Source organism: Tachypleus tridentatus, chromosome 6 (assembly GCF_004210375.1).
Source record: "Tachypleus tridentatus isolate NWPU-2018 chromosome 6, ASM421037v1, whole genome shotgun sequence".
Classification (NCBI taxonomy): Eukaryota; Metazoa; Arthropoda; class Merostomata; order Xiphosura; family Limulidae; genus Tachypleus; species Tachypleus tridentatus.
The window spans coordinates 155652350-155761254 of NC_134830.1; the positions used below are offsets into that span (position 1 = coordinate 155652350).

The following is a 108905-nucleotide window of genomic DNA, read 5'->3' on the forward strand; positions in this document are numbered from 1 at the left end:
GTTTGGGAACATGAATATATATTTACCAGGAACTAATCCACAGCCTAGGAATAGTAATCCGTAGGGTGTACCACTCCATAACAAAACAGGATATTGAGCAAGCATTAAATAAACTAAATATACCATACCCCTAAAGTGAAAAGAATTATCTCCAAGGTCACTAAGAAACAAACAAATTTAGAAAGAGTTAACATGGGATAACATTACAACATCTTGGAACTGATAAACAATGGTATCATTTTGTGGTACCAAAAATTCCAAGTTGAACAGCTAAAAACACCAGCAGTAGAAATTACACAGTGTTATAATTTCCATCAATATGAACACATTTCAGCGGCATGTCAGGCAACACCGAGGTGTTGCGGATGTGGCGGTGAACACCACATATCTGCATGTTAAAAAGATCAAGCTGAACTAAACTGTTGTAACTCTGGGGAAACACAAACAGTAAATTACAAAGGATGCGACAAATAAAAAGATAAAATAACGCATTTATGATATAAAAACAATAAAACAAACACAAGATAACACACCTAACACAATAAACACACACAACTACAGGTCCATTTACATATGCACAAATGTTGAAAGAAAATACTACACAAACAAAACCACCAATAAAGAAACAACAAACTTCAACCAAAACAATGAGCAATTTACAAGAACTTAACAAAATCACAGATACAACAAACAACCAAAAAATTACCAATCTTACAGTGAAAGTAAACACAAACGATGAAACAAGTCTAATAGTAAATTTAATTAAAAACATTGTTACATAGTTTACTACAGAATTTACAAAACCAACCCAATTGAAACATAACATAGACCTATTCATAGACAAAGCTAAAAAACACATAACACCACATATACCGCAACTAGTCAGAAAAATCATAGGACACATGCTAAAATTTTAATTACACAGTTCTAATCATCAACATCCAAGGTGCACTTCCAAGAAACATGAGTGGAAGACTTAATACAAGATATTAACCCTGATATTCTTATAATAAGTGTAAAACAAATTTATCCTCAGAATAGATTCAAAATATGTAACTATACGTCAATAAGAAGAGAGAGAAGAAATAATCAAGACACGAACAGAAGAATTATGTTATTATATAAAAAACACCTTAACGATATTACACCTATCCTTACAACCATAAAATTATATATAATTAATTTTTTAACCTGTATTTACAAAACTATGTTGATCTAAATATACGTTACATATGCGAAGTTAATCCAATAAAAGCGCTTAAACTTGACGAAAATGTTTGCACATGCTTACGTAAAACGTAACGTAAAATATCGGTCTTACATTTTTAATATACAGCTTCACCTACGAATAAACGTGGACCGTTATTAGTTTTTCGTTATTAGGATTAATGACAGCTGATTTAGAGCAAGAAACCCATATGATACAAAAATATGTGTCAGGCCAAGCGAACAAGATTAGATGTTTCTAGATCAAGTTTTCAAAATAATCACAGGAGTGGACGGTTGTTAATGATTATTCATTGTAAATTTTTCTGAAAGGTTTTAGTATATTTTAGGAAATTATCCTAATCAAGAAAGTTTAGCATCAGTAATTGCTATATTAAGTATTTAGCATAGATGGAAATGTTTGATAGAGCTATGACAATTTCATAGTATTAATGACAAGAATCTGGCAGTCTACATTCCATGGCGTTGCTATAAATAAGCTATTAACACTGTTTGGAGAAGAAAACATATTCGTAAAGCACTGTTCTGAATAAAATGGTTGTGATCTTATACATTTCTTATTTCGTGGTATTTATTAACGTGTATTAATAAAAAGTCTATTCAAAGCAATATTAATTGTGAAAGTGAGTTTACGGGATATTAAGCTGGCTTGGTGACATTCGAAGCTTTCTTTGATAATACAGTTCTTTTAGAAGATACCATGACATCTGGCCATCTATTTTTATTTTAAGAAATGAAAGAAGTGGCGGTGAGACTAATTATATTCACTCTTGGTGCTTTTCTATCAACTACAGTCATAAATCTTTATTAAAAGGGATTTTATCATAATCTTAAATCAAAATCTCCTCCGCTCACGGGTATATGAACAAAAATAAACATTTTTCTTTCCTTTTATACTGTTTGAGTCACACTATGTTCCAGAAAATCGTTGAAATGAAATATTTACTTATCAAATGAAATCATGGTTTCAGACCATTTGCAAAAGAAACTTAACTTTACAGATTTTTCAATTTTTGTCAATTCCAGTCAAAACATAAAATACATCTATTAACATATTTTCATCGTTTCCTTTACAATAATGAACTGAAACAGTGTTGTATAACAGGGTTTTTGGCTTTAATTTACGGTAACACTTCCATATTTCCCGCATGGTTACAGTTTTAATGCGATTTAGGAAAACAGTGTGACATGTTATTGTTCAATTTAATGGGATTCATCAAAACTGTTAAAAGTCAAACAATATTTTTAAATTTGCTAGCTTTTGATCTCATGAACCAATAAGGATGATAATTTGATAAGAAATCTAGCGATATATTCGAGACAACATAACTTGTAGACATTATAAATTAATTATATTACAGATATTATAATCAATAAAGATAGTGTAACTATCCTTAAAAGAAGAATAGAACATTCCATACGAAGCACGTACCAATTACTCGGAAACATAGTAGTAAGGAAAAGTAAATATTCACATCGATTTCAGATCTGTTTACAGCTTTTGATTGAAACAATAATAAAGATAAGGAAACTTATTTAATGAGAACATGAAATGTTAATCATACATACTACACCAATGAAAAAAAAGTTTATTAAATAAGAACCTGATAATAAAAATTAGCGTCTAGAAAGTTTATTTATATTCAGTTGTGTTTGTGTGTTTTACAATAGCAAAGCCACATCGGTCTTTCTGCTGTGTCTTCCGTATATTCAGTTGTCTGTACTGTAAAATCTAGAACAATAGATCATTAAGAAGTAATTATTGGACGTACCGTGTAACGTATAATTCAAGTAAAAAGTGTAACTTTTCATCTAAATAGCCTTAAGTTAACTCACTTAAAAAGTTTGACATCACTTAACGTAACGATACCAAACCTAAACTCGTTTGGAGTGTGACAAACAAATAAATAACAATAATGTGTAAAATAAAAAACAAACAAATTAAAGTTTTTGCATAAAGTAATTGAAATTATAACATAGGGAAACAATTATGTGTGTATTTTACTTTTGGACCAAATTATATAAACGCTATAAGGCTTATTTAACACGATATCGGATTTTGAAAGTACATCAGTATCAGAAAGAAAACTAAAAACATTTCTATAACGTATTAAGGCAGGTTTGTTGTTTAAATTTGTTTATCAATATATCTGGAAAAGAATCTAATTATAAAAAACGACTTTTGTATGATATAAAATCAGTAAATAGTAATCTGGGTCATAAAAGCTTCGTAACTCACTGGCCTTCAATGTGATGGCGTCATTACAACACATTACATAAATTCGTAAATTTGAAGAATACTATTAACATAACCCAACTAACTTGCATCTGATATTAACGTATTTTAGCTTATTGCAGTATAATGAAGATGAAGTCAGTGGTAAGTGTTTTACAGCTTATGCTGTAAGTTAATTATCGGTTGAACTCTGGCACAGCTCACCGGAAACAAATAGTTTTATTTGTAGCATGGTATCATTCCAGTATGATAAGTGGCAAAATAATATGAGATAAATAGACCAAAATTAATAAATAATCTTTACGTTGACTAGATTCACTAAATTAATGAGTTATTTCTATTGCAGTTATTAATACAAATTAGGATAAACAATTAAGACAAAACATGAATAATGCCATTTATTTTATACTTAATTTGATCTATGTATGAGCATTTCGCAATAAAATATTAAAACTTTATGGGGAAAAAGTTATAGGATAAGCTAATTTACATCGTACTAGTTTGTGTAACTGTATGTTTCTGTGAAATAACTTTGGATCTACATAATTTTCTCACGGAAGAAGCAAATAGCTTGGTTGTTTAATGGTCCTAGTTTCATAAAAAATGAAATTTAATATTTATTTTTTTACAGAATATTATTCTACTTTTAAGGCTTACGGTGTACACTGAAGGAAGTTACGCTGAAAACAGAAGTAACAAAAAAACCCGCAACATCCACAATGTTAATAGCGGTTACAAATATATAGGGGGAAATAGCAGAGCTCTTAACAGACGTAGGAATGAAAGTGGTTTTGAAAAGAAACCAGATTTCGGAATATGTAACGGAAATGGAAGATGCAAGAAGAATATGTTTAAAAGAGACATAGATGTAGGCTTGGTTTTTGACAGTGACCCTAACTTAAGAGATGGATTAACAAAAGGAACACGAACAGCAAGACAAGCAAATTCCGACAGAAGAGGAGAAAGTGATATAATATTGTATAATGAACTAAGAATGAATGACAGTCTACATTTGGACGCATAAAATCGTATTGGTGGAGGGTAATTGGAAACAACTCACTTAATTTCGATGCTCAAGCTAGTATAAATAAGAAAGAATATCAACATTTATAAACGGAAGAGTTTCAAATTTTCACTTTTGAAATAATAAAGTTAATCAATTTAACCACCAGGCCACACCTCTCAACTCGTGTATCTGAGAATCGCTGATTGAAATTATGCTTTCCCTATCATTGGTCAAAGTTTACCCCAACATTTTCAAAATTCGTGACTTATGTAATGTCTTTTTTATTAATATGAACATTGTGTCACAGGATTAAAGAATGCACACTCTGTTTTTTTAATAACTATAATACCATATTGTCATTCGTATGTTAAGGTTTTGGAAGAATCTGGTGTGATAACTTTAATGTTTGTAAAATATTTGAATATTTAAAAAAAATTGCCACCTTCTAATGGTTAATATAAGTCGTTGGTTTTCTAGGTAATGTGTAATGTTTAAGAGTTTAAAATTTATACACATTAAAAAACGTATCAGGTATGAAATGAGAAACATAAGGGCCTTAGGTCACTTTGTTTATTTAATGCAATGTTACACATTGGGCAATGTGATCTTTGTTTGTCGCATAGAACCTATACCAAATATTAGCGATTTATGTTACTAAAGTCATCGATAAGTCGTTGGGGGAAGAAAGAGAACAGTTGTGTTTGTTCAGCGTAAGTAATCTTCGATTTTATTAAAGGGTAAAATGGAACATTTTAACTTTTACTTCACAATTAGCTGAAAGGAAATAACAGGAGATTCATAAATAGCGTCTGTGATATATTATTTGTTGCAAAAAATCCCACTGGTATATATATATTTATATGTCGGTTATAATAACATTTAATGGAAACTGAACTTATATGAACAGAAAAATTATCTATATATATGTATAAATAAAAGTATAGTGCATATTGAAACCAATTACAACAGTAATCAAATAATGTATAGTTGTCTTCAAAGATCAACTTCCTCAGGATAACAAAGAGAAAGTTTGCAGCTCTTTGTTAACCTGAATATGACTTACACAGGTGGAAACGTTGTTCTCTACTTTATTTTAATAAAAGTTTTAATACTCATACCAAACGTCTTGAGATAATTTCCGCTTCAAGTGGTTTTCACGTTATGATGAATAAACTTCCCAAATCCTTTGAAAATTATTAAAGTTAATTAAATAACTTACTTAAAACAACATCGACAATTTTATTCTTTTAATTCAACTTATATTAAACTTTATAGATGTTTTTTTTTTCTTTTTACAGCTTCTTAGAATCTCGATTATCGCCGGTAGAAGTGATGTTTTAAATATTTCCTTTGTTGAATCAACAACCCGTGGGTAATGTAGTGAAAGAAAAATATATTGAAATTAGTGTAAACTGAATTTTGATATAAATAAATTTTGCATTGGAATTTAGTTTAATTTTTGCGTAACAGAAAACAAAGAACATTTTGTTTGTTTGTTTTTGAATCTTGCACAAAGCTACTCGAGGGCTATCTGTGCTAGCAGTCCCTATTGTAGCAGTGTAAGACTAAAGGGAAAGTACATAGTCATCACCACCCACCGCCAAGTTTTGATCTACTCTTTTAACATCGAGTAGAAGAATTAACCATCATATTATAACGCTCCCCCACGGCTGAAAAGGCGAGCATGATTGATGTGAAAGAGATTCGAACCTGTGATTCTTCGATTACGAATCGAATGCCCTAACCACCTGGATATGTAGGACTTGTTCACGATTTAATTTTTTTTAATCGAACAAAAAGGTCCGACAAGGTTAGATGGTTGAGATGGCACTCGACTCACAATTAATCTGACGGTCGCGGGTTCGAATCCCCATCATACTAAACAGCTCGCCCTCTCGGCCGTGGGGCGTTATAATGTTACAGTCAATTCTTCTATTGGTAAAAGAGTAATCCAAGAGTAGTCGGTAGGTAGTGATGACTTGTTGCCTTTCCTCTAGTTTTACACTGCTAAGTTAGGGACGATTAACGCAGATAATCCCTGAGTAGCTTTGCGTGAAATTCAAAATAAATCAAACCAACTGAACATAAAAGTTAACATCTTTAATAATTTTGTTGCTAAAGGTATTTCGCAACAGAGAATAAATGATATACCTAAATTTATTTTTACAATTTGGGAACATACTGATTAATTTCTTGAAGAGATTAATTTAAAGCTCAAAATTAGTGTGTCAAATGTTGATTCTGTTATTGAAAATATATGTCGTTTGTAATGAAGTAACATTTTGACTTGTTGTCATTCAATGAATTTAGGACGACATTATTTGAATTACATATTAATAATCTGAAATATGTTTTACTCAAGATTGAGTAAATGACACGAAAGAATTTTCCTGTGTGTGTTGACCAAAATTTGCCAATTAACGAATCATTGGTAATCTTAGCCAAGTAAATACAATGTTAAGCTCCTGTTTTGGTTTGTTTCGAATTTCGCGGTCAGCTACTCAAGGACAATCTGAGCTAGCCATCCCTAATTTTGCGCTAAGACTAGAGGAAAGACAGTTAGCCATCACCACCCAACGCCTACACTTGGGCTACACTTTTACTTGCAAATAGTGGGATTGGCCGTCACATTGTAACGTTTCCACTGTTGAAAGGGCGAACATGTTTGGTGTGACGGGAATGTTCAGTTACTGACGTATGGCAATGTAAAAAACAAAGTAAAGGAATTACATAATATATATTTTAAAAACATAGTTAAGTTTTGTTTGTGTCGTTTGTTTTTTGATATCAAGAAAACTCAAATTTTATATTTAAAAATTGTTATGCATTTCTATAATAAATATGTTCATTAATTCATTCGTAACCCGAGGGTAACGGGTTCGAATCCCCATGACACTAAACCTGCTCGCCCTTTCAACTGTGGGGATGTTATAATGTTTCGGCTAGTTTCACTATTCGTTGGTAAAAGAGTAGCCTTAGAATTAGCGGTTGGTAGTGATGACTAATTTCATTCCCTTCAGTCTTACACGGCAAAATTAGGACGGCTAGTGCAGATAGCCCTCGTGTAACTTTGGGCGAAATTCAAAACAAACAAACAATCATTAACTCATACTTACTTCCCTCTAACGGACAGTGTTTTCAGAATGTTTCTATCTGACCATCACAATAGTTGATGTTTCTGAAAATCTAAGATATCAGTGAGAGTTTCAGCGAAACGTTTTTTGTTTGTCTTACGAAAGAAAAAAATTATTTTGTTAATCGGTGTCTTAAGATTGAAACAGTCGTGTTTTTAGAATAATATCGTTTTGTGTTACAATTTAGAAAGATAAATTAATTTTATCGTACTAAAGAAGATTCAAAGAGATTGTATCATAGAATACAATCTCTGATACGTTCTATTTATCCCAGTATAGAGAATAAATACAGTCATATTGTATGCCGTTAGAGTACGCCTAGATACCGTGCACCGCAGTATATAAACAGTTGAATTATTTACCAGTAAATAATGTTAATAATTTGATATAAATACAAGCCACATATGCGAAGTTATTTCGCTAAAAGCGCTTTAACTTGACAAAAATATCTGCACATGCCTACGTAAAACGTCGAGTTATCGGTCTTACATTTTTAATATACAGTTTCACCTACGAATAAAAGTGGACCGTTTTTGATTTATCGTCATTAGGATTAATGACGGCTGATTTGAAGCAACAAACCCAAAGATAAAAGGACGTACAGATACAAAAGTATTTGTTACGTCAAGCAAACTAGATTAGCTGTTTCTATGTCAAGCTTTCAAAGGAATCACAGCAGTGGACGGTTGTTAATAATTATTCTCTGCCAAATTTTCTGCACAATTTTACAATATTTTAGAAAATTATGCTAATCAAAAAACGATTAGCATCAGGAGATGTTATATTAAGCATTTAACTAAAATGATAAGGCTTGATAGAGTTATATCGATTTCATAGGATTAATGACAAGAATCTGTTAGTCTACATTCCATGGCGTTACTATAAATAAGCTATTAACACTGTTTAGAGAAGGAAACGTATCTGTAAAGCTCTGTTCTGAATAATATAGTTTATGATGTTTTAACTTCTTTATTTGATGTGATTTGTTAATGTGTATTCATGAAAGGTATAATCAGAGACACGTTAGATGTGTAAGTGACGTGCGGCCAAAGAAGGTCTGAAAGTGTAACTTAAAGGAAATATATCAAAATTGTAGGCCAAACTGGTAGCTATATTTATATGCCCCAAATAGAACAAACAACGCGGCCAGGCTAATTAATGAATAAATATTTTCTTTAGAATTATTATCAATGTTACAAGTGTAGCTAAGAGTTTGACCGCCAATTTTGAGTTCATTCTATTACGGCTAAAAAAAGAGAGATGTTTAAAAAGAAATTTTTCAGTCTTATTTTTGTCACAACCTAATAAGATTTTCGTTCAATACGAGTGCCATATATTGAGCTAAATTTCGTTACGTGTTTACCGAATAACGCTTCATTTCTGTATGGTCTGAAACTTTTGACCATCGAGTATTTTCTTATTTTCATCTTTCGAATTTCTACTCAAATAAGTGGTTTTGTCTAACAACGTAAAATGCTTATTTTTTCTTTATGATTTGAAGATTTTGTCCAGCAGTGTATACACCAAGTATTCATTATAAAGTTGTTCGTAGATATAGTAATGCTTCGTAAACACAATGAATGATACTAAATTATACACATAGTATTCATTACCTATATAACACTTAACTATATAATACTTGAGAGAAAAATAAACTAAAAAAGGTGATAAATACTGGTATACTTTATATTATATTAAGTTTAATAAATACGTCAAACTGGACACAATCTGTGACAATCAAGACATGTCTTCATTCTTCTTACTTCCACTATTAGTTCTTTCCTGGTCTTCTCTTAGAACTCATACTGGACATGTCTTTACCGAAAGGAACGTTGTAATTACTCGCGCACTTCACTGTTTTACACGTATTTTGATATAATACTTAACACTTCTTGTCTCAAGTTGTCTTCTTCTGGAGTAACACTATCGTGATGTCGGTTTTCTTTTACTGTCATTGATTAACTGTTTTGTGTTAATATTTCATAACTTATTTTGTTATCCTCTGTGGGAAATTAATCTTGTCCTTCTACACCGGTTCTCGAAATTTTCATTTTTTATGGTCGAACATGAATATATCTTTTAATTCTATTAATTTTGATCAATATGCCTATTTTATTATCAGCTAACCACGACCGTTAGTTACTAATTTAATATTAAAATGAAGCTATCATAAATTACTCTACATCAGAACCAGATGGGCTATTGTCACATAATTCAACCATTTCAGTGGCCTATGAGTAAGAGAAACTTCTGTTGTTGACTGGCCATGTTTTGGTATTATTTTTGAACTTACACAGCCAATGTAACTTCCAAAATGTGAGTAAAACAAATTTTTCACGTATTGTGTGTAACACACTACTTACTAATATTACAACAAAAAACATAATATTATCATAACTGAATCAGTCAATTTCCACTTATCTAAGCTACTTCCTTCTGTGGGGGTGTTATAATGTTACGGCCAGTTCCACTATTCGTTGGTAAAAGAGTAGTTTAAGAATTAGCGGTAGGTAGTGATGACTAATTTCCTTCCCTTCATTATCTTTTTAATGTTTTAAAATGATAATTGATATAAAGCGGTAAGTAGTGATGACTAATTTCCTTCCCTTCAGTCTTACACGACAAAATTAGGGACGTCTAGTGCAAATAGCCCTCGTGTAGCTTGGCGCGAAATTCAAAACAAACAAACAATCATTAATTCATACTTACTTTTCATATAACGGATAGTGTTATCACTATGTTTCTACCTGACCATAACAATAGTTGATGTTCTTTGCAAACCATATAGTGCACTGAGACGTTCAGGGGAATTTATAACTGCATTCTTATTTCTGAAAATCTAAGGTATCAGTGAGAGTTTCAGCGAAACGTTTTTTGTTTTTTTGTCTTGGGAGAGGTAAAATTTATTTTGTTAATCGGTGTCTTAAGAATGAAACAGTCATGTTTATGGAACTTTTAACTTGTGTTAAAATTTAGAAAGATAAATAATTTTTTTCGTACCAAAGAAAGTTCAGAGAGACTATATTATAGAATACAATCTTTGATATATTCTATCCCAGTATGGAAATTAAAGTCTAGTCATCTCATATGTCGTTATAGCACGCTTAGATATCGTACACTGCAGTACAGAAACAGTTGAATTTTTTACGAGTAAAGAATGTCCAGATACATTTCATCCCTGTACAGAAAATTGAGAGATATTATACTATTATATAAGAAACGTAGATTAGGACACACGTTTGTTAGTCTTACAGCCAAAACAACCTGTTGTAGGACATACTGAGAGCTATTAACAGGAGTCGTGGTAATCCTTCGAGGTGAAGGATGATGGCCCTTTAAGATCATACATGGGTCCGGAGATAGCTAATGAACCCAATCCTTGCTGCACAGGCCTTCTGGCTGTAATGGCAGGTCAGTTTAAGGGGAAGGAGAGGTTTCAGTAGTAGTTGGTGTTGTTTCATATTCTCTAGCTTCTTTTCAAAATGTTGGAAACTTTGTTAAACTTGGAAGATGTAAGTGCGTGAGTTGACTTAACGTGTGAATGACGTTGCACACCAGCAGATACACGGTGTTTAACCGTGTCAACAAGTTGAGTCCAATGGCAAGAAAACCAAGACGATTAGAACTTGAAGAACTGCTGCAGCCCTCGTCCACCCATCCTGCCGTTGAGAAGTCCACGGTGGGTGTTGGGGTTGGGTCGTTTTTTCTCAGGAACCTCACCCTCGATCTTGCCAACATGGATGACACTATCAGGATCGCAAGCCTCCCGACGACATCGCTCTCAGGATCATTGTCACGCGCATACTCTCTCATCACGACAAGGTGACGATCCGACTGGAGAGTTAAGAGAAGTAATAGTTAAATGTTTTTCTATCTTCTGTCTTTCACACTCTGGTAACCCAAACTATCCCGTGTTTATATTTATTGAAATTTTAGTTCCCATACCAAATTCTAAGGCAATCTATTATGAAATTCGTGATATATAAGGTGAAAAACCTTAATTGTATTTTTACCTTTTTCATCTTCATTCGCAACTATAGTGTTGAAACTTTATTTGATAGGAATCAATATTTAACTTTCATAACATTTTTGTTAAAATTTGGTACACAGATGTATCTTTTTAACCCATATTTACAAACCTAATCTGATGTAAATATAAGCGACATTTGCGAAGTTATTCCACTAAAAGCGCTTAAACTTGACGAAAATGTTTGCAGACCCCAACGTAAAACGTCACGTGGGTTACTGGTCTTACATTTTTAAAAAACAGCTTCACCTACGAATAAAAGTGCACCATGTTTAGTTCATCGTTATTAGGATTGATGAATGTTGATTTAGAGCAACAAACCCATGTGATGAAAGAAAGTGCAGACAGAAAAATATTTGTTAGACCAAGCAAACTGGATTAGCTGTTTCTAGCTCAAATTTTCAAAAGAATCACAAGATTCGACGATTGTTATTGATTATTCATTGCCAACTTTTCTGAACAAATTTACTATATTTTATAAAATTATTCTCATCAAAGAATGTTTAGCATCAGGAGATGTTATTTAAAGCATTTGTATAAATGATGATGTTTGATAGAGCTATGTCGATTTCATAGGGTAAATGACAAAAATATGTTAGTCTACATTCCATGTCGTTACTATAAATAAGCTAATAACACTGTTTAGAGAAAAAAACGTATCTTTAAAGTTCTGTTTTGAATAATATTGTTGTGATCTTATACATTTCTTATTTGATGGGATTTGCTAACGTGTATTGATAAAAAGTCTGATCAAATTAAATGTGAAAGTGATGTGCGGCGAAAAAAAAATTAAATGTGTGACTTAAAGGAATGAAATTAAAATTGCAGGCAAATTTGGTTGCTTTACCTTTTTGCCCTAAACGGAACAAACAACGCAGCCAGGTAAATTGATGAATGAATATTTTCTTCAGAATTATTTATTGTCAATGTTACAAGTGTAGCTAGTAGATTGACCGCCAATTTTGATTTCATTCTATTACGGCTTGTAAAGAAAGGTGTTTAAAAATAAACTTTCCACTCTTATCTTTGTTATCACCGAATTGGATTTTCGTTCAATACCAGTAGCGTGAATTGAGGTATGGGACGAAAGACAAAAGATTCTGTAAAACACTGTTTACATTTCAAGTATAATACTTTGAAAGTTACGTGTTAAGTGCTGAAAGGACAAATTAAGTTGAACGTGGAATAAATTGCAGTTACGGCTATGTCTTTTACATGGGTGAGGAAGCAATCACATTATTCTAATATCAATAACAATTTTGGAAAAAAATATTTCTAAGCATAAAGGTGCGATTTATTCTGAGAGAACATATTACATGTTTCGACAAAACATTGGTCTAACTTGTTCAGACACATCAATGTTTAGTCGAAACATGTAGTATGTTACATTAGAACAAATGACTTCATTATGTTTAAAAATCGTTCATTGCTAACGTATTATTAGGGTGGTTTGCTCAAACGGCACACTTTCGTGTTAATAGAAATATTATTGTTTTCGTGCATACAAAGAAAATAAGTAACTTTTACAGATATACTTAAAGTAGATGTCTAAATTTACAAAGTTTTTGAACGTTAAATTACATTTTAAGTTTTGCTTCATTATTATTTATTCTTAAGAAAACTATTGTAGGGCAGGGGAAGTCGATCAGATGTAGAAATCTAAACGAGAAATTTGGCAGAAATGATGAAGCATTTCGCCAGTTGTTGCTCGAAGCAGTCATCTTTCCTGTAGAGATGTGGTCGAGATTTGAACTGTTTGAATTTGGCGCATTTAATACATTAAATTAATAATAATCTTGGTACCTTTTTTTATATTCCACTTCAATATTAAGAAATATCCAAAAAATATTCAGTACTTATTTCAATATTAGTATAAATGGTAGTTAAACGGTATGGATCAGAAAAGGGTGGGAAATTAGAATGATACATTTGTTCTGTACTTTAGCTGCGTATTATACGATTGCATATATTGATTATTATGGAAAACAAGTTAAAATGCTGAAATATTTACTTACATTCTTTAGTTTGTAGAATATTTTTGTGATGGGACCTTTGCTCAAATTTAAATATTTACGAAGGATTCTGCACTAACGACATAAGAATTTATATATAAAAAATAATTTTACGTATTTCCTACGTTTTAGAAAATTTGACATGAAATTCGTTTCGGACTATTAAATTAGCATTCCAGGTTGCGTCTGGATCGGTCAACTCGTCAAGAAAGAAATACGTTTAGAGACAAACCAAAAGTTTTACGCAAGACTGTTATTATATATATTATATACACATAGATATTTATCTATATTTATATAGAAATAAATTTGACTATTAATTAATTTATATACAGAGTTTTCTGAACAAAATGTACATTTGGCAAGCAGTCTTACTGACGTTTTACCGTTTTCGTGAAGTCAGTTTATGATAATTTCTGTCAAAGGTCTCCATGTATTATACAGGATGCAGATAGCATTATTGTGAAATTCTGGTAGAAAACTGTTATTTACATCATCCGTCAATTAATATTTCTGTGCTAGCAGTAATACGTAACAAAGTTTTGTAAATTGAGAACTTAAAATGTGATAAGTAGGAAACTGCGAGAGAGAAATGTAACTTATCTATGGATTTCCAGTCTTTACACACAAAGCAACAATTATTTTGTATGTTCTGTGTTTCTTTTTTGTCCAGTCTTCTTACATAAGTACTGATAAACTCAATATTGAAATTCTCGGTAAATAGTTTAGTCAATTTGAAAATGTTTTACAAAAGGTTTAAGAGAAAAATAAAAGTTTTCAAGACGTTGTTTCAAAGAAAAACACTTATAAACCAGTAATTAACTGATGTTTACTGAACCTTGACAATTTTTGTGAGGTTTGAAAAATACTCTTGAATCATAATTCAATAATAGTAACCAATTGTTTCTCACTTTACAATCAACAATTTTTTCCACATAATATAATCAACGGTTCCTTTTCATAAAATGATAAGATTTCAGTGCTAACTGAAACTTATTCTTTATATAATTATAAATTTATTAAAAGTTAATTTATAGTTTATATTCGTTTGTCAATACATCTGGAAAACAGCCAATTATAAAGTATGACCTTTGTTTAATTAAAAAAAAAATTAATAAACAGAGAGTTACACCACATGAGTATCGTAACTCACAATTATGGCCTTAAGTATGATTGAGCTCATTAATACAATGTTCATGGTTTTAACAACTCCTTTACAAACCTTGATTGCGTCAACTAGTTACAGACTAAACGCTAAAATCATTGTTGTTCTATAATTATTATTGTTTTATATACGTGTGTACTGATACTTCACTGTATCCTGTATCACACTTCTCATTGTTAATCATTATAATACGAGGCTTCTAAAATATTTAGCACGGCCTCACTTCTAGTCGTTTGAAAAAAAAAATTATATCTGACAGATATTTACTCGCGAAACCTCAATTTTTCCAGCCTTACATCTTATATCCATCACTATTTACAATCTTCTATTAATAATGTATTTATTAAAATTTATATATATATATATATATACACCATGTATTTATTATAAACTTGTTCATAGATATAGTAATTGGTAATAATCACATTTAATGATAGTACGTTAACACATAACATTCATTAGCTATATAACACTTCACCATATAATAATTGTAAAAGAAACTCCAAATTAAGTAAACATTGATTAATATAGGTGTACTTTATATTGCTTTTGTTTAATTAATACATCAAATTGCATGCCGTCCGTAGCAATCAAGACGTGTCCTCATTCGTCTTCATTTAAGTATTAGTTTTTCCTGGTCTTCTCTTGGTCTGGAAGTCATACAAGAAATTTCTTCAAGGAGTGGAACGTTGTAATTACTCGCGCACTGCGCTGTTTTACACGCACTTCAATTTCTCAGTTACAACTTCTCCGCTCACGTTTTCTTTTACTTGAATAACATTATCGCGGTGTGGGTTTTCTTTTTTATGCCATTGATTGTTTTTCAAGTAATATTTCAAAACTTCTTTTGTTATCGTCTCTGGGTAATTAATCTTGTCCTTCTATACCTGTTCTCAAACATTTTATTTTTAGATTCTCAAACATATATATATATTAATTGATTCTATTAAAATGTCATCTGTATGTTTAACTTACGATGAGCTAACCTAACCAATTAATTACGAATTTAATAATAACGTGTACCTATTAAAAATCACTCTACATCAAAATCAGATGGGCTTTCGTAACATAATTCAACCACTTCAGTGCCTTGTGAGAAAGACAATCTTTGGTTGTTGCCCGGGCCTGATTTGGTGTTATTCTTGACCTCAAACAGCTCATCTAACTTACAACATATCATTGAAGCCAGTCTTTCACGTTTTGTGTATATCACCTTACTTACTAGTTTAACTATAAAAAACATAATGTTATCATTACTGAATCAGTCAACTTCCAATTATCTCAGTTACTTACTTCTCCTGTAGCACTCTACATGTTGATGAAATTCCTTGATACTTTACCCAGCTCTCCAACAGGTGAAGTTTCAGATTTCATGTTATATGTTTGACGACAGCTCAATAAGGTTTGACTCTACAATTATATTTTGAATTATCTCAAAGTTTTTTTTAAAGACAACAGTTCTTGCCAGTCGGGTACTCTTATATTTATCGGACTTCCTGTATATTGAGTTTTACTCTTAAAACTATCAGATAATGTAATTCATTGGATTTGAGCAGAACAAGTTTTAACCAATCTAGGATATCAACTATTCCTCAATTTAATTGCCTCAGTTCGATAATCAAACCGATTTATATTTAATTTAATATCAATAAGGTAAGTTCATCTTTTACATATAAAATAACGAAGTTCCTGGTGTCTTAATTTTGTGAAAATAAAATTATTATATTTTTACACAGTTCAGGGAATCTAATGGGACCTTCTGTACATTTCACCATATCTTCCTCTATCATTTCCACAGTTAGAACTAACTAACACTTTCAAAACATTAACACCTGTCTCTTAATACACGTTTTTGTGTGTTTCGATAGGAAATCAAAATCCTATTTTTAATATATTTAATTCTAATAAAATATTCTACCTTAACAAGATATCGTCTAAGGCCTCATAGTTTTTAGTTAATCCTTTCTCTAAGATCCTTACTAAGCATTAGATAGCTATTACCTGATTTGTCATATGAAATGACGTCATACTTTCCAAACCACACTCATCGAAATTAGCACGACTACTTACCATAAAAGATTTCCCAATGATATTACTTCCTTTTGTGATCATATTATTAATCGAACATACTGTAAAAATGATATATCTTCGAAAAATATCCACTTATCTCCTTATAATACAAAATTTTCTTCTCCAATAAAAATCATGCCCATCTTAGTTTTTGCCGGTACACTACTCTCGTTCTGTGCCGCCATGTTTCCACTCATTCGTTGGATAATGATCGTAGTAAACTTGCAGATATATTTATTACTAAAACATATAAAGACAAGTGTCTTATAACCACACACATATGCATATATAACATATACAACAATGTATATACACATCTTATATTGTCTACTTAATTCTAATTTCAACTTCCATATGGCTTAACATATTGTTAAAAGGTTTTAGCACACCACGTATTCCTTCAGTCGAGCTAACATTAACTCTATATCATTAGGTTTTGCCTTTTTTTTTGCTTGTTTCTCTCTATGTTCAGAAGGTTGTGTTAAATGTTTGTCAGGTTTGAAAGGCTAACTGCATTCTCCGTAATAGCTCAGTCTTGTAATCGTAACCGACCGCATGATAAAATATTTTTGGGTTTATTATTTCTTGTATAGGGATCAGTGCATCTCTACCATGTAATGTAAAGAACAAACATTTCAGAGTAGACAAGCTCTTCCCCAGTTTTCTGATCTTTCTCACATTATTGAGAAATCATACCTAGCAAAGTTCTGTTGAATCTTTCTACTAATAAGATAGCAACTGGAAGAAAGCAGTTGTTTCAGTTTTCTGGACACCTAACAATTGATAAATGTCTTTTACAAACTTAGAAACGAAGTTACTACCTTTACCCGTCAGTAAATACTGGGTTACACCGTGTCTAGCTATAATGTTATTTAGAAATACTTCAGCATTTATTAACTCATCATTATTTGGTTCACTAATCTCAAATCTAAATCACAAATTATTGAGCCAAAAACTCAAATGACACTAACAAAACAATTTTAATATTTAATTAGCCAGTCCTCAAAGTGAGTTTATGGGATATGAAGTAGGATAGGTGACTGTCGAAGCTTTCTTTGATAATTCAGTTTATTATTAGATACCATAACATCTGCCCATCTATTTTTATTTTGAAAAATGAAAACAGTGGCGGTAAGACTAGTTAAATTCACTGTTGGTGTTTTACTATCATCTACAGTCAGAAATGATTATTATATGTGATTTTATCATAATCTTAAAATAAAATCTCAGACACATACGAAAAAAGTTTTTTTTAAACTCTTTGAGTCACACTAGATGGCACTATATTCAAGACAATGTTTGACAGGAAATATTCATTTATGGAATGAAAGCATAGTTTCAGAACATTTAAAAACAAACAAACTTAAGTTTATATATTTCTCACTTTTAGCAATTTCAGTCCCAACATAAAATATTACTATTGACGTATATTCGTCGTTTCCTTTTCAATAATGAGCTGAAACAGTGTGGTAGAACGAGCTCTTTGGCTTAACTTTTCGGAAACACTTCGATATTTCCTGCATGGTTACAGTTTTGCTGCGACATCGGAAAACAGTGTGACATGTTATTGTCCAGTTCAAAAAGATTGAATAAAACTGTTAACAATCAATCAGTATTATTATATTCACCAGTTTCTTATCTAATGAACCAACAGGGATCAGAATTTTATAACAAATCTAGGGTTTGAAATAGGTAATTGGGAACAAGATTTCTGCTTATTATAAGCCGTAATAAAGACAATGTGTTATAAGATCTATGTTATTTTTAAACAAGATATCAAGCTAATAATGTACAATAACTCTCATTAAAAAAAGTTTATAAAATGAAAAACTAATAAACATTATAAGACACATTTATACTTGACATTAGACAAAGGTGTTAAACCTATTACATTTTAACCTTTTCGTATTTTATATTGTTCCTTAGAGATTTCCAACAAATATAACAGAATGTAATAATAGTGTTACATGCACACTATAATCGTATAATATCTTTTGCTGACTACATTTTCTTTTAAAACCGGATTTTTTACGACAAACATAAATTGCGGAATACCATTTACAAAAGCCTTTCGATAAACCAAAAAGACATTATAAATTAAACATATTACAGACATTATAATCAATAAAAAAGTGTAACTAACCTGATAAGCAAAATATAACATACCATACGAAGCACGTTTCAATGAGTCGGAAACAAGTTAGTAAAGTAAATTAACTATTTGCATTAATTTCAGATCTGTTTACAGATTCGTAAAGAGTTGTTGATGGAAAAAATTATGTGGATAGATAAACGTATTTTATGAGAACATGAGTTGTTAATCATACATACTATACCAACTGTGAAACAATTGTTATTAAATAAGTATTTGACAATAAAAATTAGCGTTCGGAAAGCTTATTTATAAACTGTTGTGTTTGTGTGTTTTTATTATAGTAAAATCACGTCGGTTTCTCTGCTGAGTCTTCCGTATATTCAGTTGTCTATACTGTGAAACATAGAATAATGAGTCAGTAAGAAGTAATTATTGGACGCACCGTAGAACGTATAATCTAAATAAAATATTTAATTTTCACCTAAATAGCTTTAAATGAACTCAGTTATAATGTTTCACACAACATAACGTATCTGTACCTAACCTAAACTCGTTTGGAATGTGACAAAAAATAAATAATAATGTGTTAAATAACAAACAAATTAAAGTTTTCACATACAATAATTCAGATTACAACAAAGCGAAACGAATAACTTTGTATTTTACTTTTGGACAAACAAGCGATATAAATACGAAATGCTTATTCAGCATGATATCGGACTTTGAATGCACATCAGTATCAAAAAGAAAATTAAAAGCATTTCTATAAGGTTTATTCAGTTGATTTGTGATTTAAATTCTTTTATCAATACATCTGAAGAAGATAGCCAATTATAAAGTACGACCTTTGTATAATTTAAAATCAGTAAGTAGTAATCTGGGTGAGAACAGTTTCGTAACTCAGAGCTGTGACCTTCACTATGATTGCGTCATAACAACATATTATATAAATTCGTAAATTTGAAGAGCACTATTAACATAACCAACTAACTTACATCTGATATCAACGTATTTTAGCGTATTGCAGTTAATGAAGATGAAGCCAGTGGTAAGTGTTTTACTGTTTATTTTGTATGTTAATTATCGGTTAAATTCTACCTTAGCTCACCGGAGACAAATAGTTGTATTAGGTGCTTGCTATCATTCCAGTATGAGAAGTGACAGAATAATGTGGGATAAATAGAGAAAATTTAATTACTGAAGAGCGTGGTGGGAAATTGAACATAATTCTTCTTGTTTCTTATTTCATTTGTCAAAGTGCTGGTTTACTGGGATTTCTTATATTCTATATAAGAGTTCCTTACTAACAATTACTTCATCAATTTATGTTTCAGTAATAATGACCCGAAATAAGATCAGGTCTCTTATGAACAGTAATTAATTTTGGTTTAATTATCTCATATTATTCTGCGTAGAGAAGTGCTACTTTTCATACTGAAATGATATCATTCAACAAATACAACTATTTGTTTCTAGTGAGTTGTGTTACAATTTCACCGATAATTAACTTATATAATAAACTGTAGAAAATTTACTACTATCCTCATCTTCATTAAACTGAGATAGGATAAAAGACGCTGATAGCAGCGATAAGTTACAGATACGATAGAAAGTGTTCGTACAACTGCGTCGTGAATAGTTTTTTCCTCATAACTTAAAAAGTGTCACGATTAGGATATTGAAAGTATAGTGTATTATAAATATTATTTCACCACACATATACTTACATTTCAATGTAAATTAAACGACAAATAAACTGTTTATAAACAAATAATCAAATGTAGGAGGAACAGAAAGTGTTCGTACGTCTACTTTAATCGTTAGTTGTGCAGCTCTTCAGGTAAATTACTTGGCGCAATCTCTCCTTATAGCCCTCCATGATTGTTTGACAGTACTCGACTAGTGTTTTCTTCCATTCTTCTTTACAGAAGGCCTCCAATTCTTGCAAGTTTTTCTGATGACGTTGATGAACCCTGGTCTTCAACTCATGCCAAACGTTTTCAATTGGGTTGAGATCGGGTGACTTCGATGGCTACTCCAAAACGCTTATATGGTTCCTCTTCAACCAAGATTGCAGATATTTTGATGTGTGATAAGGGTCATTGTCGTCCTGGAAGATCCAACGATGCTCAAGTTGCAAGTTCCGAGAATAATTATTGATATAAGTGCCAAATATATCAACGAACTCTTCTTTTTTTCATGATTCTTTTGACGCGGTGAAGACTGCCTACACCAGAAAAGCTGAAGAAGCCCCATAGCATGATCGAGCCACCTCCATATTTAACAGTAGGGACGGTGTTCTTTGGAAGATTTCATTCCCCTTCTTACAGAAAATATTGCGAACATCATTGTGGCCGTAAAGCTCGATTTTAGTCTTGTCTGACCAAAGAATGAGTATTCTTGCATACCTTAATCGTGCTTCTAAATGAACTGGCTTTAAATATGGAGATCTACGTGGACGGCATGCTTTGAACCCAGAAGAGAGTAACAAATTTGTAACTGAAGAGGTGATTTCTTCACCCCAGTTTTTTTACCAGTTTCTGTATGTCGCTACGTGTTAAACAAGGGTTCTTACTAACTTGTCTGAGAACCTTCTTCTTGGTTCCTTCTGAAATTTTAGTGGGGCGTCCGGAATGAGGTAGGTTAGCAGTTGATCCTGTAAGCTTTAACTTGACAATTATGCTATGAACAGTAGATTTCGGCACATTATTTTGTGTAAAAATACCGGAAAGAGATACATGGGACTTGTGTTTTACAATAATTCGGCTTTTCAAATCACTGGACAGTCGATACCTGTTCGCAATCAATTAAGTTATAGTTGTGTTAAAATATGAACTTCCTCAAATTAACCAAGAGAAAGTTTTCAACTCTTTGTCAACCTGAAGATGACCTGAGAAGGTGGAAATGTTGTTCTCAACTTAATCTTAGTAAATGTTTTAATACCCATACCAAACATCTTGAGGTAAATTTTTACTTGAAGTTGGTTTCTCGTCATCACGAATAAACTTTCCCAATCTTTTCAAAATAATTAAAGTTAATTAAATAACTTACTTATTACAACATCGACAATTTTGTGCTTTTAATTTAATTTATATGCAACTTTATACATATTTTTCTTTTATAAAGCTTGTAAGGATCCGGATTATCACCAAAAGAAATGATGTTATGAAATCTTGTCTTTATTGAATTAACAGCCTGAAGGTTATAAAAGTGTAAGAAAAATATATTTTTGAAATTACTGTAAACTTAATTTTGAAATAAAAAAAAAACATTCAAAGAAACTTGGTTTGATTATTTTGACAATAGAAAACAGAGAACACTAAATTGAATAAAGTAAGAATTGTTCCAAAAGAAATATTACTACATGGTCAAATGTTTGACCCGGAGATTTATCTTGTATCTGTACTCACATTATTTTTATCGATATTTGATCAATAAGCGAGCTGTTTACGTTTCAGGATATTTTAAGCTTGTTTGTAATCAATTCTTCTTCACTTTATTCCATCATATGGTGGTGTCAACCTGTCACAGGTTTTTACTGGTTCCATTCATTAATACAGTGTCCATAGTTTCCATAACCACTTGAGTGACCTTGATAGCGTCAATTAATAACAGACAAAACGCTAAACGTGCAGCGGAAACTTTCTCAACATATTTTATGGAATCATTGTTGTTCTATATTCATCATTGTTTTATGCACGTGTGTACTGATAGTTCTCTGTATCCTGTGAGCTTTCAGGGGAAATATATTGTCTTTGTAAAAAAAAAAAAAAACTGAATATATACAAGCTTTCCACGACGAGACTGTAGATTATTTAATCGGTTATAATTTCATAAGAAAATTGAAATTTAATATATATTTTTTTATCACAGGTTTTCCTTTTCCTTTTCGTTACTACGGTCTGCATTATAGGATGTAAAGCTCAAAATGGAAATAACAATAGAAACCCCGAACATCTTGGGGTTGCGGTGATCACGGAAAGAAAGGGGGAGACATTGGAGTAACAGTGATCCAGGTTTTTATAAAAGTAATGGAAATAAAGGAGAAAATAAGAAGTGTTAGAAAGGGACACAACCAGAGGATTAGACGCTACCTATGGCTTGAGAGGTGGAGAAAGCTAGAAGAGCAGTTTGGGATACGAAAGTATATTGGATCGTGAGCTAACAAAGAATAACCGTCAAAATTTGGTTGCAGGAAATCGTAATAGCAGAGGATAATTGGTCACAGCTAATTCAGGTTACTTCAAACTATTGAGTATGTTAAACTTTTAATGTATAAATGTTGAGAAATTTCACTTTTCTCGTAAGAATGTTAAAAAAAAATTAACTAACTGGACATGCCGCTTGATTGGTAGCGTGAGGGTCGTGGGTTCAAATATCCGTCTAACTCTTTCACTTGTATAGAAATGACAATGATAACTGTCAATCCTACTATTCATTGGTAATATACTAGTTTAATAGTTGCTTTACACTGGTAAATTAGAGACGGATACGCAGATAGCCCTAATTTAGACCTCCGTGAAATTAAAAAGAAAGAAGCAAACCAATTTAGGAATACAAAATTGAAAGTAGGTAAAATGATTAAACAGTTTATAATTTTTGGATAGAAACGATTGACCAACATTTATCCCCAAGTGTCTCAGCGAGATGTCTGCGGATTCACACCAATGGAAATCGCGAATTGATAATCGTTGTGGGCACGTCCAGGTAGCCCACTCAGTAGCTTTGTAAACTGAATTGTTAAATAAAAAAAACTTGATTGAAATTAAGTTCGACTTTTTTAAAATAGAAAATGAAAAGTAATTTATACTTTAAAACATCTTTAGAGAATTTGTTGGTGTGTGTTTCTCCTTTACCATTAACACGGTTCAATACAGAAGGATATGCTTACTGGTGGGTAGTTTTCTTTAAAATATATTTCCAGTCTGAGTCAGGGAAACTTTGGCGTTAATGTTATACCACAAAGATATTGAGTAAAGGAAACAACATTTAAACGAATCATCAATCCCATGGGCTGTAGAATAGTATAGACAATATGTTTCTTTAAATAATAGAGACTATACGAAGAAGTTTCTGAAAATAGTACAAACTATCAAAAATATGTTTCTGTATATAATATAAACAATCAAGGGTGTTCCTGTAAAGAATTTAAACTGCACAAGTATGTTTCTGTAAGCTTTTGTCACAAGGTACATCAAACAAGTATGGTTTATTATTGTTACATCTCTTGGTGTTGTTAAGTACGTGTATTAATAGCAAGAATATATGAATGGATCTATTTATGATCTGGTTATTTTCAAATTCTCAAAATTTTTCTGACATTTTATTATTTTTATTCATGAAAGTCTTTGTATCTCTATTTAAAAGTTCAGATTTTACAAATTTGCTTCGTATCCTTATACTAATTAAGATATTTGACAAAAATATTTGAATAACAAAATTAATACAATTGATTTATTAAAGAAAAAAACACGTGTAATTTTATGATATTTAGGTTCATTTGGTGAGGCCACGATGTACTAGATTTCAGTTTCTAAACTGAACAAATGTTAGATTCATGTAAACATGACGATTATTTCATGATGAACAGTTTTCACCAACAACGTAATATGTTTAATATCATTTATAAGAACTACCAGAGATGTAAGAAAAATGATATGATAGATTAGATTAAATATAAATCAAATAAAATTATTCATCCTTAGTCTAAATCATTTCGCTTAACTTACATTAATAAATGTAATTGACATTACAGATCATTGATTAATTTAGTGAATGTAGTCAACATAAACATCATTTTACTGTTGTTTTGACAGATTCCACACGAGGAGCTTAGCGGGTAATTCAACATAATTCTTCCTGTTTGTTGTTTCATACGCTGAGAACATTTGTCACAGTGTTGTTTTACTGGTATATCTGTTATACTACACCTGAATATTTTACTAAACATTATGTTATCAATTTATATTTCTCTAAATATGTCCCATAATGATATATGGTATCTTATCATTAGAAATTAATTTTAGTCTAGTTATCTGGCATTACTCAACTCAGGGGAATGCCACTTCTCATACTGAAATGATACCATGCAACAAATACTATTATTTCATATGCAAAAACGGCTCGTTTGGGTTGAGAAAATATTTTACGTAGAAGAGCGAACAACGTTTCGACCTTCTTCGGTCATCGTCAGGTTAAAAAAAAAAAAAGGTAACTGACCGGAAGCTGACCACATGTTTGGAAGGGGTTGTGTATCTGAGAGTCGGAATGTAGAGGGCGGTGTTAGATATTTGAATATATAATAATTTTATTAAATTTAATATAGATATAAAGGCATTCCTTTATATTGGTTTATTTTGGGTTTAAGTTGTTGCATAAGTAAGGCTTCTTTAATTTTGCGTTTGTTTATGTTTGGTTTTTTTATTTAGTATTTGAGTGTTTTCTATAGTTATGTTGTGTTTATTTGACTTGCAGTGTTCGAAAACGTGTGAAGGTGACTTTTTTATGTTCTTTGAATCTGGTTTCCATTTTTCTACTTGTTTCTCTGACATAGAAATCGTAGCAGTTATCACATTGTATTTTATAAATTTTTGTACAGTTTGTGGAGGAAACTTATTGATGTTGATGAAGTATCGTTTAATTTTCTCAAATTCATTGTTGATTTTTTCTGGTGAGCATAGTTTTATGGCTGTGTTTATTTGGTTTCTTAGTATGTTGAGTTTTTGTTTTGTTTCATGTTCTGAGTTTCAAGGAATGTATAGTCCAGTATGGTTGATTTTTCGGTGGATTTCTGTTTTGAATTGTGTGTCGTTTCTTGTAATTTTGAGGTTAAGAAATGATATTTGATTGCTTTCTTCCTGTTTACATGTGAAGTTAATGTTGGGATGTATAGATTTAATGTGATTGACAAACCGTAGAAAACATTATACGCACACACCTAGAGAGAAAGCAAAATAAACCAACAAAAGTAAATATATCTCACGAATCAACAAATCATGAAACCATATACTGCTGCATACCATATATTCCCGACATCAGCAGACAAATCACCAACATTTGGCAAAACTAGTAACAAAATATGACATTCCAGTTAATACCAAATTTATTCAAAAACCAGGCACAAAAAAACTGAGGTCTAAACTATGTAAAAACTACATTGACAAACACCACACCAACATTATTTATAAAATACAATGTGATAACTGCCACGACTTCTATATTGGGAGAAACAAGTTGAAAAATAGAAACCAGATTCAAAGAACATAAAAGTCACCTTCACACGTTTTCGAACACTGCAAGTCAAATAAACACAACATACCCATAGAAAACACTCAAATACTAAATAAAAAACAAATATAAACAAACGCAAAATTAAAGAAGCCTTACATATACAACAACAAAACCCAAAATAAACCAATATAAAGGAACGCCTTTATACCTATATCAAATATAATAAGATTATTATATATTTAAACATCTAACACCGCCCTCTACCTTCCGACACTCAGTTACACAAACCCTTCCAAACATGTGGTCAGCTTCCGGTCAGTTACCTCCTACTTTGTGAACCTGACGATGAAAGAAGGTCGAAACGTTGTTCGCTCTTCTACGTAAAATATTTTCTCAACCAAATCGAGCCGTTTTTGCATATATATTTCTCAACAATTGGGTTTTCTCGACATCACTGAAATACAATTTTGTCTTCGTTGAGTTATATTGTCCCAGTTTAACCGATAATTGACTTATAGAATACTAACCAATGTTCTTATCTTCATTAGATTGCGATAAGGTAAAAGACGTTGATATCAGCTGTAAGTTAGTTGGTTATGTTAAAAGTATTCTTCAACTTTTCATATTTACAATAATGTGGTGATACGACACAATCATACCTAAGGCCATAGCGGTGAGTTACGAAACTGCTATGATGTAACTTTCAACTCAATGGTTTTCGTTCATACAAATTTCGTACTCTAAAATTATCTTTTTCTTCAGATGTATTAGCAAACGAATATAAATTAACGCCGTAAATTTAATAGTAATGTTTTTCATTTTATTTATGATACTGATTACTTTCAAAGTCCGACATCATGACAAAAAATGTTTATGGTGTTTATATCGTCAGTTCGTTCAAAAGTAAATTACAGAGTTATTTGTTTCTCTTCATTACAATCTTAATTATTTAATGTGAAATTTTAATTTGTTTTTTTTAATTTATCAATTTATTATTATTTATTTATCTATCTATCATACGTTCCTTTTATGTTTAGATTAGATACAGTTACGTTATGTTATGTAAAACTTTTCTTCTTAGTTTTGGTTAGGCTGCTTTTCATTGACAGGAACTTATTTTATAACAACTTTTTTCCAGTTGGTATATCATGTGTGATTAACAACTCGAGTTCACATTAAATACGATTTTTATGCACGTTATAGTTTCAATTAACAGCTGTTTTAGGTCATGTAAACATAACTGGAATCATTGCAAATGTTTAATATACCTAATTATCTTTTTTCCAAGTCATTGATACGTACTTCGTAAAGTATGTTATGTTGTTCTTTTAAGGTTAGTTTCACTTACTTTATTGATTATAATGTCTGTAATGTATTTAATGTATGATATCTGTAATGTATGTGGTATCAAATGGCTTAGGTAAATATTATTTCGCAAACTATGTTTATCGTGTATAAACACGTCTCAAAATACGGTTATGAGATATGATGTACGATTGGCGACTGTAGAATCTTTCATTCATAATACAATTTTTTTACTACATATTATTGACATCTTACGACCTATTTTCATTTTCACAAATGAAAGCAGTGGCTGTCAGACTAATAAAGTTCACTGTAGATGCTTTACTATTAGACTAATTAAACTTCGCTATTGATTCTACCATATACAGTCAGAAATCATTATTAGATGTGATTTTACCATAATCTTAAATTAAAATATTTTTTGTCAGCTAACATATACGTGATAAAAATCTTTTTTAAATTTCCTTTTATATTCTCTGAGTCACACTAGATGGCACTATATTCCAGAAATTTTTTTTATTGAAACTTCCATTTATTAAATGAAATCCTGATTTCAAAATATTAAAAAAATTAAACTTGAATTCATTGATTTCTACATATTTTGCAATTCCCAAAATATAATATTTTATTGACCTATTTTTGTTGTTTCCTCTTGAATAAGTTACTGAAACAGCTTTACTTTACTTTAACACTTCCATATTTCTTGCATGGTTACAGTTTTACTGTGATGAAGAAAAACAGTTTCATATTGTATTGTTCTATTTAATAAGATTTATCAAAATTGTTAAAAGTTGTAGGAGACCCTCGCTGGTACAGCAGTACGTCTGCAATTATACAACGTTAAAATCAGGGATTCGATTTCCTTCGGTGGACTCAGCAGATATCCTGATGTGGCTTTGCTGTAAGAAAGGACTCGCACCCTCAGATAGAGGGATAAAAGTTTAGTTCTTATACGCTAGTTCAGTTAATTATGAAGTAAAACTTAAACAAATACGAATAATTTATGTAAATGAAAGATATTTCTGAAAAAAACGACCCAGTCGAAAAATATCTTTTATTCTGTTTCGTTTAACATCCTGGGACAATATACAAAATTTCATTTGGAACGAGTTGAGGGTAAGATGGTTCCTCCGAGAAACGATTTAGCACCTATCGAGGCCGATGAAGAAACGATATGGCTCTTAAATTGTTCATAGATTACTAGAACATCATGATCTAATCTCGAGGAACATATAAATTTAAATTCAAAACTTCATATTTCATCTTTGTTTTCGTGTTAAGTTTTAGCTGCCACTTTGGGAGACAGCTCGACTCCTAATCTGAGGGTCCCGGGTTCGAATCCCCGTCACAAGAAATATGGTCGCTCTTTCAGCTATGTGGACGATATAATGTGACCTGCAATCTCATTATTTGTTGTTAAAAGAGTAGCCTAGGACTAAGGATAGATGATGATGAAAAGTTGCCTTCCTTCTAGTCTTATACTGCTAAATTAGGGGTAGGTAATGCAGGTAACCCCCGTGTAGCTTTGCACGAAATACCCAAACAAACGAAACTAAACCAAGTTTTAACTCTATTTCTAAAGGATACACCATCCCAACAACTGTATAGAATATTAACTATCAGTAGCAACAAACTTTACGTCAAAGCAAAAGTTGAATGATTATTTGACTGTTGTTAAGCTGCATTTTTTTTCTCAGCTTTCTTTGTGTACGTTTAAGAGGCTCTTGTACATTCAGTTCTACGTAACAATGTCAGTTATTTTGATAACAAAGTTGTATGTAACATCGTACGTCATATTTAATGTAACCGCTGAAATATCTTGTCCTTGTGAAAGTTTCGATACTTATTTCATAAATTAATTACATACGACATTTACTTATGTTGATTGTGGTGGATATATCTCAGGATTATTTGATGTTAAACACAAAGCTACGCAAAGGGCAATCTGTGCTTTGTTCACCACGTTTATAGAAAGCCGTTTTCTAGTTTTGTAAATCCGCAGATCTTTCTCTGTGCCACTAGAGGGCGATATATTTCAGGTAACAAAAAAATTAACTGAAAAGCCAACTTTAATTATCTTGGTGTTGAAAAAAAAACGTAACAAGCAATAGATTGGGGTCTACAAAATATTAAACCGAGTTAATTTTGGTATTGTTATTAAATTTAAGAATGTTGAAAAGGTAAAGACGAAACATATCCAGTTTAACGAAATATATATTTTTTTCATATTTTCATGACTAAACACCAGTGGCACCAAACATGCTCGCCCTTTCACCCTTGAGGCATTATAATGTGACAGTCAATCCCTCTATTCATTGTTAAAAGAGTAACTCAAGAGTGGGCAGTGGGTGGTGATGACTATTTGCCTTCTTACATTCCTAAATTATAGACGGCTAGCGCGTGTGTGGTTCTAAATTTCTATACTTTGTATGTTCTCCTTTTAATAGAAAGTCGTTTTTTGTATTATCATAAGAAGATATCTCTCAAAATTCAAACTCAACTTTTAAAACGAAGTGTAAGAATTCTAAGTGTGATTTATGTTTTGACGTCAAGTATTAAGAAAGACAGATTTAGTTTTTTCGGATATTGCAATAATTTTATTACAATATACAAATACTATTACTACACCAACAGGCCAGTCTAATAAATTGTGGCATGGATGTCTTGAAATGAACCATATGAGAGTATCTCATATTACTTTATAGTAACAAAGTATAGTAATAAAGATATTACTTTAAAGTAACACCTACAACTTTGCGTGTTAGGCTTAATTAAGCCTGTTAAATATGACTGAGTTTTCGCATTTCACGAAATTAAAAGTAAAGGTTTTACTCAGTGCCAACATGTTATTTTGAACGAACTCAAAATTCAAAACAAGTTGTTTAGTTAGATATCAGTTATCACACTGAGACTTCTACTCAGAACTTTCTAGTACACTCTAGGCTCTTGACATTCTTCTAAACGTCTGAAAGTATTCGACCCTTAAACGCAAACGAGATGCTGAAAACTCCATGTTTCAAGTAACATCAATAAAGATTGTTTTTAAATGTTTCGAGCAGCACTTAAACATAAACATCAAGTGAATTGCTAAATAATGAAAGAAACAACGAAACGTAAAATAACTTAAAATTGTTGTCTGGTAATGGAAATCGTTAAAATCATGTTTAACAAAATCGAACAAATCGAAGAGAATTTGAACTAGTTTATAATTCTATTTGAGTATTTCAATATTTCTATTTCTGGGAAACAAACGAAATGCACTAATAAAAAAGTGAAAAACAAAAATATGCCATAATTTTTACATTGTTTACCACATAACCCCAATGTCTTGATTGTTCAGATTATATTTCAACATGAAACATTTGTACATACTATTTCGTGAATTACTTTTGAAAAGGTGAATATGAGTTCAAAAGGGATGAATCTTTCGTGTCAAAGGTAAAAAATTCTGGTGACACTGAAGCAAAATAATACAGTACTTTTTGAATATTAGATATTAATTATTTTAAGTGTTTGGATATATATGTCTGTTTTATTCTTGTTACCTGTTCTAAACATTATACTGATGGATGTTTTTATCACTGGAAGATTATTCTGGGGTTAAAGAGATTATTCTAATTAATTTTGTTATTCTAGAAGTTAAATATTGATTTTCTTTTGCATGCTTAAACAGAAGAGAAGTGAATAAAACTGACAGATAAAAGATTAAATTGACACGTCCAAGTGAACACATTCTGGTTTATTGAGAAGTGTCAATTTATTCTTTATTATCCTTTGTCTAATTCCCACCCCAGTGGTACACCGGTATGTCTGCAGACTCACCTCACTAAAAACCAGTTTTAAATACATGTAGTTGGCGGAACACAGATAGCCCATTATGTATCTTCCTGCTTAATTCCAAACAAGAAATTATTATCAAGCAAAACACTGAAGGATTCATTTTGTCCACGTGACTAACATGCTGGTTTGACCTCAAACAGGCACTTGTAGTAATGGATATTAAAATGCATGAGTTTGAAATCTGAGAAAAAAAAAGATGCTTAATGTATACTGGAGTGAAATAACAGCAATGACATGATTAAATTGCGTTTGTTTATTTTCGAAACTTACTAAAAAATCATGTTTGTTTTCTTAAATAGATTTTTCAGAGTGAAAAGTTGCTCAATGAACGAGTTGATTATCTGAAGACTTGAAAACCTATTTAAAACTTTTTGTATCAATTAGTGCCACCCTTGCGCATTGGAGACTTTTTTTTTCTCTTTTTGGGATGTCATAGCTACGTCAAAGACTACTTGTTCTAACTACACAACTCAAGAAAACAAGTTGAGACGAAACTGAGATAATTAATTAAGCAATTGTAGTGCTTATCTAAGTGATTAAACAAAAACTGTTAGCAACACTGGAGGAATGGAAATATTTTCTCATTGCTTCTGAACAATTGGCCCAAAGATATACAATTTAGTTTTCCAATTTTTAAAGAAATATTATGAAGCAAATTATGTTTATTTCTTCATGAAGATGTAATAAGCTGATGCTGCTTTTGTTTGCCGTTATATGTAAACTTTTTACATAATATCTACCTGTGTTCCACCTACTGTGGGTTTCGAAGTCTGAATTTTAATGTTATAAGTTATCAGAATTGAGCATAAAACGCTGGGGTATTAATAATCATAACATTAATATAAACAATGAATGTAAAAGCTTCATTTTACCCCAAGTAAAACGAACCGACGTAAGATATTACTTTTACGCTTGTTTTGGTATTTATTATCTTTAATTTTTTATAATTATTATAAACAAACAATATTATAAAAATGTACCAGTTATAGACAAACAATAAAAATCGAATCCACCAGTCATAAGCAAACAACAGCAAACAAATCTACTTGTTATAAACAAACAATATAATGCAAATTTACTTGTTATAAACAATGTAATACAAGTCTATTTAACAGAAACAAACAATACAACAAAAATCATAAACAAACAATACAACAGAAATCATAAACAAACAATATGAAACAAACCAACTTATTGATCTTTATTTCAAAGGTATTAATACAATGTATAGATGACTTTTGAACACAAGCACAAACAATGGGCTGTCTGCGTTCTGAATTTATTTCAGTTTACTGGACACCTAACAACTGATTACTGTCTTTTACTATCTTGGATACGAAGTTACTATCTCTATCCGTCAGTAAGTACTGACCGTGTCTGGCTGTTATGTTATTAACAAATGCTTCAGGAATCGTTTCCGGTTTTTGATCAGGCAAGCAAGTTATTATTAAGTCATCATTATTTTGTTCAGTAACCACATTATCTAAATCACAAATTATTTGGCCACACACTCACGTAACATCATTAGATCAATTTTAAAATTTAATTAGCCAATCCTCAAAGTGAATTTATGGGATATGAAGTAGGATTGGTGACAGTCGAAGCTTTCTTTGATAATACATTTTTCTATAAGATACCATGACATCTGCTCATCTGTTTTTATTTTTAGAAATGAAAGCAGTGGCGGTAAGACTAAATAAATTCACTGTTGGTGCTTCACCATCATCTACAGTCAGAAATCATTATTAGATATGATTTTATCATGATCTTAAATCAAAATCTCATTGGTCTGCAGGCACATACACAAAAAAGGCACTACATTCCTCAATCTTTGATAAGAAATATTCATCAAATGAAATCATGATTTCAGAATATTTTAAAAAATCAAAACTTAAGTTTATAGATTTCTCACTTTTAGCAATTCCAGTCCCAATAGAAAATATTACTATTGACATATTTTCGTCGTTTCCTTTTCAATAATGAACTGAAACAGTATTGTACAACGAGCTCTTTGGCTTAACTTTACATTAACACTTCCATATTTCCTGCATCGCTACAGATTACCTGCAATATAGAAAACAGTGTACCATGTTATTGTACAATTTAATGAGATTCATCAAAACTGTTAAAAGTCAAACAGTATTATTATATTCACTAGCTTCTGATTTGGTGAACCAATAAGGTCCAGAATTTTATAAGAAATCTAGCGATACATCCGATACAACATAACTTATATTACAGATATTATAATCAATAAAGATAGTGTATCTATAGTTAAAAGAAGAATAAAACATTCTATACGATTCACGTATCATTTACTCGAAAACAAGATAGTAAAGTAAAGTAAACATTTGCATGGATTTCAGATCAGTTTACAAATTTTAATTGAAACAGTAATGAAGAAAGATAAACTTATTTAATGAGAACATGAGCTGTTAATCATACATGCTATACCACCTAAAAAAATGTTATTAAATAAGTATGTGACAATAAAAATTAACGTTCGGAAAGTTTATTTATATTCAGTTGTGTTTGCGTGTTTTTATTATTGTAAAGCCACATCGGTCTCTCTGCTGAATATTCCGTATATTCAGTTGTCTCTACTGTGAAACATAGAACAATAAAACTTTAAGATGTAATTATTGAATGCGCCGTATAACGTATAACTTTGAATAAAATTGAATAAAAGATAACGTGTCTGAACCTAACCTAAACTCGTTTGAGTGTGACAAACATATAAATAATAATAATGTGTAAAATAAAAATAAACAAATTAAAGTTTTTACGCAAAATAATTCAGATTGTAATAAAATTGTATTTTACTCTTGGATGAAGTTATATAAACCCCATCAGGCTTATTCAACACGATATCGTACTTTGAAAATACATCAGTATCAGAAAGAAAACTAAAAACATTTCCATAAAGTTTGTAGCGTTGATTTGTGATTTAAATTCGTTTGTCAATACATCTGAAGAAAAACCAACTATAAAGTATGACCTTTGTATAATATTAAAAAAAGTAAGTAGTAATCTGAGTTTTCATCGTTTCGTAACTCAGAGCTCTGTCCTTCACAATGATTGCGTGATAACAATACATTATATAAGTACGTAAATATGAAGAACATTATTAACATAACTAACTACCATACAGCTGATATCAATGTCTTTTAGGTTATTGCAGTCTAATGAAAATGAGGCAAGTGGTAAGTGTTTTACAGCTTATTCAGAAAGATACTTATCGGTTAAACTCGAGCACAGCTCACCGGAAACAAATAGTTTTATTTGTAGCATGGTATCATTCCAGTATGAGAAGTGGCAAAATAATTTCAGATAAATAGACCAAAATTAATTTCTGTTCATTAGTGACCTGATATCATTACATTTTTAGTGAAATATAAATTGATAACGTAATTCTTAGAAAGGTATTTAATTTCAGTATAACAGAAATCCCAGTAAAACAATACTGTAAAAAACGCTCTCATCATATAAAACAATAAAACTGTGTTGAAATTCCCACCAAGTTACATAACTTACAAGAGCGGAAAATGTCATAACACCAGTAAAATAATCATTATGTTGACACGATTCACTAAATTAATCAGTCATTTCTATTACAGTTATGAATACAAATTAGGCTAAACGATTTAGACTTAACATGAATAATGCCATTTATTTTTTTTCTTAATCTGTTCCATGTATGAATATTTCGCAATAAAAGTTGAAAATTTATGGGGAAGTTATAGGATAAGCTAATTTACATCGTACTAGTTTATGTGTGTTTATGTAACTGTTTGTCTCTGTAAAATAACTTTGGATCTATAGAATTTTCTTAAGATAAAAGCAAGTAACTTGATTGTTTAATGGTCATAGTTTCATTTATTTTTTTACAGAATTTCATTTTAGTTTTGGTGATTACGGTCTACACTCTAGGAAGTTACGCTAAAAATGGAAGTAACAAAATAACTCGAAACATCCACAATGGTTATAGTGGTTACGGAGATATAGGGGGGAAATAGGAGAGCTCTTGACAGACGTTGGAATAAAAGTGCTTTTGAGAAGAAACCAGGTTTCAGAAAAGGTGATGGAAATGGAAAATACAAGAAGAATATGTTTGGAAGAGACACAAGCTTAGATTTGGGTTTTGACAGTGACTCTAACTTAAGAGGTGGGTTGGGAAGAGGAACACGAAGAGCAAAACAAGCAAATAGGTATCATAGAATAGGAAGAGAAAGTGCAGTAAGATTGGATAGTGAGCTAAGAATGAATGAGAGTCTACATTTGGACGCATCAAATCATTCTTGCTGAGAATAATTGGTAAGAGCTCACTTAATTTTGATGTTCAAGTTAGTATAAATAAGTTAGTACATCAACATTTAAATACGAAAACGTTTCAAAGTTTCATTTTTCTAATAATAAAGTTAATCAATTTAACCACCAGGTCACACCTCTCGGCTCGTGTGTCTGAGGATCACTAGTTCAAATCCCTTTCGTATAAAACATACTTGCACTATCATTGGTGAAAGTGTAGCCGAAGAGTTTCAAAACTCGTGACTAATATTTTATATATTAATGAGAATATTAACACACAAGATAAAAGAATGCACACTCTGTTCTTTTCATAACAATCATACCATATCGTTACTGCTTTGTTAACTTTTTGAAAGAAGCTGCATTGTAAACTTTACTGATTTTAAAATTGTTGAATATTTAAATAATTTTTAAGTAATGTGTAATGTCTCAGAGCTTAAAATTTTTACCAATTAAAACGTAACGGTATGAAATGAAAAACATAAGGTCATCAGCTCACGTTGTTTATTTAATGAAAAATTACATAGTGGGCTATCTGAACTTTATATATCACATAGAACCTACATCAGATATTAGCGATTTAAGTCACTAAAGTCATCGTTAAGTCGTTGGGAAAAGAGAGAGAACAGTTGTGTTTGTGCAGCATAAGTAATCATCGATTTTATTAAAGGGTAAGAATGGAACATTTTAACTTCTACTTTAGAATTAGCTGAAAGGGAGGAGGAGGAGATTCATAAATAGAATAGCGTCTGTGATATATTATTTGTTACCCAAGATCCCACTGATGTATATATGTATATATATTATCTGTTATAAAAACATTTAATGGGAATTGAACTGATATAAATAGAAAAATTATATATATATATGTATAGATAAAAGTACAGTGCATATTGAAACCAATTACAACAGTAATCAAGATAATTTACATTTGTCTTCAAAGATCAACTTTCTCAGGAAAACAAAGAGAAAGTTTGCAGCTCTTTGTTATCCTGAATATCACGTACATAGGTAGAAACGTTGTTGTCTACTTCGTTTTAATAAAAGTTTTAATACCCATACTAAACGTCTTGAGATAATATTTGCTTCAAGTGGGTTTCTCGTCATCACGAATAAACTTCCCCAATCCTTGAAACATTATTGAAGTTAATTAAATAATTTACATTTAAAAACATGGACAATTTTGTCGTTTTAATTTAACTTATATTAAACTTTATATGTGTTTTTATTTTTATAGCTTCTTAGAAACTGGATTATCGCCGAAAAAAATGATGTTGGGAAATCTTTTTTTTTGTTCAACCAACAACCCGTAGGTTATATAGTGAAAGAAAAATATATTGAAATTATTGTAAACTGAATTTTGATATAACTAGATTTTGCATTTAAATTTAGTTTGATTTTCTCGTAATAAAAAATAGAGAACAATAATCTGAATAAAGTAAGAAATAAAGTGTAATTTAAAGTTAAAAGAAAACTTTTGTAAATCTATTTGTCTGTGTTTCTCCTTTATCAGGAACACGTTTCGTTACAGAATCATATGCTTAATTAGGCTAGTTTGTTATTAGTATATTTGGACAAAATTATTTGAATAATGAAATTAATCAATGGGTTTATTAAAGAAAAACGTCACGTGTAATTTTATAATATTTAGAGTCATTTATTGATTCCACAGAGTAGTTAGTTTCAACTTGTAAACTGAATAAAGTTTGACTCATGTAATCATAGTGTTTAGTTTATGATGAACAGTGTTTACCAGCGAAATGTAATAGTTTTGACATCCGTTATAGGAACTAACAGAAATGTGGGAGAAAATGATATTCACTTTGAAGTACCAGAGAGAAACGCTTCTTTAATATTTTTGTACCAATAGATGGTAGCATCAGATATTGATCTTTGTTTTTATATTCTAAAATAATTTATTCTTAATATACATGAAAAAACGTTTATAAACATTCTTCATCAAATCTTACATCTTTATTGACTTTTCACTGAAAACCAAATTTCACCTTTGTCGCTACAATTAATAAATCTCAGGATCAAACATTTGACCGTGTAGTAAAACTAATATGTCTTCAAGTCGACTTGTAGACGAAAGGCGGAAGACTTACGCCTGGCATGGTCAAGCATGTTAACGCGTGCGACTCGTAATCTAAAAATCGCGAGTTCGCATCCCCTTTGCGCCAAACATGCTTGCTCTTTCAGCCATGGGGGCGTTATAATGTGACGGCCAATCCCACTATTCGTTGGTAAAAGAGTAGCATAAGAGTTGGCGGTGGGTGGTGATGATCAGCTGCCTTCCCTCTAGTCTTACACTGCTAAATTAGGGACGGTTAGCACAGATAACCCTCGAGTAGCTTTGTGCGAAATTCCAAAACAAACAAACAAAACGGAAGACTTTCGAAACGTCGTCCTCTACACTTGTTTCACCACAAAAGGCAGTTGCCGTCCATTCTACAAACTTTCGTCATATTTTATTGTTTTCCTCCCATCCATATTTTTGTCTAAGTAATCTAATGCAAGTACAAAACATCAGAGACATACACAGGTGATGACAAAATATACACAACAAATTTTGTTTCGTGAAATACTAAGAAAATAATAATATTATTTTTTGTATTGTCATAATGTAATTCTTTGTGAAAAATATGTGGATTAAATACTTATTTAGAACAAACTTTTTGAAACAAAATAAATAAGTTTTATAATGACCATCTTTATAATAGAGAGAAGTTAAAACAAAACACGTTGAAGTTATGTGATAACTATTCACACAACTAAACTAGTTATTGTTTTAGATTACAGCTAGCCAATTATAAGTTGGTAAACAGCGATATGTGAATGTATGGAATTCACCTATTGAGTAAACTTGTATTATGTCCCAACCAAGGAAACAAAATCACTTCATTATATGTATGTTGTTTAATGTAATCGTTCAAGTCCCTAAAACAAAGTTTTTCGTGATTTTTCGCATGTACGGAAAAATAAAATTAGGCGCACCTGAATCCTGAGACAAGACTATAAAAAGATGCATGTTTGTAAGACGAAACGATTGTAATAATTTGGCTCATTCAAATAAAATTCGTAACTATTTACCCTATTAACTTGGTTGTGTAGCAATCATACGAAAAGCGAGCGGTTCTTTATATTTACTGACGAAAGACACAAATATTAAAACTTGCCACAACAGAAAAGGTGTTGCATGAAGTCGATAGCTCTCACTATACCTTCTCCCCCGCTGGTACAGCGGTAAGTCTATGAAATACCAACACTAAAATCGGGTGTTCGATACTCCTCGGTGGACTCATCAGATAGCCCGATGTGGCTTTGCTATAAGAAAATACAAACACACACTCACTATCCGTTATAAAACTGGAGACATAACTCAACAGTTGCAGCAAACGAAACATAAATATGTGAGTCAACATATGTTCATTCACAAAAATGTTTTGTTCCTGTTGACATGAACCGTAACTGGATAGTTCAGTTCAGTTGTTTTTTTGAAGTTATGTACAAATGCACACAAAAGTCTACTTGGGATATGTCTTCCACGGGTATCGAAACGTTCAGCATCCTGGAACATTATATAAAATGTAATTTGAGATTAGGGGTTGGGATGGGTGGTTCATCTGAGAAGAGGTCTAATATGCTATACTTTGTATTTCTTTAGATAGGAAGTCGTTTTTTGTATGATAATAAAATATACGTCACAAAAATTTCAAACTCAACTTTCACAACGAAGTGTAAGAATTCTAAGTGTGATTTATGTTTTGACGTCAAGTATGACACATTTAGTTTTTCGGACATTGCAATAATTTTATTAGAATATGCAAATACTATTACTAAATCAACAGTCAAGTCTAATAACTTATGGCAGGGATGTTTTGAAATGAACAATATGACAGTATCGTATGCGTGTTAGGCGTACCTAAGCCTGTTAAATTTCACTGAGCCTTCACTTGACACGAAATTAAAAGTAAAGGTTGTAAAAAAGTGCTAACATATTGTTTAGAACGAAATCGAAACTCAAGACAAGTTTTTTAGTTAGATATCAGTTATCACACTGAGACTTTTACTCAGCTCTTCGACCCTTAAATGCAAACGAGATGATGAAAACTTCGTGTCTCAAGTAACATCAATAAAGAAAGTTTTTAAAAGTATTTAAAATTTTTTCTCATGGCTTCAAATAGAAATTGGATCCTAATAAACTGGGAAGGGCCTTTAAATGATGTTTCAGAGTCATTTATCCACGATTCTTTTGAATATGACATGCATCTTGAAGAGTATATGCTTTGGAACGAATGAAAAAGTACTTCTTTTGTAACTTACGTTACAATTGACGTCACAACACGAGAAAAACAACATCCAATCATCTCATAGTTAAGTGTTTTATATTAACAAGTGTTCCGTTTTTTTCTTGGTTTCTAGGAAAACTTAAACCTTAGCATCAAGTGAATTGCTACATAATGATATAAACAACAAAGCTTAAAATTACTTAAAATCGTCGTCTGGTAATCGAAATCGTTAAAATCACGTTTATCAAGATCAAAGAAAACACAAGAGAATTTCAATTAGTTTAAAATTCCGGTTGAGTATTTTAATATTTTTATTTCTGGGAAACAAACTGAATGCACTAAAAAAAGTGAAAAACAAAAAAACAAAACATACTTTAATTTATACTTTGTTTACCACATGACCCTAATATCTTGAGTGTTCATATTATATTTTAACATGAAATATTTGTATATACTATTTCGTGAGTCACTTTTGAAAAAAGTCAATATGAGATCATTAGGGATGAATCTTTCGGGTCAAAGGTTAAGATTTCTGGTCACACTGAGGCAAAATAACATAATGGTTTAAAGTGATATGAATGATAAATATAGATTATTTTAAGTGTTTGTATATAATTATCTGTTTTATTCTTGTTACCTGTTCTAAACATTATACTGATGGATGTTTTATCACTGGGAGATTATTCTGGGGTCAAAGAGATTATTCTAATTGATTTTATTATTGTAGAAGTTAAATATTGATTTCTTTTTTGGTACTTAAATAGAAGAGAAGTGTATAAAACTGACAGATAAAAGAATAAATTGACACGTCTAAGTGAACACTTTCTGGTTTATTTAGAAGTGTCAATTTATTCTTTATTATCCTTTGTCTCATTACCCCTACTCTCCAGTAGAACACCGATATGTCTGCAGACTCACCTCACTAAAAATCGGATTTCAACAGCTGTAGCTGGCGGTGTACAGATAACCCATTGTATATCTTCCTGCTTAATTCACAACAACAAATTATTGTTAAAGAAAACACTAAAAGATTTATTTTTTCCACGTAACTAATGTGGTTGGTTTAACCTAAAAAAGGCGTTTGTAATGGATATTAAAATGTATGTGTTGGAAAGCTGAGAAGAAAAAAAGACGGGTAATATATAGTGGAGTGAAATAACAGTGATGGCATGTTTAAATTTTTGTGTTTATTTTTCGAAACTTTGTGAAAATCATGGTTTTTTTAAATAATTTTTTCAGTGCGAAAAAGTTGCTTAATGACCGAGTTGATTATATAAAGGCTTGAAAATATATTTAAAACAATTTGTGCGTTCAAATTAGTTCGACCCTTTGCATTGGAGACTCCTTGTTTTTTGTTTTTTTCTTCTGTAGAATGTGATATTTACGTCAACGAGTACTTGTTCTCACTACACAACGCAAGAAAACAAGTTGGGACGAAACTAATATAATTAATTAAGCAACTAATGTACTTATCTAAATGATTAAAGAAATACTGTTAGTAACATTAGAAAAATGGAAATATTTTCTCATTGCTTTTGAACAATAGGTACAAAGATATGCAATTTAGTTTTCCAATATTTTTTAAAACTTCACCAAAGCTATTGATTATAGTCAAAAGCAAACCACAAAATAAAGTATGTTTAAAACAGTGCCTGTCAACACTGTCAGCCGCAGAGCAGCACGAATGCTATTTTCCAAAGAGTAAAGATTCACTGTTGTATCTATACTGGAAGCATATAGCTGCGAAGAGTAACAAAATATTTTTATGTGTATTGTTCTAATAATTGTAAAATTAAAAAAAACCGTACTGTTCTGATAGGAAAGTATATTTACCTTCGTTGTTCCTAGCTTTTGGTATTTGAACATAAATCACAGAAAACTACTCATGCGATCATATATATAAATATTATATACCTTTTGTTGTTTGTCGTTGTTCTGTCATTAAGCACAAAGACACACAAAGGGCTATTTGTGTTCTGCCCATCTTGGGTATCAGAACCACGTTTTTTGCTATATAATACTAAGTACTTCTCCACGTTAAAAAAAATAGTATTTTGAAAAAAATATCACGTAGCGCCAGGCCAAATAGAATTTTCTTTTTGATATACTAAAAGCTCCAAGGATCGCGAGTTCAAATCCCATCACTTCAAACATACTCGCATTTTCAGCCATGGGGACGTTATAAAGTGAATGTAAATCCCACTATTCGCTGGTAAAAAAGTAGTTCAATAGTTTTCGGTGGGTGGTGATGACTAACTGCTTTTCGCTAGTTTCACATTGCTAAATTAGGGATGGCTAGCGCGTATACTCTTCGTGTAGCTTTGCGCGAAATTCAAAACACTCAGACAAACAACCATCCTTTTTACCTCCTGATGTTATCATTTACAAAAGCGTTTTGTTTACTTCTTACAGTATTTACTGAGTTTATCACCAACTGAATTGCCACTGATCTACCTTGAATTAAACTCTCTTACAATCGTGTTACTCCTTTGACAAGGAAAGTGTGTCAATGTGAAATGTTATTGAATGTATATATTGTGTGTGTATAATATTTTTAATTTGTAAAGTTTACTGAAAATATGTTTTACAAATTCTTAAAACCTATCTTTAGATTATATTTTGAAAATTGATTGGGAAGAAAGATCTGTTGATATTTAAATAATAAAATTATTCAGCCCTGATGTTACTCAGTTTGGCAAACTTGGATTTAATAAATGATATTGAAATTATAAACAAAAGCAACGATAGTAAACAATGATTATGGCCCTCTAGCAGTTCTTCGAGAAATTAAATAAACAACCTTTTAGCTGATTTACAAAAAAGTTCAAAAGCACTTAAAATTATGCCGTATATTATACAATTATTCCATAATCAGGTGTAATTCTTTATTATCAGTAATTAATTACTTGAATTAGTATATAAATATACAAAGGAACTTAAGCATAAATATAGAGTTTGTTTGTAATTAAGCACAAAGCGACACAATGGGCTATTTGTGTTCTGAAAAACCACTGGTGTAGAAACCTGGTTTTAGCGTTCTTAGTCCGCCGATATACCACTGTCCGATAGAAAAGAACGATCTTAGATGTAATCTAGTTAACATGTTAAAGGTAATCTGGAAGTTTGCGTATTTGTGAAGTGGCGGTGATATAGCGCTATCATAACTTAAGGGAATAGTTGTGAAAAATAAAACAGCCAAGATCAAAGTTGTTGTTCAGATTTTGCGTTGCAAGATCCTCGAGAGGTATCTGTCACAACATCAGTACAATAACGTTTATGTTGACTAAATTCACTAAATTAATTAATTATTTGTTATTTCCATTATCATTTTAATGGAAGTTAGGCTAAACGATTTAGACTAAGATGAATAATGTCATTTATTTTATACTTAATCTGTTCTATGTAAGAACATTTTAAAATAAAATCTTAAAGCTTTATGGAGAAAATGTTAAAATTTTAATGGAAGTTAGGCTAAACGATTTAGACTAAGATGAGTAATGTCATTTATTTTATACTTAATCTGTTCTATGTAAGAACATTTTAAAATAAAATCTTAAAGCTTTATTAAGAAAATGTTATATGATAGGCTAATTTTCATCGTACTAGTTTGTGTGTGTTTGTATATTATATGTCTCTGTAAAAGAACTTTCGATCTACATAGTTTCTTCATGGACCAAAACAGTAGCTTGTTTGTGCTTTAATGGTCATAGTTTCATAAAAAAAAATGAATTTTGATATTTATTTTTTTACAGGTTTTCATTCTACGTTTGGTTATTACGGTCTACACTGCAGAAAGTTAGGCGAAAAACAAAATTAACGAAATACCCCGAAACAACCACTTAATAGTATCGCTACAAATATGATCACTGAATCAGTAAACTTCTTCCTTCTAAGCTTCTTCCTTCTGCTGTTGCTCTCACATGGTGTACATGCTGTTGAAATTGTTGATACTTTACCCAGCTCTCGAACAGGGCAAGTTTCAGATTTCATCTCATATGTTTGACAGTCCTTTCAGATTTGAATCTACATTTATATTTTGAATGAACTGTAACTCTTTTATAATCAAAAGTCCTTGCCCGTCGGGTACTCTTATATTTAACGGATTTCCTGCATATTTAGTTTTACTTTTAAAACTATAGGATAATGTAATTTATGGGATATGAGTGGAACAAGTTCTAACCAATCTGAGATATCCACTATTCTTTAATTTAATTACTTCAGTTCGATAATGAAACCGATTTATATTTTATTTAGGGCTTAGTATCGACAAGGCAAGCTCTTATTTTACATTTAATATAATCAAGTTCACGGTGTCTTAATATTGTAAAAAAAAAAAATGTTTAGTGATAATTATTCTATTTTTACATAGCTCAGGGTCACATACTCTAAATGGACCTTCTACATATTTCAGCATATATTCCTCTGTCATTTCCACAGTTAGAGTTAACGAATGGTTTAAGGTAAAGTGTAAGGGTAAGGACATAATCCTATATAATTTGAAACTTCTATCTGTTGTTATAAAAGTATCTCTATAAACACTCACAGTGTATCCTTTACTGCGGCTGTCTTTACTTCAGTTTGTAAATAATGCACATAAATCTCTTCTCTATTTGTAGGCTTCACAGATTCTAAGTATTTTCAAATTCATATAATATTTTTTTAAATATATTTGGAAGTATAAAGTTTTAACTCAACTTTCTGTTTACACCTTCATACAATACTTGTACTAACTTAGATAACTCAATCCCACTACTTCCAACTGTAAATGATAATTGTTTTCAGTTATTCTGAATACTATAGTTGAAAACTAACATTTCAGATCCTGCTTTTTGAAGCTCAGACGGACTTATTTTGGTATGTATCAAAGTGGTAGTAATGTTTACTGGAGCTTGGGACACTTTTTTAATTTCGTGGTCATGTAATTCAAGTGCCTGATTTAATTAGTTCATTTTAGTCGCCCTTTAAATTAGCCATTTCTATAGATACTTGTCTTTGATGTTCTATTTTCTCTTTAATTCACATAAATCGTCCATGGTTACTTTTCGAAACAAAAATTTCAAAACATTTCCCCCAGCGTCTATTAAACAACGTTTATGTGGAGTGCGATCAGAAATCGGAAAGTTATCGTTAATATCCTTTAAATCTAATATAAAAATCTTTCTTAATGAGATATTGTCGAACGTAGGTCTAACAGAACTTAATTAATCTTTGCCGTAAGATCCTTACTAAATATAGGATCGCTGATCCGTAATTCGTCACACAACATTACGTCGTATTTTCCGAACCGCCACCCGGTAGCACAGCGGTATGTCTATGGATTTACAACATAAAAATCAGGAGTTCAATTCTCCTCGGTGGGCTCAACAGATAACCCGGTGTGGTTTTGCTATAAGAAAAACACACACACATTTTCCGAACCTCTATCATCGAAACTAACATGACAACTCACTTGAACAATATTAATTCTTCTCGTAATCAAACTATTAATCGAACGTACTGTGGAAACGGTATATTTTCAACAATTATCCACTTATGTCTTGATAATATAAAAACCTTCTTAAATAAAAATAAAGCCCGTCTTAAATTTTAGTGATACAATACTCACATTCTGTGCCGCTCTCTTAACACTTATCCGTAGAATAATCACCGAATTAAACCTACTCATATGTCAACTACTAAAATATATAAAGACAAGTGTCTTATAACCACACACACATATTTATAGAACTATATAGCAGTGTTCATACACATCCTATATTGTCTACGTTGTTCTAATTACAGCTACGCATATGGCTTAACATATTGTTAAGAGCTTGTAGCACAGCACAAGTTTCGTCACTAGAGCTAGCTTTAACTCTATTAATGTTATTTTTGATTCAAGGTATAGCTACTTGTCAATTGCACTTCACTCGTCTTCTTGTGGGGGTAAAGAATATTTCTGGTTGAGTTGATCAGGACCATGTGGTCTTATGCTATAATCATCAGTAACAGTATCAGCAAACCTCGTTATAGATGTTCTTGACATACTGTCCTTGGGTGCAGGGACCATGACGTCACTTGACACGCTGTGTCAACACTTCCATCATCTAATATGGTATTAACGTAATCTAAATTTTAATTTACTATTTCGGTTTCACTTAACTCTTCGTCATCGTAAGATAAATCTAGTTTATTTGAGTAATCAGATTCGACTTCAACATTTTTCTTTTGTTTAATATTTGAAGTTCCTTCTCGTAATCTATCAAATACACGTTTTAATATTTCTAAGTGTTCTTCCATAACCGCAGCGAACACTATAACATCATCAAAGTAACAGAAACATTCTGAATCTTGTAGATCTGATAATACAACGTTCATTAATCTCTTGGATGTTGAAGAAGCATTACATAAACAAAAGTACATTCTGAAAGTAACACAAAAGCAGTTCTACCCTTCTCTTTCTCTTTTATGTATACCACTATCCACTTTGAAATGAATAGACGAAAAGTGTTCTCTATTATTCAAGCTTTCTAAAGTTTCCTGTGCACTACGTAACAGATAAATGTCTTCAACTGTTACAACAATCACTTTTTCAAATTCTACCCAAAACCTTAATTTTCCGTCCTTCTGAGGAACACATACAACCGAAGATGCATGCAGACTCATACCATCCTCTATTACTCACTGTTCAAGCACATCTTTTACACACTGTTTTTACTCACACTTGTGTTTCTCTGACACTCTATGAGGTCTGTGTGCTATATGTTTATTGTCATTTAACCCTATTATGTATTTAACGTTTTTTGTACGACCAGGTTCACTTCTCCTACAAATATATTTCTGTATTTTTCTAGAATGTTATTACGCTATAATAATGTTTTCCTTCATATTTGAAATGTATTCCAAATTATTTTACTATTTTGTGTCTGGTGTTTACTATTAATTATATTATGCTGTACTACAGCAGCTAATGTTTCTCTATTAGAAGCCTTGCCTACTTCTAGGTTGTTAGGAAGTATATTTTTTTCTTTTTACATATCATTTTATATAAACGTTCACTAGTTTATTCTAATAATATTGCTAAATGAATTAACACCAGTGCAAGAAACACAGTCTATGAACACAATGAGTGAATTGTACATTGGTTCCAAAAGAAATCGAAAAGGTGTTCTTTTTAATTACAACATATGTCCTACAGCTTATTCTGTACTTTTGCAAATTCCGTAGAGTTGACTATCATGTTAGATAAAGTTTTCATGTTTTAGTGTGAACGAGCTGGCAAAGCACGCAATCAACACTTGATAAAGAAAAGTGGCTTTAGAGAGTCAGCCTGTTACAAAGTTGATATATAAAAGACAAACTGCAATATGTGTTTTAAAAAGAAAAGATGAATATTTCCACAAAACATCTAGATGAATCATAATATATATTCACTTGTTATCAATGTTATTCTATTTTCTTCAGTTTATTTATATTTTTCTTCAGGAAAATAATATTAAAAAAATGTCATTATGATGAGGGAAATCATAAATAAATGCAACTAAGAGATTGTTTTCTCCCTAATTTGTAAACAATTTCTACACGATAGAATAAAAAATATATAAATTTCGATATCTACGTATGTGAATTACAGAAAATTTGTTTTTAAAGCTAAAAAACTTGTATGTAATTTAAATTATCAGATCTATGTGATATTGGAAAACATCTTAGGAACAGTATTCAAAACTGCATAAGCAGTGATATTATTGGGCCACACACTCATGTGACACACACACACAAAACAATCTTTTTTTCTTTCTTTTTATGCTGTCTGAGTCACACTAGGTGGCACTGTATTCCAGAAAAATTTTAATAGGAAACTTTGATTTATCAAATTAAATCGTGGTTTAAGAACATTTATGAAAATAAAACTTAAATTTATAGATTTCTACATTTTTGGCAATTCCAGTTCCAACAAAAATATTTCTATTGACCTATTTTCGTTGTTTCCTTTTCAAGTAACTGAAACAGCTTCACTTTACGTTAACACTTCCATATTTCCTGCATGGTTACAGTTTTACTGTGATGCATGACACAGTTTGATATCTAATTGTTCTGTTCAATAAGATTCATCAAAACTGTTAAAAGACAAACGGTTTTATTATACTTACTAACTTCTGATCCAATGAACCAATAGTGATCAGAAGTAGATAATAAACTAGGGATTAATGCTGCTAATTCACAATAAGATGTCCGCTTATTACCTGCTCTAATATCGATAATATCCCATAAGATCTAGGTTATTTCTAAACAAGATGTAAAGATAATAATGTAGAGTGATCATGAAAAAGTGAATAAAATGAAACCTGATAAACCTTATAACATACATTTACATTTGACATGAGATATGAGTGTTAGACCTATTACACTGTTAACTGATATATTTTCTGTAAAGTTCCCCAGAGAGCTTCAACAAGGAGAAGAGTTTATCGTAATAGTATTACAATCACACTATATATGTGTAATATCTACTGCTGAATGCGTGTTTCATTTCATACCGGCTTATATACGGCAAATATAGTTTGAGGAATAATATTTAAGTTAGCCATTTCATACAATATAACTTATAGACATTATAAATTGAATATATTACAGACATTATAATAAAAAAGTTAGTGAAAGTAACCTGAAAAAAAGAATGGAACATATCATACGAAGAACATACCAATGACTCGGAAACATGATAGTAAAGTATATCAAACATTTGCATTAATTTCAAATATATTTAGACGTTCTTAAAAAGCTGTTAAGTGAAACTATAATATGGATAAAGGAACTTATTTAACGAGAACATAGTTGTTAATCATACATGCTATACCAACTGGGAAAAAATGTAATGATATAAGTACCTCTCAAAAGAAAATAGCGTTCGGAAAGTTTATTTATATTCAGTTGTATGTGTACTTTTGTTACAGCAAAGCCACATCGGGCTCTCTGCTGAGTTTTCCGTATATTCAGTTGTCTCTACAGTGAAACGTAGAACATTAAGTAAATAAGAAATAATTATCGGAACCACCGTGGAACGTATAATTTAAGTAAAATGAGAACTTTACATATAATGTAGTTGGCCTGGCATGGCCAAGCGTATTAAGGCGTTCGACTCGTAATCCGAGGGTCGCGGGTTAGAATCCCGGTCGCACCAAACATGCTCGCCCTTTAAGCCGTGGGGACTTTTTAATGTGACGGTCAATCCCACTATTCGTTGGTAAAAGAGTAGCCCAAGATTTGGCGGTGGGTGGTGATGACTAGCTGTCTTCCCTCTAGTCTTACACTGCTAAATTAGGGACGGCTAGCGCAGATAGCCCTAGAGTAGCTTTGCGCGAAATTCAAAACAAACAAACAAACATAATGTAGTCATAAATAAACTCAGATTGAAAGTTTCACAAACCGGAACATAAGTGTACCTAACCTAAACTAAACAGGAGTATGACAAACAAATAAATAATAATAAAGTGTAAAAAAGAAAACAAATTTTCACATAAAATAATTCCAATCGTAACGAAAAGAAATAAATAATTCTGTAATTTACTTTTCGATGAACTGACGATATAAACACCATGATGATCATTTGTCATGATCTCGGACTCTGAAAGTACATCAGTATAAAAAAGAAATTAAGAACATTTCTATAAAATTGATAGCGTTGGTTTGAAATTTAAATTCGTTTCTCAATGCATCTGAAGAAAAAGCCAATTATAAAGTATGACCTTTGTACAATTTAAAACTAACTAGTAGCAATTTGAGTTATAACAGTTTCGTAACTCATATAAATGGCCTCCAGTGTGATTGCGTTATATCACCACATCATGTAAATTCGAAAAGTTGTAAAATGCTTTTAATATAACCAACTAACTTACAGCTGATATCAGCGTCTTTTACCATATCGCAGTGTAATAAAGATGAAGACAGTGGTAAGTTTTTTTACAGTTTATTATATAAGTTAATTATCGGTTAAACTGTTACACAACTCACCGGAGACAAATCGTTGTATTTGTTGTACGGTATAATTTCAATGTTAGAATAGGCACTTCTCTACGCAGAATAATATGAGATAATTAGACAAAAATTAATTACTGTTCACAAGAGACCTGATGTTATTTCGGATCATTGTTAGTGAAATATATATTGAATCACGCTATCAAACACCATATCAAACACATATAGTGAAAACGAATTTCCGGTAGAATAGCACTGTGACAAATGTTCTCTCCATGTGAAACAACAAACAGGAGGAATTATGTTGAATTTCCCACCATGCTCTACGTGTGGTACCTGTCTGAACACTAGTAAAATAACGTTTATATTGTATCATCATCTGCCACTCAATTCCTTAAGGAACATAGGGCCGCAATCACTGCGGTTTCCGTAACAGGTTTTTTAAGTGAGTAGGTTGTTAGCCCACTGCACCTAGCCGTCCCTAATTTAGTAGTGTAAGACTAGAAGGAAAGCAGCTAGTCAGCACCACCCACCGCCAACTCTTGGGCTACTCTTTTACCAACGAATAGTGGGATTGACCGTCACATTATAACGCCCCCACGCCTGGGAGGGTGAGCATATTTAGCGCGACGTGGACCCGCGACCCTCAGATTAAGAGTCGCATGCCTTAACGCGCTCCGCCATGCCGGGCCAGTTGATATTGTATAGATTCACTGAATTAATCAATCATTTGTAATATCAATTGCTTTTTTAATACAAGTTAGTTTAAACGATTTAGACTAAAGAAGAATAATGCCATTTATTTTATAGTAATCTATTCCGCATAAGAACATTTTACAATAAAATGTTAAAGCTTTATGGGGAAATTGTAATACGATAGTCTAATATACATCGTACTAGTTTGTTTGTGTTTGTGTATCTGTTTGTGTCTGCAAAATAACTTTGGATCAACACAACTTCCTCACGGACCAAGCGAGGATCTTATTTGTTTTTTATTGGTCACAGTTTCATAAGAAAACTGAATTTTGATATTTATATTTTCAGGTTTTCATTCTACTTTTGATTATTACGGTCTACATTGTCGGAAGTTACGCTAAAAACGAAATAACCGAAAACATCCACAATAGTTATGATGGTAATGGAGATATAAAGGGAAATAGGAGCGCTGTTCTCATAGATAGGAATAAAAGTGGTCTTACCAACAAACCAGGTTTCGTAATAGGTAGTGGAAATGGAAAATATAAGAAGAATATGTTTGGAAGAGACCCAAACTTTGGTTTGGGATTTGACAGTGACCATAACTTAAGAAGTGGGTTGGAAAGAGGAACACGAACAGGAAGACAAACAGAATGGGATGAAAGAATAGGAAGAGGAACAACATTGAACAGTGAACTAAAAATGAATAACAGTTTTTATTTGGACGCATGAAATCGTACTGTCGGAAGATATTTGGTAACTGCTCACTTATTTTGGAAGTGGAATTTAATATAAATAAGTGAGTATACCAAAATGTAAATACGAAATCGTTTCGAAGTTAAACTTTTTTTAGTAAGAAAGTCAGTAAATTTAACTATCAGGCCATTAAACTCGACTTCTGAGTCTTTGGGTCGCCTGTTCAAACTTCTGTCGTATCAAACGTGCTTGCACTCTTATAGGTTAAAGTGTAGCTCAAGAGTTTAAAAATCTCGACATATGTAATGTTTCTTTTATTATTGTGAATATTATATCACATGATATAAAAATACATAGTCTGCTCTTTTAATAACTATCACACAATATCATCAATGGTTTGTTCACTGTATCCTGTATCACGCTTGTCATTATTAAGCGAAATATTACGAGGCTTCTAAAATATTTAGGGATGCCTCACTCCTATTTGGTTAAAAATGAATTATATCTTTGATGAATATTTCATCACGAAAGCGCTTCTTTCCATCCTTACATCTTACATCAATGATCATTAACAATCTTCTATTAATAATGAATATATATATATATACTACTGGCCAAAGGCCAATGAACATAAAAAACAAATATGCATTTTGCATTGTTAGACTCAAACATTTACTTGAGTAGAACTTCGACAGATGAAAATAATAAAAGAGAAAATAAAAATAAAAATCTTTTTTTGCGTTGAACACCACGAAATTAGCCTAAATTTTAGCTGTCCAAAATTTAAGACTATACCAAAAAGAAGTCCTAAACATGGTTGGAAATGTCCAACAAGAGGACTCAGTAGTGAGTTGCACGGTCATCATTGCGAATATCTGCGAACATTCGTTTTGGCATGGTCGATATAAGCGTGGGTTGATGGCTGGCTGGAATGTTATTCAAAGTGTTGAAAATAGCTTCACGAAGATCATGCACTGTTTAGAATTGATGACCATTTCTATAGACTTCCCTTGTCATCCTCCCCCAAACATTTTCAATGGGGTTCAGTTGGGGCGAACACGATGGATGGTCCAAAAGAATCACGTTATTCCTCATGAAAAAGTCCTTTGTTTTTCGGATATTGTGGATAGCAACGTTGTCCTGCAGAAAGATCCAGTCATTTCCACACAAGCGAGGGCCTCCAGTGAATGAGGATGACCTATTCAACATGTCAATAATCTATCTGCTGCTTCACGCTTCTATATAACCTGAAGCTCCATTGTTCCATGGAAGGATAAAGCTCCTCAGATCTTGATGGAACCTCCTCCGCTGTGTCGTGTAAAAAATGTCTCGAGTGGGATATTCTTATTGTGCCAGTAACATTGGAAGCCATCTGTACCATCCAGATTAAATGGTTTCTCATCAGAGAACAAATCCTTCGCCCAATTTTCTACATCCATTGTTTGGTGCTTCTCAACAAAGTTTAACCGAGGTATTTGTTGGTGTGGAAAGAGGGGTGGCCTTTGAAGACGTTTACAGTTTTTAAAGCATTTATCTCGTAGATGTTGTCTTATTGTTCCTGAACTGCATACTGCGTTTTTAAGAGCGTAAATCTGATTCGACGATTGGCTGGGATTTTGCTGGACAACCTGTCGAATCCTGCTGATGAACGACGGCAAAATTTTCTTAGACCGAACACTTAAAACTCTTGTTCCGTATCCCTCAGGGTCTTTTAAGAAATTTGCAACAGCACTTTTACTTCGCCAAATCTCACCAGCGATGGAACATTAAGAGAGACCTTGCTTGTGTAGCTCAACAATTCTGCAACGTTCAAACTCTGTCAGATTTTTGGCCTTTGTCATGTTTCTATCCAATGTAACACAGGAGATGTCAGTGGGAGATGATGACAACGCTAATGCTTGAACACAAATTACTAAATTTCGTTACGTGTATGCCGATTAACGCTTCATTTCTGTATGAATTTAAACTTTTGACCAGCTAGTATTTATGATAAGTTCATAGTGTTCACATTTTCCCTATTAAATGCTAAAACGTTTTTTATATTTATTTTCTCTTTTCTTATTTTCATCTTTCGAAGATCTACTCAAATAAGTGGTTTAGTCTAACAACGTAAAATGCTTATTTTTTTTTATGATTTGAAGATTTTGTCCAGCAGTGTATACACCAAGTATTCATTATAAAGTTGTTCGTAGATATAGTAATGCTTCGTAAACACAATGAATGAAACTAAATTATACACATAGTATTCATTACCTATATAACACTTAACAATATAATACTTGAGAGAAAAATAAACTAAAACGAAAGTGATAAATACAGGGTATACTTTATATTATATTAAGTTTAATAAATACGTCAAACTGGACACAATCTGTGACAATCAAGACACGTCTTCATTCTTCTTACTTCCTCTATTAGTTCTTTCCTGGTCTTCTCTTAGAACTCATACTGGACATGTCTTTACCGAAAGGAACGTTGTGATTACTCGCTCACTTCACTGTTTTACACGTACTTCGATTTGATATTTAACACTTCTTGTCTCAAGTTGTCTTCTTCTGGAGTAACACTATCGTGATGTCGGTTTTCTTTTATCTGTCATTGATTAAGTGTTTTGTGTTAATAATTCATAACTTCTTTTGTTATCGTCTGTAGGAAGTTAATCTTGTCCTTCTACACCGATTTACGAAATTTTCATTTTTTTATGGTCAAACATATATATATATATAACTATTAATTCTATTAATTTTGATCAATATGCTTTTTTTATTATCAGCTAACCACGACCGTTAGTTCCTAATTTAATATTAAAATGAAGCTATCATAAATTACTCTTCATCAAAACCAGATGGGCTGTTGTTGCATAATTCAACCACTTCAGTGGCCTATGAGTAAGACAATCTTCTGTTGTTGACTGGCCATGTTCTGGTATTATTGTTGAACTTACACAGCCAATGTAACTTCCAAAATGTGATTAAAACAAATCTTTCACGTACTGTGTATAACACACTACTAACTAGTATTACTATAAAAAACATAATATTATCGCTACTAAATCAGTCAAATTCCACTTTTCTTTGCTCTCACGTAGTTTACACGTTGTTAAAATTCCTTGATATTACACCCAGCTCACGAACAGGGCAAGTTTCAGATTTCACATTTTATGTTCGACAGTTTTTTTCAGACTTGAATCTACATTTTTATTCTGAATTAACTGTAACTTTTTTTATAGTCAATAGTTCTTGCCCGTCGGGTATTTTGATATTTAACAGATTTCCTGTATATTTAGATTTACTTCTGAAACTAGAGGATAATGTAATTCCTCGGCTGTGAGCAGAACAAGTTCTAGCTAGTTTAAGATATCAAGTATTCTTTAATTTAATTACCTCAGTTCTATAATGAAAGCGATTGATATTTTATTTAGAGCATAGCATGAATAAGGTAAGTTCATCTTTTACATATTAGATACTCAAGTTCCTGGTGTATTAATTTTGTAAAAATAAAATTATTCTATAAATTCAGTTGGCGTAATATGTACTCTTTAAACGTTAAATGGTGAAAAATATGGCAATATAAAATCATTTCCTTACTACACATGACTGGTAAAAAAGAACAGCAAAACGGCTGAATCATTATTTTATACATCGATACAATCATTCCTTAAAACCGACTTTAGAATTTATTTCTCCACGATCCCCCTTCCCCAAAATACAGTGGAATTGATGCAAATTGTATAGTTTCAACTATGTTACAATGTCATCGGTTAGATAGATCAGTTGAATACCACATTCTACTATTTCACGGAAAAACATGTTTTGTCATCATCAGAAAAATTTCTTTTAATGTAATAGGTATTTCTGTGTATTTTGATATTATGGTCAAATCTACTTCATGACAAGACAGAAGAAGTTGACAACTGGAAAAAGAAACGGTCCAGAAGAAATATTATTACATGATGTAATGTTTGACACTGAAATTTATTACTCGTAATGACAAAGGTGAAAAATTTGAAAGTCAATGACAATTCAATAAAGATGTAACATTTTTTGAAGAATGTTAATAAAAGTTTTTTTTATATAAATATTAAGAATAAATTATCTAAAATATAAAAAGAAGTATTTATAGATCATACTGCCATCCGTTGGTACAAAAACTGTTTTGTCTTTACATCAGTTCATCCATAATGTAGGTTTCTCAGATTGTAAGTGTGGAGGTAATTTCCTTTCAGTTCTTTCTGTCTGTTGCTTTCAAAGATATCTGTATAAACACTCTTTACTTCAGTTTATGAATAATAATTTCATGTGACAATTTTTCTAATGTTCTTGGAGGAATAAAGCATGAACTCAATTTTCCACCTGCAGCTACATACAATGCTTGTACCAACTGAGATAACTCAGTCCCACTATTTCCAACTGTAAATGGTAATTGTAGTTACTCACTCTGATTTCTACAATTGTAATGTGACCTTTAGGTTTCTGCATTTTGAAGCGTAGAAGATCTTATTTTGGTACGTATCAAAGAATTAGTAATGTTTTCCAGTGCTTAGGACACTTCTTATTTCCTGGTCATGTAATTCAAGTTTCTGGTTTAATTAATATTTTATAGTCAGTTAATCATTTCTATAGACACTTGTGTTTGATGTTCTATTTTCTTGTTTAATTTACGTAAATCGTTTGTTTTAGTGGATCCAAATAAAAATTTCAAAACATTTCCAACTGCGTCTATTAAAACAAATTTTGGGGAATCCGATCCCAAATAGAAACGCTGTCTTTAATATCCTTTAATTCTCATAACAAATCTGCTATTTTTATAAGTTATCGTCGAACTTACGTCGAATAGTTCTAAATTAATTCTTCCTGTGAGATCTTTATTAAATATAAGATAGCTGTTCCAAGATTTGTCACAAGAAATGACGTCATATTTTCGGAACCACTTTCATCGAAACTAACACGACTACATTACGACAAAATATTTCTCGATTAGTCCTTCTCGTAATTAAACTATTAATCGGACATACTGTGAATATGGTATATCTCCGAAAATTATCCACTTATCTCCTAATAATATAAAATATCTTTCTTCAATAAGAAAAATTCCAGTTTTATTTTTTACTGATAAAATATTCACTTTCTGTGCCGCGAGGTTTCCATTCACCCAAAGGATAATGATCGTAGTAAAAGTGCAGATATGTCATCAAGTAAATCAAATGAAGACAAACGTCACAAAACCCACACACACACATATATATAACATATTTAATAATGTTCATACACATCCTATACTGTCTACTTAATCATACTTAGAACTCCGCATATGTCTTAACATTGTTAAAACATTCTTGCACACAACGTGTTTCTTTACTGGAGCGAACAATAACTCTATTAACGTCGTTTTTAGGTGTATGAGGAACTACTTAGGGAAGGAATTTCACTCGTTTCCTTGTAGCAGTAAAGATTACTTCTGGTTGAGTTGGTACAGGACCACGAGATATAAGGTTATAATCATAGGTTACAGTATCAGCTTAGGTCGTTATAGATGTTTTTTACTTACTCTCCTCGGGTAAAGGGACGTTGACGTTACTTGACACTCAATGCGTAGGATCATCTATCTCAACATTTCCATAGTCTAATATATAGTATTAACGTCATTTGTGTTTTAGTTTCTATCTCGGCTTCACTTATCTCTTTAGCATCATCAGATATATCTAGTTTATTCGAATCATTTGATTTTTTTTCTTTTTTGTCATCAACTGGTTTTCATCAGTCATATATTCGTTCTGACAGAGTTTCCTTTCTTCAGTTTTTTTGATATATTAACATGTACCAACTGTTTTCATAGTTTCTTGGTATTTCTTTTCTTAAACAATAAGGGTATATAACAATAGTTTATCTTTTAATTTTATATCATTAGTTTTCGCATTTTTACTTCCTTGTTTCTCTCAATGTTCAGGAGCTTTGGTCAAATGTTTAATAGTTAACTCAAAAGCTAACTGCATTCTCTGTAATAGCTCAGTCTTGAAATCATAATATACTGCATCATTAAATATTTTATGGGTCATTATCTCTTGTATAGGTAGCATTACATCTCTACCATGTAAGAGAAAGAACAGACGTTCAAGAGTAGACTTATGTTCATAACTTTTGTAACAAATGAACCAGCTCTCTCCCGGTTTTCTGATCTTTCTCACGGTATTGAGAGATCATATACAGCAACGTTCTGTTGAATGTTTCTACTAATACAATAGCAGCTGGATGAAAAGTAACTATTTCTGTTTTCTTGACACCTAATAATTGATAAATATATTTTATTAACTTGGAAAGGAGGTTGCTATTTCTATCCGTCAGTAAGTACTGGAGTACACTGTGTCGAGCAAAAATGTTATTTACAAATGTTTCAGCAATGGTTTCCACTTTTGAACAGACAAGCATATTGCCTCGATATATCTAGTTGAATTGAGTGCGACGACAAACACATATTTTTGTCCTCTGTATAAAGTAAGTAATGGACCAAAAACATCCATAGCTACTATCTGGGAGGGTGTGGATAAACCTGGCACTTCTTGGAATGGAACGTTTTTATAGTGTGGACGTGTCTTCCGTTTATGACATTCCATGCACTACGCCTAAGCATTCTTGTTATGTGACTGAGTGCTTTTCATCAGCTTTTCCTAACTATCTACTGTGATAAGCGATAGGATGTTCTTTTCTGTTTTTATCTAATTGTGATATAGTACCTATCTAAAGCTTAGCGTGAAGTATCTGTGTTTATGATAACTACTTTACTAACATCTAAGTAACTTAAAAAGGGCGATTTAACACAACATCTTCTAATTTCTCGAAAGTTCCTTGTCTTATATTTGCTCACATAACTTCTGCTTCCTTCATAGTTAACTTAGTATCATGTGTTACAGCGTCTGTGGTTACCAAACGACCTAGATATTCTATTTCTTTATCAAGAACTGACATTTAATTGATTTAACCTTTGAAGTTTCTTCTCGTAATCTATCAAATACACGTTTCAGTCTTTCTGAGCGTTCTTCTATAGTCGTGGCGAAAACTATAACGTAAGAGAAGTAACATAAACTTTCTCAGTATTGTAAATGTTATAATACGATATTCATTAATCTCTGGAATGTTGAAGGAGTATCACATAAACAAAAGGACATTCTGTTGAACTGATATTTACTTGAAGGTAAGACAAAAGTAGTTTTAGCTTTATCTTTTATTTTTACTTACCAGTATCCACTTTGAAATCAATAGACGAAAAGTATTTAATATTACCCAATCTTTTTAAAGTTTCCTGTATATTACGTAACAGTTAAATATCTTTAACTGTAACTACATTCACCAATTTAAAACCTAAACTTTATGTCCTTCGTAGGAACTTATACAACCGTTACTCTTACTAAAAGCATATCTTTCACTCACTGTTTTCATTCAAACATGTGTTTCTGTGGCACTCTTTGAGGTCTCTGTGCTATAGATTTATTGTCCCTGTTATGTGTTTAACCTTCTTTGTACGACAAGGGTCACTTGTCATACAAATAACCTCTATATAATTTTACTAATGTTATTACACCTTCTTTATATTTTCTTACACATTTTCTAAGAAATAATTCCCTATTTATTTTATTCTGTGGTGCCTGGTGTTTCCTATTCCTCACATTATACTGTACTACTGCAGCTAATGTTTCTCTGTTTGTGGTCTTGACTACAATTACGTGGTTAGGAAGGATTTCTTTTCTTTCACATTTTCTGTCATGTAAACGTTCACTAGTTTATTGCAACAATATTGTTATACTAAATAATACAAATAGTATGAACTGCAGTCTATGAATAATGTGAGTGGCAGTTGTACATTGATTGTTCTAAAAGAAATCTAAAAGGTGTTATACCCAGTCATAACATATATATCTGGTCCTGTTGCTTATTCGGTTCCTACGAAAATTTCGTCAGAGTTGACAGTCAAGTTATAAAACGTTTTCACGTTTTTCTGTCAACAGGCCGATAAAGCACGTAATGAACACTGAATAAGTAAACAATGGCTACATAGAGTCTACCGGATACCAAGTTGATACATAAAGAGAGACCACAAGACGTAATTTTCAAAATATAAGACGAAGATTTCCAGAAAATTTCTAGATGAATGAAGATATATATTTATTTGTTACAAATGTTCTTCTCTTTTCTTCAGTTTGTTTATATTTTTCTTTAGAAACATAATAATAAAAAATATTCTTTGTGATAAAGGGTATAATAAATTGAACCAAGTAATAGTTATTTTTTCTCCGATTTGTAAACAATTTCTACAAGATAGAAGAAAATAAATATTAATTTTGTGGCCTGCGTGTCTGAATTATGGAAAATATGTTTCTAATACAAAAATAATTTGTATGTAATTTAAGTTATGAAGCCTATTAATATGGCAAAACATGTGACGAACACAAATGAAAACTCCAGTAACAGATCTATTTTAACCTTTAATTAACCAATCCTCTAAGTGAGTTTATAGAATATGAAGTAGGATTGGTGACAAGTGAAGCTTTCTTTCGGTAAGCTATCGGTCTTACATTTTTAACATACAGCTTCACCTACGCATAAACCATTTTTAGTTCATCGTCATGAGGATTAATGACTCTTGATTTAGAGTAACAAACCCATGTGATGAAAGGACGTGCAGATGGAAAAAAAAATATTTGTCAGACCAAGCAAACTGGATTAGCTGTTTCTAGCTCAAATTTTCAAAAGAATCACAAGATTCGACGATTGTTATTGATTATTCATTGCCAACTTTTCTGAACAAATTCACTATATTTTATAAAATTATCCTAATCAAAGAACGTTTAGGTCAGTAGATGTTATATGAAGCATTTGTATAAATGATGATGTTTGATAGAGCTATGTCGATTTCATGGAGTAAATGACAAAAATTTGTTAGTCTACATTCCATGGCGTTACTATAAATAAGCTATTAACACTGGTTAGAGAAGAAAACGTATCTTTAAAGCTCTGTTTTGAATAATACGGTTGTGGTCTTATACATTTCTTATTTGATGGGATTTGTTAACGTGTATTGATAAAAAGTCTAATCAAATTAAATGTGAAAGTGATATGCGGCGAAAAAGAAGAACTAAATGTGTGACTTAAAAAAATGAAATTAAAATTGCAGGCAAATTTGGTTGCTTTACCTTTATGCCCTAAACTGAACAAACAACGCAGCCAGGTTAGTTGATGAATGAATATTTTCTTTAGAATTATTTATTGTCAATGCTACAAGTGTAGCTGGAAGTTTGACCGCCAATTTTGATTTCATTCTATTACGGCTAGAAAAGAAAGCTGTTTAAAAAGAAACTTTCCAGTCTTATCTTTGTAATATTCCAATTCGATTTTCGTTCAATACCAGTCTCATGAATTGAGCTATGGGATGAGAGACAAAAGATTCTGTAAAACACTCTTTACATTTCAAGTATAATACTTTAAAAGTTACGTGTTAAGTGCTGAAAGGACAAATTAAGTTCAACGTGGAAGAAATTACAGTAACGGCTCTGTCTTTTTACGTGAGTGAGGAAGCATTCACATTATTCTTATATCAATAACAATTTAGGAAAAAAAAATATTTCTAAGCATAAAAGTGTGATTTATTCTCAGAGAATATACTACATGTTTCAACAGAACATTGGTCTAACTTGTTCAGACACATCAATGTTTAGTCGAAACATGTAGTATGTTACCTTAGAACAAATGACTTCATAATGTTTAAAAATCGTTCTTTGCTAACTTATTATTACTGTGATTTGCTTAAACGGCACACTTTCGTGTTAATAGAAATATTATTGTTTTCGTGCATAAAAAGAAAATAAATAACTTTTACAGATATATTTAAAGTAGATGTCCAAATTTACAAAGTTTTTGAATGTAAATTACATTCTAAGTTCTGCTTCATTGGTATTCATTCTCAAGAAAACTATTGTAAGCCAAGGGAAGTCGATCAGAAGTGAGAAGATGCAGCAATCTAAACGAGGAACTTTGCAGAAATGATGAAACATTGCGCCAGTTGTTGCTCGAAGGAGCCATCTTTGCCACAGAGATGTGGTCGAGATTTGAACTGTTTGAATTTGGCGCATTTAATTCATTTAATTAATAATAATCTTGGTACTTTTCTTTTATATTCCACTTCAATATGTAAGAAATATCCAAAAAATATTTCGGCTTAAGCAATTATTTTAACATTAGTATAAATGGTAGTTAAACGGTATGGACCAGAAAAGGGTGGGAAATTTAAAGAGCAGAAATATACACTTTAGCTCCGATTTCTATTATTGTATATATATTGGTTATTATGGAAAAGAAGATGTGTGTTTGTGTTTTTCTTATAGTAAAGCCACACCGAACTGTCTACTCAGCCCACCGTGGTGAATCGAACTCCTGATTGTAACGTTGTGAATCAAGAGACATAGGGCCGTACTAGCGGGGGGCAGAAAAACAAGTTAAAATGCTAAAATATTTTCTTACATTCTTTGGTTTGTAGAATATTTTTGTGATGGTCTCTTTGCTCAAATTTAAATATTTACGAAAGATTCTGCAGTAACGACATAAGAATTAACAAATAAAAAATAATTTTACGTATTTCTTACGTTTTGGAAAATTTGTTATGATTTCGTTTCAGACTATTAAATTAGCATTCCAGGTTGGGCCTGGGTCGGTCAACTCGTCAAGAAAGAAATACGTTTAGAGACAGACCAAAAGTTTTACGCAAGACTGTTATTATATATAATATATACATATAGATATTTATTTATATTTGCATAGAAATATATTTGACTATTAATTAATAAAAATACAGGGATACGGTGTTTCTGAACGTTTATATACAGAGTTTTGTAAACAAAAAAGTACATTTGTCAAATAGTCTCACTGAAATTTTACCGTTTTCGTGAGGTCAGTTTATGATAATGTCTGTGAAAGGTCTCCATGTAGTATATAGGATGCAAATAGCATTATTGTGATGTTCAGGTAGAAAACTGTTGTTAACATGATCCGTAAATGAATATTTCTATTCTAGCAGTAATACGTAACAAAGTTTTGGAATGGAGAACTTAAAATGTAATTAAAAGGAAACTGCGAGAAAGAAATTTAACTTATCTAAGGATTTCTAGTCTATACATACAAAGCAATAATTACTTTGCATGTTCTGTGTTTCTTTTTTCTCCAATCTTCTTTCATAAGTTCTGATGAAATCAATATTGAAATTCTCGGTGTATAGTTTAGTCAAAATGGAAATGTTTTACTAAATGATTAAAAGAAAAATAAATGTTTTTCAAGACGTTGTTTCAGATAAAAAAACTTCTAAACCAGTAATTAACTGATGTTTACTGAACCTTGTCAATTTTAGTGAGATTTGAAAAATATTCTTTAATCATAATTGAATTACAGTAACCAATTGTTTCTCACTTTACTCAACAAATGTTTTCACATAATATAATCAACGCTTCCTTTTCATAAAATGATAAGATATCAGCGCTAACTGAAATTTCTTCTTAATATAATTATAAATTTATTAAAAGTTGCAATAATGTCAAACATGCAGTGTACGTCAGTATGAAATAGAAAATTACCAAATTTTCTCAAACATTTTCTAGCTTTGATCTATCTTCGTTTGCAAATGCATATGAGAAAAATCCAAATATTGGGTACGTCTTTTGTTATTAATTAAAAACTAATAAGTAGCAATTTGTGTATTAGCTGTTTTGTAACTTAGTTGTAGAGCCTTCAGTATGATTACATCATAACACTCCACTATATAAATACGTAAACTTGAAGAATACTTTTTACATAACCAACTAACTTACAGCTGATATCAACGTTTTTTTATCTTATTGCAGCCCAACGAACATGAAGACAGTGGTAAGTATTCTACAGTTTATTCTATAAGTTAATTATTTGCCAAACTGCAACACAACTCATCAGAGCCCAATCGCTGTATTTGTTGCACGGTATAATTTCAATATCAGAAGTGGCAGTCCTCTATGTAGAATAATGTGAGATAATTAGACTAAAATTCATTTCTCATGATACGAGACCTGATCTCAATATGGGATATTGTTAGCGATACATAAATTGATAAGAAAATTCTTTGAAAGTTATTCAAATTTAGTATAAAAGAATTCTCAGTAAAACAGCCCTGTGATAAATGTTGTCATCATATAAAACAACAAACAGGTGGAATTATGTTGAATTTCCCATCAAGCTACTCGAATGGTATCTGTCACAACACCAGAAAGATAATGCTAATGTTGATTAGATTCAGAAAGTAAATCAACATTTGTAATTTCAATTACAATTATTAATATAAATTAGGCCAAACGATTTAAACTAAAGAAGAATAATGCCATTTATTTTATAGTAATCTGTTCTACTTGAAAACATTTCACAATAAAATCTTAAAGATTTACGGGGAATATGTTATAAGATAGGCTAATTTATATTGTAATAGTTTGTGTGTGCGTTTGTGTGTCTGTTTCTCTTTGTAAAATAACTTGTTTTACACAATTTCCTCAAGGACCAAGCGAGTAGGTTGTTTGTTTTTAATAGTCATAGTTTTATAAAAAGATATGATTTTGATATTTATTTTTATTACAGATTTTTGTTCTGCTTTTGTTAATTACGGTCTTCACTGTAGGTCGGAAGTTTCGCTGAAAATGGAAATAACAAAAACATCCGGAACATCTGAGACGGTTACGGTGGTCCTAGAAACACAGGGAGAGGAAGGGAAGTTATTAAACCTTCATGGCTTTAAAGGCGATCCAGGTTTTAGAAGACATAATGGAAGTGGAAAAGGCGACAAAAAAGAGTTGTGAAGAGACGCCATCAGAGACTTAAACTTGAAACTTGGAAGAAGCGGTGGACGTAACGATAGTGGGTTAGGAAACAGAAGAGCATTGAGTAGATTCCCAAACGGGAACGACGGTCTGCATTTTGGCGGAGGAAATAGTAATGGCAGAGGAAATGGTAATGGCAGAAGATAATTCGTAACAGCTAATTGAGGTAAGTATTATTGACTATTTGAAACTCTAAATTTGAAAATATTGCAAAGTTCCACTTTTCTCGTCAGAAGTGTAAATAATTTAACCTTCCCGCCATGCTGCTCGACAAGCAATCAAAAGAAACAAACTTGAACCTGTTTTTACTAATGTTGATGCCCCCCAGGTAGTACAGGGGTAAGTCTATGGATTTACAACGCTGAAATCAGCGTTTCAATTCCCCTCGGTGGACTCAGCAGATAGCTCGATGTGGCTTTGCTATAAGATAAACACACACACACACTAATGTTAATTGCATGGCATGGCCAGTTAGTTAAGATGCTCGACATGTAATCTGAAAGTCACGGGTTTGAATCCTTGTAACGCCAAATTATTCTCGCCCTTTAAACCGTGGGGGCGTTAAAATGTTCATGTCAATCCCAGTATTCGTTTGTTTAAAAGTAGCCTAAGAGTTGGCGGTTGGTAGTGGTGACTAGCTTCCATACATTGATAAATTAGGAATGGGTAGCGCAGATAGCCCTCGTGTAGCTATTTGTGAAATTAAAAACAAGAAACAAACCAACTGAGTAATACAAACTTAAAAGAAGGTAAAGTGATGAATCAGTTCATAATTTTTGGATAGAAACTTATTGACTGACCGACATTTACCCCCACGTGTCACAGCGGTGTGTCTGCGGTTTCACACCAGTAGAAACCGGAATTTGATACTTGTTGTGGGTATGCGTAATGTATCAGAACTAAAAAATTATACACATTAAACAAAATGTTGAGTATGCAATGAAAAACATAAAGGTCTTAGTTCACGTGTTTTCTTTGTGCAAAGCTACACAGTGGACTATTTGCAAGTTATCCACCGTATATCGCCTAACACCGGTTTTTAGCGTTTTAAGACCCTGAATTCACCGATAACTCATTAGGAGAAGAAAGAAAACTATTGTATTTGTGCAGCATAAGTAATTCTCAGGTTTAATAAAACGGTAAAAATTAAATATTGCAACTTTTACTTTACAATTGGCTCTAAACAAATAGGAGTATATTCCTTAAGGGAATTGGTTTTATGATATATAATAAATAAATAACTAATTTTAACTTAAAACAAATTAATCAAAATACGTTTAATTTATTTTTGTTTCGGCTTTTTTTCTTAAGTTAAAATAAATTATATAATTAGTAAAAGGTTTGGATTTGCTGTTTATAACGCAGTCCTTTCTTATGATTTTCGGGTTCGAATCCACGTCCCATCAAACATGTTCGCCCTTTCAGTCATTGAAGCATTATAATGTGACGGTCTTCCCACTATTCGTTGGTAAAAGAGTGGTCTAAAAGTTGGCAGTGGGTTGTGATGACCAGCTGCCTTCCCTCTAGTCTTACACTGAGTGTTTTTTGTTTGTTTGTTTTTTTGAATTTCGCACAAGGCTACTTGAGGGCTATCTGTGCCAGTCGTTCCTAATTTAGTAGTGTAAGTCTAGAGGAAAGGTAGCTAGTCATCACCACCCACCACCAACTCTTAGGCTACTCTTTTACCAACGATTAGTGGGATTGACCGTCACATTATAACGCCCCCATTGCTGAAAGAGCGAGCATGTTTAGCATGACGGGGATGCGAACCCGCAACCCTCAGATTACGAGTCGCACGCCTTAACACGCTTGGCCATGTCTGGCCTCTTACACTGCTAAATTAGGGACGGCTAGCGCAGATAGTCCTCGAGTAGTTTCGCGCGAAACTCAAAACTATCCAAACCAAACCTTATTATTTTAGATAATTATTTTCACCAATATATATGTATATAGATATATATATATAATGGTTAATATCAGTAATTGGTTTTCTATGTAATGTGTAAGAGCTTAAAATCTGTACACATTAATGAACGTGTTAAGTATGAAATGAGAAACACAAGGACCTTGGGTAATGTTGTTTTCTTAATACATTGCTTCACAGTTGGCAACCTGAACTTTGTTTATCGCATAGAACTTACACCATATATTAGCGATTAAAGTCATTAAAGTTATCGATAACTGTTTTAAGATTTATATTGGAGACAGGGTCTACGACAAACCACGCATTGCACTAGTTGCGATTGGTCTATATACATATATATTTTTATACGTGCTTTTAAAGAAAATTCAACTTATAAGAGTAGAACAGTTTTATATACTTATATATATATATAAGTCAGGGTTTGTTGAAACTAATTACAAAATTAATTAAATACATGTAGGATATAGTTTATAGTTTTCTTAAAAGATGAAATACCACAATCCCTTAATAATAATTAAAATTAATTATATAATAACTTACTTACACTATCATGACACTTTATGTGATATTAATTCAATTTATATGAAAGTTGATTTTTTTTACAATATTGCACTTTCTTAGAATCCGAATTCTCTTCGGTAAGAATCATGTCCTGAGATCTTTTCTTCATTCAATTAAGAACCAATAAATTATGTGATGCGAAAAAAAAAATTCTTATTGAAATTACTGTAAACTGAATTGTGGAATAAAAAACGCAATTTGAATTAAAACAAAGTTTGATTTTTCTAGAACAGAAAATGAAGTGTAAATTATATTTAGAAGAAATCCTTCGTGAATTTGTTTGTCTGTATGATTCTTCTGTACCAGGAACAAGGTTGAATACACAATCATAAGCTTACTTAGGGTAGTTTCTTTAGAATATATTTCCAGTCCTGATTCAGGAAAACTTGAGCGTTAATATTATATCATAAAGATATTGAGATAAAAAAAGTGAAACAAATCACCAGTCCCAAGTGTTTTAGCACAGTATAAACAACACAAGTATGCTTTTATATTTATATAAATATAAAAAAGTATAAATTTAACAGGTATGTTTCGGTGAATGATATAAACTATACAAGTATATTTCTGTAAATAGTATAATCTATACAAGGGTGTTTCTGTAATTAATATAAACCATCCAAGTATGTTTCTTTAAATCGTGCAAACTATACAAATATGTTTCTGTAAATAAAATAAAATATACAAATATGTATGAACAGGATGAATTATTGCAAGGGAGGATCTTCAATAGTTGCGGCACTTAAAATTCTTTTAGGCAGGGTTAAAGTTAATTAATCTATGAAACCATCCCTATTTTAAATTTACTATAGTTTTGTGTGCTAGTAGTACCATATGTGGAACATGCTTACTACCGATTCCATTTGATTCGTTTTACGACCCCCTCCTAAGCTAACCTCAAATTGAAATTCTTCAGGGCAGTATTAAGAGTAAGTTAATCTATGAGACCTTGGCCGTGGTGAAATAGAACATTTGAATGGTTTGACCTCTTGAGTCCGAAACTAAAATTATATTTCAAATCAATCAAGAGATGACGCAGTTGTAAGGAAAACGTTCCGTATTTGAAAACTCGGAGCAGTTTTATGAGCCGCTAGGTCACAGCTGAAAAATATATGTTTATTGCATTGTTTGAGAACAACAAGTGTATAAGTTTCTTTGACGTATCGCTAAATGTGTTCTGAGAAAATATGGTGAACATTACAACGCATAAACTGTCATAAGAGATTCTCTTCCCACCACCAGAAAATTATAACAACTAACAATAAATACGTTAATATGTGAGTATTACTCAACTGAACGTTTACGGTCATGTTTTCCTGACTTCTAGTACTGAACTCTGTGATTTGATTCTCCGCTTTTGTCAAGGTTGAGATAGTCCAGGATGTAGCTTTGTATCAAAAGAACAAAAACATCAATGAAACTGAATTCTGTAATTATATTTCACGTTCCATACTCTAGCATCTCATACATAATACAGTGAAATTTCAAAAAGGTAAATTTGTAAGCTGAATTTTTCTTCGTATCCATGACGTAACCTTTTGTAACAAGTTATATCAAACAAGTATGGTTTATTATTGTTACATCTCTTGGTGTTGATAAGTACGTGTGTTAATATCAATAATGTATGAATTGATCTATTTATGATCTGGTCATTTTTAAATTCTCAAGAATTATCTGACTTCTTATCATTTTTAATTAGATAAGTTTTTCTCTATTAAAAAGTTCAGTTTATACAAACTTGCTTCGTTTCCTTATACTGATTGGAATATTTTGACAAAATATTTGAATAACGAAATTAATTCAATTGGTTTATTAAAGAAAAACCCCACGTGTAGTTTTATGATATTTAGATTCATTTGTTGATACCACAGTGTACTGGATTTCAACTTTTAAACTGAAAAAAGGTTGGATACATGTGAAGACAGTGTCTAGTTTATCATGAACAGTTTTTACCAGAAACGTAATATGTTTGAAATCATTTATAAGAATCACGAGAGATGTATCAAAAAATGATATGATATATTAGTTTTAAAATAAATTAAATAAAATTATTCATCCTCAGTCTAAATCGTTTAGCTCAACTTGTATTAATAAATGTAATTAAAAGTAGAAGCCATTGATTAATTTCGTGAATCTAGACAAAATAAACATTAGTTTACAGGTGTTTTGACAAACACCATTCGAAAAGCTTGGCGGGAAATTGAACATAATTCCTTCTTTTTATTCCTTTATATGATTCGAACATTTATCACAGTGTTGTTTTACTGGGAATTCTGTTATACCAAATTTGAAATTTTTTCTGAACATTTTGTTATGAATTTTTATTTCACTTAAAATCTCCCATAATGATATTTGTTATCTTATCATCAAAAATTAACTTTATTCCAACTATCTCGCATCAGTCTACGTAGAGGACTGCCACTTCTCATACTGGAATGATACCATGCAACAAATACAACTAATTGTTTTAAGTGAGTTGTGTTGCTGTTTAACAGATAATTATCTTGTAGAATAAACTGTAGAACACTTAACACTGTCCCTATGTTTATTAGACTGCGATTTGGTAAAATACGCTGATATCAGCTGTTAATTAGTTGGTTATGATAAAAGTATTCTTCTACTATTATTATTTATATAATGTGGTGATATGGCACAATCACACTTAAGACCATAGCTGTGAGTTTCGAAACTGCTATGATGTCACTTTCTACTCTTTGGTTTTTAATTAAAGAAACCTCGTACCCTATAATTATATTTTTCTTCAGACGTGTTAGCAAACGAATATAAATCAACGCCATAAATTTATTGTAATGTTTTTCATTTTATTTCTGATACTCATGTACTTTCAAAGTCCGATGTCATGCCAAATAATCATAATGTTGTTTATATCGTCAGTTCATTCTAAAGTAAATTACAGAGTTTTATTTCTCTTCATAACAATCTGAATTATTTGATGTGAAAACTTTAACTTGTTTTCTATTTTATCACTTTATTATTATTTATTTATATATCATACTGAATCTTTCCATTGAGTTTAGGTTAGGTACAGTTACGGTATGTTATGTGAAACTTTCCTCTTCAATTTAGGTTAACCTATTTTAAGTGAAAAGATTACATTTTACTTAAATTATACATTATACTGTTCGTCCAGTAATTATATCTTATTTACTTAATGTTCTATATTTTTTTACAGAAGAGACAATTGAATATACGGTGGACTCTAGAGTAGCCCGATGTGGCTTTGTATAATAAAAAAATACCTTACACAACTGAATATAAATAAACTTTTCGAACGCTTTATTGACAGGAACTTATTTTAAAACAACTTTTTTCCAGTTGATATAGCATGTATAATTAACAACTAATGTTCTAATTAAATACGATTTTTATGCACCGTAAAGTTTCAATTAAGAACTGTTTTAAGATTATATAAACAGATCTGAAATCATTACAAATGTTTAATATACTTTACTCTCTTGTTTTCAATTCATTCATACGTGCTTCGTAAAGTATGCTCTGTTGTTCTTAGTTAGTTTCACTAATTTTACTGATTATAATGTCTTTAATATATTTAATTTATAATATGTATAATGTATGCTGTACCAAATGGCTTACGTAAATAGTATTCCACAAACTATGTTTATTGTATATAAACCGGTCTGAAAAGAAACACGTAGTCAGGAATAGATATAACATATGTATTGTGTGGTGTTAATACTATTATTATAAATTATTCTGCTTATTGAAAATTTCTAAAGAACTAAATAAAAAATATAAAGGTAAACAATGTAACAAGTCTAACACTAATGTTTCATGTGAAGTATAAATGTGTGTTATAATGTTTATTAGTTTTTCAATTTATTCACTTTTTGTAAGGATTATTAGCCTCATATCTTGGTTTAGAAATAACAAAGATCTTGTCTGATATTTTCAATATTACGGCTTGTAATAAGTAGAAATTTTATTCTCAATTAATTATATTAATCAATTTATTAATTACCAAATTCTGATCTCCATTGGTTGATTGGATTCGAATTAAGTGCATATAATAAAACTATTTGACTTTCAACAGTTTCAATAAACATAATTAAACTGGAAAATAAAATGTCATACATATTTTCTATATTGAAGTAATATTGTCACTATGGAGAAATTCTGGAATTATTATCGAAAAGTAAAAGCAAAGTGTTCGTTGTTTGGCATTGTTTTATTTAATTATTGAAAAGAAAATGATTAAAATAGGTAATAAATATCATATGTTGGAAATTGAATTTCCAAAATCGAAGAAATCTGTAAACTTATATCATGTGTTTTAAAATTTTCTTAAACCATAATTTCGTTTGGAAAAAGAAAGCTTTCCACCAAGAATTTTCTTGAATATGGCGCCATCTATTGCAAGTAACACACTATAAAAGAAGATAAAGAAATGTTGTTTTTTTCGCTGCGTTCCTGTCGAGAAATGAGATTTCAATTTAAGATCATGATAAAATCATGTCTGATAATGATTTCTGACTGTGGATGGCAGTAAAGCATTAATAGTGACTTTTCATTCATCTTATGACCAACTATTTGATTTGTTAAAATGAAAATAGGTGGGTAGATGTCTGAGTATGTAATAAAAAACTGTACTATGAAATAAAGCTTGGACTGCAGCCAACCTTACTTTATAAGCCATATAGTAACTTTGAGGATTGGCATATTAATTATAAAAATTGTTCTGTTGATATCACGTGATTGTGTGGTCGAATAATAACACTGGATATGAAGTTTTGAATAATGTTCCAAAGAGTTTTTTGCAATCTTACATAGGCCTGACATGTATGACATTTAAACAAGATATAAGTTATTTTTGTTTTGAAAACAGATTTTCCATAATCATTGATGACGAGAAAATCCACGCCTGCAGAAAAATATACATGTAAAAATTGCTGGTTTCGGTTGAGAAAATTTTTTATGTAGAGGAGCGATCAACATTTTGACCTTCCTCGGTCATCGCAGATCCACAAAGAAAAAAAGTTATCTATCTTACCGATAGATGACCACATGTTTACGGGGAATGTTTTACTAACTATAGGAATGTAGAGGGCGTGTTTAGATGTTTGAATATATAGTTTTTGACAAACACCACTCCAACATTATTAAATAAATAAAATGTGACAAAGCCACGTCTTCTATATTAGAAAAACAATTAGAAAAATGGAAACCAGATTCTAAGAATACAAAAAGTCACCTTCACACGTTTTCGAACACTGAAAAGCAAATAAACACAACATAACCGCAGAAAACACCCAAATACTAAATAATGAAACAAACATACACAAACGCAAAATTAAAGAATTGTTACTTATTCAACAACTCAAGCCCAAAATTTTGTTCATAAAGGAACATTTTTATACTTATACTCTTTGTGAACCTGACGATGACCGAAGAAGGTGGAAACGTTGTTCGCTCCCCAACATAAAAAACAAAAATTTCTCAACCCACCCCAGCCGTTTTTAAATACAGATTTTCCATACTTAAGATACGCAGACTTCGAAATTAATTTTTCTTTTTTATATGACGAGGAAATTGTAAAAAAAAAGAGGATGAAAAGAAACTCTTATTAGGTCCAATTATTATATCGTTTATCACGATGAACACTTTTTATGTTTATATTTTTTGAAGAGCAATATAAAGAAACTGAAGAAAAGAGAAGAACATTGATGAGAAACGAATATCAATCATCATTCATCTTGATAGCTTTATGCGAAATACTCGACTTTTATTCTTAAAACTACGTGTTGTGGTCTATCTTTCATTTATCAACCTAGTGTCAGGATGACATCGTGTGGCCATTCTTTCTTTATACAATCTTTAATATGTGCGTTGCTGTCCCATTCACAGATAAAGCATGAGGGCAGGTTATGTTGGGTTACGTTATGTTAGCTAAAAGTTTCATGCTTTGTTGTTTGCTTCTTTCAAAAAATATCAAACTCTGTATAACTTAGTTGTCATCCTTACAACATACAAACTATTTTAAGTATCCACAAAGTAGCCAATGAAGTTCTTTATAATTGACCTTATTAAGAAGAAGTTTGAGAATTTTGTATGAACAAAATGAGCAATAGGAACAGATACATATATGTTACTATTGTGTAGAGCTGCTTTCAGACATCTTTTGGAGGAAGCAATGGACAATCACCACTCACTCTGCTCACATATTGCAGATCCTAGTGTTGGTATTAATTGTGCAATATTAGTGCAATAAACCATTGAAACTTCATGTAAAAATAAAGTATTAACTGTTTCTCATTATTTCTGTGCCAGTAATGTGACGTCCGTGGAGAAAGTCAGCTCTTAGCCTAAAAACTATAACCCATAGTCCCTGGAGAACCTTTTGAAAAGTTCAAATCTATCACCAGATCAATTATTTCATCTTTTGTGAAAAGATGTGGTTCAAAACACTCCTTATTATAATTTCTATTGACATCAGATCCAGAATCAGATAATACTGTATCAACAGTATCTGTTGAAGTAAATACAGCTACATCAGGTCTTAGTGACAGGTCTTGTGACAAAATAAATTTTAAATAAGAAATTTCCTTTTTTTTCCGAGTATTGCAGCCTTGCATGTTTTTTAGAAATCTTGTTATGTTTTGTCATTGTTTCATTACAACAAATTTACTACAAATAAAATAGAATATATTTGGGTCATTTACATGACCTTTTGCTGCCATAACAACGAACAAATAATACTGAAAAGAAAAGAAGGATCAAAGTGCACGCACAATCAGATACTATCCAGAAAGGGCCCAACATATCCAGGTGTGTTAAGGTGCTCCACTCGTATCCTAAGGGTCGCGGGTTCGAATCCCTGTCGCACCAAACATGCTCGCTCTTTCAGCCTTGGGGGCGTTATAATGTTACTGTCAATCTCACTATTTTTTGGTAAATTGAAGTTCAATGGAAATGTGTCACTTGGATGAAAGTACATATGACACTTATCGAGAAATCTGCACTTGATGGAGAAAAATTGTTATCATTTATTGGATTCAGCCAGCAGGAATTACTGTATTACATAGGAACATTTAAATACAATAAAACTATTGCAGGTCTCTATTATTCAGTAATACTCAAGAAGTGAAACTTATTATACTGTTATAATGATAAGTTTTGGGGAGTGTGTGTGTGTGTGTGTGCTTTTCTTATAGCAAAGCCACATAGGGTTATCTGCTCAGCCCACCGAGGGGAATCAAACCCCTGATTTTAGCGTTGTAAATCCAGAGACATACCGCTGTACTAGTGGGGGGCAAGTTATGGGGAAAAATGCAGCATAAAAAGATTTTGTTTCCTTGTAATTGAGTACAATACGTTTACCCAAAAAGTCAGTTCATTATACCTTGTTTTTTATCAACTCATTATTAGTCAGTAATAAACTGAAACTACAAACTGGTTTAGTTGAATTTGCAGTTATCACACAACTTTAATGTGTCGCTTTTACTTGTGTATTTATAACGATTCCTCAATTTATAAATATAATTCTCATATGGTGATAAAAACTTGTACATTTTATTTCAGAAAGTTTATTCTAAATGATTATATAATCCACATATTTTCTAAATATGAATTACATTATGACAACAACACAATATAAAAAGTTGTTTATTCTTTTACTCTTATTTCATAAATAAAAACGTTTTCATGCACATTTTACCATCTCTCGTGTATACCTGTGGTGGGTTATACTTGCATTAGATTAATTTAACATTGACATTAATTTAGAAAAAACACAAATGTAAAAGGGAAGACGACTATAAAATATGACAAAAAGGGAAGAATAAAAAGTTACCGCTTCCAAAAATTAAACACATTAAGATTTGTAATATTCTAATTGTACGTGTTTTTATGTTTGTGTGAAACATTACCATTGTTTTAAAACATAAAAAAATCACTCTTCAAGTGTAGGCGTTGCAAACTGATATTTTTTTCCTTACAATCTCATCAGAAAGTGAATGTGGCCTGAACGTCAGAGATTAAATATTTAATTTTCTCTTTAATGATTTTAGGCCTGGAAGTATCACTAGAACGAATTTTAATTCTATCGTGTATAACGTCAAAGCTGAATAAAGAGTTACGCAATTTAGGCCTAGTAAAATCGTCAGGCAAAAATATTCCAGGGTTCAATGAAAATCTTTTTATAACTCAAAATAACATTAAACGTTAAATGGTGAAAAATATGGCAATATGAAATCATTTCCTTACAACACATAACTGGCAAAAAAAGAACAGTAAAACGGCTGAATCATCATTTTATACATCTATACAATCATTCCTTAAAACCGACTTTAGAATTTATTTCTCTTCCCCCCACAAAGTGCAGTAGTATGAATGAAAATTGTATAGTTTCAATTATTTTACCATTTTTTGGTTCCTTAGATTATTTGAATATCACATTCTACAATTTCATGGAAAAATATATTATGTCATCATTTGAAAGTTTTCATTTAATGTAATAGGAATTTCTGTGTATTTTGATGCTATGGTCAAATATGCTTCACGATAAAACCAAAGAAGTTGACAATTTGAAAAAGAAACGCTCCAGAAGATATATTACTACACGGCCAAATGTTTGACATGGAGATTTGTTAATTGTAATGATAATGGTAAAAATTTGAGGGTCAATAACAAGTCAATAAAGACGTAACATTTCTTGAAGAATATTTCTAAAAGTTTTTTTTGATAAATATTAAGAATAAATTATGAAAACTAAATAAAACAACAAATATTTATATATTATACTGCTATCTGTTGGTACAAAAATATTTTGTCTTAACAACAGTCCAAATATGATGCACATAAATCTCTTTACTATCTGTAGGTTTCACAGATTGTAAGTCCAAAAGGTAATTTCCTTTCAATTTCATCTAACGCTTTTTATCATTTACTTGTACGTATAAAGTACGATCTCAACTTTCTATCTGCAGTTACAAACAATTATTGTACTAAATTTACTAATACGTAGTCCCATTATTTCCAACTGTAAATGATAATTGTTGTTAGTTATTCTTATAGTTCTTAATCAATCTTTCCCGTGAGATCCTTACTAAATATAAGATAGCTGCTCCCTGATTTGTCATATGAAATGGCGTCATATTTTCTGAATCGTTGTCATCGAAACTAACACGACTACTTCCGTCAAAAGACTTCTCGAACGATATTAGTTCTTTTCGTAAATACTATGAATCGAACATACTGTAAAAATGGAATATCTCTGAAAATTATCCATTTATCTCCCGATAATATAAAATTTCCTTCTTTAATAAAAGAAGTCTTATTTCTTTCTGGTATAATACTCATGTTCTGTGCCGCCATGTTTCCATTCATCCAATAGATAATTATCGTGGTAAACCATCAGATGTGTGTACTACTGAAACATATGAAAACAAGTGTCTAATGATCACACACACATAAATATATGACACATACAAGAGTGTTTATACAAGTCCTATGTTGTCAACTTAATTCTCATTACCACTACACATATTAGGAGACATAATCTCTTGCAAAGGCAGCAGTACATCTCTGCTATTTGATACAAAGAAAGGACTTTGCAGAGTAGACTCATTTTCAGCACTTAAGTAATTAATGAACCAGCTCATTCCAAGTTTCTTGATATTTCTCGCAGAATTGAGAGATCACATCCACCAGAGTTCTACTGAATCATTCTACTAATACAATAGCAGCTGGATGAAAAGCAGTTGTTTCAGTTTTTTGGGCAATTAACAACTGACAAATGTCTTTTATTAACTTGGAAACAAAGTTAATATCACTATCCGTTACTAAGTACTGGGGTACACCGTGTCTAGCTACTACGTAATTTACAAATGTTTAGCAATCATCGCCGTTCTTTGATTAGGCAAACATACTGGCTCTGGACATCTACTTCACTTGTTTGTGACACTAACACGTATTTATTTCTTGTGTTTGAAGTAGATAATGGATCTAAAATGTTCATTGCCATAATCTAAAATGGAATTGATAAACTTGTAACTTATTGTAATGCAACGTTTGTAAAGTACGGTCGTGTCTTTCGTTTTTGATATTCTATACCTGAATCACAATAGTCTTAATATCATTGCGCATATTTAGTTAAAATAACCGTTTATTTATTCTGATGTATGTTTATGCAAAAGCTAAATGTGCTACAAAAGGTGTATCATGACACGTTTTCATAACCTTCGTCTTTAGATTATGTGGTACGACTATCTGTTAAGACTTTTCATTATCAATTCTTTACATAAGATATATGAGTCTTACCCGTACTCTGTATCTTTTCCCTGTAAGTTCTTTATTTTGTTCACTAATCACACAATCTAAATCCCAAATTACTTATAATTTATTCTCACTTTCGATTTTAGTTTCTCCGATTTTTTGTTAATAGAGTTTTCTGTTGTGTTTCTTCAGGTTCAGTTCTTCTTACTCTAATTCTACTTAGAACATCTGCAATAGAATGTTTTCTCCATGTTGTATGAATCACTTGAAAATCATAGTCTTGGAGTAAAAATAACCATCATGCTAACGAAGAGAAAGGGTTCTTTAATATCATTAGACGCCTTATATTACATGATCTGTGATGATAGTAATTTTCTTACCATACAGATAACAACTGAAGGTTTTTATTCCAATCACGACGGCTAAGCATTTTTGTTTTATGACCGAGTAATTTACTTCAGCTTTTCCTGACTGTCTATTGACAGTATGAAAAGTTGTATGATGTTATTTTCTGTTTTTATTTAATTGTGATAATTCTGCATTTTATTATAGCCTGAAGTATCAGCGTTTGTGATAACTTCTTTACTAACGTCTGGGTGTCTCCTAATTTCACCAAAGCTTTTTTGTCTTTTATCTGTCCAGTCAACTTCTCTTTCCTTCTGAGCTCAGTTACAGGTTTCGACAACAACTCAAAATAATGTATAAACCTTTTATAAAATACAATAAATCCTAGAAATGCATGAATATCTAACTTTTCAGTGTCACGTTTTACACCGTCTGTTGTTACCAATTGGTACAGATAATTTACTTCTTTTATCAAAAACTGACATTTGATTGGTTTAAGCTTTAAAGTTCCTTCTCGTAATCTATCAAATACACGATTTAATCTTTCTAAATTTTCCTCTATTGTCGCAGCGAACACCATAACATCATCGTAATACAGACAATATCCCATAAGACATAGGTTGTTTCCAAACTAAGATATCAAGCTAATAATGTAGAATAATCCAAATGAATCAAATTGATTGTTAGACCTACTATATTACTAACTTTATATTTTCTATATAGTTCCTTAAAGATTTTGAAGAAGTAGAAGAGTTTATAATGACAATAACACAACCAAAATACCCATATTTTATATCTGTTGATGAAGACGTGTTTCTTTTGTTGAGACCGGCTTATATACGACAAACATAATTTCCGGGACACTAGTTACGATAACCTTTTGATACAACATACATTATAAACTTATAAATAAAATATATTACAGACATTATAATCAATAAAGTTAATGAAATTAACTTTAAAAGAAGAATAGAACACACCTCACTAAGCACGCACCAATGACTCGGAAACAAGATAGTAAAGTAAATTAAACTTGAAGAGATGTTAATTGATACCATAATTTGGATAAAGAAACTTATTTAATGAAAAGATAAGCTGTTAATCATACATGCTATAACAACTGGATAAAAATGTTATAATATAAGTTCCTGTCAATAGAAAATATCGTTCGGAAAGTTTATTTACATTCAGTTCTGTTAGTGAGTTTATTATTATCGCAAACACACATCGGGCTATCTGCTGAGTTTACTGTATATTCAGTTGTCGCTACTGTGAAACACAGAACGTTAAGTTTGTTAGAAATAGGTATTGGACGCCCTGTTGAACGTGTAATTTAAGTAAAGTTGGAATTTTTCAGAAGTATAAAATAAACTCAATTTTAGAGTTTCACATGACATAACGTAACTGTACCTAACCTGTACTCAATAGCAGTGTGACAAATAAATAATAATAAAGTGATAAATAGAAAAGAAATTAAAGTTTTAAACTTAAAATAATTCACATTTTATCAAAGAGAAACAAATAACTCTGTAATTTACTTTTGGACGAACTAGCAATATAAACACCATTATGCTTATTTGTCATCAGTAAGAAAAAAAATTAAAAACATTTCTGTAAATTTTATAGCGTTGATTTGTGATTTATATTTGTTTGTCAATACATCTGTAAAACAACAAAGTCGATTATAAAGTATGCTCTTGTTTAATTAAAAAACTCATAAACAGAGAGTTACACCACAGCAGTTTCGTTACTCCCAAATATGGCCTTAAACAAGATTACATCAAAGAAGTATGGTTTATTATTGTTACATCTCTTGGTGTTGGTAAGTGCGTGTTTTATAGAAACAGTGAATGAATGGATGAATTTATAAAGTGGTTATTTTCAAATTCTTCAAATTTTTCTGATATTTTAGCATTTGAAAAGTATTTGTTTCACTAATGAACAGTTCACTTTTTACGATCTTGCTTCGTTTCTTATACCGATTAAGTTATTTTGACAAAAATATTTGAATAAGAAAATTATTCGATGTTTTTAAAGAAGATTCCACGTGTAATTTTATAATATTTAGAATCATTTCTCAATATCATACTGTACTCGATATTAACTTGTAAAGTGAATAATGGTTGGATACATGTAAACATAGTGTTTAGTTTATAATGAACAGTGTTTACCAGATATGTAATATCTTTGTAATAATTTATAAGAACTAGCAGAGATTCGGTGATGATGAAATTATGCTTGGTGGTAATACTAGTAAGTTTGATATTATACACAATATTGAGATATTGGCTCTAACGACATTTTGGAAATTAGATGGGCTGTGTAAATTCATAAAGAAAACCAGGACAGGGCCAGGAAACAACAGAAAGTTGTCTTATTTATTGGTCACTGAAGTGGTTGAATTATAGACTATTACCTATCTAATTATGATGTAGAATGATTTATGACAGCTTGATTGTTTAAGTAGATCAGTAACGAATTAGTACACGATCATAATAGAATAAGTTTCTGAACTACTTGTGGATACTGTGTATCATATTTAATAGATCGTGAGGATAGTGGAAAAAAAACACTTTAAGAAATATCATGTAACAATGAAAAAACAAGATCTGTAGCAACAACAGAAGTTTTTTTTTCCAGACACCAAGAGGAGCTCTCTTCAGAAAGAAATTATCTCTAGACTCAATGTAAGTTCTCTACAATACATCATTATATCCAACACCGGAAAGAGAACATCAACTATTTCTTGTTTTAACTCTTTGTGACTATTCTAATGCCGTTATTCTAAAGGACCAAAATCATATTAAGTAGTACAAAGTTAAATTAATATTCAGTAAAAGTGTTACTTACATTAAAAATTTAATCCATTTTTAAAGATGGATGTTGAATGTAGCTATTCATTACATAAAAAGTTAATAAAAGAAGAATTTATAAAATCTGAGTCTCGAAGTCTTTATTTTAATTGTAAAGCTTCGAGTTAGTGCCTGTGTGCTTCATTCACCCAAAGAATCCTCAATTAAATAATCTTCTGATAGGTAGCATTATTCGAAGCTTCAGCGGCTAAGCTTCAATGCAAATTTTTCACCAAAAGTAACATAATCTAAACCGAGCAGTAAAGTTTGACATAACGTAACCCAACCAAACCTGATCTCAATAGCAGTGTGATAAACAAATAAATAATTATAGAGTGACAAAAAAAAAAAGAAATTAAAGTTTTCACATAAAATATTCAGATTTCAACGAAGAGAAACAAATAACTCTGTAATTTACTTTTGGACACACTAACGATACAAATACCATTTTGATAATTTGTAATGATGTTGGACTTTAAAGTACATCAGTATCAAAAAGAAAACTAAAAACATTTCTTTAAAATATATAACCTTTATTTATAGTTTATATTCGTTTATCAATACTTCTGTAAATCTAGCCAATTATAAAGTATGGCATTTGTTTAATTAAGAAACTAATAAACAGAGAGTTACACCACATAAGTTTTGTAACTCACAAATATGGCCTGAAGTATGATTATGTCATATCAACACATTATATAAATATGTAAATTTGAAGAACACTATCAATATAACCAACTGACTTACAGCTGATACAAACGTCTTTTACCTTATCGCAATTTAATGAACATGAGGACAGTTAAAAGTAGTCTGCAGTTTATTATATAAGTTAATTATCGGTTAAACTGCAGCACAAGTCACAGCGAGAAATAGCTGTATTTCTTGCATGTTATCATCTCAGCAAAAGATATGTCAGTCCTCTCCGTAGAATGACAGAAAATAATTAGACCAAAATTAATATGTAATTTGAAGAGACCGTATTTTAGTGCGGGATATTGTTTATAAAAATAAATTGATAACATAATTCTAGGAAAGTTATTCAAGTTTAGAAAAAAAAAATATCCCAGGAAACCATCACCATAACAAATGTTCTCATCATATAACAAACAAACAGTAGGTAATATGTTGAATTTCTTACCAAGCTCCTTCAGCGAAATCTGTCAGAACACCAGTAAAATAACTTTTGTTTTGACTAGATTTACTAAATTAATCAATGGTTTGTAATTTATTTTATATTTAATATGCTCTATCTATGAATATTTCACAATAAAATCTTATACCTTTATGGGGAAAATGTTATACAATAGACGAATATTCATTGTACTAGTTTGTTTGTGTTTGTGTATGTGTAAAACACTTTGGTAGATCCAAATTTCCTCACGGTCTACAGAGTAGTCTTTTTCTTTAATGGTCATACATTTCTAAAAAACGAATTTTGATATTTATTTTTATTACAGATTTTCATTTTGTTTTTGGATAGTTCAGTCTACAATGAAGGAAGTTAAGCTAAAAACGGACAAACGAAATGGCACGAATCATCCACGATGGTTATTGTGGTCATGAAGATATGGGGAAAAATACAACAAAAAGTTGATTTGACAAAAAACCAGGATTCGGAATTGATGATGGACATGGAAATGGTGACCTTAAATTAAGAGGTAGGTATTGAAGAGGAACAGGAACATGATAGGATATTGAGTTAAAAAGGAATGACAGTCGATATTTGGCGCAGAAAACCGTAATGGCAGAAGATAATTGGTAATAACTCACATAATTTATAGTGAGTATATGAACATTCAATTACGAAACGTTTTCAGAGATTCACTTTTGTAGCAATAAAGTGAATTAATATGACCACCTGGTTAGCCGCTATACTCGTATTCTTACAATCGCTGGTTCGAGTCTCCGTCACAGACACATGCTTGACTTATCAATGGTAAAACAGTACCCCAAAAAGTCCAAAATTCTTGACTTATATAATGTTTTTTTATTGATGTGAATATTACTTTAAATCAGGTAAAGATGCATAGTCTAGTCTTTTAATAACTATCAGACCATATCATAACTGCTTTGTTACTTTTTTTGCAAGAAGATCCTATTTAACTTTACTGTTTTTATAAATTTTAAATATTTAAAGAATTTGCCGCTTTCGGATGAATTATATAAGTAATTGGTTTTCTGAGAAATTTATAATGTCTAAGAGCTTAAAATTTATACACATTATTAAACTTATCACGTATGAAATGAGAAACATAAGGGCATTAGGCTATGTTGTTTTCTTAATGCAAAGCTACACATTGGGCAATATGAACTTTGTTTATCGCAAAGAACCAACACACGATATAATCGATTAAAGTCACTAAAGTCATCGTTAAGTCTTGGGAGAAGAGAGAGGAATTTTGTATTTGCAGACCGTAAGACATCTTCAGTTTTACAAAAGGGTAAGACTGGAACATTTTAACTTCTGCTTTATAAATAGCTGTAGAGAAATATGAGATATTCATAAGTGGAATAGCGTTTGTGATATATTATTTGTTACACAAAATCACACTCGTATATGTATACGTCTGTTATATACATATTTGATGAATATTAGACTTTTATCAATAGAAAAATTATATAGATAGATAGATAAATTTATAGTGCATATTGAAACCAATTACAGCAGTAGTTAAATAATTTGTAGTTGTCTTAAAACATAAACTTCTTAAACAGATTAACAAAGACAAAGTTTCGAAGTTTCTGAAAACCGGAAGATGACCATAGAAGGTTGAAATGTTGTTCTCCACTTAATATTAGTAAAAGATTTAAAACACATACCAAAGTCTTAAGATACATTTCACTTCAAGTGCGTTTCTTGTCATCCCGAAAACCTTCCCTAATCCTATAAAATTACTTAAGTTAATTAAGTTACTTATTCATAATAACAACGAGAACTTGGTGCTTTTAACTCCACTTATATGAAACTTTATATATGTTTTTTTTTTTTTATTTTCACAGTGTCTTAGAATCCGGATTATCGCCACTTGAAATGATATTTAAAATGTTACCTTTATTCAGAAAACTGCCCGAAGGTTATACAAAGCAAGAAAAATATATACTTAAAATTACTGTAAACGTAATTTTGAAATAAAAAACTGCACTGAAACTTAGTTTGATTTTTTTCGCAATAGAAAATATAAAACAATAAATTGAATAAAGTAAGAAATAAAGTGTAATTTATTGTTAAAAGGAAACATTCGTTTATCTATCTCTCTGTGTGTTTCTCCTGAACCAGGAACACCAATTGATACAAAATCAAATGCTTTCTTAGGTTAACATCTGTAGAATATATACCGAGTGTTGACAATTCGAAAAAGAAATGCTGTAAAAAAAATATTACCACGTGATGAAATGTTTGACCCGGATATTTGTCTTGTATCTGTACTTACATTCTTGTTATCGATATTTAATCAATAAGCCAGCTGTTTACATTTCAGAAAGTTTTAAGCTTGTTTGAAATCAGTCTTTCGTAATTTTATCTCATATTGTAATGGTGTCAAGCTGTGACAGTTTTTTTTATTGAGCTCATTAATGCAATGTTTATAGTTTCAACAACTCTTTACAAACCTTGATTGCGTCAACTAGTTACAATCTAAACGCTAAAATCATTGTTGTTCTATAATTATTGTTGTTTATATACGTGTGTACTGATACTTCACTGTATCCTGTATCACACTTCTCATTGTTAACCAATATAATACGAGGCTTTTAAAATATTAAGCGAAGCCTCACTCCTAGTCGTTTAAAAAGAAAAATTATATCTGATTAATACTTACAAGCGAAACCTCAATTTTTCCATCCTTACATCTTATATTCTTCAACATTTACAATCTTCTATTATGTATATATGTATATATATATATACCATGTATTTATTATAAACTTGTTCATTGATATAGTGATTGGTAATAAACACATTCAACGATAGTACGTTATCATATAATATTCATTAGCTATATAACACTTCACCATATAATACTTAATTGTAAAAGAAACTCCAAATTAAGAAAAAAAATGATTAATATAGGTATACTTTATATTACTTACGTTTAATTAATACATCAAATTGCATGTCATTCGTAGCAATCAAGACGCGTCCTCATTCGTCTTCATTTCATTATTAGTTCTTTCCTGGTCTTCTCTTGGTCTGGAACTCATACATGAAATATCTTCAAGGAGTGGAACGTTGTAATTACTCGCGCACTGCGCTGTTTTACACGCACTTCAATTTCTCAGTTACAACTTCTTCGCTTACGTTTTCGTCTACTTGAATAACATTATCGTAATGTGGGTTTTTATCTGTCATTGATTGTTTCTCGGGTAATATTTCAAAACTTCTTTTGTTATCGTCTCTGGCTAATTAATCTTGTCCTTCTATACCTGTTCTCAAACTTTTCATTTTTAGATTCTCAAACATACATATAAATTAATTGATTCTATTAAAACTTTATATGTATGTTTAATTTACCATGAGGTAACCTAGCCAATTAATTACAAATTTAATAACAAAGTGTAGCTATTAAAAATAACTCTACATCAAAATCAGATGGGCTTTCGTTACATAAATCAACCACTTCAGTGCCCTGTGAGGAAGACAACCTTCTTTTTTTTTTTTTTGTCCAGGCCTGATTTAGTTTTATTCTTGAATTTAAACAGCTCATCTATCTTACAACATATCATTAAAGCCAGTCTTTAACGTTTTGTGTATATCACACTATTTACTAGCAAAACTACAAAAACCATAATGTTATCATTACTGAATCAGTCAACTTCCAATTATCTCAGTTATTTACTTCTCCTGTAGCACTCTACATGTTGATGAAATTCCTTGATACTTTACCCAGCTTTCGAACAGGTGAAGTTTCAGATTTCATCTTACATGTTTGACGACAGCTCAATAAGGTTTGACTCTATAATTATATTCTGAATATTTTGTAATTTTTTATACACAATAGTTCTTGCCAGTCGGGTACTCTTATATTTATCGGACTTCCTGTATATTTAGTTTTACTTCTAAGACTATAGGATAATGTAATTCGTTAGCTGTGAGCAGAACAAGTTCAAACCAATCTATGACATCAACTGTTCCTTAATTCAATTACATCAGTTCGATAATAAAACAGTTTGATATTTAATTTAATATCAATGAGGTAAGTTCATTTTTAACATATAAAATAACGAAGTTCCTTGTGTCTTAATTTTGTGAAAATAAAATTATTATATTTTTACACAGTTCAGGGTCACATACACTAATGGTACCTTCTGTACATTTCAGGATATCTTTCTCTTCCACAGTCAGAGCTAACGAACACTTTCAAAACATTTCCACCTGACTATTAAACCACGTTTTTGTGGGTTACGATAGGGAATCAAAATCCTATTTTTAATATATTTAATTCTAATAAAAACTTCTATCTTAACAAGATATCGTCAAAGGTCTCATAGTTCTTAGTTAATCCTTTCTGTAAGATCCTTACTAAACATCAGATAGCTATTACCTGATTTGTCATATGAAATGACGTCATATTTTCCAAACCACTCTCATGAAATCAGCACGACTACTTACCATAAAAGATTTCCCAATGATATTACTTCCTCTTGTGATCATATTATTAATCGAACATACTGTAAAAATGATATATCTTCGAAAAATATCTACTTATCTCCTTATAATACAAAATTTCCTTCTCCAATAAAAATCATACCCATCTTAGTTTTTGCCGGTACACTACTCTTGTTCTTTGTCGCCATGTTTCCAATCATCTGGAGATAAATGATCGAAATAAAACTACAGATATGTCTACAACTAAAATATATAAAGACAAGTGTGTTATAATCACATACATATGTATATATAACATATACAACAATGTATATACACCTCTTATATTGTCTACTTAAATCTAATTTCAACTTCCATATGGCTTAACATATTGTTAAAAGGTTTTAGCACACCACGTGTTCCTTCAATAGAGCTAACATTAACTCTATATCATTAGGTTTTGCCTTTTTATTTGCTTGTTTCTCCCTATATTCAGAAGGTTGTGTTAAATGTTTATTGGGTAACTGAAAGGTTAAATGCAATCTCTGTAATAGCTCAGTCTTGTGATCGTAACCTACTGCATGATAAAATATTTTTGGGTTTATTCTTTCTTGTATAGGGATCAGTACATCTCTACCATGTAATGTAAATAACGAACTTTCCATAGTAGACTGATTTTCATCACTTATGTAACAGATGAACAAGCTCTTCCCCAGTTTTCTGAACTTTCTCACAGTATTGAGAAATCATACCTAGCAAAGTTCTATTGAATCTTTCTACTAATACGGTAGCAGCTGGATGAAAGCAGTTGTTTCAGATTTCTGGATACCTAACAATTGATAAATGTCTTTTACTAACTTACAAACGAAGTTACTACCTTTATCCGTCAGTAAGTACTGGGTGTCTACCTATAATGTTATTTACAAATGTTTCAGCATTTATTAACTCATCATTATTTTGTTCACTAATCTCAAATCTAAATCACAAATTATAATTATTTGGCCAAAAACTAACATGACACTAACGAAACAATTTTAATATTTAATTAGCCAGTTCTCAAAGTGAGTTTATGGGATATGAAGTAGGATTGGTAACAGTGGAAGCTTTCTTTGATAATACTGTTTATTTTAAAAGATACCATAAAATATGCCCATCTATTTGTATTTTGAGAAATGAAAGCAGTAACGGTAAGACTAATTAAATTCACTGTTGGTGCTTTACCATAATCTACAGTCAGAAATCGTCATTAGATGTCATTTTATCATAACCACAAAATAAAATCTCTGACACCTACACAAAAAAAAGTTTTTTAAACTCTTTGTGCCACACTAGATAGCACTATATTCCAGACAATGTTCGATGGGAAGTAATTATTTATCTAATGAAATCATGGTTTCAGAACATTCAAAAAACAAAACTTAAGTTTATCGATTTTCAGTTCCAACATAAAATATTACTATTGACATATATTCGTCGTTTCCTTTTCAATAATGAACTGAAACAGTGTGGTAGAACGAGCTCTTTGGCTTAACTTTACGGAAACACTTCGATATTTCCTGTATGGTTACAGTTTTGCTGCGACATCGGAAAACAGTGTGATATGTTATTGTCCAGTTCAAAAAGATTCAATAAAACTGTTAACAATCAAACAGTAATATTATATTCACCAGTTTCTGATCTAATGAACCAATAGGGCTCAGAATTTGATAAAAAATCTAGGGATTAAAATAGGAAATTGGGAAAAAGATTTATACTTATTATAAGCCGTAATAAAGACAATATGTTAAAAGATCTGTTATTTTTAAACAAGATATCAAGCTAATAATGTACAATAACTCTCATTAAAAAAAGTTTATAAAATAAAAAAACTGAAAAACATTTTAAGACATATTTATACTTTATATTAGAGAAACGTTTTAAACCTATTACATTTTAACCTTTTCGTATTTCATATTGTTCCTTAGAAATTTTCAACAAATATAACAGATTGTAATAATGGTGTTACATGCACACTATAAGCGTATAATATCTTTGCTGACTACATTTTCTTTTAAAACCAGATTTTTTACGACAAACATAAATTGCCGTATAAGATTTACAAAAACCTTTCGATAAAACATATATACATTACAAATTAAATATATTACAGACATTATAATCAATAAAAGAAGTGTAACTAACCTTATAAAAAAAAAGAACATACCATACGAAGCACGTTTCAATGACTCGGAAACAAGTTAGTAAATTAAATTAAATATTTGCATTAATTTCAGATCTGTTTACAGATTCGTAAACAGTTGTTGATGGAAGAAATTATGTGGATAGAGAAACGTATATTATGAGAACATGAGTTGTAAATCATACATACTATACCAACTGTGAAACAATTGTTATTAAATAAGTATCTGACAATAAAAATTAGCGTTCGGAAAGCTTATTTATATACTGTTGTGTTTGTGTGTTTTTATTGTAGTAAAGTCACGTCGGTTTCTCTGCTGAGTCTTCCATATATTCAGTTGTCTATACTGTGAAACATAGAATAATAAGTCACGAAGAAGTAATTATTGGACGCACCGTAGAACGTATAATTTAAATAAAATGTTTAATTTTCATCTAAATAAACTTAAATAAACTCAGTTATAAAGTTTCACATAACGTAACTGTACCTAACCTAAACTCGTTTGGAATGTGACAAAGAAATAAATAATAATAATGTATAAAATAATAAACAAATTAAAGTTTTCACATACAATAATCCAGATTATAACAAAGGAAAACAAAGAACTTTGTATTTTACTTTTGGACAAACTACCGATATAAGCACGAAATGTTTATTCAGTATGATATCGGACTTTGAATGAACATCAATATCAATAAGAAAATTAAAACATTTCCATAAAGTTGATACCGTTGATTTGTGGTTTAAATTCCTTTTATCAATACATCTGTAAGAGATAGCAAATTATAAAGTACGAATTTTGTACAATTAAAATCAGTAAATGGTAATCTGGGTTATAACAGTTTCGTAACTCAGAGCTATGTCCTTCACAATGATTGCGTCATAAACATATTATATAAATTCGTAAATTTGAAGACACTATTAACATAACGAACTAACTTACAGCTGATATCAACGTCTTTTAGCTTATTGCAGTCTAATAAAGATGAAGCCAGTGGTAAGTGTTTTATAGTTTATTTTGTAAGCTAATTATCGGTTAAACTCTATCACAGCTCACCAGAGACAAATAGTTTTATCAGGTTCTTGGTATCATTCCAGTATGAGAAGTGGCAGAATAATGTGAGATAAATAGACCAAAATTAATTCCTGAAGAGCGTGGTGGGAAATTGAACATGATACTTCTTGTTTGTTATTTCATTTGTCAAAGTGCTGGTTTGCTGGGAATTCTTCTATTCTATATAAGAGTTCCTTTCTAAGAATTACTTCATCAAATTAACCAAGAAAAAATTTTCAACTCTTTGTAAACCTGAAGATGACCTGAGAAGGTGGAAATGTTGTACTCAATTTAATCTTAGTAAATGTTTTAATACTCCAACCAAACATCTTGAGATACATTTTGACTTGAAGTTGGTTTCTCGTCATCACGAATAAACTTCCCCCAATCTTTTAAAAGTAATTAAATTTAATTAAATAACTTACTTATTACAACATCGACAATTTTGTGCTTTTTATTTAATTTATATGAAACTTTATACATCTTTTTTTTTTTAAAGCTTGTTAGGATCCGGATTATCACCAATAGAAATAATGTTCTAAAGCCTTGCCTTTATTGAATTAACAACCTTAAGGTTATAATAGTGCAATAAAAATATTTTCTTGAAATTACTGTAAACTTAATTTTGAAATAATAAAAATTTTCATAGAAATTTGGTTTGATTATTTTGACAATAAAAAACAAAGAACATTAAACTGAATAAATTGAAATAAAAATTACATTGAAATTTATTTTATTTTTTGTTATAGAAAACACAAAAGAATAAACTGAATCAAGTAAGAAATAAAGTGTAATTTATAGTTAAAAGAAAACTTTCGTTTGTGTGTCTGTCTGTGTGTTTCTCCTGTTCAAGGAACACGATTTTATACAGAATCAAATGCTGGCTCAGGTTAATTTCCGTAAAATATATTTCAAGTGTTTGCAATTCGAAAAAAGTAATGTTCCAAAAGAAATATTACTACATGGTCAAATGTTTGACTTGAAGATTTCTCTTGTATCTGTACACACATTCTTGTTATCGATATTTGCTCAATAAGCCAGCTGTTTACATTTCAGGATGTTTTAAGCTTGTTTGTAATCAATCCTTCGTAACTTTATTCCATCATGTGGTGGTGTCAACCTATCACAGTTTCTTCCTGGTTCCACTCATTAATAGTGTCCATAGTTTCAATAACCCCTTGAGTGACCTTGATATCGTCAATTAATCACAGACAAAACGCTAAAGGTGCAGCGGAAACTTTCTCAACATATTTTATAGAATCATTGTTGTTCTATAATCATCATTGTTTCATGCACGTGTGCACTGATACTTCTCTGTATCCTGTTAGCTTTCAGGGGAGATGTATTGTCTTTGTAAAAAAAACAACAACTGAAGATACACAAGCTTTCCACGACGAGAGTGTAAATTATTTAAATGGTTATAATTTCGTAAGAAAGTTAAAATTTAATACATATATTTTTATCACAGGTTTCCGTTTTCCTTTTGGATACTACGGTCTGCACTATAGGAAGTAAAGCTCAAAATGGAAATAACGATAGAAACCCGGAACATCTACGATGGTTGCGGTGATCACGGAAACAAAGGGGGAGATACGAGCGGTAATGACAGACATGGGAGTAACAGTGATCCAGGTTTTCATAAAAGTAATGGAAATAAAAAAGACAAAAGGAAAGAGTTAGAAATAGACACAACCAGAGTCTTAGACGCTACCTATTGCTTGAGAGGTGGTGGAAGCTGCAATAGCAGTTTGGGATACGAAATAGTATTGGATCGTGAGCTAACAAAGAATGTCCGTCAAAATTTGGTTGCAGGAAATCGTAAAGGCAGAGGATAATTGGTAACAGCTAATTCAGGTTACTTTAAACTATTGAGTATGTTAAACGTTTAATATATAAATTTTGCGAAATTTCACTTTTCTCGTAAGAATGATACAAAATTTAATTACCTGGCCGCTTGATTTTTAGCGTGAGGGTCGTGGGTTTAAATATTCGTCATACGAAACATGCTCACCCTTTCAGTTGTTCAGAAGTTTTTATGATAACGGTCAATCCTACGATTCATTGGTAATATAGTAGCCCAATAGTCAATTTACACTGATAAATTAGAGACTCCTAGCACAAATAATTCTCTGTGAAATTAAAAAGGAAGAAGCAAACCAATTCAGGAATACAAAATTGAAAGTAGGTAAAATGATTAAACAGTTTATAATTTTGATAGTAACTTACTGATTGACCAACATTTATCCCCAATGGCACAGCGGGAAGTCTGCATATTCACATCAACAGAAATCGGGTTTTGATCATCGTTCTGGGCACGTACAGGTTCGTACATAGTTACGAGTAGCTTCGTAAACTGAATTGTGAAATAAAAAAACTGTTGATTGAAATTAAGTTCGATTTTTTAGAATAGAAAATGATGAGTAATTTATACTTTAAAACATCTTTAGAGAATTTGTTGGTGTGTGTTTCTCATGTACCATTAACACGGTTCGATACAGAATTATATGCTTACTGGTGGGTAGTTTCTTTAGAGTATATTTCCAGTCTGAGTAGGGAAACTTTGGCGTTAATGTTATACCACAAATATATTGAGAAAATAAAACAACAGTGAAACGAATCACCAATCCCATAGGCTCTAGAATAGTATAAACTATACAAGTATGTTTCGTTAATGATAAATGCGTGTATTAACATCAACAATGCACGAATTGATCTATTTATCATCTGGTAATTTTCAACTTCTCCAAAATTATCTGATGTTTTATAATTTTCAAAAGTTCATATTTTAAAAACTTGCTTCGTTTCCTTATACTGATTAAGATATTTTGACAAAAATATTTGGATAACGAAATAAATTCAATTGATTTATTAAAGAGAGACCCACGTGTAGTTATATGATATTTAGGTTCATTTGTTGATACCACGGTGTACCAGATTTCAACATCTCAACTGAACAAAAATGGATACGTTTAAACATGGTGATAAGTTAATAATGAACAGTTTTCGCGAGTAACATAATGTTTGAAATCATTTATAAGAACTACCAGGAATGTTGGAAAAATGATATATTCGATTAGTTTAAATATAAATTAAATAAAATTATTCATCCTGTGTCTAAATTGTTCAGCTTAACTTGCATTGATAAATGTAATTACAAATCATTGATTAATTTTGTGAATATAGTCAATATAAACATTATTTGACTTGTGTTGTAACAAATATCATTGAAGGAGCTTGGCAGAAAATAAAATATATTTCTTCCTGTTTGTTGTTTTATACGACGAGAACATTTGTCACAGTGTTATTTTACTGGAAATTCCGTTATACTGAATTGAATAAAAATTTATATTTCACTAAAAATGTCTCATAATGATATTTGGTATCTTCTCATCAGAAATCAATTTTAGTTTAATTATCTGGCATTATTCTACGTGGAGAACTGCAACTTCTCATGATGAAATGATACCATGCAACAAATACAACTATTTATGTTCGGTGAGTTATATTGCAGTTTAACAGATAATTAAGTAATAGCATAAACTGTAGAACACTTCCCACTGTCCTCATGTTCATTAGATTGCAATCAGGTAAAAGTCGTTGATATCAGCTTTTAGTTAGTTGGCTATGTTTAAAGTATTCTTGAAGTTTACGTATTTAGATAATATTTAGGTTCATTTGTTGATACCACGGTGTACCAGATCTGAACATCTCAACTGAACAAAAATGGATACGTTTAAACATGGTGATAAGTTTAAAGTACTCTTAAACTTATGAGTCATATTGTTACTCATAGCTGTGAGTAACGAAAATGGGATGTAACTTTCTATCATTGGTTTTACTCAAAGAAATGTTGTACCCTATATTTAGCTTTTTCTTCAGATGTATTTGCAAGACCGATATCACACAAATAATGTTTATGGTGTTTATAACGTCAGTTCTTCCAAAAGTAAATTACAGAGTTATTTGTTTTTCTTCAATACAATCTGAACTATTTTATGTGAAAAAAAATTAGTTTGTTTTTATTTTATCAATTTATTATTATTTATTTATCTATCATTATAAAACTTTCCTTTTGTTTTTAGGTTAGATGCAGTTACGTTATGTTATGTGAGTTTGGTTTAGACTACTTTTCATTGACAGGAACTTATTTTATAACAACTTTTTTTCCCGTTGGTGTATCATGTGTGATTGACAACTCGAGTTCTCATAAAATAATAATTATTATACACGTTATAGTTTCAATTAACAGTTGTTTAAGGTTATATAAACATACCTGGAATCATTTCAAATGTTTACTACACCTTACTATCTTGTTTCCAAGTCATTCATACCTGTTTCATAAAGTTTGTTCTGTTGTTCTTTAAGGGTTAGTTTCACTAACTTATTTTTAATAATGTCTTTAATATATGTAATTTATAATATCTATAATGTATGTTGTATCAAATGGTTTACAATAATAGTATTCCGCAATCTATGTTTATCGTATATAAACCGGTCTGAAAAGAACCCGTTGTCAACAAAGTATATTTCTTGTTTACAGTGTGGTGTAAATGCTATTATTATAAACTCTTCTATCTGTTGAAAATATCGAAAAAATTATATGAAAAATATAAAGGTTAACAATGTAACAAGTCTTATGTAATGTATGAATGTGTGTTATAATGTTTATCAATTTTCATTTTTCTCACTTTGTATAAGAATTATTAGCTTCATATCTTGGTTTGGAAATTACAAAGATCTAATGTGATATTTCAATATTACGGTTGATAATAAGTAGTAATCTTAATTAGTAATTTTTAATTAATTAAGTAGTAATTCTTAATTAGCTACTTTAATCGCTGGATTAATTATAAAATTCTGATTCACATTGGATGATAAGATCAAAATTAAGAATAAAATTGTTTGACTTTTAACAGCTTCAATGGATCTTATTAAACCAGACAATAAAATGTCATATTGTTTTTTTGTATGGAAGTTGTACCGTAGCTATGCAGAAAGTCTGGAATTGTTAAGGTAAAGTAAAGCCAAAATGATCATTCTTTGACACTGTTTTTTGCTTCGTGTCTGTCCACAAATAAGACTGTATTTTAAGATCATGATAAAATCACATCTATTAATGGTTTCTGACTTTGAATAGCAATGAAGCATTAGTAGTGAATTTTAATTAATCTTACAGCCACTGGTTCGCATCCCCGTCGCGTCACACATGCTCACCCTTTCAGCTGTGCGGCATTATAATGTGACGGTGTATCCCACAATTCGTTGGTAAAAGAGTAGCCGAAGAGTTGGCGGTGGGTAGTGATGACTAGCTGCCTTCTCTATTGACTTGCACTGCTAAATCAGGGACGGCTAGCGCATATAGCCCTTGAGTAGCTTCGTGCGAAATTCAAAAAACAAAACCAACACTTTTGTGAAAACCTATGGTTCCACAGATGTTTCAGATTGAAACCACTCACTTTTATCATTTCAATTGATCTGATCTCAATAAAAAGATTCACTTACGTGCAAGTAGATATGACACTTTGTAGAAATATGGAAGTGATAGTGAAGAAATGGTTATCATTTCTGTATAACTTGATTGTCAACCTTACAACATACAAAAACTTTTAAGTTTCCACAAACTAGCCAATGATGCTGTTTGTAGTTGACCTTATTAAAAAGCAGTTCAAGATTTTCGTACAAACCAAATGAGCAATAGGAAGATGTTACTTTTGTGTAGAATACCTTTCAAAGTTGTTTTGGAAAAATCAATGAACAATCACCACTTACTCTGCTCATATACTGCAACTTCTAGCGATGGTATTAATTGTGCAATGTTAATGCAATATACTAGTGAACCTTCATGCAAAAAAAGTATAAACTGTTTCTCATTATTTCTGTACCAGTATTGTGATGTCCCTGGAGAAAGTAAGCTCTAAGTTTGAAACCTATTACCCATAATCCTTGGATAATCTTTTAATAGGTTCTAATCTATCATCAAATCAATAAGTTTATGTTTTGTGAAAAGCTGTGGTTCCCCAAACGTTTTATGTTGAAGCCACTCCCTATTATAATTTCTATTGACAATCAGAAATTTACTATAAATATAATAGAATATATTGGGTTATTTACGCGACCTGTTGCTGCCACAAAGAATAACAAATAATACTGAATAGAAAAAAGAAGTATCAAAGTGGACACAAAACGAAATACTATACAGAATTGACATGCCTGGCGCCTGTTAACAGTTTATATGCCAACGGTATGTTTCTCATGGTTTCTATAACAATCGATAAAGCTTTCACTATGCAAAAATCTAGAGTCAGTTGTTGTCAACATTTTACGCATAGCAAAATATGACCAGATCTCAATAAAACAATTGACGTATGTAAAATTACATGTGACATTTTTCTAGAAATCTGGAAGTGATGGAGAAAAATGGTTGTTATTTCTGGATTCAGCAAACAGAATTACTATATAACTTTTTAAAATTTTAAGACAAAAAACCATCTCAGTTTTCTATTATTCATTTATAATTAAGAAAGAAACTTATTATGCTATTGTAATAATAAATTATGTAAAGAAAATGCAGCCTGAAGTGATTTTGTAACCTCGGGATGAGACACAATACATGTTTACCCAATATACTAGTTCATTATACTTTGTTGTTTATCATCTTATTATAAGTCAGTTATAATCTGAAACTACAAACTAGTTTAGTTTATTTTTTTATTTATCACACAACTTCATTGTGTCGCTTTTAGTTGTGTATTTATATTGATTCCTTAATATTATTTATAGGGTTATAATATGGCGATAGAAACTTATGCATTTTGTTTCAGAAAGTTTATTTTAAATAATTATTCTATCCATATGTCGTGTGAAAGTGAATTTCATTATCACATCAGAACAATACAGAAATTAGTTTATTATTTTCACAACATATCACAAATCACAGCCTTTTTATTGTACATTTTATAATCTCTTGGGTATGCTTGTGGTGGGTCATACTTGCATTAGATTAATTTAACATTAACATTAATTTAGAATTTGTTTGTTTGTTTGTTTGTTTGTTTGTATGGCCCGGCATGGCCTAGCGCGCAAGGCGTGCGACTCGTAATCCGAGGGTCGCGGGTTCGCGCCCGCGTCGCGCTAAAACATGCTCGCCCTCCCAGCCGTGGGGGTGTATAATGTGACGGTCAATCCCACCATTCGTTGGTAAAAGAGTAGCCCAAGAGTTGGCGGTGGGTGGTGATGACTAGCTGCCTTCCCTCTAGTCTTACACTGCTAAATTAGGGACGGCTAGCACAGATAGCCCTCGAGTAGCTTTGTGCGAAATTCCCAAACAAACAAATTGTTTGTTTGTTTGTTTTGGAATTTCGCACAAAGCTACTCGAGAGCTATCTGTGCTTGCCGTCCCTAATTTAGCACATTAATTTAGAAAAACACAAATGTAAAAGGGAAGACCAATATAAAATATAACAAAAAAGTAGAATGGAAAGTTAGACCTAACAAAAATTAAACACACTGAGACTTGTAATATTCTAATCATATTTGTGTGTAAGTTTCGGTAAAACAAAGCCATCGTTTAAAATATAAAAAAAATCACTCTTGATGTGTATGCGGTGCAAACTGAGATTCTACCTTATAAACTTACCAGAAAGTATATCAGGCCTAAACGTCACAGATTAATTATTTAATTTTCCTTTGCATTAAGAGAAAATAAATATGTAGCATCACCATAAGATTTTAGGCCTAGAAGTACTATCAGAACGAATTTTATTTCAGTCGTGAAGAACGCTAAAGCTGAATAAAGAGTTAGGCGTTTCAGACCTGGTAAAATCGTTAAACTAAAATATTACAGGATTCAGTTAGTATCTTTTTATAAGTTAAAATTGCGTAAAATATATTATTCAAACGTTAAATGCTAAAAAATATGGCAATATGAAATAATTTCCTCGCTACTCACAATTGGTAAAAGAAAAGAACAAAGAAAAAGCCATCATTTTATACATCTATACAATCATTCCTTAAAACCGACTTTAAAGTTTTTTCTCCACCCCGCCCACCCTATTCACCTGTAAAATAACCAGTTCTATATATAATTGTCTTTGATGTTCTATTTTCTGGTTTAATTTACATAAATCGTCTGTCGTTGCTTTTCCGAACAAAAAATTTAAAACATTTCCACCAGCATCTATTAAACCACGTTTTTTGTGAAGTTCGATCGGAAATCGGAAAGATATCTTTAATATCCTTTAAATCTAATAACAAATATTCTATCTTAAGAAGATATCGTTTATCTTAGGTATTATAGTTGTTAATTAATATTTCCTGTAAGATTCTTGTCAAATATAAGATAGCTGTTTCTTGATTTGTCACTTTAAATTATGTCATATTATCTGAACCACTGTCATCGAAACTAACTTACGTAAAAAGATTTCTAGAATAATATTAGTTCTTTTCCTATTCAAACTATTAAACAAACGTACTGAGGAAATGGTTTGTTTTCAAGAATTATTCACTTATCTTGTGACAACATAAAATTTCCTTCTTCAATAAGAATCATGCCCGTCTTATTTTTAGTGGTTCAATACTCACTCTATGCCGCCATGTTTACACTCATCCATGAAATAATTATCGTAGTAAATCTGCAGATGTAAGAACTATCAAAACATATAAAAACAAGAGCCTCATAACGACACACGCATATCTTTATAACTATACAGCAATGTTCATACACATCCTATATTGTCTACGTAATTCTCATTACAACTAGGCATTTCTCTTAACATATTGATATAAGCTTGTTGCACACCACTAGTTTCGTCATTAGAGCAAGCATTAACTCTATTCATGTCATTTTTTATTGTAAATACAGCTACTTGTCAATTGAATTTCACTTGTCGTTTTGTAGTGGTAAACATTTCTTCAGGTTGAGTTTGCACAGGACCATTTAAGTTTACGCTCTGATCATCTTTAACACTATAAGCTTACGTCGTTGTAGATGTTATTGACGAACTGTCCTTGGGCACAGTGATGTTGACGTCACATGACCCTCTGCTTCAATCCTTCCATCACCTAATATGGTATTAACGTCATCTAACTTTTAATTATATATCTCAGCTTCACTTATCTCTTCATCATCATAAGATAAATCTAGTTTATTCGAGTAATTAAATTCGACCTCAATATTTTCTTTTTATGAGTCGTCTGGCTTTCCTCGGTCATACATACGTACTGATAGGGTTTCCTTTCTTTCAGGTTTTTAATCTATTAACATGCACCAACTGTTTTCGTTTTCGATAGATTTCTTGAATTTCAAAATAAATTCGACTTGTTTTTTTAAAAACTTTAAGAAGGCCTTTCTATAATTTTACTAGTTTCTTGCTATTTTCTATTTTATCAACATAAAAAAATAGTTTAACTGTTAATTTTATATCATTAATTTTTATCCTTATATTTACTTGGGCCCAGCTTGGCCAGTTTTTTAAGTAACTCGACAAGCAATCACACAGTGTATATAACGTACACGAGAACCTTCCATTTTACACTATGCACACAACTGGTATAGACAGGTGGGTTAAGGCGTTCGACTCGTAATCAGAGTGTCGCAGGTTAGAATCCCTGCCACACCAAAACACGCTCGCCTTTTCAGCCGTCGGGTGTCATAATGTTACGTTCAATTGCACTCTTTGTTGGTAAAAGAGTAGCCCAAGAGTTGGCGGTGGTCGGTGATAACTAGCTGCCTTCCCTCTAGTCTTACAATGGGATATTATGGACGAATAGCGCAGATAGCCCTCGAGTTGTTTGCGCGAAATTCAAAAAAACAAACATATTTCCTCGTTTCTCTCTATGTTCAGCAGCTTTTGTTAAATGTTTAATAGTTAACTCAAAAGCCAACTGCATTCTCAGTTTTGTAATCATAATTTACTGCATGATTAAATACTTTAGAGGTCATGACCCTTTCCATAGGCAGTATTACATCTCAACCATGTTGTTAAAAAAACGGACTTTCCAAAGTAGACTCATTTTCAGCACTTTGAAATAAATGAACCAGCTCTTTTCAAGTTTTCTGACCTTTCTCACAGTATCCAACAAAGTTCTTTTGAATATTTCTACTAATACGGTAGGAGCTGAATGAAAAACAGTTGTTTCAGTTTATTCTTTTTTTGGCAAATAACAACAGTGAAATTTCTTTTATTAACTTGGCAACAAAGTTACTTTCTGTATCTAACAGTAAATTCTGGAGTACAACGTGTCTAGCTACAATGTTATTTACATATGCTTTGACAACCGTTTTCGCTTTTTCATCAGACACACAAGTTATTCATTAACTCATCTTTATTTTGTTTATTAATCACATGATTTTAATCCTAAATTACTTCTAATTCACTCTCATTTTCAGTTTTTAATTTCTCATACTTTGTGAAGAAACTATAATAATATAAGTATTTGTCAATAGAATATGGCGATCGGTAAGTTTATTTATATTCAGTTGTATGTGTTCTTTTATTTTACCAAAGCCACATCGGGCTATCTGTGTGAGTCTTCCATATATTCAGTTGTCTCTACTGTGAAACATAGAACATTAAGTAATAATTATTGGAACCATCGTGGAACGTATAATTTTAGTAAAATGAGGACTTTACACATAATGTAGTCATAAATAAACTCAGTTTCACAAAACATTACGTAAGTTGAACTATCGTAAACTTAACAGGAGTATGAAAAACAAATAAATAATAATAAAATGTTAAATAGAAAAGAAATTAAATTCTTCTCATAAAATAAATCAGATATTAAGAAAGAGAAGCAAATAATTCTGTAATTAACTTTTCGACAAAGTGAAGATGTAAACACCACAATATGTATGTAAAAACGGCTCGTTTGGATTTAGAATTTTTTTTACGTAGAGGAGTAAACATCGTTTTGTGAACCTGACGATGACCGAAGAAGGTCGAAATGTTGTTCACTCCTCTGCGTAAAAAAAAAATATCAAATCAAATGAGCCGTTTTTACATATATATTTCTCTACAAGTGGGTTTTCTCGACATCACTAAACACTATAATGCTTATTTGGCATGATTTCGGACTTTAAAAGGATATCAGTACAAAAAAGAAATTAAAGCATTTTCATAACATTTACAGCGTTCATTTGTTATTTAACTTCGTTTCACAATATATCTGACGAAATAGCCGATTATGAAATATGACTTTCGCATAATTTGGCATATAACATATAAATGTAACTCACAGCTATGGCCTTCAGTATGATTTCGTCATATCACCACATTACGTAAATACGAAAAAAACTTCCTCTTTTCTTTAAAAATCATTAAAGTTAATAAAATAACTCACTTTTATAACAACATCGACAATTCTGTGATTCTAATTCAATTGATAAGAAAATTCATATACGTTTCTTTTTTCACTGCTTTTTAGGATCCGGATTATCGTCAATAGAAATGATATTCTGAAATCTCAACTTTATTCAAATAGCACCAAAACGTTATATAGTGAAGAAAAATATATTCTTGAACTTACTGTAAACTAAATATTGAAATAAAAAAGTGCATTGAAATTTAGTTTGTTTAATTTTTTGGATTCAGAAAATAGAAAAGAATAAACTGAATCAAGTAAGAAATAAGTGTAATTTATACTAAAAAGAAAACTTTCGTTTGTGTGTCTGTCTGTGTGTTTCTTCTGTTCCAGGAACATTTTTTCGATACAGATTGAAATGCTTGCTTAGGTTAGTTTATGTAGAATAGATTTCGAGTGTTGAACATTCGAAGAAGAAATGTTTTAGAAGAAATATTACTGCATGATGAAAAGTTTGACCTTGAGGTTTGTCTTTTATATGTACTCACATTCTCAATATCGATATTTGATCGACAAGCCAGCTGTTTACATTTCAGGAAGTTTTAAAGTTGTTAGTAATCAATCCTTTGTGTCTTTATCTCAAACTGCAGAGGTGTCAAGCTGTCACAGTTTCTTCTTGGCTCAGCTCATAGTTTCCACAATCACTTTGCTGATCTTGATAGCATCAACGACTTACAGACTAAACTAAACGCTAAACGAGCAGCGGAAACTTTCTCAATGTTTTATAGAAACATTGTTGTTATATTATCATCGTTGTTTTATGCACGTGTGTACTGATACTTCACTGTAACCTGTATCAAACTTCTTATTATTAAGAAAATATTACGAGGCTTTTAAAATATTTCTTTAAAAAAATTAATGTTTCTCTATTAGTGGCCTTGTCTACTACTAGGTTGTTAGGAAGTATTATTTTTGTTTCACGTTTTCTTTTATATTAACGTTCACTAGTTTATTGCAATAATATTGCTAAATGAACTAATAACACCGCTGGTAACAAAGTCTATAAACGGTATAAGTGCAATTGTACATTAATTGTTTCAAAAGAAGTATGAAAGGTGTTCTACACAATTATAACATATGTATCTGGTACAACTGGTTATTCGGTACCTTCGAAATTCTCGTGGCGTTGACAAGCAAGTTATACAAAGTTTTCATGTTTTTGTTTGAACAGGCCGGCAAAGGACGTAATAAACACTGGATAAAGAAACATTTGCTTCATAGAGTCAACTGATACCAAACTGATAAATTAACAAAAAAGAAAGACGACAACATGTAGTTTTGAAAATAAGAAACGAGTATTGTCAAAAAAATTCTAGATGAATAAAGATATATATTCATTTGTTATTAATGTTATTCTCTTTTCATCAGTTTGTTTATATTTTTCCTCAGAAATATAATAATAAAAATATTCATTGTGATAAAGGAAATAATAGATTGAAGTAAGTAAACGTTTGTTTTGTTACCGATTTGTAAACAATTTCTACGTGATAGAAAAAAAAAATGAATATTAATTTGCAAGTCTGCGTATGCTATAGAAAATCTATTTGTAAAAGCAAAATAACATGTATGGAATTTAAATTATAGGCCAAGGTAATGTTGCAAATGATCTTAGGAACAGTATTCAAAACTTCTTATGCAATGATATTATTAGGTCACACTATCACGTGACATTAACAGATCAAATTTGATAGGTAATTAACCAATTCTTTAAGTACTTTTATGGGATATGAAGTAAGATAAGCTACAGTAATAGATTTCTTTCATAATACAGCTTTTTAATTAGATACTATGACATTTAAGAACCTATTTTTATTTTAACAAATAGAAACAGCGGTTGTCAGTCTAATAAAGTTCACAATTGATGCTTTACTACATCTACAGTCAGAAACCATTATTAGAAGGGATTTTATCATAATTTTAATTTAAAATCTCATTAATCGACAGGCATAAAAATGTTTGAGTAAAACTAGATGACGCTATATTCCAGAAAATTTTGGAAAGGAAACTTACATTTATCAAATTAAATCATGGTTTCAGGTCATTCAAGAAAGTCTACTTAAGTTTACATATTTCTTCATTTTTGGCAATTCCAGTTCAAACATGAAATATTTTTATTGATCTATTTTCGTCTTTTCCATTTTAATAGTTATTTGAAACTGTATGGAGGAACAAACTAACTGGCTTTACTTTACGTAACATTTCCAGATTATCTTCATTTTTACAGTTTTATTGTGATATAGGAAAACAATATCACACTTTATTGTCGAGTTTAATAAGATAATTAATTGAGTGATTAATATAGGTAATTGAGAATAATATTTATACTTATTATGAGTCATAATGTCGACAATTTCCCATAAAATTTAGGTTGTTTCTAAACAAGATATGAAACAAATAATGTTGAATAATCATGATGAAAAAGTGAATAAAACGAAAAACTGATAAACATTATAACATAGATTTACACTTCACATGAGACATTAGTGTTAACTCTATTACATTGTAAACCGTTACATATTCTAAATAGTTTTTTAAAGATTTGAACAAGAAGAAGTGTTCATCATAATAGTATTACAACCACACTCTATTCATGTTTCCATATAGACAGTCCTATATACGACAAACATAGTTTGCGGAATGCTATTTAAGTTAGCCATTGGATACAACATACGTTATTCATATAATAAATTAAATATATTACAGACATTATAATTAATAAAGTCACTGAAAGTAACCTTAAAAAAATTGAAACATATATTAGAAGCACGCACCTTTGCTCAGAAACATTACAGCAAAGTATATCAAACACTTGAATCGATTTGAGATCTATTTATACATTCTTCAAGAGCTGTTAATTGAAATAACAAATTGCGTAAAGGAACTTAGTAAATGAGTACATGAGTTGTTAAGCATACATAGAGTGCCAAAAAAGAAAACATTGTTGCGATACAAGTACCTGTTTGTAGAAAATAGCGTTCGGTATGTTTATTTATATTCAGTTGAATGTGAGTTTTCACGATGGCAAAGCCACATCGATCAATCTGCTGAGTCCACCGTTGGTTCAGTTGTCTTTATTGTGAAATATAAAACATTAAGTAAATAAGAAATAATTATTGGACACACCTTAAAGCTTGTTTTGTCTGCAAGGGTAACTAACGTGGGTCTTAATTTAAGTTTCTTATATAGTAGTACAATATCTCTGAACTTTCTGTACTGGAATAAAATGTATCTGAATATTCTTTACTGGTACAAAATTCAACTGTTTCTGAACTGCGGCGTACGATATCTAAACGGACTATAGCGGCATATAATATGACTGGACATTAATTTTCATACTGGGATAAAAATGTATCGGAAATTCTATTCTATGATACAATTTCTCCGAACGTTTTTTAGTGTGAAAAGCAAATGTATCGTTCTAAACTGTAACAGAAAACGCTATAATTCAAAGATAGTTCCTCTTAAAGAGCAAGCAAAGAGCAACAATATTTAACTGGAACATTTATTACATAAAACCGTACTTGTAAAAAACGTGAAATAATTTTCTAAAACACTTGTGAAGTAACGAAACATTTGCAATTAACATATGGTAATTTACTAAAACACTTTTGAAATAAACATGTTTTGCTTTTATATCTGATGAAACAAAATTATGTTTGTTATTGTTATCAAATACTTGCCTTGATTTTGGAAAATTCTTCGTAATTATGATTTTCTGTCTTATTTCTACTACACTTTTTTCTTGACGTATCGTTTGAATTCCAGGAACTTTGCCAATACCGCATGTAAGTGCTGGTTGTTTACTTCGGCTGTATTTTCATAACTTTTTACTCAGTTTAGGATATAAGTAAGTCTGTTTGTTTTCGAATTTCGCGCAAAGCTATCTGGGCTATCTGCACTAGCTGTCCCTAATTTTGCTGTGTAAGACTGGAGGGAAGGCAGCTAGTCATCACCACCCACCGCCAACTCTTGGGCGACTCTTTTATAAACCAATAGTTGGATTGACCGCAGATTATAGCGCCCCATGGCAGAAAGAATGAGTATGTTTCGTGCGATCAAAATTCGAACCCGCGACCCTCTGATTACGAGACGAACGCTTCAATCCACCTAGCCATGCCGAGCGTCCTAAGTACGTATATTATCACAATCCAGTATGTTTCACAGCGCGTTTTAACAAGTGGATGTGGATAATTAAAAAAAGATCAATACGTTTCCAGTCAAAAATGTCACAACTAAACCAGAAAACCTGCTATAAATGTAGATAAAATCTCAAATAGACCCAACTGAACGTGCATTCTCCACAATTTATTGAAGACAGCTAGAGTTGGATGTGTTATCATTGACGTGATTTCATATTTCAGTTTTTCAGAGAAGTATTACGAATTTGCAGTTGAAATACACATATAACGGGGTTCTTTGTTCTAATACTATTCTTTAACGCGCACTTTAAACAAAGCCACATAAAAAACAAAGTGACAAATTTATTTTAAAATATCTATATCATATGTTTTTTTCAGCTGCAGCACAGCGGCTTATGAAACGGCTCAAAGTTATTATTATTTTATAAATATTTTAAGTACGAACTTCTAACTCATATCTTCATCACCTCTTGATCGATTTGAGAGCTATTTTCGATTGATATATTCGATCGTACCAAAAGTATTATAGATTAATTGAGTGTAAACATGCCTAGAGTAATTTTAATTGAAGGTAGGTTGATAGGAATCCTTTATAATAATAAAATTCTATCAAATATACCCACTTCTTACCGCTGGAATTAGTAGTGTAAGAAAATATAGGTAGTAAAAAGGACACAAAAAATGGTCTCGTAGATTAATTTACTCAAATTCTACTTAACAGATTTTGAAGTGCCCTTGGTTATTTAGGTTTTCGTCTTGTTTTATCAAATAATGCTTTTGATAGTAAAGAATGTGTTTTTAGTTATGTCTTACTGGAACTATCAGAGTTAACATCTCAACTGCTTGTTTTGTTTTTGTTTTTGAATTTCACGCACAGCTAACCGAGGGCTATCTTCGCCTACCCGTCCCTAATTTAGCTGTGTAAGACAAGAGGGAAGGTAGCTAGTCATCACTACGCTCCGCCAACTCTTGGGTTACTCTTTTATCAACGAATAGTGGGATTGACCGTCACTTTTAACGCTCCCACGGCTGAAAGGGCGAACATGTTTGGTGCGACCAGGATTCCAACCTGCGGCACTAAGTTTACGAGTCGAACGCCGGGTACTTTTAGCGAGTGTGAGCTAAGAGATAAGCGAGTTTTCTGCAAACTCTTGAGTTTATATGAATAGTGTAGGAAAAACTTATAACGCTTTCCCTGCGACAAATACCTTCACTTATCTGGGCAAAGATAAATTACTATACTCACTTGGACAAAAATAATTACCCATACTGTAAGAAACAGCACCAGTTGAATGAGAAGAAAAAAGAAATGGGTCCAACTTGGTTGACGAAAGTGCGGGTGTCCAAGCTAAAAGCGATGATGACCACTGCAGCGTGAAATACAACCATGTCTCTGGAAAACGAAGAAACATCCACAAGGAGTGGCCTGAAAAACAAAGAAAGTGGTATACTTCGCTTGGTAGCCAAAAACTAGAATTAATTTAGAATTTAGAATAAAACTCTCCGTTACTGGTACTTTGTAATGTTGGAAAAGCAAAATTAACATATCTGGAATGTGATAAAGAAAACAATAAAAATAGCATAAGAGAAAAACGAAAACCAGAAAGAAAAATAGTTACGTAATTCAAGTGAAAATTCTGAAAACGAAGATGAAGGACAAGAAACTTCTTATACTGAGGTAGTGATAGCTCCTTCCTACACAACGAATAATACGAATGATGTTACTAACTTAAACAAAGCCTTGGATGTACAACGCAAAATTAATGAAGAAGAAAAAATCTAGAACAAAGCGATGAACAAACAAATGAAAACCAAGAGTTTACTCTTGTAGTGTCGAAAAGAAAAGTAGAAATTCATTACAAAATGAAACTACACAATCAAAAAATAAACCACTTAGAGCGAAACACCCAACTTTTTTATCATTATTGAAGGCGTCCTTGGCACATATATTCAACCCCAACTTGCAGGAGAAATTAGCAGATGTGATCCAGTTGTTGAAACCGCTAGCGTCACGCGTTTACCTTGGAGAGATGTCCTTGTTCGTGGTCAAGGAGCCTCTGACGTAAATAAACTACTTAAAAATGGCTCAAGAACGCCTTCGCGTTTGGGAACATGAATATGTATTTACCAGGAACTAATCCACAGCCTAGGAAGAGTAATCCGTAGGGTGTACCACTCCATAACAAAACAGGATATTGAGCAAGCATTAAATAAACTAAATATACCATACCCTCAAAGTGAAGTGAATTATCTCCAAGGTCACTAAGAAACAAACAAATTTAGAAAGAGTTGACATGGGACAACATTACAACATCTTGGAACTGATAAACAATGGTATCATTTTGTGGTACCAAAAATTCCAAGTTGAACAGCTAAAAACTCCAGCAGTAGAAATTACACAGTGTTATAATTGCCATCAATATGAACACGTTTCAGCGGCATGTCAGGCAACACCAAGGTGTTGCGGATGTGGCGGTGAACACCACATATCTGCATGTAAAAAAGATCAAGCTGAACTAAACTGTTGTAACTCTGGGGAAACACAAACAGTAAATTACAAAGGATGCGACAAATAAAAAGATAAAATAACGCATTTATGATATAAAAACAATAAAACAAACACAAGATAACACACCTAACACAATAACACAATAAACACACACAACTATAGGTCCGTTTACATATGCACAAATGTTGAAAGAAAATACTACACAAACAAAACCACCAATAAAGAAACAACAAACTTCAACCAAAACAATGAGCAATTTACAAGAACTTAACAAAATCACAGATACAACAAACAACCAAAAAATTACCAATCTTACAGTGAAAGTAAACACAAACGATGAAACAAGTCTAATAGTAAATTTAATTAAAAACATTGTTACATAGTTTACTACAGAATTTACAAAACCAACCCAATTGAAACATAACATAGACCTATTCATAGACAAAGCTAAAAAACACATAACACCACATATACCGCAACTAGTCAGAAAAATCATAGGACACATGCTAAAATTTTAATTACACAGTTCTAATCATCAACATCCAAGATGCACTTCCAAGAAACATGAGTGGAAGACTTAATACAAGATATTAACCCTGATATTCTTATAATAAGTGTAAAACAAATTTATCCTCAGAATAGATTCAAAATATGTAACTATACGTCAATAAGAAGAGAGAGAAGAAATAATCAAGACACGAACAAAAGAATTATGTTATTATATAAAAAACACCTTAACGATATTACACCTATCCTTACAACCATAAAATTATATATAATTAATTTTTTAACCTGTATTTACAAAACTATGTTGATCTAAATATACGTTACATATGCGAAGTTAATCAATAAAAGCGCTTAAACTTGACGAAAATGTTTGCACATGCTTACGTAAAACGTAACGTAAAATATCGGTCTTACATTTTTAATATACAGCTTCACCTACGAATAAACGTGGACCGTTATTAGTTTTTCGTTATTAGGATTAATGACAGCTGATTTAGAGCAAGAAACCCATATGATACAAAAATATGTGTCAGGCCAAGCGAACAAGATTAGATGTTTCTAGATCAAGTTTTCAAAATAATCACAGGAGTGGACGGTTGTTAATGATTATTCATTGTAAATTTTTCTGAAAGGTTTTAGTATATTTTAGAAAATTATCCTAATCAAGAAAGTTTAGCATCAGTAATTGCTATATTAAGTATTTAGCATAGATGGTAATGTTTGATAGAGTTATGACAATTTCATAGTATTAATGACAAGAATCTGGCAGTCGACATTCCATAGCGTTACTATAAATAAGCTATTAACACTGTTTGGAGAAGAAAACGTATTCCTAAAGCACTGTTCTGAATAAAATGGTTGTGATCTTATAAATTTCTTATTTCGTGGTATTTATTAACGTGTATTAATAAAAAGTCTATTCAAAGCAACATTAATTGTGAAAGTGAGTTTACGGGATATGAAGCTGGCTTGGTGACATTCGAATCTTTCTTTGATAATACAGTTTTGTTAGAAGATACCATGACATCTGGCCATCTATTTTTATTTTAAGAAATGAAAGAAGTGGCGGTGAGACTAATTATATTCACTCTTGGTGCTTTACTATCAACTACAGTCATAAATCTTTATTAAAAGGGATTTTATCATAATCTTAAATCAAAATCTCCTCCGCTCACGGGTATATGAACAAAAATAAACATTTTTCTTTCCTTTTATACTGTTTGAGTCACACTATGTTCCAGAAAATCGTTGAAATGAAATATTTACTTATCAAATGAAATCATGGTTTCAGACCATTTGCAAAAGAAACTTAACTTTACAGATTTTTCAATTTTTGTCAATTCCAGTCAAAACATAAAATACATCTATTAACATATTTTCATCGTTTCCTTTACAATAATGTACTGAAACAGTGTTGTATAACAGGGTTTTTGGCTTTAATTTACGGTAACACTTGAATATATTTTCTGCAT

At 31.2% G+C, this 108905-nt stretch overlaps 2 protein-coding genes and 2 long non-coding RNA genes across 8 annotated transcripts; 2 read left to right on the forward strand and 2 right to left on the reverse strand.

The window, feature by feature from the left end:
* Nucleotides 1-3502: 3502 nt before the first annotated feature.
* Nucleotides 3503-6551, forward strand: LOC143254133 (uncharacterized). The gene is made up of 2 exons (XM_076508925.1): nucleotides 3503-3607; nucleotides 4095-6551. Exons 1-2 carry the CDS (start codon nucleotides 3590-3592, stop codon nucleotides 4485-4487), a joined length of 411 nt encoding a protein of 136 aa, XP_076365040.1. The 5' UTR covers nucleotides 3503-3589; the 3' UTR covers nucleotides 4488-6551.
* Nucleotides 6552-19245: 12694 nt separating this feature from the next.
* LOC143254135 (uncharacterized) lies at nucleotides 19246-92883 on the forward strand. 4 transcript variants are annotated; one of them, XR_013029970.1, is made up of 2 exons: nucleotides 19246-20020; nucleotides 20901-22233. XR_013029970.1 is itself a non-coding variant. In XM_076508927.1 (2 exons), the coding sequence occupies exon 2, from the start codon at nucleotides 90441-90443 to the stop codon at nucleotides 90750-90752; it is 312 nt and encodes a 103-aa protein (XP_076365042.1). In that variant the 5' UTR covers nucleotides 19274-20020; nucleotides 90386-90440; the 3' UTR covers nucleotides 90753-92883. The 4 variants fall into 4 exon arrangements, 2 of the variants coding, with proteins under 2 accessions (XP_076365042.1, XP_076365041.1); XM_076508927.1 differs by lacking the exon at nucleotides 20901-22233 and adding an exon at nucleotides 90386-92883 and having other exon boundaries at nucleotides 19274-20020; XR_013029971.1 differs by lacking the exon at nucleotides 19246-20020 and adding an exon at nucleotides 20027-20812.
* On the reverse strand, nucleotides 32527-45850 carry LOC143254134 (uncharacterized). The gene is made up of 2 exons (XR_013029969.1): nucleotides 45553-45850; nucleotides 32527-33411 (listed from the first exon to the last, which is right to left on the reverse strand). It is a non-coding gene; the product is annotated as an uncharacterized LOC143254134 (long non-coding RNA).
* A 2836-nt stretch (nucleotides 92884-95719) lies between the features above and the next one.
* LOC143254206 (uncharacterized) lies at nucleotides 95720-106301 on the reverse strand. 2 transcript variants are annotated; one of them, XR_013030091.1, is made up of 3 exons: nucleotides 106037-106300; nucleotides 105664-105843; nucleotides 95720-97977 (listed from the first exon to the last, which is right to left on the reverse strand). It is a non-coding gene; the product is annotated as an uncharacterized LOC143254206 (long non-coding RNA). The 2 variants fall into 2 exon arrangements; XR_013030092.1 differs by lacking the exon at nucleotides 95720-97977 and adding an exon at nucleotides 101823-103347 and having other exon boundaries at nucleotides 106037-106301.
* Nucleotides 106302-108905: the final 2604 nt, after the last annotated feature.

What these genes read in the sequence shown, in the direction of transcription:
- LOC143254135 (XM_076508927.1), top strand. Translation starts at nt 90,441, where the DNA reads ATGGAAATAACGATAGAAACCCGGAACATCTACGATGGTTGCGGTGAT.